General features: G+C 38.8%; 6 protein-coding genes, 1 long non-coding RNA gene, 1 other non-coding gene and 1 pseudogene across 8 annotated transcripts; 7 read left to right on the top strand and 2 right to left on the bottom strand.

Moving 5' to 3' along the window:
* Positions 1-3,460, top strand: part of LOC117288049 — a 25,681-nt pseudogene extending 22,221 nt beyond the window's left edge.
* A 31,472-nt stretch (positions 3,461-34,932) lies between these two features.
* LOC117288048 (cholinesterase 1-like) lies at positions 34,933-44,306 on the bottom strand. Its single transcript, XM_033768731.1, has 11 exons — positions 44,291-44,306; positions 43,561-43,685; positions 42,801-43,001; positions 41,621-41,783; positions 40,485-40,562; positions 40,069-40,187; positions 39,129-39,302; positions 37,984-38,162; positions 36,445-36,909; positions 35,733-35,902; positions 34,933-35,045 (listed from the first exon to the last, which is right to left on the bottom strand). The coding sequence occupies exons 1-11, from the start codon at positions 44,304-44,306 to the stop codon at positions 34,933-34,935; spliced, it is 1,803 nt and encodes a 600-aa protein (XP_033624622.1).
* A 1,878-nt stretch (positions 44,307-46,184) lies between these two features.
* On the top strand, positions 46,185-51,716 carry LOC117288605 (signal peptidase complex catalytic subunit SEC11A). The gene is made up of 5 exons (XM_033769524.1): positions 46,185-46,358; positions 47,599-47,708; positions 48,516-48,665; positions 49,734-49,911; positions 50,844-51,716. Exons 1-5 carry the CDS (start codon positions 46,308-46,310, stop codon positions 50,892-50,894), a joined length of 540 nt encoding a protein of 179 aa, XP_033625415.1. The 5' UTR covers positions 46,185-46,307; the 3' UTR covers positions 50,895-51,716.
* Positions 51,717-56,605: 4,889 nt separating this feature from the next.
* LOC117288218 (U6 snRNA-associated Sm-like protein LSm7) lies at positions 56,606-61,726 on the top strand. Its single transcript, XM_033768986.1, has 5 exons — positions 56,606-56,624; positions 56,959-57,059; positions 58,445-58,532; positions 59,413-59,484; positions 61,171-61,726. Exons 2-5 carry the CDS (start codon positions 57,054-57,056, stop codon positions 61,308-61,310), a joined length of 306 nt encoding a protein of 101 aa, XP_033624877.1. The 5' UTR covers positions 56,606-56,624; positions 56,959-57,053; the 3' UTR covers positions 61,311-61,726.
* Positions 61,727-63,506: 1,780 nt separating this feature from the next.
* Positions 63,507-63,579, bottom strand: Trnak-cuu. Its single transcript has one exon. It is a non-coding gene; the product is annotated as a tRNA-Lys (tRNA).
* Positions 63,580-63,978: 399 nt separating this feature from the next.
* On the top strand, positions 63,979-99,184 carry LOC117287829 (carnitine O-palmitoyltransferase 1, liver isoform-like). Its single transcript, XM_033768368.1, has 18 exons — positions 63,979-64,240; positions 72,344-72,488; positions 79,466-79,620; positions 81,121-81,246; positions 82,121-82,359; positions 82,774-82,859; positions 84,488-84,592; positions 86,221-86,352; positions 87,390-87,444; positions 87,942-88,071; positions 89,101-89,237; positions 90,178-90,377; positions 91,479-91,629; positions 92,545-92,616; positions 93,817-93,977; positions 95,975-96,131; positions 96,661-96,777; positions 97,643-99,184. The coding sequence occupies exons 2-18, from the start codon at positions 72,355-72,357 to the stop codon at positions 97,859-97,861; spliced, it is 2,376 nt and encodes a 791-aa protein (XP_033624259.1). The 5' UTR covers positions 63,979-64,240; positions 72,344-72,354; the 3' UTR covers positions 97,862-99,184.
* Positions 99,185-105,222: 6,038 nt separating this feature from the next.
* Positions 105,223-108,752, top strand: LOC117287828 (cytochrome c oxidase subunit 6A, mitochondrial-like). The gene is made up of 2 exons (XM_033768367.1): positions 105,223-105,369; positions 107,342-108,752. Exon 2 carries the CDS (start codon positions 107,348-107,350, stop codon positions 107,690-107,692), a length of 345 nt encoding a protein of 114 aa, XP_033624258.1. The 5' UTR covers positions 105,223-105,369; positions 107,342-107,347; the 3' UTR covers positions 107,693-108,752.
* A 1,383-nt stretch (positions 108,753-110,135) lies between these two features.
* Positions 110,136-123,321, top strand: LOC117288442 (STE20-related kinase adapter protein alpha-like). The gene is made up of 12 exons (XM_033769307.1): positions 110,136-110,180; positions 112,968-113,067; positions 113,715-113,795; positions 113,943-114,051; positions 114,340-114,458; positions 116,363-116,471; positions 118,027-118,150; positions 118,720-118,891; positions 119,629-119,733; positions 121,035-121,252; positions 121,435-121,562; positions 121,909-123,321. The coding sequence occupies exons 2-12, from the start codon at positions 113,056-113,058 to the stop codon at positions 121,986-121,988; spliced, it is 1,257 nt and encodes a 418-aa protein (XP_033625198.1). The 5' UTR covers positions 110,136-110,180; positions 112,968-113,055; the 3' UTR covers positions 121,989-123,321.
* Positions 123,322-124,722: 1,401 nt separating this feature from the next.
* On the top strand, positions 124,723-141,195 carry LOC117288324. Its single transcript, XR_004518870.1, has 3 exons — positions 124,723-125,815; positions 130,558-130,630; positions 140,820-141,195. It is a non-coding gene; the product is annotated as an uncharacterized LOC117288324 (long non-coding RNA).
* The last annotated feature ends 2,984 nt before the right edge of the window (positions 141,196-144,179 follow it).

Here is a 144,179-nt window from a genome sequence, read left to right as displayed (position 1 = left end):
CGGTAGGTTTACAGCAAGGAGCTGTTCCTGTTGCACTTTCTAGATAAGTTACAGTGGCTGTGCGGAAGTCTTCTGCGCCCTCTTTCCGCTTGTTAGTTTTACATCACAGTTGCGGTAAATTGACAGGGTCAGTTTACCATGCGTCTCCTTGGATTGTATTGTCATTCTACAGAGAAGTTGCGGTACTTAAACCAAAAACAGTCCATTTGGGAACACGTTTTTGTAAACATACATCAATTTATCATCATATCAATTTATCATCATATCACATCAGGAATATAGGTAAGATTCGCAAGTACTTGGACAAAAGTGCCACTGAAAAGGTCATTCACGCATTTGTTACTTCTCGTCTTGACAACGGCAATGCTCTTCTATACAGTCTTCCTAACAACCAGATTTCCCGACTTCAACGGCTCCAAAATACTGCTGCCCGCATTGTGACACTGTCTAGAAAATCCTGTTCTATCACCCCCATTCTGAAACAACTACACTGGCTCCCTATCTCTCAACGAATCATCTTCAAGCTGATGCTCATTGTCCACAAAGCTCTAAATGGCAAGGCTCCCCAATATATTTCTGAACTGCTTCAAGTTTACACTCCATCGAGGAATCTTCGATCAAGTTCCATGCTTCTCCTCATTGAACCCAAGTCTCGACACTCATGGGGTGACAGGTCTTTTTCTTCAGCCGCGCCTCGCATCTGGAACTCTCTACCACTTAATCTTCGATCTTGTGTTTGTACCGCAAAATTCAAGTCTCTTCTCAAAACTTATCTTATGTCACAGGTTTTCAATGACTAATTTTGGTGTGTCTGTTTTTCTTTGTGTTTTGTTTTTGTTTTGTTTTGGTTTTTACTGCGCCTTGAACACCCAGCAGGGTGGATATGTGCGCATTACAAGTCTTATTATTATTATTTATTATTATTATTATTTTTCGCTATCTTTGTGAGGACTTTCCTGTGTCCCTCTATGTAAACATACATCAATTTTTCGCTATCTTTGTGAGGACTTTCCTTTGTCCCTCTAACTAAACACTCTCCATAAGAGCATGAGAAAATGTGAGGATGTAAAAATACAAAGGAGTCCAGTGCGAGGACAGCATTGCTCGTTTTGAGTTCCTTTGTTCTACTGTCCCCTCTCTTCCGATGAAACCATGTCATCGAATTCAATGAATTCAAACTCTGTTGTTTCTGATCAGCAGAGTGTGGGTTCGAATCCCCAGATGGACACTTGTGTCCTTAAGCAAGACACTTAACCATTGCTTCGTCGTTCGGATGGGACGTAAAGCCATTGGTCCCATGTGTTGTGTAACGCATGTAAAAGAACCTAGTGCACTTATCGAAAAGAGAAGGGGTTCGCCCCGATGTTCCTGGCTGTGGTTGCTTAATGCGCCGTAGCACCTTGTAAACCCTTATAAGGTGCTAACTAATTGGGTCTCAACATTTATCACTGCAATAGCCTATCTTTTATGTATTGTATGTTGATAAACCTTGTAAACATGGTAAAAGAAGAACATGCACTAAACCTTGTGGAGAGTTAGGATTTCAGAGTCTTGTTGTGATTAAAGGGGCTGTTTCATGATCAAAGCAGATCTGTGGCTGTACATAGTATCATGAACTCTCACCTGCATGTTTGCGTGTACTCGCCTTAGATATGATACCGAGGGAGGGCACATGTGTGACCTGTCACAACAAAATGAGCTAAAAGTCGGAATTCAAAATAAATTAGCTATTCACATTTCTGAATTCTGCAGATCAAGAGCTTTCCAATGGTATACAACACTTGGGGTAACAATAATCCTCCAAGTCGACAGAGCTTGTGGAAACAAGAGAGTTCTCACTTATCTAATGAGAAAGATTTGACTTTGACCGTCTGTAATGGGAAATGGCACAATGCGACTTATAGCTCATTTCGTTGTGACAGGTCACATATATGTACAGTAATTCATGAATCCGTTTAAAGCTACAGGCCTGTTGAGTATAACACAGCCCCTTGGAACCTAACCTTCCTAAAACCTTCTACATCCTCTTTGCTGAAATAAACGATTCAGAAGGACTTTACACCGCAATAACAATATTGTACCAGGGCTGTGTTTTGAGAACGTTGCATGGAGGGACGTCTCGTCTTCTTGGTCACGTTGCATGCTGAACCAAATTGTTAGTCCAAATGTAGCACATATCAATGCGCAGTTCAATCTGGCACCGCGTGTGCGCGCATGTTTTTGTTTTTAAAGGCAGTGGACACTATTGGCAATTACTCAAAATAATTACTATCATAAAACCTTACTTGATTACGAGTAATGGGGAGAGGTTGATAGTATAAAACATTGTGAGAAACAGCTCCCTCTGAAGTGACGTAGTTTTTGAGAAAGAAGTAATTTTCCGCGAGTTTGATTTCGGGACCTCAGATTTAGAATTTGCGGTCTCGAAATCAAGCATCTGAAAGCACCCAACTTCGTGTGACCATGGTGCGACAAGGGTGTGTTTTTCTCTCATTAATATGTCGCAACTTTGACGATAGATTGAGCTGAAATTTTCTTTTCTTTGAGCTGAGGTTTGTTATTTTATGCATTATAATGTTGAGATACACCAACTGTGAAGACTAGTCTTTGACAGTTATCAATAGTGTCCAGTGTCTTTAAAATGGCTGCAAATTACTAGTATATATAGGTTTGCGGTAACACCATGTGTGTATCTGCTTGCCGGTTAGAGTTTGTTCTTAGAGAACTGTCTTGCTTAATTTTACTTCCGTGGAGTAGATTGATCGCGAGACTTCTCAGTTCAATCTGGCACCGTGTGTGCGTACATGTTTTTGTTTTTAGCAAAATGGCTTCATAAGTACCCGCAACACAAATCAGGTATCAGTTGCAATTGCCAAAACGCACCCCTGATGTCAACTGAAGATATTGAAGACTTTTTTAAACTTTTATAATCAGGTAGCTGTCATTTAAAACTAACAATTTGTTTACAATTCTTATTTATAAACAGAAGAGTCGCAATGGGACAGGGTGAAGAAGCAAGTACATGGAGAGCGCCCTCAAGAGTTTGCTCCTCCACAGCAGTACAACTGGATGATGCCATCGATGAGACAAACTGCAAAGAAGAAGAGCAAGTTTGCGTCCACAGAAAGTTGCCACGACACGCTTAACACGCCAAAACAGCCGCAGGAGTTCGCTCCTCCTAGTAATTCTGCAAAGTGGAACATGAGACAGGGTTTGTCTGCAAGTACTTCGTTAGAGGCCAAGAAATCTAAGGATCAAGGCAGCAGGCTGGGGAATCGAACCAAGAACCGCAAAGAACTGGAGAAGATTTCTGCCGTGGAGGTAGCCTGATCGTCTGACGTCATTCTTCAAGGCTGGTGAATAACACCAGAGAGCGGCCAAAAACTGGCGTGTAGTTGACCTCTGACCTCTGTCGTTTCACATGTAGATACGCAGTCAAATTACATTGCGGATTGAGAGCAGTGACTATTTGGACATTATGTCACTGCATGTGCATTGTATCCAATGGGAATCACTGGATCTAGCGACAGCGACCTGTCTTTATCCTTGCGGATAAAGACAGGGGCCCAGTCTGCTGTGGAGGGATCGAAGCTAAGGTAGTTAGTGCGGACTCTATAGCACAAGCTTTGTTTTTCTTCCGTAGTAAGGCAAAGAAGTAGGACTCAATAGAGGCCACAATTTGACAATATTTGATTAAAGGAAAACACTTGTCGAAAAGTAAGACTGAATTTTCAGGTTGTATTATTAAAACCTCAGAAATTTACAAAGGGTTCCCCCATGGCAGATTCTTTTCCAAAGTGTAAGTCTATGTTTATTGAGGGCAAAAATTGACAAAATCTCAAACATATTTATCAATTTTGGGCTAAAAATTGAAGGAAAACAAATCACAAGGGGTCATAAGTCCAGTTGTTTTATCAAATTTTAGCCCAACATTAAAAAAACCGACAAGGGGTAAAGTCCTGTTGTTTTATCTTGATAACTAGCCTTGTAAATTTTTCGCTCTAAAAAAATCATAAGGCCTTGTAATCTTTTCGCTCAAAAAAAAATATAACAAGGCTATATATATATAGCCTTGCAAAAAAAACCAGAGTCTTTCTCGAAGGCTAAATTACTATAATTCGGCCAACTAAAAAAAATAAGTAAAAAAAACATAACGTGGAAGAATGTTGTGATTGTTGTTATTTGTCTATTATTGTTACGCAATAAACCAGTCGGGCGTGACCGGTGGCTGGGCAGCATCCTGCGGCCTGGCCATGCGGCAGTCCGTTGCCCACCAGTCTTCGTCGTTGTGGTATAATTCTTAGCTCTCGTGTCGACCAGCCCAACGGGACTCTAAAAAAATCATAAGGCTATAGCTTTGTTAACTTTTCGCTCGAAAAAAATCATAATGCCTTGTGAACTTTTTGCTCGAAAAAATCATGAGTCTTTAAACTTTTTGCTTTAAAGGCAGTGGACACTATTGGTAATCACTCAAAATAATTATTAGCATAAAACCTTTCTTGGTGACAAGTAATGGGGAGAGGTTGATGGTAAAAAACATTGTGAGAAACGGCTCCCTATGAAGTGCCATAGTTTTCGAGAAAGAAGTTATTTTCCACAAATTTGATTTTGAGACCTCAAGTTTAGAACTGGAAGTCTCGAAATCAACCATCTAAATGCACACAACTTCGTGACAAGGGTGTTTTTTTCTTTCATTATTATCTCGCGACTTCGACGACCGATTGAGCTCAAATTTTCACAGGTTTGTTATTTTATGCATACGTTGAGACACACCAACTGTGAAGGCTAGTCTTTGACAATTACCAATAGTGTCCAGTGCCTTTAAAAAAATCATAAGGCCTTTTCGCTCCAATGTGTACTTTTCGCTCGAAAAAAATCATTGTGAACTTTTCGCTCGAAACAAAATCATAGGGCCTTGTGATCTTAGCACTCGACAAAATTCATAAGGCCTTGTGAACTTTTCGTTTGAAAAAAATCACAAGGCCTTGTGAACTTTTTGCTAGAAAAAAATCATAAGGCTATATCGCCTTTTAACTTTTTGCTCAACAAATATCATTAGGCCTTGTGAACTTTTCGCTCTAAAAAAATCACATGGCTAAAGCCTTGTAAACTTAACCTTGTGAACTTTTTGCTCCATAAAATCCTAAGGCCTTGTGAACTTTTCGCTCTGAAAAAATCACGGGCTAAACCCTTGTAAACTTAGCTCCAAAAAAATCATATAGCCTTTTAACTTTTTGCTAAAAAAAAAAAATCACAAGGCTTGTGAACTTTCCGCTCAAAAAAATCATAAGGCTTAATGATAAAAATGCTGGACTTTACCCCTTATAGTTTTTAAAGTTTCACCCCAACTTTCAAGTAAAAACAAAAAATAACAACTTCCTAATTATTGCTTCAAATATTATTATTGGTTTCTGTTTCATAACAAAGGCTTCAGAAAAGCCTTACTGCATCATAAAGAGCACAACATTGCACCTGAAAAAAAATAGGCAAAAGTTGAGAAAAGTGCTGGCCTCGCCCCCTATGATTCTTTCAAATTTCAGCCAATAAAATAATGCCGTTCGTACTACATCACGCGCATGCACATCGGGCAAGGCATGCTGGGAAAAAATGTTACCTCGTCCCCAGCGCCTTGCTTTAGACTGGCCGCTGGGTATGGGGCCGAGAGAAGGACAAAATTGTGCGCCGAGATCGATCACCCCTGGGAACGAGGTTGATGAACCCCTTTACTCCCCGCGGCCATTTTCTTTCTGAGCGCGGGCATCGTGTGTTCCACGTGTGTGTGGAGAAAAAACATATTTTCGAAAACCGACATCAAAACTCAACAACTTCCACGATGAGAACTGCACGGATGTTGATAGAATCTTCTTAATCAGGTAAATGATTCATGTGTTAATGCAAAAGAGGAAATTTGAGGGGTTTTCTAAGACAAGACTGTCTTGGCAATATGTAACAGTCAAATCATTGTCAGCTTATGATACCCAAGACAAATTCGAAGAAACATAGATTGTGTTAAAATGTTTATTAAACCACTGAATTCTCGCTCAATACAAGTGAGGAAAATATAGTTAGGGACGGATAGACCCACATCGATTTTGCTGATGAATTCTGACGCTTTACACTATACGTTTTTTGTTTCACTTTCTTCAACTCCTTCAATGCAAGTTTTAAGACTAAAAGAGTAAAATCACAGGGTGCACATATTTGTCTTCAAATTGTTTTCTTGTGTGTTGGGAATTAGATTTGACGACATGAAGTACTGTACATGTCTAGGGAAAAGTTTCCGTATGGCGCCACCACTTTTTCATTCGATATGAAATAATATAGTATTTAATTTACCTCAATGAGATATCCCTTTCTGTAAATATGAGTGAAAAAGTGGTGGCGCCATACGGAAAGTTATCCCATGTCTAGCCCTGGTAGGACGTCAGTCAGTGCCACTGTAAAAAAATTCGCATTGGTACGGGACCTTTATACCCTGGACTCCGTCGCGTTGCCTGCATCGGAGGAGTCCAGTCTGGGCTATGTACATGTCAAGTGTACATGGAGACAATTTAAAGGCCCCTGAACATGCTGTCCTGAAGTAATTTTCCCAATGCCTTATGCTTTCTATATCCCCTCATTTGTATGAACACTAATTTACATCTATACTCTAAATATAATTTTGTTCTTTTTCAGAGTTCGTGGAATCTGATGTTTCCCTTTCATCAAGTGTATGCTGCCTCTCCCTGCATCTTAGCAGTCTTTACAGCCACAACAGCAGTCACTGAGGTACAAAGACTCAACCATTCTGTAAGGCAACCAAAATGTATCATTTTCTATTACTAGCTGTAGTGCCAGAATAATTTACACATTTGCCAAACTTTCTTCTCTCATACTTTTTTTTCTCCTAAGACCCAAATTATTTAGGACTTCTTTTTTTGTGGGGCCTCCGAAGAATCAGTTAAATTTCTATTACAAACTTTCATTTAGGTCAGCCCCCAAGGATTTTGAGAGAAAAAAATTAGTTTGATAATAAAGCATTCTATTAAATAGCAGTACAGTTTATCTGATACATCGTAGTTACTCCAAAAACTAATTACCATGAAAACGTTAGAGCACTGGTGTAGTTTTAGGGAAAGTGGTAATTTTTTTTTCACACCCGAAAGTTTGAATCTGAGGAAGGCTTCAGGCATAAAGCTTTTTTCATGCATCTTAAAAGCACACAATTTCATGCATGGAATATTGGGTTTTCTTTCATAATTTGTTTTCAACTCTGATGACCATTTTAACCATTTCGTTTGTTATTCATGCATTTATTGAGGCACACCAAGTGAGGAGACTGTTGTTTGATAATACCAAAATTATCCCAAACCTAAATTATTTTCTAAAAGTTATTTTTAATTAATTCATCAACACCAAGAAGGCATCAGAGTTATAAGCTATTCATAGAACCAATAATTGTCAAAATATTAGGATTCATCAGAAAATAATAAGCAAACCAGACTAGATTGTTTATTTGAATTTTCAAGACTTTATTTGAACAAACTTTAAATGTCTTCCAAAGAAAGAAAACAATAACACTCAATTAGTGCATCCACACTGTTAGACATTACCCCCACCCGCCCCAACCTCAAGAACTTGATTATGACTATGTTGTACGTTATGTTTCCTTAATGTTTTAATTAAAACAAATTTTGTTTTTGTGGGTGCTTTGGCACTCCTATTGCTTCCTTACTATTCATTTTGATAGTTGCTTAAATTGATGGTTGGAAATTATGCCAGTTGATGTATTATTACTGTTTGAAAACCTCATTTTTGTAGTGCACTTGTCAAGTGCCACAATTCAAAAATTGTATTTGTAAAATCAAATACAGCTTTCATTTCATACTATTTTTTATTAAAATTATTGAAAATGTGTAGTTTCAAAATTCAACTTAAACCCCAAAATATCCGAGAAGAAATATCAGCTGGCAAATGACAACCATAGCTAAGAAATATAAATGATCAACCAAGGAAGAAACGTAACCTGTTTTATCCAAAAGGAGTCTACATGGCTAACAAAAAGACTAGTTTCATGAATTAACTTTTTGGTTTCTGCAAACTTGCAAAATATTTTGTTTGTGCTTTTTCTTCACCTTACAAGAACTCAGAATATTTACAGAATCAAAGCGTTTTTTGTTTCTTTTCAAACAAATCTAATTAAATATGACTCCTTTATGGTTTACAGGTTGCATTTCTTACTTATAAAGAAGGTACAACATTGGTATTCATATACTGCATATAGAGTGCACAAATTTTGACACAAAAAACGTTATCTCAAACTTGCAGCGTTTTCATAACACATTTCTTTATTTATTGTTTAACTCAATACAGTTTTTACATCAAGTGGACATTTAGATGAATGTTTACTTGCATGCTTACCAAAATTGAAGGTAATGCATGTTCACTAAATTCCCGCAATAAATTTATATGTTCCATTCACAATAGCGTAACTACCAATGTTGTATCTTCTGTAAAGGCCGCATCTTATAGCTTGTTCTGTGACTTTATAATCTCAATCTTGGAAAGTTTTTGAAGTCCACAAAGGGACACAGAGAGTCGAAAATTACGAAGTGTTTTTGTCAAAAAATGACTAAGTCCAAAAAAAGACTAAGTACAAACATTGAATATGAGTTTCTGTTCAAAAAATGTCTAAGTACAAACAATGGCTAGTTTTTTGGTCGAAAAAATGACTAAGTCCACAATAGGACACAGAAAGTCAATAATTACCAAGTGTTTTTGTCAAAAAATGACTAAGTCCAAAAAAAGACTAAGTACAAACATTGACTATGAGTTTCTGCTCAAAAAAATTACTAAGTACAAACAATGGCTAGTTTTTGGGTCAAAAAAATGCCTAAGTCCACAATGGGACTCCATTTTATTGTTATTTAAAGTCACAACAAGCTATAAGACGATACCTTTAATAAGGGGCTGTATTCCATTTTGATGTACCTAGCTATATAATCTTATGGTAATTTGAATTTGACGTCTTGTATAAGTGTCATGTGCAAATTTCTAGTTGATTACATTGTTGGTGTACATTACTTTGGGATACAGTCTCTTCTGCACCCCTATAGGGGGTGCACTTGGTTGATCAATATTTTAATAATAGGGGGGGTAGGGCCAAAGTTTTTACGCAGTTAATTTCGAACCGTACAACGGCACGAGAAATATTTTTGGCTGACTTAGTCTATATAAAAAAGGCGTTTTTTAAGGGATTTTTTTGACTTTTTTAAGCACCACTGAACTGTAGAAGCAGCAGAGTTGCGCAAACGTGTGTGCCGGTCGGTGTGGCCAACTACTATCTAGAAAGTGAAGCGACTTAATGATCTAAGTATTAATGGAAGGAAAGCATTTTATTAAGTTAAATCAAGTTAATGTTTCATTGATAGTCTGTTTTACCAATGTCCTGCCTTACATGATTGACAAACTAAAAAGATTGTTTTAAGTCCGAAGCCAAAAACAAACTTAAGATTTTTTTTTTCAAAGTCCAAAACACAAGTCGGAAAGGATTCTGTTGCCCGTTAAAATGTTTAATGAATCTGTATCAAGTGTACCATCGGACGTCTCCCCCTGTTCGGGCAAACACGTCGCTAAGTTCTTGGAGTAAAGTTTGAATTTTGGTTGAAGTGTAAAAGGACGCTCCCACTCCGTCACCGATTGAGTCCTGTACCATCAGAATAATGAAGACTTCAACCCAGATGATGATGCGCTGATCAGAGAAACAAGATTCCAACATGGCGGCTGGACTTGAAAAATGTTGTGAATTTTTGTGACAAGCACAACAAAACAGAACAGCATACTCAGGAATGTATTGGTTTCACTTGCATTAGAAGTACTACAATTTTTCATAAATTTGTTTCAAATCAATCATAAGTTTTGGATTTGTTAAAACATTGCAACATTTTAACAGTGTGTGTGATTACACGTTCAAATGAAGTCAAATTTCAAAGTCAAAAATGAGGTTATACACAAACATCAGATTTGCATCTTCATTGCATTGAGTATCATTACAGGAGATATTGTAGATGACATTGGGTTTATGGAGGATAACTAGACTGAGAAAAAAACAACTAACCTATCTCTAAACAAATTCTAAACTCCTAAGTACAACAAAGTTTCAAATCCTACGGAACTACAAATTGCTAATGAAGTCCCAATAAAGTATTGAACATCTAGGATCAACAACTACTCCTACTGATTAACTTCATGTAAGCCTGAAAACCAACAACTGCATGCTAGTGATTTTCGCACCAATTTTAAATTACAATGTTTTTGCGTAAAAATGAGTCTGACGTCGATGTCGGAAAATTAAGGTTTTATCAGTGACGATAAGATCCTAAGTACAACAAAGTTTCGAATCCTACGGAACTACAAATTGCTGATGAAGTCCCAATAAAGTATTGAACATCTAGGATCAACAACTACTCCTACTGATTAACTTCATGTAAATCTGCAAACCAACCACTGCATACTAATGATTTCGTACCAATCATAAACTACAATGTTTTTGCATAAAAATGAGTCTGACGTCGATGTCGGAAAATTAAGGTTTTATCAGTGACGATAAGATCGCTGATAACTTGGTGTATTTTCCATCTAGAAAGACACCTGTGATTCTGCAAACAGTGCATGACTAAAGTAACAAAGTGACGTCTTATTTAGATTACCTGTTCCTGCTGTGTCTTTTTGGCATAATATTCATAACAAAATCAGAAACAAGCAAATTGAGAAATAACTAATTTAGTTATTTGTTTAATAATTCTACACTAATACTGGACTAGTGTTTATGCTTCGTATAACTACCTAGCCATGTGACAAATTACTATGTTTGTTCCGAGGTTAAACTGAATAAGTCTACACTAATACGCTAATAAACACCTAGTTTGATCCATTGTACACTTCGCTGTTGTACATGTTGAGACGTTCTCATGTTAACCATAAAAGAATTAAAATTATTGATGGACATCGCACAAAATTTGTCTCGTTTCAAAGAGATCTTAAAAATAAAATAAAATACAATTGTTGTACTGACAAAAAACTAGTAGGTTGCATTTGTTCCCAACAGTTCTACGGGTTACATATCTTAAACTTGCCAACTCTTTTTAGAACCTGTCAATATATATGACCAAGTGTCTTTGTAACTTTAACAGCCTAAATAACTAGAGAAACAAGATTCACACATTGCGGCTGAACAAATTTTATGAGTGTTTGTAAACCGCCTGAGTGTCATCACCATATTCAGCTGGAAAAGGGTTAACCAGTTGTAAAAACTGTTATCAATAATTAATACCCTGAAGGATTGAAAACACCTACTGCAGCTAAATTACTATGTTTATGAAAAATGTAAACAAATCATGCACACCACAGTGGCAGTATTTGTTAAAAAAGCAATGTCTATTGGTCAACATCATTTTGTAAATCATTTCCTCAACTGATTGTCGTTAACATACCTACTGTAGAATCTGTCATTAAGCTGACCACTCAAAACCTACAATGGACAACCTAGTTAATTGGTCACTGAAATAGACCAATAGTTAACGTCATAGACTGAATATTGTCAACCAGTTCAACAGGGGTTTTAACTAAATCTAAAATCTTAACACTATTCTAACTGACGAAGGAGTACACATACAACCTACTGTGTCTGAGAATTGAACCGGTTACAATTACCTAATGCACAACGGCATCTATCTAAGCGACGATGTTTCTTCTATAAAGGACCCTGTTAACTTCCTACACAATCCCAATGTCATCTTTGATATCTCCTTTTGATACAGTCAAAACTTCTTAACACAAGTGAAACCAATGTAAAAGCCTGAGTACCTGATTGAAATGTGAATAGCCATGTTCAGAATCTCGTTTCTCCGACCCTCGCACCAACATCTGGGTAGAAGTCTCCGTCATCCGTCAAGTTCAGAGGCTCCCTCAGATCAGAAGAGGATGTCCAGTGTAGAGAAGTTGCTCAAAAAGTAGACCCGTTTACACAGGAACAGTATAGAGAGACGGGTACCAACTTAGGATAACAAAATGATCAGGTAAAAAATGTGCAAAAAAGTGCAATGGTCCTCAGTCCTTGACACATTTGATACAGGCCCCAAAGACTTCAACAGGCAACCAAATCCTTTCTTTCTTAGGTTTCGTTTTTTTGTCGAGATCGAGAAAGTTGAAATAGTTTGTCAATCATGTAAGGTAGGACACCGGTAAGACAGACTACCAGCGCCACATTAACAAGATTTCACTTGATAAAATGCTTACCCAACCATTAACTCTTGGATCATTAGGTCGTCACACTTTCCAGATAGCAGTTAGCCACACCGACCAGCACACACGTTTGCACAACTCTGCTGCTTCTACAGTTCAGTGGTGCTTTCTACAGCATTTAATGAATGGTAACCAATTAATTTACTACATAATTTTTTAAATTATAAAAACAGCCAAGTACAACATTTACAACCCTTGAGTTGAAATAAAGTTATCTCTGAGATTAGATTTTTTTTGTATCAGCTGATGCAAAAAAAAACTCAATAAAATTTAGAACTGTTAACTATTACTGTCGCAGCAATGCAAAGAAGAAAAAAAAAAACGTTTTCAAATGAAGTTTGTGACTGTTTCGTAAAAAATATTGTACTTTTTAATTTTGAATTTGGACAGGTGTAAATCACACTCGTCCAAACATGTCATGCCTAAAATGAATCAATTTGGTTAAATTGATGACGTACTCGTATTTCATTTTGAGTTTGGACAGGTGTGCATCACACTTATCCAAACATGTCGTGCCAAAAAGGAATAAATTTAGTTAAAATGATGGCGTACTTGTATGTCATGAAGATTGGTCCCAAGATTACAACTTTAGGATGTGTTCCGCTTGCATTAATTGTATTGAGTGCAAGTTGTACTTGGCTTCACAATCATCAAAGTATCAATATAGGACCAGAGACACTCCCACAATTTGAGTCACAAGCAAATTTTACAGAAAACAAAAATTTCTGTAAAATTTGCTAAGATATTCCAACTCTGGGAAAAATCTAGAAAAGAAGAGTTTTTAAAGTGAGCAAAGTTTTAGAAGTAGTAGTGGGAAAAAAATTTGCCAAGAAAGTAAAAAAAAAATAATAAGAATTTAGTATTTTGGGAAGTAAAGTCGAGCGTTCTATATAAAAAATGTACGCATTTTGTATATAAAGTAATGTGAACTCATTTCGTGGGAATGTCTCAATAAAGATAATTTATGTAAAATACACAATATTTTTGCAGTTGTGACCCAAATTACCAAAAAGGACAAATCTTTTCGCATTGTCGTATTTCTTGTCCCAAAATTAAGTTTAAAGCCAAAATTAAGAATAGCTTTGACAGTAATTTATTTTACGTGTGTGGCCAACACAAAGAATGATAAGCGAAATATTTCACGTAATGATTTGTCTTCTTTTTGTGAAGTTGGATCACAGATGCAGTCAAATGCACAATCATGAATAAATCCAGGCCTAATACTTCACGGAGGCAACGAAGGCGATAGCCTCGATGCCCCTGGTCATTGCCTTGGTGGCCTTGAAATGATCCAGTACAGATTTACAATTTCCTCATAGGGTGCGTTTTACCAAGGAGAAAATGCTCTGGTGCCCTTGCCTTTTCAAAAAAGAAGCATACAGGCCTGTTGGTCTATAGAAACAATTCACAACACATGATTCAAGATTTATCATTGTGTTATTGCAACAAATACCCCAGGTGGGAAGGGGGGGCACAGGTAATATGGCAAGTGGCCATTTCTGACATACAGCCGCAAAGGTTTACAGTAATCTTACCCCACAGAGGAAGGGTCAGTGGTCACACGGCAGGTGGATTAATAGAAAGTACCAATCATTTCCCCCAGGTAGGAAGGGGAAAAGGTCATGTATGTACATATGAACCTCAACATTTAGTTTGCTATGACCCAATCCCTAGCAGAAAGGGATGAAAGTCACGTGTGGTGGTAGTGGTACAACAGTAAGCCACTAATATAAAACGTTACTAAGTTTGCTGTGACCCTATCCCTAGCAGAAAGGGATGAAAGTCATGTGTGATGGTAGTGGTACAACAGTAAGCCACTGATGTAAAACGTTACTAAGTTTGCTGTGACCCAATCCCTAGCAGAAAGGGATGAAAGTCATGTGTGATGGTAGTGGTACAACAGTAAGCCACTAATGTAAAACGTTACTAAGTTTGCTGTGACCCAATCCCTAGCAGAAAGGGATGAAAGTCATGTGTGATGGTAGTGGTACAACAGTAAGCCACTAATGTAAAACTTTTTTAAGTTTGCTGTGACCCAATCCCTTGCAGAAAGGGATGAAAGTCATGTGTGATGGTAGTGGTACAACAGTAAGCCACTAATGTAAAACGTTACTAAGTTTGCTGTGACCCAATCCCTTGCAGAAAGGGATGAAAGTCATGTGTGATGGTTAAGTTTGCTGTGACCCAATCCCTTGCAGAAAGGGATGAAAGTCATGTGTGATGGTAGTGGTACAACAGTAAGCCACTGCTAGAGAACACGTTGATAGGTTCCTAGTTTGCTATGACGCAAACCCCTATCAGAAAAGGACAGCTCAGTCATTTAAACAGGGCAAGTGCACCAAGGTGGTTTTTCTTGGTAAAGGGCACCTCTATGGAATAATTGCAAGAACATTTCAAGGGGCACCCAGGCAATGACCAGTGGCAACGTTGCCTCCGTAATGCATCAGGCGTGTCGTAGTAACAGTATCGAGGATGACATTTGTGCAATGACCAACTCTCAGGAGAAAGGGAGTTTTAGTCTTGTCATGACCCATAAGTTACTAAGTATGCCATAATCCTAACCAGAGCTAGAAGGCTTTTATCATAAAAGGTGTGCACTCAAGTTTCTTGTTCATTCTTTCAATCGATTAACCCACCCCAGGGGTTAGGGGAGGATCGATCAAAACAACAATTGATGATGGAAAACAATTCAATTTCAGATACTCATTTTTTGAAACAAGCTATAAAGCACGAGTTATCGCAAACTAATGTAAGCAACACTGACAGTTTAAAAACACCTTTACCACAGTTCGGCCATTTTGTCTGGTTCCCGTGTACCGATCAAAACCCGCTCGAAACGCTCAAAGTTTAACAAAAAGGAACCAGACTTAATTTTGTTGTCAAGCCTCATTTTGTTTCTTGAGACAATCCTGATGGCACTGTCAGTGATAAAGGATCCTTATCTTATTTAAGTACCCATACTGGGATGGATGCTCGGCCTCCTCATCAGTAACACATCTCTCTGGCATCAGGTGGTGGTCGTCGTTGTCATCGGTGGTGATTTCATCTCCTTGTTCCAGTGCGCTCTTGCCTCGAGTTCCTCTCAGTGTAGACCGATCCGAAGATGTTGATTCTCTTCAGGAGTACCCAATCTCTTGATGCCTGTAAATAAAAAATAAAAAAATTAAAAAATTACTTTTACATAAAAAATTAACCTTTGACCCTAACCATCTTGGGGTCGATTTCACAAATGGTTAGAAAGATGAAATAAAACAGTGAAAGTTTCAGCAAAGTAGGTTAATTGGTTCTACTTGCTGAGAAAACAGAAAGAAGCAAACCCTGTCACAGTAGCGATGAATCCATCCAAGGTAAAGAATTCGATACATCAACAAACTATGTTTGCTTTTTCCCCAAACATTTAAAAATAATTGGCCAGGGGTTCCATACTACACGAACCTTGTCACTGATTTTTGCTCTCTGCTTTCACAGATAAAATATAAAACCTCTGAAATAAAACGAACCTATTTTTTTCAAAATATTTGGAGGGGTTTCCTGTTATTTTTCAAAATTTACCAAATGTCAACTTTCAATTTGAAGTGGTGCAATTTTCAATCAACACAGTTAAAAAATCGGCCAGGGGTTTCCTTACGGGTGGCGAACCCTTTGTCACTGAATTTTTGCTCTTCTGTTTTCAGAGTTCAAAATATAAAACCAAATAGTAGGGGGCTTGTTTTTCAAAACTTATAAATCACCTTATATGAAGTGGCGCATTTTTCAATGAATAAACCAGTCAAAAAATCGGCCTCCTCATCAGTAAGACATCTCTGTGGCATCAGGTCGTCATCGTTGTCCTCGTCGCCGGTGGTGATTTCATCTCCTTGTTCCAGTGAGCTCTTGTCTTGAGATCTATAAGTGTAGACTGATCCAAAGATGTTGATTCTCTTCAGGAGTACTCAATCCCTTGATGCCTGTAAATATAAAAAAAATATATAAAAAAATTACTTTTACATAAAAAAATGAACCTTTGACCCTAACCATCTTGGGGTCGATTTCACAAATGGTTAGAAAGATGAAATAAAACAGTGAAAGTTTCAGCAAAATAGGTTTATTGGTTCTACTTGCTTAGAAAACAGAAAGAAGTTAACCCTGTCACAGTAGCGATGAATCCATCCAAGGTAAAGATTTTGATACATCAACAAACTATGTTTGCTTTTTTCCCAAACATTTAAAAATAATTGGCCAGGGATTTCCTTACAAACTGTCACTGATTTTTGCTCTCTTTATTCACAGGTAAAATATAAAACCTCTGAAATAAAACGAACCTATTTGTATATCAAAATATTTGGAGGGGTTTCCTGTTATTTTTCAAAATTTACCAAATGTCAACTTTCAATTTGAAGTGTTGCAATTTTCAATCAAACACAGTTAAAAATTCGGCCAGGGGTTTCCTTACGGGTGGCGAACCCTTTGTCACTGAATTTTTGCTCTTCTGTTTTCAGAGTTCAAAATATAAAAATATTCAAATATTTGGGGGCTTGTTTTTCAAAACTTTTAAATCACCTTCTATGTAGTGGTGCATTTTTCAATGAATAAACACACCCACAAAATTGCCTCCTCATCAGTAAGACATCTCTCTGGCATCGGGTCGTCGTCGTCGCCGGTGGTGATTTCATCTCCTTGTTCCAGTGAGCTCTTGCCTTGAGTTCCTCTCAGTGTAGACTGATCCGAAGATGTTGATTCTCTTCAGGAGTACTCAATCTCTTGATGCCTGTAAATAAAAAAATAAAAAATAAAAAAATTACTTAACCATCCTGGGGTCGATTTCACAAAGAGTTAGGACTGGTCCTAACTTTAGGCTAGTCCTAAGTTAGACGAGTAACTTGTCCTAACAAGATAAGACTAGTCTTAACTCTTTGTAAAGTTCACCGCAGATCCTTCACAAGATCCAATTGCATGTTTTGTTGGTTTCTGTTTTGCTGATGGATGCACTTGTAACCATATTGTGCTTTAATAATAACAATATTAAAAATTATAATAATCAACGTATTTATAATGCGCCTTTTCCAAAGGATACAAAGCGCCAAATATTTTTACTGCAAGGTGAGTGGGACGAAGATTTTGAAATTATGAGACCTAATCCTTAGCACACCATGTAATGGTTTACATGGTGCTACGGCGCATACAGCAGCCACAGCCAGGAACACCAGGGTGAACCCCTTCTCTTTTTCGATAAGTGCATGCACTGCGTTCTTTTAAATGGGACCTACGGCTTTACGTCCAATCCGAAGGGCGAAGCAAAGGTTAAGTGTCTTGCTTAAGGACACAAGTGTCATGGCTGGCGATTCGAACCCACACTCTGCTGATCAGAAACACCAGAGTTTGAACTTGATGCTCTTAACCACTCGGCCATGACACTTCCGACAACGATTTACACACATGTCATATGAACAGTGAATTTCTGCTTGTACCAATCCGCATGTAGCACTGAAATCCGTCATTCAGTGATGCTCGTGGCTCTTCAACAATGTTACCCCTTATCACTGGACCATTTATTTCATTCATCAAACCAACTCAGAAATTGCCTGTGCAGCCAAATATGTAGTGATAAATAAATCACAAGAACCATCTCTGCCCTCACAGGTACCTACTAACCCCTGCACAATCTATGGAAACTGTATGATAAACCTAAAAGGATCTACAAGCCTAAAGCCCGGTTCATACTTCCTGCAAATGCGAACAAGTTTTGTTGTCACAAACTCGCAATGAATCACTCGCAACAGTTGAACTGTGTTCAACCTCTTTGAAACATTCGTTAACTAAACAGGGCTGGGTCGCAACAATTCACTTTGCATTTGCAGGAAGTATGAACCAGGTTTAAAGTCACCTGGAAGTGGTATTTTTTCAAAATAAAGCTTTTGTCACTAATATATGTGTTTTGATGAGTGGAATGTGAATAAACAGTTAACTAAGGTTTTAAAAAATCAGCTCTTATGTTATTTACAAATTTAAGAGTAGACTTTGCCTGTAATGCGTAGAGTAAACACAATTGCAAAGTACATGTACGGACCAAGTCGTGAGTTTGTACGTTTCAAAACAACAACAAAAATGTTTTTTTCCGGCAGTACCGACCAGGTGTAATGCTGCTGAATGCAGAAAAACACTTTTTGAAATGTACCAACTTACGACTTGGACGTACATGTACTTTGCACGTGTGTTTACTATACGCATTGCAGGCAAAGTCTGCCTCGATTGACGTCACAAAAGGGGTAGGCGGAGTCAGCCCCCCAAACAACTTTATATATTTTTTAAACATATAAATCGTGATAAACAATTACTAAAAAAATTGTTTTATTGTTCGTAAGCATATACTCTTATGTTTGAAAGAAAACAAATTCTATTTCCAGGTGACTTTAAGTAGTGATTAACTTACTTGCATGATGGGCAGAAATAGATGACGGTTTGTCCTTCATCAGCTGATCGTGTTTGCCTGGTGTGGCAATGAAGTCCATCGTGACGGCACTTGGCACATGCCCTGTCAATCTGAAACCAGACCAGATACAAAAATGAAATTAAGAAGTGATGAAAAATAACCAAGCATTGATAATACGCCTAAAAGGTAGAGCCATAAGTTTTTTTGTTTTGTTTTTCAATGATTAATGGACAAAACATAGAAAGAAGAAGTAAAACTGTGAAAGTTTCAGCAAAACAGATCTACTGGTTCTACTTGCTGAGAAAACAGAAAGAAGCAAAACCCTGGCACAGTAGCGATCAATCAATAAGAGGTAAAGATTTCGATACATCAATATAAAAGGTTCACTTTTTTTCCCCAAGCATTTTAAAATAATTGGCCAGGGGTGTCCTTCCGGGTGGCGAACCCGATTTTCGCTCCTCTGTTTTCACAGGTAAAATATAAAACCTCTGAAATAAAACAAACCTATTTGTATATCAAAATATTTGGGGGCTTCCGTTTCAATCAAACACTGATAAAAAATTTACCAGGGGTTTCCTTACGGGTGGCGAACCCTTTGTTACTGAATTTCTGCTCTTCGCGTTTCAGAGTTAAAAATATAAAACCAAGTATTTGGGGGCTTATTTTTCAAGACTTGCCAAATAAATCACCTAATATGAAGTGGCAAATTTTTCAATTAATAAACAGCAGTTAGAAACATTGGCTAGAGGTTTCCCTAACTTTTCAATTAATAAACAGCAATTAAAAAATTGGCTAGAGGTTTCCCTATGGGTGGCGAACCCATATCACTGATTGTTGCTCTTCTTAAAGGTTAAATATAAACCTTCTGAAATAAAACAAATATTTCTAACCAAATATTTGGGGAGGGGAGGAATTACCAAGTTATAAAAAAAAATCGCCTTTTAAAACGAAGTGGTACATTTTTCAACTAAAACAGTTAAGACATTGGCCAGAGGTTTCCTTAGGCCAAACAAAATAAATGTTGTGTTTACGGTAACCCGACCGACCTGATTTTTTTGCGGCCGAATTGCCGACCTCAAAACATTTTTCTAAATATTTTGTGAGTTTGTAAAATTTAAAATGACAACTTATAAACTTTTATATTTTACCACTTTCCAACATGAGGGTTTATTTAAACTTGATGAATCAAACAAGGTTAGTATCAGCCCTGATACTTCACCCACGACAATTGCCGTCGTTGCCCCTACCGATTGCCGCAATGCCCTTCAATAACCCAATTTTTCACGGCAATGATTGCCGTGCCCTTTTCTCATCATTGCCGCCGTGCCCTTCCTCCCGAAAAAAAATTATATTCAACGTTGCCCAAGTTCGAAAATAAGCCAAAAAGTCCCGATGTCTGTGTAAATTTTTACGCAAAGAAATATACCCCAATTTCACGCACGTAAGGCACAACAGCAGATTTCAGGCCCGTTAGTCGTTGTTCTTTGCGTGCGACAAAAAAATACTCGAAACATCGAACGCTAGAGGGCGTTTCAGAACAGAGCGAAACGCCCTCTAGTGGTAAAATTACGCGAACCAACGCTAAACGCCTTGAGACGAAGACACGACGTGTCTGTGCATGCTGGGATAGTGGTTTTCCCCATGCTTGGTACATTGATGTACCATCATGTACAGCATAGTCGTCGCGCACCGCATGCATTTATTCTGTCAACATCGTGTCAAAATGGAGCAGTTACGTGGGAATTTCAGCGAAAAACTACACAACACGCATGACCAATAGTAGGATTACGTATGAACAAAAATTATTTATTGTGTATTGTAAGTAGTTTATTTTATTGAGTTAGATGAATGCTTTCTTTTTTCATTGGGTAACAGTTAGAAAATGGAAAAATTGGAAGAACTATTTTTTGCAGGCAACTCGGAGGTTTTTTTTTTTACTGCCGTCGTGCCCTTCGCAACTTTTTTATGATTGCCGTGATGCCCTTCCAAATGTTTGAAAATTGCCTTGGTGCCCTAAATAAAAATAAAATTACAAAATAAAATTATTTTCCTACCTACCTACCTGGAATTTTTTCGGGCCGTTACCGTAAACACAACATTTATTTTGTTTGGCCTTATGGTTGGCGAACCTTTATCACTGAATTTTGCTGTTTTCAGAGGGATAAAACCTCTGAAATAAAATAAACAAGTACCAACAAAGAACTTTGGGGTTGCTTTTTTTTCAAAATTTACAAAATGATAAACCACCTTTCATTGTGCATTGAAATTGTGCCTTTTTTTTCAAACCATTTCATAATTGACCAGAGGTCCCCCTACAGGTGGCAAACCCTTTACACTGATTCGTTTTTGTGTCTTTCCTGAAGAAAAACAAAATGGTGAACCTAAATATTTTGGGGGTTATATTCTTCAAAAGAAACCATATGCAATAAATCACCTAATAAATTTCATCTATTGTGCATCTTTTTTTTTCATAAACCAATTTTAAAAATTCAGAGTAATATAAATGTTGAAACCTCTGAAAGAAAAAATAAAAATGAAATGTTTTGATGGTTCCAGCAGGGGCAACTAAACAACAATAATGTACAAACATATCTGTATGTAAACATCAAGATAAAAACCTAAACAATTTGGACAATTCCTAAGACATGTAAGATAAAACTCCAGTGTTTCACTCACCAGTGGTCCAAGGTCTTTCTGGTCGACGACCTCCTGACGACCTTCAACATTCTTGTGAGAGTTGAGACGCAGGTATGAATGATAGACCACACCATGTAATGCAGCTGTAATGAGAAGGAAGACAATAAGTGATTTTTCATTCATTCAAAAAAAGCTGTCTGTGCTATTAATTGGTAGTGATATAAAATATGCGGTCATCGCTGAGTGATACAAAGAAAAAAAAATCACTGATAATATTAATAAAAAACAACTTTACACAAGTGTTACATCATGTTGAAAATCTGTGAAAGGAATGTAATTTTTATATCCAATATCTTTTGTCAACTACAAATTATGTCACAGGTCATTTACATCATCAGACTGAATTTGCATTAATGTGTTTAATATTCAAAGTCTGAGTGTTGCGATCATGCATCAGCCTCCTCCCCACCGCCTCCTTGACCACGTCCCGACCCCTTTTATAAATAACGCACAAGTCAAGGGGGTTATCACACACAACTTTACAAGCTCCGGTTTCCACAATAAATATATATATTCCAAACTTACTTTTTGCATTTACTTTGTGAGCACATGTCTTGCACTTCATAACTACCGTTCTTTTTCAGGAAACGGTAAAATGGAGCCAAATGCGGGCAAAATTCTCTCGAAGAAGCAAGTCACTCCTCTCCGTCCATGTTTTTGAGAAATTCTGATACCGCATGCGTTTCTGAATGGGACACACGTGATTTATCAAGCTCGACTTCATCTATACGTTCAGCGTTGAATTAGGTTTAGGGTATCTGACTAAGTATTTAAATAGGAATCGCGCCCTCTGTCGGCGGATTGTAGAGTCTCCCGCGTAAAGTTAATGAGCCTGCATTAGATGGGTAATTGATGCACTTGCTGGATGATTTTGATTAATTCTGGTTAAAAATACCACTCTATGAAAATACCAAGCGCAACAGGATAAAAAAATGAAATTAAACAAACAATAATTATCCCCAAATACGAACCACACCACGAGAAATCCCTTCCAAATACTACTAATAATCATTATAGAACCGTTACAAAAGTTGTCACTCACAAAGATGAAAAAAAAAAAAAATAATAATATTATTATATGATTTTGTTTAACCATGATAATGCTGGAAAATTGCCCCTCGCTATGTTTATGTTGAAGTTGTCTTACCATGTGTGTCCTCAAATGCATTTTGTTATTTTTAACCACTGGGGTAATTTTACATAACAATAAAAAACAGTTATTTTAGTAAGTTGCTGCTGGGGGATTAGCGAATTGTTTTTGGTTTGAAGTTTCTAATTCTAGATTCGCTTGCAATTCGTTTAACTGGCATTCGGCGAGAGCAGACAAGTGAAGGAGACCGTTGCAAATACGCCTAAAATAAAGCAATAACGTTTTGTCACAAACTTCCATCCTGCCTGCGCCTCTTGAATTTCACCGACTCATGTGTGTAGCAAATTTTCCCCAAATTTGAAAGGCAGTCGACACTATTGGTACATACTCAAAATAATTATTAACATAAAACCTTACTTGGTAACGAGTAATGGGGAGCTGTTGATAGTTTAAAACATTGTGAGAAACGGCTCCCCTCTGACGACGTAGTTTTCAAGAAAGAAGTAATTTTCCACGAAGTAGATTTCGAGACCTCGGATTTAAAGAACTTGAGTTCTTGAAATCAAGCATCTGAAAGCATACAACTTCGTATGACAGGGGTGTTTTTTCTGTCATTTATTATCTCGCAACTTCGATTACCGATTGAGTTTAAATTTTCACAGGTTTGTTATTATTTATGCATAATGTTGAGATACACCCAAGTGAGCAGACTGGTCTTTGACAATCACCAATAGTGTCCACTGCCTTTAACAGCCAAAGCAACAAACGTATTACCTTTCTCCAGACGTAAAAATGTGTTGTTTGCAGTTTAACAAGTAGGTTTTATGATTATAATTATTTTGAGTATAATTACCAAACTGCTATAAGAAGAAATACCAGTCACAAATAATTGTACTTTTTAATTTACCTGATCAAGAAAGGTTTTTTGACGATAATTATTTGGAGTAATTACCAATGGTGTCCACTGCCTTAAAGGCAGTGGACACTATTGGTAATTACTCAAAATAGTTATAAGCATAAAACCTTTCTTGAATACAAGTAATGGGGAGAGGTTGATAGTATAAAACATCGTGAGAAACAGCACCCTCTGAAGTGACGTAGATTTCGAGAAAGAAGTAATTTTCGACGAATTTGATTTCGAGACATCAGATTTAGAATTTGAGGTCTCGAAATCAAGCATCTGAAAGCACAAGGGCATTTTTTCGTTCATTGGTATCTCGCAACTCGGCTGACCAATTGAGTTAAAAATTGTTTTATTGATCGTTAGCATTATACTCTTATGTTTGAAAGAGAAAAAAATATATATTTCCAGGTGACTTTAACCCTCTAGTCCCTGCACCACCCGAGTTTGCCGAAATAATTCTTGCAGTTAATAATTACTGAAATCGTAGTTCAACATTTTTAAAGATAGCCAAGGCTTTTTATTTATAAATAATGCACATTTTTGACCCTTTCGGTAATATTTGTACAAGTCCTCATGGGCGAGCAATAAACCCCCTCGTTAAACACCCACGGTAATATTTATGGCGATTATTTTTGTATGATAAAATGGACACAATAACTTGTCAAGGCTTTTATCTGGCTCAATGCTCATACTGATCAAATGCGAACATCACCATGATGTTACAGTTTCCTTTGTGTTTATACTAATAAGCGTTTGGTGGGGTTTCATCATCATTAGCTTCGACAATTCAACTGTGAAGGGGAAAATTAATAATGATCTATAAACAAGTAGATGGATTCACCAATGCGTAGGCCTACTATTGACTATCTAGTTTTATTTTGATGTTTCTTTTTATTCTACAAACAAAAGCTATAGCGAGGTTTCCTCCTACCGCATAAAACAGTGTATCGCTTTAGGTGGCTGGCGGTCCCGTGGCTAATTGGTTATAAAAGAACATAACATGGTTGTTTTGTTTTGGCACTGGACACCTTTGGTAATTTGTCAAAGACCAGTCTTCTCACTTTGTGTTTCTCAATATTATGCTTAAAATAACAAGCCTGTGAACATTTGACCTCATCTTGCGCACTCACAAGAGATTTGTTTTGTTGGAATTTATACGTCGTTCATTTTCAAAGAATAAGCACCGGAAGGTTAGCAAAACTTTAATGGGAGACTTTTGGGACGCTTGGTGGCAGCAGACTTACCAGGTAAAATCTATCATTCTCGGTCATGTGCGCACGCTCAGAACTACGTATAACAATGGAAATTTACCTGAAGTCTGCTGCCACCTAGCGTCCCAAAGTCTCCCATTGTGTGTGTTTAATGTTACGGTTAGCAGCGCTATGAAATGAAAATCGCACAGTAAGCACAACATCGGCCATTAAGCAGCGCCATGAACTTGTACCATGGTAAATACATTGTTCTCGGTAATTGCGCATGCTCAAAACTACGTATGATCAATAGACCTTTTCGCAAAATACCATTACGCAAGCGCAGACTGTTGAATGAGGTGCATTGTGGGATATATATGGATCAAATTTGATCACTAGCTAGACCACAATGCACCTAATTCCAAGCTTTACGCGCGCGCCCCAGTATTTGCGAAAAGGTGTAAGAATTATACGTTAGGTGGCAGCAGACCTAGGTAAGTCTGCTGCCACCTAGCGTTCCAAAGTCTCCCATTCAAAGTACACAATCATTTATTGCTCTTATAGAGGTCACTGCTCATCCCTGGTGGAAGGTGGACTTGGGGACCAACCACTGCCTCGGTCGTATCACCCTTGTCAACAGAGGAGAGTGCTGTAGTAAGTTCACATTTTTATTTTCTCAAAGATGTTATTTCAAGGACATGGCTAATTGTAATAGTAGTCTGTTTGCAAGAAGATTTGTTTCAAGTCCCGTTCTCAAGCGAGAGGTTCGTAGCATATCCGCCATCAAAAAGTAGCTAATACCGAGAATTAACCATTCTTGATTTGGATTTAACACAACTAGAACAATAATTGGGGGATTTTTCTGATGTTAGGCTAGCTTGCAAGGTGTGCCGAAGATTCGGTCCACTATTATGGGAAATTTACGATTCAAAAGATTCATCCGCTACAGTATCTGGCATAAATTCACGAGCCTCGAAGTGTGATGTCAGATGTTCAGATGGGCGTGGTCCTTGCAATACAGCTTAGGCGGGCGAGAGCGCTGTTTATATCATACCCTTATAACAACGAACGAAGAACGCCCATGCTTTGACATATTTAACGTTGTCAATTCTTATGTATTGTCATGACTCATTAATTATTTGTTACGTGTTTTACTTAGTATTTCAAAAATGTTCAACCTTACAGGTGATCGTTTGTTTGGCGCCATCGTTAGGGCCGGCATAGAGAGCGACATTTTTCAAAACGCCGCGTGTGGGTTACCAGTGACAATAGACCAAGCATCGATCCCTGGGGCACACATACAGTTTTTATGTGACCCTCCTGTGATTGCCCGGTACGTCAGTGTGGACGATGACAAGACGTTTCAAACCGACGAGTATGCCAGCTCACTGACACTGTGTGAAGTGAAGATTGAAGAGTACAGCATGGACGAATGCCCTCAAACAACAAGTTAGTAAGAAATTACAATTTTTTGCATTTTGTTTTATGTGGGAAGTATACTTCCTGCATGGAATCCACTCCGGATTTTCGGCAATATCTCTAAAAATATTTTGTGACCGACTTTTGAAAATAATTTGTCAGATGTTGGTTTTAATGTTTACATCTACATTTTTTACATAGGACTAAAACAATAACGGTTCCAAATTTTTCCTGTAAGCGATAACGCTTTTAGGTTAAGCCTAATCGTTGAGTGAATAATGAAGAAAGAAATTACTTCATTAAAACAGGAGATCGTTTTTCATCTAAATTTACTTGCCCCAGAGTAACGATCTTGCTCAAGGACAAAATTAATTAGTTCGACGAGCGGCAGTTGAATCATGAACCCTTACCGTCTGCTGATCAGAAACACGAGAGCTTGAGCTCGATGGCCTTAACCGCTCCGCATCAACACGCCACTAAATATTATTAAAACTTACTAATATAATAATGGGCGTATTAAAAATGCAAGCATGGCGGCCAGAAAGCCGAATTGCGGATGCATGTACCGAGTTTAAATTTTTTGCAAGTAAAACAAAATCATTAAACTATTGCACTGGATTTGTTTAAAAAGCCCTTGCAATTGTCCATCCAATGGTGCTAAACTTGTTTAGATTGAGCAATGATTTGGGTCAAATTGACCAGTTGTACTTTTGATTTTCTCTGTGCACAAATATCCCGTAGGGAGGCTTGTTGAGTTCGTTTCGGAGCACAGCCGCCTACTTTTAATTTTCGGTATCAAGAAGTATTGAAGCCGCTTTAAAACTTAAATTTAGGGACATGCCAGGATGACGAAGGTAAAAACTGCGTCTCTCCTACTTGAGCTTTTTTCTAACAAGAAGTGTGCAAGTCGCCCTAAACCTTTAAAAAATGGACGCAGGAACATGCCAGAATGACTAAGGTACAAACTGCATCTCCCTAGCATTTTTTGTTCCAGAGTTATTCCAGAGCGTTGCTGAAAGTTTTTAATTGTCCGGGCCTATTTTTTGAATGACCCCCTTATTGTTGGTTGGAAACCTGACTGCGCCGTGTCTTTGTATACGTTGTATACACGCACAGTGTGCGTCAATTTCTAATGGGTGCCTGATCGCGCCGTCGCATCAGGCCCCGCCTTAAAAATCGTCAGAGCATTAAGTTTTTGTACGAGAGGAAAGCCCTTGAACATGGCAATCCTGTGGTGGTAAAATTTTGAAGATTGAGCATAATACGGGGATCGAAATTACCCGTTGTACATTTTGTTTTTCTCTCCGACAGCTCTGTGCACAAAACTCCCATAGTGGAGGTTGTTGAAATCGTTTCTGAGCAACCCCACCTACTGCAGCATTTTTTTATCAAGAAGTGTGCAAGTCACCCTAAACCTTTAAAAAATTGACGCAGGAACATGCCAGAATGACTAAGGTACAAACTGCATCTCCCTAGCATTTTTTGTTCCAGAGTTATTCCAGAGCGTTGCTGAAAGTTTTTAATTGTCCGGGCCTATTTTTTGAATGATCCCCTTATTGTTGGTTGGAATCCTGACTGCGCCGTGTCTTTGTATACGTTGTATACACGCACAGTGTACGTCAATTTCTGATGAGTGCCTGCTCGCGCCGTCGCATCTGGCCCCGCCTTAAAAATCATCAGAGCTTTAAGTCGTGTACGAGAGGAAAGCCCTTGAACATGGCAATCCTGTGGTGGTAAAATTTTGAAGATTGAGCATGATACGGGGATCGAAATTACCCGTTGTACATTTTGTTTTTCTCTCCGACAGCTCTGTGCACAAAACTCCCATAGTGGAGGTTGTTGAAATCGTTTCTGAGCAACCCCACCTACTTGAGCTTTTTTTTTATCAAGAAGTGTGCAAGTCGCCCCAAACCTTTAAAAACTGGACGCAGGAACATGCCAGGATGACTAAGGTACAAACTGCATCTCCCTAGCATTTTTTGTTCCAGAGTTATTCCAGAGCGTTGCTGAAAGTTTTTAATTGTCCGGGCCTATTTTTTGAATGACCCCCTTATTGTTGGTTGGAATCCTGACTGCGCCGTGTCTTTGTATACGTTGTATATACGCACAGTGTACGTCATTTTGTGATGGGTGCCTGCTCGCGCCGTCGCATCTGGCCCCGCCTTAAAAATCGTCAGAGCATTAAGTTTTGTACGAGAGGAAAGCCCTTGAACATGGCAATCCTGTGGTGGTAAATGTTGAAGATTGAGCATGATACGGGGATCGAAATTACCCGTTGTACATTTTGTTTTTCTCTCCGACAGCTCTGTGCACAAAACTCCCACAGTGGAGGTTGTTGAAATCGTTTCTGAGCAACCCCGCCTACTTGAGCTTTTTTCTATCAAGAAGTGTGCAAGTCGCCCTAAACCTTTACAAAATGGACGCAGGAACATGCCAGGATGACTAAGGTACAAACTGCATCTCCCTAGCATTTTTTGTTCCAGAGTTCTTCCATAGCGTTGCTGAACATTTTTAATTGTCCGGGCCTATTTTTTTAATGACCCCTTATTGTTGGTTGGAATCCTGACTGCGCCGTGTCTTTGTATACGTTGTATACACGCACAGTGTACGTCAATTTGTGCCGGGTGCCTGCTCGCGCCGTCGCATCTGGCCCCGCCTTAAAAATCGTCAGAGCATTAAGTTGTGTACGAGAGGAAAGCCCTTGAACATGGCAATCCTGCGGCGGTAATATTTTGAAGATTGAGCATGATACGGGGATCGAAATTACCCGTTGTACATTTTGTTTTTCTCTCCGACAGCTCTGTGCACAAAACTCCCACAGTGGAGGTTGTTGAAATCGTTTCTGAGCAACCCCGCCTACTTGAGCTTTTTTCTATCAAGAAGTGTGCAAGTCGCCCTAAACCTTTACAAAATGGACGCAGGAACATGCCAGGATGACTAAGGTACAAACTGCATCTCCCTAGCATTTTTTGTTCCAGAGTTCTTCCATAGCGTTGCTGAACATTTTTAATTGTCCGGGCCTATTTTTTTAATGACCCCTTATTGTTGGTTGGAATCCTGACTGCGCCGTGTCTTTGTATACGTTGTATACACGCACAGTGTACGTCAATTTGTGCCGGGTGCCTGCTCGCGCCGTCGCATCTGGCCCCGCCTTAAAAATCGTCAGAGCATTAAGTTGTGTACGAGAGGAAAGCCCTTGAACATGGCAATCCTGCGGCGGTAATATTTTGAAGATTGAGCATGATACGGGGATCGAAATTACCCGTTGTACATTTTGTTTTTCTCTCCGACAGCTTTGTGCACAAAACTCCCATAGTGGAGATTGTTGAAATCGTTTCTGAGCAACCCCGCCTTCTTAAGCTTTTTTCTATCAAGAAGTGTGCAAGTCGCCCAAAACCTTTTTAAAAATGTACGCAGGAACATGCCAGGATGACTAAGGTACAAACTGCATCTTCCTAGCATTTTTTGTTCGAGAGTTATTCCAGAGCGTTGCTGAACATTTTTAATTGTCCGGGCCTATTTTTTGAATGACCCCAATTCTATGAGTGCGTTCGTTTAGCTTCCCTGGGTCGACCCCGGTTTGTGGCGGGTTTTTTTTCCAGGACGAACGTGTGCAGATAATTACCCACGTTCGTCCTGGAAAAAAAACACCACACACCGGGGTCGACCCAGAGAAGCTAAACGAACGCACCCAATGATTGTAGGCAATAGTATACAGGGTACCCGTCCAAGTGATCTCATTTGTAGAAAGCATGACATGCCCCATATAGGGGCAGAGGGTACCCCCCCCCCCCCAAACCAATCCCCATTGTTCCCGATTTTACCAGCACACTATTGTCCTCTTTTTCATAAGTACCCACCCCCCTCCCCCAATTCTCTAAAGAATCCCTGATTTTCCAAGCACACATTGAAGGCAAGATAAATGGGCATCAATGCTGGAAGTCGCCGTTGACTATAATTATGTACGATTTGTATTAATGTATTATGTGTTATTTTAGTCCTCAACTATTGTAAACTGTTTTTTAGAATTTTAAAGAAGTGAAGAGACACGGGGCTGGCTGTCAGTTTTTAGAGTTAACAATAGACCGATTGCGTCACATGACCTACGTGTAAAGTGAGGATTGGATGTAAACAAACACGGCGCACTGCAAATTCAGAACTAATTGGGGAGGAAAGTGTGTGTGTCTAAGTGAAAACCACATCTAGAATTGTAGCGCGTCTTGCGAGAGAGATAGATAGAATTTGATTTTCCCAATCTCAGTTTTATTCCCGTCTTCATTGAAACAAATCCTTTAAGTGAATCACAACAAACGTTGGAACACCCAGTTGAGATCAGATACCAGTCCTACTAGTATGCGTGATAAATAATAACAACATACAATAATAAATACATAAAGAAAATTAAATTTGTTTTTTACCCATACACCGATGTGTGTTAGCACTGTTTAAAAATATAATCGGCATGATACGCGGGTGGGATTCGAACTCAGGACCCTTGCTATTCTAGAGCAGTGTCTTACCAACTAGACTACCGAGGTTGCCCGAACTAATTAAGAAATTTAATCTTACAAATTATTAAATCTGGTGGAAAAATATAAAAGGTTACGCTCCGGAAGTGTCAGGCATTCAGACGCCGGTTCAGTTAATGGCACACACTGGCCCCTCCCCATTGCCATATAGGACCCTTCAGGACTTGCATCCGACCCAGAGCACATCCCCCCCTGCCTCGAACCCTAGCCACTACGCGGGCCCTGTCCCTTTAGGGGAGAAAGCAAGGCAGATCCCAATCACACTGTCCCATCAGGGGCAGCAAAAAGCCTTGAATCTATATTAGAGACAGACGGTATTCGAACCCGGACCGGATGATCCGAGTTGCTGAAACAGTCCCAGCACCTTACGCACTGCGCTACAGTGTTGGTGCTTAAAAACTGATGTTTTCATGGTCATAATCAATAGACCGATTGCGCTCAGTGCCTCACGTGACAATAGTGGGTAAAATGTAAACAAACACGGCGTACTGCATATAAACGTGCTATAAGAAGACACGATTACTGTTGCCATTTTTGGCTCAGTAGAGACTCAATTCTTGAAATCACTGAAGTATATTCTGGAGTTTGTCATATGAGACCTTACCAATGGCTAAACAATGCCAGTGAGGGTAAACAAAGTTCCACCAAATAGGAAATTCCAAGAGAATCACAGCCCAACTTCACGCCGTGCACAACGCAAAATCCACTGCGCGTGAGGAGCTTGCTCAAACCCCAGTAATTTACGTAGTCTAACTCTATCTCTCAAAATAAACCTCTTTTGTAGTAGAATACTGGAAACATCAAACAGCAAATGTTATTTATTGAAAATACAGCCAATTGTGATCCATCGGTACGAGTCTTCACATGTCTTTACTGTGTTGCTGTGTTTTTCTATACCCACTATCGGTCTGTCTATTAGAGCCCATGTCATAGGCATACACTACCGCCATCTTGGGAAACCGAGGATGCCTAGAGTTAAACACAAACATTCAACCTGCCAATCTGGACGCCATGTAGAAGTTTTCATTAAATATAAATATGCCAGGTTGTGTACCGGCCATGCGCATCGGGACATGCATAATTTTTTGGGCTATTCCATCTCACTGCCGTACCGAAGAAAGGTTTACCCTCTCTAGGTCAACTGGGACCCGGAATCCGGGTCAAATCTGACCTTTTGTTTTGTATTTGAGCTGCTAAAGTAGTATGTCAATTTGTGCCTTGCCTTGCCGGCTGAACTTTTAAAGTTACATTCACCTCGTCATAGGCCGTGTCCGAATCAGCCAACGCGGCTCCTCCTTTGATTTGGTCTTCAATTATGTCCATAACAACACCTTAGAAAAATACGGCATCAACAAAGCTTAAAGGCATGGACACTATTGGTAATTGTCAAAAAAACATTCTTTTCACTTGCTGTATTGCATAAAATAACAAACCTGTGTAAATTTGAGCACACTCGGTCATCGAAGTTGTGAGATAATAATGAAAGAAAAACACTCTCGTCGCACAAAGTTGTGTGCTTTCAGATGCTTGATTTCGAGACCTCAAATTCTAAATCAAGTTGAAATACCAATTACTTCTTTCTCGAAAACTACGTCATTTCAGAGGGAGCCGTGTCTCACAATGTTTTATACTATCAACAGCTCCCCATTACTCGTTACCAAGAAGGTTTTATGCTAATCATTATTTTGAGTAATTACCAATAGTGTCCACTGCCTTTAAGTCCAACCTCGGCTAAACACTCATGGATTTGATTTTTCCAGAAGTTGAGATTATGTGTATACATTTATTTTAACGATTTTCGCCTTAAAGGAACACGTTGCCTTGGATCGGACGAGTTGGTCTACAAAAAGCGTGTGTGAATGTTTGTTATAAGTGCATGTGGTTGGAAAGATGTTTTAAAAGTAGAATACACTGATCCACACAAGATTGCCTCGAAATTGCGTGGTTTTCCTTTTACTGTGCGAACTAACACGGTCGGCCATAAATGGCCGACCGTGTTAGACGACGAGGTAAAAGGAAAACCGTGCAATTTCGAGGCATGTTTGTGTGGATCATTGTATTCTACTTTTACAACATCTTTCTATCCATATGCATTTTATAACAAACGGTTACAATCGCTTTTCAAAGACCAACTCGACCGATCCAAGGCAACAGTCATGTTCCTTTAAGTCGATTTGTAAACAATACTGAATTTACAATTGATGTTGTTTTATAACTGTAGAATATAATGTTTATAACTTATTACCTATTCCTGTTGGTGGAGAGCAAGTCACGTGGGGTGTTTAAACGGTTGATATGACCATCCAGGGCTGGTTATAACCGGTTGTTTTCGGATAGCATTTGTGCGGGTTAGCCCACAACCTCGTTCCCACGGTTGATCGATCTCGCCGTGCCATTTTAGCCCACGGATACGAGGACGCAACAGTTGCTTTTTAAATCGTAAAGAACCACATACACGTTGTGTTTAATTTCACGATGTCAAAGTGTGTTTAAAAATGTACTTATTTTCAATTCAATTAAAAATTAACTACCAAACGTAATTGTTTTAAGTAAGATCTTGTAGTCAGTGTAAAGTTGAATGTATAGCATGCATGCGATTTATTAGCCAACCGTTTAGCAAGTGATAACATATTCTGAGAGAGAAAAATATAGTGAAGTAAGTTTGTTGTTACGTTACGTTTTATTTTCAATGACACAAGTGTACAAAGCTTCCCCCTACTACTGTGTGGACATGAATACTATCCTCAATCGTAAATTCATGAAGCGTCAGACTTTTTTCGTCTTCTCACTCAGCGATGTTGTTACCACTGTGTTCAAGTGAATTACTTAAATGCACTGGACACTACCGGTAAATGTTAAAGACTATCCTTCACAGTTGGTGTATCTCAACATATGCATACAATAACAAACCTGTAAAAATTTGAGCTCAATCAGTCATCAAACTTGCGAGATAATAATGAAAAAAAAAAACATCCTTGTTTCACGAAGTTGTGTGCGTTTCGATGGTTGATTTCGAGACCTCAAGTTCTAAATCGGAGGTCTCAAAATCAAATTCGTGGAAAATTACTTCTTTCTCGAAAACTATGGCACTTCAGAGGGAGCCGGTTCTCACAATGTTTGATACCAACAACCGATCCCCATTAATAGTCGTCACCAAGAAAGGTTTTATGCTAAATAAATATTTTGAGTAATTACCAATAGTGTCCACAGCCTTTAAGTTGGTAACAAGCAATGGAGATCTGTTGATGGACAAACATTGTGAGAAACGGCTTCCTCTGAAGTACTGAGGTCTCGAATTCAAACATCTGAAAAGCACAATTTGTGCGACAAGGGTTTTTTCTTCGAGTATTCTCTTGCAACTTCAACGACCAATTGAATCCAGATTGTCACAGATTTGTTATTTGATGCATTTGTTGAGATACACCAAGTGAGAAGACATGGTCTTCGACAATTATTACCAAAGGTGTCCAGTGCCTTTATAGATGCTGTTTTTCCAGTACTTCCCCAAACGCTTCAAAATGATTATGCTACGTTAAATGAGGGGAGAGTACAAGGGGCGGTTGTCAAAATGTCGGCCGTCTGTGTCTCGCCGCATTCGGCATACTCGAGGGTGCCAACTTCATCGGATAGGCCTACATCAGCCACCTCTCGTTATCAGGCCGCGTTCGTGCGAACTGTGAATTGCAGCTGTTGACTGAGGAACGAATTCGATCAAGAGGAGATGTGTTCTCCGCCGATACCTGTGTTTGTTGTATTGTATTATCATTATTGCTTCATGGTATTATCCCAAGGTATTTCTATATACGTTGTGTTCTGTTCGAGTTTATTTTTTAGTTCTACCAAGGTCTCAGACATGTAATTTTCCGTAGCCATCTCCCGCATTTACTTTCATTATGTATAAATAATCTCTATTTAAGTCTTCCCAGACAAAACTTTCCTTATGTAAATATCCCTCTGTTTGGTACATTCGTCGAGGTGTCTTCTTTCCTGTTTTCCTTATAATTCTTAATCGCAAAAGTTAAAGCACAGAGCCCAGGTTGTGATACATTGTTGTAGTATTACATAATCTATTAAGTGCATGGCCTATAGTGTGGTGTACCTAATAGGGAATAGGCTAATGTCAAAAATTCAATTTATTATGTTGTTAGTGGGAGGTATAGTATGTGATAAACACGTAAATCAATTCAATAAAAAGACGAAGAAAACATGAAAATAAGACTTGACCCTGAAAGGTTTTCAGGCCTGTATTATTGTTTATCCATACACTTGCACGAAGAGGTTATTGTCCTCCCGTTTTGTCCACATTAGAAGATGTCACCATGGTAGTTTCAAAACCGTTTCACGATTTTCTTTTTTTGCAAATCTGTTTATTTTAATATTTTGTTGATGCGGAATTCAAGTGATGATCACTCTCACTGGACGCCATCTTTGTAACTATTGAAAGACGTATACCAGTCGGCCATATCTTGCTCCTGCCACCTCGTGACTTCATTTGACCAATCAGCTTTCAGATCGGTACTGTTAGCTGAAAGAAAAGAAAAACAGGAGTGCCTTTTAATTATTAGGCCTATAATCTCTTAGGCCTATAAATTGCTTTTCTTCAATTGATTTTAAAGCAATCCCATTTTAATTTAAAGACGCTACCTTTGAATTGATATCTCTGATCTCAGATTGCTCCTTTTCGAGTCCACGGCGTCGGCTTTGGAGTCGGCTTCAAGCTCGTTCTCTCGTATTAAGCTCTGAGCACGTACGCAAAGCACGCGCAGTTGTCAAAATAACCACGGGGCCAAGCTATAGCCTAATCTGAATTTCGAGCCGAAGCCGTGGTTTCGAAAAGGGCAACAGAAGAGTCTGCTGCATCGTCTTTCAACGGTCACGTGGTCATAAAGAGAAGCTACGCAAGCGCATCATAACCTTAAACCACTCTCAAGCTTGTCGTCTCTAAATGTTTGACGATATCACAGCTCTCCATATAGTTCTTAATCAAGTAAGTTTTTATGGTTATTAACTTGTGGAGTAATCACCAAAAGTATACAATTTGCCTCTAAAGTGATTTGAGCCAGATGTTGGACACGCAGGTGAAATTGGTCGCAGACCACCTGATGTCTAACATTTCGGTACAACATGCATATTGTGTTGCAACCATTTACAAATAAACCATTTACGTTCAAAAACGAGAATCACACAACTATGGAAGAATAAATGAATTTACCTGTAAATGTTGCTAGTTTCGGTAAATATGAGTTCCAGAATTCGCATGCTTTGGCCTTGAGCGCCCGACCATTTTTCATGGTAGATGACAACTCTTTGTATACCGTAGATGAAGGGGGTCGGTAGGGGGTCCAGGGGTCCGACGGAGTAGTGTTGGGTTCATCTGGGGATCTGAAAGAAAAAATTTAAGTATCTTATTTAACTTCTTTGAGCCGTTCACAAATCGCACCAAAAAGATGCAACTCTAAGGGTACAGTGATCACAACGTGACTCGTGCGTTAAAACCCATAAATGTGTTTCCTGCCAGTTAGCAATACGCTTCATCCAGATAAGCGGCCAAGGCAAAGACCGTTTACCCGCTGGATTATTGTAAAACATAGCCTGGTCCGCTGTTTCAAGGGATTGACTTGTACACAAACGAGTCTTAGCCTGCCATGTAGTAATTATGTTGTTTGACACAGTACCTGACACCACTCGTACAAATATTCATGGTTCCGCCCGGAATGGCGAAACACAACCTCTAGACCATTTTATGAAAGACTGTGGGACTGACATCACTCGATAACGTGACTAGTGTATTGTGATAAGCATTGCCAGTTTCCAAAGGCAGGTTCCTTTTATGGCATTCCAAATGGAGTACTAAAAATGTGAAACACTGGATTGCTCAATAATGACTCCTCTGAAAGAAGAAATATTACAAATTAAGTCCTCACCCATGCTTGATGAAATTAGTCCAATATTCAACCATCTGTAGCCCGACCTGTAAGTCTTCTGGCGACTGAACGAACGCCCTCTCAGAATTGAGCCCATACATGAATATAAACTGCAAGTCTTCGGCATGGCCCACCCCGAGCCACTTCGGTCCTATGTTTCCAGTAATGCTGATCATAGAGCGTTGCGGAACGTGGGTCAGGTGGTACATGAACACGGTGCGGTTGCCGCTCGCTGCCGCCATCCGAGCGAAGTTATCCGTGGGGCAGACGAACGCGTTGTCAGTCGTCATGGAGGCGAATGCTTGGTACTGATCCTCGGTCGAGTTGTCTGCGATGGACCAGTCTATGTAGTGATGTTCGATGGCGCTCAGGAGTTGCGGGTGGTTGTAGTTGGAGAAGCCCGGGAGAAGATCTCTTAGGACCACTAGAGGAATTATAGGGGGTTTGTCCGTGTTCAGATGAGTGCTGGGAAAAATGCAATTATAAGATGAAACTGTAAGATTTAGCAGATAGGTCTCCCCAGTCCAGCGATCTCCCCTCGGATGGGGGAGGTGTCTGTCTTTCAGGGGTGGATTTCATAGTTACGAGTAGTATTATCTCGGGTTAGGACGATTTACTCGTGTTAACTTAGGACAACCCTTAAGTTTTTAAAAACTCCTAAAGCATCCTATGTGACTCCTACGTTAGGACTATCTGTGTGAAATCGACCCCATGTCTTATCGGCTTCAACACTGTGCATATCCCTCTGACATCCGGGGCCCGACTTCATATAGACTTGATTCAAGTCCCGTTCGCGTGCGAGAGGCCGATCCCTAAGCATGCCCGCAGTCAAAATGTAGCTATCGTGGTCCCGAGCGGAACAGGTTGGGGAATGCAGAGCATCACAAAACAATAGTTTTCTGTAGATGGCACGGGATTGGGACTTGAGTCAAGTCTAGACTTCATGGTGCTGCTCAACCACGAACATTACGGGAGTAACACTCATATTGACTGGTTCCTGCTTAGAGAGCAGAACTACAAACAAGGTTTCCCACTTCAGCAGCTACACGAAATTGGGCAGGGATTTCCAATCCCTATCTTGGTCTTAGCAGTTTACTTGAAGTTTGCCTGTCTGTCATGCATCTCACCACATGCCTCGGCTTCTGGATGATGCCTCCATACTTTATTACATTCTATGCACTGTAAAAGAGCTTTTTATGTAATGGCCGGTTTTGTACTGCTTTCTTGAAGTATGAAAATAAATTGAGAATTTGAATTGAATTGAATTGAGTTATTGTGTCAGTGAAAGGGACACATTGCCTCGGATTGGGCGACTTGGGCTATTATATAAAAAGCGTCTGAAGGCGTTTGTTGTGAATTGAAGATGCCTCGAAAGTGAGCGGTTTTCTATTTACTTCTTGAACAACACAGTCTGTCAACGTTTGGTTCTACAAAATGGCGGACTGTGTAAGTTCACTCAATATGTGGAACTGAAAATTTCCCAAGTTCACTTTTGATTAATCAGCAAATGTAAACGCGAATACACGACTCCGAGCTTACCTGGAATACACGTTCAGCGCAAACAGTGACCCTTCGTCTCTATTTGTGCCAATTAAGATGTCAGCTGGGTGGAGGGCGCCCTTCTGTAACAGAACATCCGGTGCGTCGGTGACGTAGAAGTCGTCTACAACCGGCTTGAAAACTAGGTCACTCGTCGTGGTGGCTGCCTCACTTATCATCTGATCATTTTAAACAAAGAAAAACCAACGTCTCGTGAAGAGAATAAAACAATGATTTCTTTAGGGAACATTGATATCAAATGCAATCTCTCGGAGAACATAGGGTGCGTTCGTTTAGCTTCCCTGGGTCGACCCCGACCATAGCTTTACCGTCATTCCAGGGGCTCACCGGGTCAGCCCCCAGTGCCCTGCTTGTGGAGTGGGTAACTTATGGGTGATCCGAGGTGCATGACGTTACCACGAGAGGGCGAGTGTGATCGTTCGATTAGCTAGCTCTTGTCAGGGGCTCACCCAAGTAAAGCACCGCGGGGTCGACCCAGGGAAGCTAATCTAACGCACCCATTGTTTTAGGAATTGCAGCGAATGACCCTGTGACTTTTGAAGTGGTATCGGGCGTATGCCTACCACTTTACGGTCCAAGGACCTTTTCGCAAACTAAATACCTAATGCGCAAGCGGTATGCCTAACTTCTGCATGAGGTGCGCGTGCATTCAATGTGAAAGGACCGGTGAGAGGCCCGCTATCATCTCAAAAGGTTCACAATAAACCCCCTTGCAATGGCCGCCATCTTTGATGAAACGAAAGGCTATTATTGGCTGAGAGTTGTTCCATTGTTTATCATCAAATATGGTGGTCGATGACGCTATGTGCAATCCATCTATATCCTCGCTGATTGCATTTGAGAGGCTGGAAATCTCACCAAAATTAGCAAACGTGTTTATAATAATATGGCTGTGTTCAATTTTATTCTTCTCAGTGGCTGTTCAATCTGATTTGTCCAGACATTATCTTAAAGGACCAATCGCAGGGTTGTTTGTCAATAAAGTATTGGGGTGTCTAAAAACGGCGACTTCGGCTACAGCTACGGCTAGATCAGCGCGTCTTCCAGTGTTGAAGAATAGGCAGACGCGCGCGATCTAGACGTAGCTGTAGCCGAAGTCGCCATTTCGGAAACGGCCTCATCACCTGTTGTTGTGCGTCAATGATGACTGAATCGGGTACACTGCGCAGACACGTCACCATGTCGCTGGTGGAATCCGTCGGGCAGTTCACTCGGCCGGCAAGAGTCTTCGCTACGGATAAACTTCTTTCGCTCTTACGGCTGTAATCAAAAGCCCATGGTGATAAAAACGTGCCGCTCTGCGTTGGGATTGAATTGAAAGAAATAAAATTATTTTCAAAAACACCACAAAGCCTTGTTCATAACTCCGGCGATTGCGAATGCGATACGAATTTTGTGCGCTGCGAAAACAGCCCTGTGACGTCAAAAATTGTGCATTCGCAGGCTTTACTGCACCCGCCCCATCCAATGATATTCCGAGTTGGCTTTAGTATAGTGATGTTCACAACGAGTCTGTGGAAACTTTAAAGGCACTGGACACTATTGGTAATAATATTTACTCAAAATATAGACGATGTGGCCAATGTTTACATTTAAACCGCCCTCTCTGTTGACAAAACACTGTATACGTCATGTTTCGCCGGGCAAAAACACCCGTAGTTATGGTAAGATTGCATACACTTTCTAGCTGGCTGCCAAAACAAAAAGGTTTTGCCCGGCGGTATGCGCGCGAATCATGTTATGGTTTTCGAGTGACGTCAGAGGTAACTTACTGGGTAACGAGCAAGCTGCTGTTGGTGGTGTAAAACATTGTGAGAAATGGTTCCCTCTGAAGTAACGTATTCACACTACTCTGGTACATGAGATCCCTCTCTAAAGATGCGTGGAATAATGTTACAGTCCAGTCTAGGGTATCGATGACTCAGGGCTTCTGGCAGTCGTTGGGGCACAGATTTTGTATAAGGGCACGCTATGCCTCGAGCCGCTTGGTGTTGAGGGGGGCGGAACTACTTTGTGTGCTTTTACAACGGAATGACTTCATTACCTTGCAGACATATAACTTACTTGCATGATTGCTCTGTTGAAATAACCCTGGGTGAGAGGAGACACCAGATGTAAGGACACACTAGCTGCTCCTGCGCTCTCACCAAAGATGGTGACTCTGGATGGATCACCTCCAAACGCTGTCAAGACAATTCATTGTATTTAGATGTTAAAACCTATAGGCCACTTCGACTTCGAGATGAGACTTACAGAATCTAAAAACAAAGCTGCCTAAAAACGAAAAAGGTTGCCACTGAAAAATAATGCACCTATCAGATATAAAGAATTGCCGTCAAAAGAGGCGCCGTCATTTTGGTTATTTAAGTAAAGTTACTGAAGCACTATTCAATGAGCTTGTTTACTTGATAGTCATGACCGAATTTGACAACTGGTATATGAGTTCTGTTCTATGTTTCCATTGTGGTTAAAATATTTACCTGCGATATTTATCTGCACCCACTTCAGGGCTTCAACCTGGTCCAACAACCCGTAGTTTCCCGGTGATGATGCGTCTCCTTAAACCCCAACGTAAAAATGAACAACCAATTAAAGTTAACTCTGAAAAAAAAGGGACCCGGCATTGAACCATCACACATCTAAACGTAGTGATCATTAAAAGGTAGCCTATTATACATAATTTATTTCTTAGGGGAAAAATAATGTTTAACTGAAGTCAGAAAGCTCACTGATTATAAAGCTCATATAAAGAAAAAACAAGTTATGTGAAATATTTCACTAAAATAAAGTCATATTCGACAAAATTGTATATAGCACCTTTAACAAAAAGCGATACAGTATCTCATTTCGGTTGGTACAACCCCAAGAAAGGACAATGTGCTTATGCATGCTGAAAATTTTTCATTTTTCCCCAACTATTTTCTCTTGACTCACACACAACAGATTCAGCCCAAATTTTCACAGGTTTATTTCACGTGAATGTTTGCTCACACAAATTATGCGACTATTGTGTCGGTTATCCACTGTATAATCTTGTATGAAATCATCTCTGATCTAGAAATGCAATCTGGCACTTTATTTATACGGTGATGGGATTATCGTATTATCCCGCGCGCTATGGAGGTCAGCACAGCCAGTCATGGCTGAACACCCCAACTTGAGAAGAAAAAAAGGAAAACAATTATATTTATTTTAAGATCATTTCTTGATTGTACTGAGGGTGCATTCACATTTAAAAGTTTAAAAGGCATAGGCAAACATGGATGTGAATGTAACATGTTCCATCTTCGCCTCTGTTCACCTTTATCACGTTTTTATGGCAAACTGCTTATTCCTAATAGACCTTTATCACGGTGTGGCCATCTTGATTTTACTCAATTCCAACTCATTGCAACCAAACTGAGGCTGGACGAAATAACAGTCTGGTGCCATGTTTGCGCAATGAATGTTAGCATTCATTACTGTTATGGAAACAGGGAACATGACCAAGATGGTGTATATATAACAGTGTGATAAAGGTCCATAAATGCTTTCTTCAAAGGGTCGTTTTCGAGTATCAACATTGTTTTTCTTTCGTGCCCAACCGCACAGGGATGTACAATTTGTGGGATCGTACCAGTCGAGAGAAATCCCAAAACCCCAAGACGGTAGTTTGCAGAGACAAAAATGACGTCACTAGCCACGCTCAGAAGCGAGATGGGGTCGTAAGACGTCGAGGTACTTATGCCCAGGCTGTAACCCCCTCCATGGAACCATACCATAACTGCTGCACCTGGGGGCTGCAAAATGAATAAGTTCACAAAAATGACAACTTTATTAATAAATTACCTAATTAAAATACCCCTCTAATGCACTAAACAAACCCTACAGATTGGGTTTGTATAGGTGTGGTTTATAGCCTGAACATCTCCGAGTCACGTGAATTACGCCAGAGAGTGGCCTCAAGCCCAGGGCCCAATTTCATAGCGCTGTTTAACGATAAGCAAACTTTCGTGCTTACTGTAACAGAAAAATTTGCTAAGGTGCAAGTGTATTTCACTTGGGAGGCTGTATTGCGCGTTTACCATTGGTTTGCATTGTGACGTCATTTTTTTTTCTTTTTCCGGTAAGCACCGGAAGGTTAGCATGCCTTTCGTGTGCTTACGGTTAGCAGCGCTATCTATTAGAAATTGCACAGTAGCATACAATCGGCCGCTTAGCAGCGCTATGAAATTGGGCCCAGGTCAACCCCCGTCCATATACCTTTCACCAACATTCATATTTTGTAGTCGACCGAAAGTTCGATGCCAAACGTCATCGCGGACCAATCAAAACACAAATATTATTATAGAAAGCTTATACGTCACTTCACGTTTATCCAATAAAATAATTGTAACCAATAAGTCACTGGTTCTTAAAAGCAAGTACATGTCTTTATCCTTGCCGATAAAGACATGGTACCAGTCTAGTTGGGGTCTTGCTATTGTTGTTCTTTTATTCCATTTTCTAAATAATTCCTCTGTGGGGTCCAAGACAATGTTGTGGGGTCCATTTTCCTTTTTATAAAATACCCCCCAAGGGCCCAATGCACATCAATTTAAAGGCAATCAAAAACAAAAAACAAAATACAAACCTTTGTGAATGTACATTGTCATGTCTCAAACTAAACTGTACTGTCATACCAAAGTGTTGTTATGAAATCAACGTTTAACGCAAGGAATTACACGTCATGAGTGTTGTATTTATATGCTTGTTTCAAATCGAAACATCAAGGCTTACATTTCAAAAGGAAGTCGACAAATTACTGAGTTTCTCACCGCATTTTCTGGCACGTAAACGTTGAGGTGCAGACAGTCTTCACTGCTTCGTATTATCGCCTGAGCACATGCGTCTCTCGCGAAAGTTGCGTTCCACGTTCCCTCCCATGACTCAAGGGCTACCGGGGGCCTGAAGCGCTGGGCCCCGGTTGGTGGTTCGGCGAAGGGTACGCCAATGTACGTATCTATGTTGATGTTTCTCTGTTTGGTTACGGAAGAGGGGGAAAAAATCGAATTGAAAGTTTGTATGGGAGTACAGTGTACAGTTTTTGATTCAAAAATCTGTACGGGGTGGAATACTTTCATTCAAGAATACACAGATTGCGACAGACTTCATTTTAAAAAATCACGGTTTGTAAACATACGCGACTTAAACGATCTTATTGACCCGTGATCGCCAAAGGCACTTGACACCATTGGTAATATTGTCAAAGACCAGATGTTGCACTTGGTGTATCCCAACACATTATGCTTAAAATAACAAACCTGTGAACATTTGCACTCAATTGGTAATCGAAGTTGCAGGAGAGGAAAAAAACACCCTTGTTGGGCAATAGTTTGTGTGCTTTCAGACGCCAACAAAGTCTTTTAGTGAAGTGAGAAACTCCATTGCTCGTTACCATGACGTGAGATTTTACCCAAAAGATCAACTTAATATACAGAACATAGGCTACTCTATAAAAAATGTATTGTTTTATGATGAAATATATAGAGCTTGGTACATACAGCTTGGTAGCGTTTGGTGATTGTCTTTCCCAACAGCATTCCTTGTGATACATTGACGGCAGGTTGGGCGGCGGCATGATGTAATAATGACGTCATCAGTGACATCACATAGAGCAATCTCGCCCATGTTGGTAGCAAGTCCCTTCTTGATCTCTCCATCTGCAATTTCAATTAGATTATACCGTTAATTATGTTATCATGTAGTGCGATATAGTGCGAAAGCATAATAACGAGACGAATAAACCACTACCCAGGAAGCTTGATAAACATTTAATGCACGGGACACTTTTTGTATTTACATGTACTCAAAATAATTGTTAGCATAAAAACTTACTTGGTATCTATAGCAATGGAAAGCTGGGTCGGTTGTAAAATTATAAAAAAATTGTGGAAAACGGCTCCCTCTGAAGTATTGTAGGTTTGGAGAAAGAGTTATTTTCTCACTAAATAAAGATGTCAGGCATGAAGTCTTTTTAGGCATCTGTCATGAAAGCACACAAGTTTGTGCAACAACTGTGTTTTTTCTTTAATTATTCTCTTGCAACTTCGATGTCCAATTGAGTCCAATGTGCACAGATTTTTTACTTTATGCATATGTTGGGATACACCAAAGGCCAAGTGAGAATACTCCATGGTCTCATACCAAACGTGTTTAGTGCCTTTAAATATTAAACAGAACATTCGTCTAGTTTCTTTCCGTCTAAGCAAAATCAAACTTTCTTGAAATTTGTTCAATTTACACTAGAGGCGTACACAAGACTTACCCTCACAGTCAAGCATCCGCCATTCAAAGCATGAAATAAAATGAAAATACTAAGTTTGATGACTTTCCGAGATAAGAGATATACTGAACGACCTTATTTAGTTACAATGCACCCTCGTCACTATCAGCCGCGTTCTTTAGATAATGGATATATTTTATCAACTATCCTTGAAAGTTGTGTTTTAGCAAGAGATTATTAAACGACAAAAAAATCTTTTTATAAATATATAGACGGCTAACCCTGTCATTATTCTAAATCATTCCAGTACAGGGGCCAATTTCATAAAGCCTCAAGCTAAGCATAAAAACTTGCTAAGCACAGAAAGGTTGATTGGCAGAAATAGGTTACCAGCCAAAATACTATATACTCCTTGCTCCAACTGTTACCCCACTGAACTCCGACTTAGCAAAGATATCATGTTAGTACACTTGGCATACTGAAATTGGGCCCAGGTTGCAGTAGGCTTCGACAGTTGGTGTATCTCAACACATGCATAAAATAAAAAACCTGTGAAAATTTGAGCTCAATCGGTCGTCGAAGTTGCGATATATTAATGAAAGAAGAAAAAACACCCTTGTCTCACCATGGTCACACGAAGTTGTGTGCTTTCAGATGCTTGATTTCGAAACCTCATAATTCTAAATCTGAGGTCTCGAAATCAAATTCGTGGGATTTTTTGTTAACTTCTTTCTCGAAAACTACGTCACTTCAGAGGGAGCTGTTTCTTTATACTATCAACCTCTCCCAGTTACCCGTAATCAAGAAAGGTTTTATGATAATAATTATTTTGAGTAATTACGAAGAAAAAGAAGGATACGTTAATTAATGACTCCAAAAAAATAATGACCATTAAAAACTTACTTGAATAACTATATTATAACTGCAGCTTTTGATAATCTGTAATTTCGAGAAACATACTTCTTCACTCTGAGAAACATTTCTGCGTGAAACATTTCCCAGATTACCAATTCCTGTAGTAGCAGATGTTCTTCCTTGAATTGTGTGGACATAACGTCTCCGCATTTTCGGTGATGTCTCAAAAACGCTGTACCAACTTTTGAAAAAAAAGTAAGGACGGTCAAATCACCCTCAAAATAATGTTGGGTTTAAACAAGTTTTATACCATCGGTACCAACCTCAAGGCTCTCTTCTCGTAATAGTCGTGTTTCGGTGACGATTTTGTAGGTGGGGCCACCGTCAAGGAATTGGGTAACTACCGAGTCCGTTAACGCACGGGGATACCTATCAGCTCACGGCACTGACGGCCATTATAAGCCACCGAACAAAATAATGATTGAAATCAAATCTGTGGGGGATGTTTGACAATAACTCCGGAACTAAGCATACTGGAGACATGAATATTGTTTGGACTTGGTCCTGAATGCCTAGCCCTACAAAACATCCATCCAACAATCAAACTTTTATTTTGCCTCTCCAAACCAAAACAAGCAAGTGGGGACACTCTGCATCTGATGAACACTCCTCAAAAGCCTTTTCAATTGAATGTTTGCGTGCACAGAGCTGTCTGTCAACGAGCCAAAAATTTGCAAAGTAAGGACGGTCCAATCACCCCAAGCTTATACCATCGGAAAGCCAATGCACTAAAAGTTACAACAAAAAGTTAGTCTAACAAACTGAGTTATTTGTTGGTGCAGTAAAAAAATACGTCTTAAAGTAACTAAAACTCCACATTAGGCCTGCATGGTGTTTTACTGGAACCACAAACTGGTCCGGATAAATCACGTGACTTTGTTTTGATTTCACACTCAAAAAATGTTGTGAAGACTCAGTGCATGCACGAGCGAAGTCAATCCACAAGCATTTTGGGGCAAAGAAATGGCCACAAGAGGGCGCTCAGTGAAAATGCACCAATAACACCGAACCACATGTACAATGCAAAATGCACAGAATACTGTCTGATTGTTGCTGCTGTACTTCGAAGCATACGGAATGATGAAGCGGCAATATTAACGATTTTTAACCCCTTGTTTTGTTCAGTAAAAGCCACACAGTCACAATGGTGTCGTTTGAGTTTCTAGACGAAGTTAGGCGCATGAATAAACGTCAGGTATGTATGTTAATCTGTTTTATTTTAAAATAAAAAATTAATTAATTTAGAATAGAAAACGATGTGCACGCACGACGGATCTCATTCTCAACATCCACAACGACCCATCATGCCAATACTGAATGATCTATATTCAGTCCATTCAAATTCCATGAAATGCAAAGTAGTTTTCGGAATTTTCATTTGCTGATGTTCTTTTGATTTTTAAGTCATTATTTAACAACTAGTTAACATGTTTACAACATTGTATGATTGTGTTAAACTTTCCTTATCCTTCCTGCCCATCTCATCTGCCGCCACTTGTTTTTTGCACTAATTTTTGTTTACCAAACAAAACTAAAAGAATATCTCATTTTTTGGTACTATATTTGTATTTATTATTATATATTTCATACATGAATGAAATACCAGTGGCAGGATTCTGACATTTTTTCGGTGGTGATTTCCTTATTAATACAGTTTACCGGATAACAAACTACTGTTTCATTCAGTAAAGTGCCCTCTTTGACAGGTACTCAAGTAGCCGACATTAAGTACAGTTTCATAAAATGCCTCTCAATCACAGCTATACATGTAGCTGCATACATAGCACATTGCGTAGGCGTACATTTTTGTCCGATACCTGGTTTATTGCTTAAAATTACCGCCAGACTGATTTTGCTGAATTGGCGAAAGAGGCACTTTGGGAAGGAAAAAGGGGCTTACAAAGCCTTATAAAAGTTTCTTAATGGCAATAATTTTTTACCGGATTTATATCGGTAATTCTGATGAACATAATACTATACACTTGCGCATCAAAAGGCACGTGAAACATTATTAATAATACCAAGCCTGTATGCTTCGTTTTTGAAAGGGCAAGGGCACCAAGGCATTTTCTTTTTTTTGTAGAGGGCACCATATGATGAAATTGTAAATTTCTATTTTAAGAGTATTTCAAGGGCATCAAGGGAAGGACCTGGGGACTTTATCGGGGGGCCACTCTGCCAGGGGGCACCTTTGTGAGGGGTATCTTTAAGAGGGGCGACTTTGTAAGTGAGGGGGCAACTTTACTAGGGGGCGACTTTGTGGTTGCCAACTTTGTAGTGGGTGACTCTGCTGAGGGGGGGGGGGGTTGACTGGCATCCATGGAGGCAATCACACTCGTTGCCTCTGTGAAGTATCGAGCCTGAAAGTGGTTGAAACAAAGGACTGATCATCAAATTATGAGTCATCATTCATTTCAATGTGTTTTTGTTGACAGCTATTCTACCAGGTGCTTAATTTTGGAATGATTGTGTCGTCAGCGTTGATGATATGGAAAGGTCTGATGGTAGTTACAGGCAGTGAAAGTCCTATTGTTGTAGTATTAAGGTAATTGTCGTTAATCAATTCTATTAAATTGTTATCAAATTAAAAGTACTATGTTGATTCCTCCAAGCCTGGAATTACACGGAGGCCTTGAAGGCCTTTTCCTGGTCCCCCTTCAGAAGTTTCCCATAGACTTAAAGGCAGTGAACACTATTGGTAATTGTCAAAGACTAGCCTTCACAGTTGGTGAATCTCACATATGCATAAAATAACAAACCTGCGAAAATTGAAGCTCAATCGGTCATCGAACTTGCGAGATAATAATGAAAGAAGAAAAAACACCCTTGTCACACGAATTGTGTGTGTTTAGATGGTTGATTTTGAGACCTCAAGTTCTAAATCTGAGATCTCGAAATCAAATTCGTGGAAAGTTAGTACTTCTTTCTCGAAAACTACGTTACTTCAGATGGAGCCGTTTCTCAAAATGTTTTATACCATCAACCTCTCCCAATTACTCGTCACCAAGAAAGGTGTATGCTAATAATTATTTTGAGTAATTACCAATAGTGTCCACTGCCTTTAAAGATTGTCCAATGGAGGTGTCTTTTGCAAAATAAAAATGGCCTTGTCCTCTCAAAGATCAAACTCCAGGCGTGTTCGATGACCAATTGAGTCAAAATTTTCACAGATTTGTTATTTTTTACATAGGCCTATATGTTGGGATACACCAAGTGAGAATACTGGTCTTTGGCAATTACCAAAGGAGTCCAGTGCCTTTAAGAATCTCATAGTTACCTCTGTGCCACCTTGAAAGTGTTTAGTTTCTTTTAGATGATGTAAGAAATCTCATTTATCTCTCCAACTTGATAGCGGAAGCATGGAGCCAGCATTCCACAGAGGCGATCTCCTATTCCTCACCAATTATCAAGAAGACCCAATCCGAGTCGGTGAAATCGTCGTCTTTAAGATTGAGGGGCGAGACATTCCCATTGTCCACAGGGTGCTCAAGCTTCATGAACAGTGAGTTGAGTCACAAACATTTTATAATAACTGGCAGGTGTCAAAACAACCCATGGCACCCACAGCAATTAGCCTTCTTGAAATGGTTGATACTATTGACCCATTTCACCTGACGTCATCATCAGAATAATCTTGGATGCGCCATTTTGGTGGTCAATGTCAACGTGTGTTATTCAGTGAAGTGCGCATTTTTAGGTGACGCGGCGCTAACACGTAAGCCTTTTGACCACCAACATGGTGAGCGTGGCATCAGTCGCCGCGTGTGACGCGCGTGCAAGGGGTCAATACAGGACACTGTTTGGTTTGGGTGTCAGATAGATTGACCCTCACTTAAAGGGACACGTTGCCTTGGATCGGACAAGTTGGTCTGGAAAAAGTGTTTGAAACCGTTACAAAATGCATGGTTAAAAGGATGTTTTAAAAGTAGAATATCGATCCACACAAGTATCACTCAAAATTGCACGGTTTTCCTTTTACGTCGCGAACTAACATGGTCGGCCATTTATGGGAGTCAAAAATTTGACTTCCATCAATGGCCAAGGGTGTTAGTCGACAGGGTAAAAAGAAAACCATGCAATTTCGAGGCATATTTGTTAGATCATTGTATTCTACTTTTACAACATCTTTCTACCCATATGCATTTTATAACAAACGGTTACAGAACGCTTATCAAAGACCAAATCGACCGATCCAAGGCAACATGTTCCTTTAATGGTGCTTTAGTAATGTGTCCACCCACCATATCTCAAAATGGCTTATTGCTGTGCTTATCGGTGCTTTTGCTGTGGTGACCATTTGTTATGTTCCAAAACAAATTTAAACATGGAGGAAAAACTGTGGGTGGATTTCACAAAGAGTTAAGACTAGTCTTATCTCTAGTTCGACTTAGGACTAGCCAAATGATTTTTATAACAGACTAGTCCCAAGTTAGGACGCGTCCTAACTCTTTGTGAAATCGACCCATGCGATCTTTTGGATTTCCCCCCAAATTTGAGCTTGTGTTGTATGCAGGGCAAGTGACCTTATTAACACCTGCACTGACCAATGCTCTCTCTTGTGTGCCTCTAGGGAAAGTGGAGACATGAAATTTCTGACGAAAGGCGATAACAACATGGTGGATGACAGGGGGCTTTACGCGCCGGGACAACTCTGGCTTCAAAGAAAAGATGTGATAGGACGAGCCCGTGGCTTTGTACCCTTCGTAGGCATAGTTACAATTCTTATGAATGACTACCCTAAATTTAAGGTAAGCTTTGGCTTGTATTCTAACCCTTTTTTTTTTTGTGAATTAATTTACATGATCGTTTCCTTACCATAGGCGACATTAGTCAACTGCACTCAAAACCCCCCTCTTCCTAACCATTGGCGACTTCAGTCGACCATACTTACACACAAATAAGCACTCAAGCCAGGGCGCAAAAAGCCATGTGTAATAAAGCAGTAGTTTTGTCTATGTTCACCCACGATACACAAACTTACCGTTATTGGAAAGAGACAGTGATAGGTAATAAAATTAGGTTAAAATTGGACTTGGAGTTGAAAGATCTGAAATGTCTAACAACTACAGAGCGCCATATGGTTGTGTTAAAAACAAGTGTTTGAGATTATATGTACAGACTGAAGAATGAACTTTGACATTTATTGACTGATCCCAATTATTGTTTTTTTATTTGATGAAAGGGAATTCAATAAATATGAACTCTGTTAGTACCTATTTTGCCGTCAAACAAAATCTTCAAGGAAATAATGGAGTTTGTAAAAATGACCATTGAACGAAAGCTTTCTGTTGTGTATGATTGTGTGATTCACGCTTGAGTGGTCACCAGCGCTTGTTTATGCCAGAACAATTTGATATGGATAGGGTTAGATGAAAGCATTGGCAGTGAAATCTTTCAGACAGATTAAAGATTTGGTAAAATATGAGAGCTCACTCAATACTACCAACTGTCGTTTATTTCGATTGCTGCAATCAAATTAGGCCCAATATTAATATGCACAAAATCCCTAATGATACAATGTACATCATTGTTTTCACAAAAACTTTACCACCAAATTTGATAAATTTTTCCCAATTTGAGCATTGGAATTAATTTACTCTTCAAATAAAATATATGTGTGCTTTCTCTTTCCAGTAACTCTGCAATTTTAACCGATTTCTTCCTTTTGTTTTATTTACAGTATATTGTTCTAGCTGGACTTGGTTTGTTTGTGTTGATCCATCGAGAATGACAGCGGCCCTAAGCTAGTAACATTCCCCCCCCCCTCCCCATCTGTCAAGAATTTTTGCCAGCCTTGCATTTTCTTATCTTTTTTTCTTTTCTTCATTCCCTTCAAACTGTTTAGTGTGCTTACAACATGTATAAATGGAAACAAAGTCGTGTCTGTATTGGATATAAAAATAAATATGTTAGTTTGCCACGGATTTCTGAGCCCGACTTCATAGAGCTGCCCAATCAGGAAATTTTGCCTAACAGATTCCTGCTAAGCAAAAAATAAGCAGGGAACCAGTCACAAGCAGTACACATAGCATAGGATTTTTGCTGGTAACATTTTCCTTTCCGGTGAGCAAACTTTTCGATGTTTACTTTATTTTTCTGGTAGCTGTGTGTACTAGCACTCTATGAAATTGGGCTCAGGTAGTGTAACTAAGAGAAGGTCACAGTGTGGTTGGTTGAGTTATCAAATGATTTGTGGCTAGTATCAGGTTTGGTTAGTAGTATCTTGCCCTGCTTTTGGACTGGACAGGACAATCTTATAGGGTGTCATGGCCAAGTGGTTAAGGGCATCGAATTCAAGTTCTAGGCCCAATTTCACTGCTCTGCTTCTACGCTTATAAGGCTAGCGCAGAAATTCGGCGCTTGCACGTCAGCGGGGAATCGTGATCGTAAGCACAAAATTCGGCGGTAAGCAGAGTCATGAAATTGGGCCCTGGTGGCTAAGTCATCAGGGTGAGGGTTTGAATCCAAGCCATGACTTTTGTGTCCTTGAGCAAGACACTTAACTGTAAATGCTTCTCTTCACCCAGGGGTAAATGGGTACCTGTGTGGGCAGAGATGGTTCTTGTGATTGATTTAGCTTAGTGCGCTACATACTTGGCAGCACAGGCTGTATGTACTCCCCATGGAGCAGAGATGGTTTAAGGAATGAAATAAATGGCCCAGTGCCAGGGGTAGTAGACCTTTATCACGGTGTGGCCATCTTGAATTTACTCCATTCCAACTCATTGTAACCAAACTGACGCTGGACGAAACAATAGTCTGGTCCATGTTTGTGCAATGATTGTTAGCATTCATTACAGGAAACGGGGAATATGACCAAGATGGGGGGGGGGGGGGGGGTATGGACATCAAACCAATTCATGCATGAACGTTTCCCAGACTCAAATGTTCTTGGTGAATAATTATCCAAACCATACTATGTTAAAGCACCCTCTATGTTTATTCATTGCAAACATGTACAGATCTGAACTTTAGAAAGATGCCTTTTTCTTTACAAATGTTTAACTCTGTTCAACCAGGTCCAACTCATAGGTGCAAACTATAAATAACAGTCAACTTGCTGGTACAACCATTTCATTAAATCTCTTTTGAGGGAGTGTTCCGTCTGAAATACCGATTTGGTTTCAACATTTCAAAAAGTATACTCTGATCTGCTCGTCTTCAGGAGAAGGAAAAGGTCCAATCGGGTAATTAAAACAATGAATGCAGCAAGGACATTGCATTCAAAACAACCTGGGCCCAATTTCATAGAGCTGCTAAGCACACAAATTTGCTAAGCATGAAACTTTCCCCCATAAAAACAGGATTACCACCAAAATGCCCATTTGTTGCATAGTGCTTGTTACTTGATCTCAGCTTTTGTTTGCTTATCCTGAAAATCACATGGAAATTTGGTCGGTAAACCTGTCTATCAAGGAAGAAATTTCATGCTAAGCAAATTTTGTGCTTAGCAGCTCTATGGAATTGGGCCCAGGTTATACTGACCAAAATTGTGGATTTATCACTGCATGTATTTCCTGTATCACTGGATGCATTTCACAAGCAACCAGTTTTAAATGATCTCCAAGAAGAAAGGCTGAGGTAATTTTCAATGTTCATGCTATTTTCTTTTCCAGTGGCCAATTTCATAAAGCTGTTTAGCAGAAAATGCTGCTGAGCATATTTCTTAGCTAAGCTTAAAAACGAGTGTGGCACCAGTGGCAAAAATATAACTTTTATAGATTGTTGGCTGGTAGCCTGTTTCTACAAACCATTGCTTAGCAGTTTGTGTTTGCTTACAGGCTCTGTAAAAGATAGCCCTGTTCATTGACTGTTACCATGGTAATATAGCAGGTTTATCTTGGTGGTATTATCTTGTTAGTGGTTATGTGTTGAATTCAAACTTGTATGAACAGATCGCACACTGTGTTCCTGGAGGCATGCAAGTGTATGTTATGGCTCGTAGTTGACTTTAACATTTAGTTTAATAAAATCAATCGAGTAAACTGTACTGGTTTTTATGTATTGAAAATAAATCAATTCAATGAATTCTTATCTACATTTGTAAAAATTGCTCCATTTTGTTTCTTGTTAATGGATTTTTATTTGGAGAGCATTCATTTTAATATGAGTTGTATTTACATTCAAACAATGACAATTAATAATATCCTTGGAAATAAAGTTTTGTAAGGCATTATCTGAAAGGAAGTGGACACTATTGGTAATTACTCAAAATAATTATTAGCATAAAACCTTACTTGGTGACGAGTAATGGGGAGGGGTTGATGTTATAAAACATTGTTAGAAACGGCTCCCTCTGAAGTAACACAGTTTTCGAGAAAGAAGTAATTTTCCACGAATTTGATTTCGAGACCCCAGATTTTAGAACTTGATCAAGCATCTAAACGCACACAACTTTGTGTGACAAGGGTGTTTTTTCTTTCATTATTATCTCGCAAGTTCGATGACCGATTGAGCTCAAATTTTCACAGGTTTATTATTTTATGCTTATGTTGAGATACACCAACTGTGAAGGCTAGTCTTTGACAATTACCAATAGTGTCCACTGCCTTTAGATGAATTCATACACCTTTGGTATTTGTTAAAGACCATTCTTCTCATTTGGTGTATCTCTCAACATATGCATAACATAACAGAACTGAAAATTGGGGCTCAATTGGTCGTCGCAGTTGCGAGAAAACGTGGAGGAATAATGGAAGTAAAAACACCCGTGTCGCAAAAGGTGTGTGATTTCATATACCTCAGCTGAGGTCTCGAATTCATTCAATATTTTAGTGAGACATTACTTCTTTCTCAAAAAAAAAATTCTTCAGAGGGAGCCGTTTCTCACAATGTTTTATATTATCAACAGCTCTATATTGCTTGTTACCAAGTATTAGTTTTTATGCTAACAATTATTGTGAGTAATATTACCAATAGTTTCAATGCTTTTAACAACTAAGCAATCTAAAAAAATCAAGGCCAAAGTAAACCGGTTAACCGGTAACGATACGCAACCTTTCCAATCCGTAAAAAAAAAATTAAACTCTTTGAAAACATAATATTACCAGAATATTTTTAGGGGAATAACAAATACCAGGGGAGCGGTTTTTAAATTGCATGCTGGATAAAAGCTGCCGTTCTGGGAAAGAGTGCAACTTTTACAAATAATGGCAAATTTTGCATCGTTTTTTTTTCCCCTGATGCAAATTTGACATCCCTTACATTGGTTGGTAATACACTGCTCTAGAATTGCAAGGGCCGTGGGTTCGAATCCCACCCGAGTAACATGCCTGTGACTGTTTTTGATTGGGTGGTGGTCTACAAAAAATGGCTAACTTGGTATATGCGCGTTCTTTTCGGCCATAGCGGCCGAACACATCTACTCTCTTTCTTTCTCTTCAAGCGTCAACAAGGAACCACGTTCTTGACTAATTTCCGAAACGTATGATTGTATATACATTCCGTAGATCAAAGGCTCAATCGACGTGTTGATCAGAATAAACAACCAACTGACACACACTGCGGTTGCGTTCGGCGGATCACCACCAGACAAACCGATGCTCTTGAAAAGTATAACCAAAGTAGGTATCCAGCAGATGTTGTGGAGCAGTATCATCAAAATCAACGTCTTAGAAGTTCGCCGGAATCCTCTTTTCGTGTCCCGCAAAACGCGCCGTAACTGTCATGGCTTGGACCGAAACGGCCTCTGAGCGAACCTGCAAGACTAACCTTAGTCTTGGTGCAAGACGTTTCTCGTTCCCTTTTCACGCACACCGCGGCCAATAGGAGACTTTCCAACGCTAGGCGGCAGCAGACATACCGGGTAAATTTCCATTGTTTACGTAGTTCTGAACATGCGCATAATTCTGAGAACAATGGATTTACCCGGTAAGTCTGCTGCCCTCTATCGTCCCAGAAAGTCTCCCATTCACCGACAGCGCGCGCACCGACTCACCTAACTTATAGTCCACTCACCGCCTTTCTCCGGGGCGGTGAGTGGACTATAAGTCAGGTGAGTCGGTGCGCGCGCTGTCGGTGAATTGGCCGCGGTGTGCGTGAAAAGGAAACGAGAAACGTCTTGCACCAAGACTAGACTAACCTTCGTGTGACGGGTGTTATTTCTTCCATTGTGATCTCGACAACCAATTGAGCTCAAATTTGCACAAGTTTGTTATTTTGTGCACATGCTGAGAGATACACTGTGAGAAGACTGGTCCAAGTTGACAACTACCAAAGGTGTACTGCAGACTCATGTTAAATTTTGCATCGGGGATACAAATATTAATTTTACTTGTTTACCCATACACCAATGTTAGCACTGCATACTCAACACTTTCCCGAGTCATGTGAAAAAAATATCACAGGCATGTTTTTCGGGTGTGAATCGGTGGGCTGGGAGTGAAAGAATGATCAATGCTTTAAGATTTTTAATAAAACCACTAAAAGTAGTAAATCACTAATAATAATTAACATTGATATAACAAAGCTACTAAGAAATAAAGCCCCAAATAAAGCAGACCCACTTTGAAAAAAATAATAATAATGTGGCAAAACCATGCATCATAAAGTGCATGTACAATCTGAGCATGTATAAGTGAGAATAATATATGTATGTCAAAATTTGCACCTATAATTTGCACCTGTAAAAAACTTTACCATTTTATATGAGAGAATTTTTTTTAATTAACTAATCGCTCCGTTTAGTGCAATAACAAACACAAACCAATAAGAAAGCAGCATGTCTATGTGCGCTTCTGACCAAATAGTTGTAATAAATACAAGTGCATGTCCTTCCCTAATCAAATTGTAATTACTTGTACCATAATTCGTTTCAACAATTATTATTTGCCTCCACTGTCATACTGAACACTGCTTGAAAATCATGAAGACTTAATGTTATTGTATCATTGTGCATCAGTATTCTCAAAAACAAGAATCAAATCAACTTGGGATATTTTATTCGATTCCCATCTTCCCATCCCTTTCAACACTCGGCGACCCTCGTATCGAATCCCCTCAATGCACACACTGAACACGAAACAGAGCTTCCGAAATGCGATGTCAGTCGGCCAGCAAACAAGCGAATCAAATTGTTCGTTGTATCGAAACGCTTGCCCCCGATCCCCTAAAACGGAGAAATATCAACCATTGCTTTTGTACAGTAGAGAATTGCGATAGTCTAATTGCGGTTGAACCCGGTATATGAGAGTTTTTATACGTTGTACCTTCGCATCCATTCAGCGCATGCAGATCGGGTCATCTGTAATCGCAGATTGGAAGATATTTATGGCCGAACCGCCGGCCGGAATCCGTGTACAAACGAATGGAATTCCAACCGGCGCGCCTATGCAGAAATAGCGGTATATTCAACGTACACGGCGGTGTGCGCCGCCGGAGCAAATCCCATTCGCCTTGTACGTAGCGTGGGATCGCCGGCCGGTTAACGTGGACCCGTGGATTGGAGATATTTTATGTTCCTGTATGACTCGCGTATTTTGTTTGAGATTTCGTTTGTTTTTATGCTTTCAACTCTTGCAGAAATATTTGCAGAAATATTTTGATCAATTTCTTTATTGACTGATATAATTAATTGCTTTCAACTAAACAGAAAACGTTGATAGAAAAAATTAAACAACTGCAACAAAAAATTGCTTATAATTTGAAAGTGCTGTTGACAATTTAATTTGTGTTCCTGTACTATATTTTTTTCATTTTTCATGATGATGATGCTGTGACATTCAACAGTCATTAGAAATAAATAGTTAAATTAAAAACATTAATTGTTCAAAATTCTACGCCATGATATTTTACAGTAGCCTGCCTGGGACCCTGTAGGTTTTTACTACCCCTACCCGATGTGTTTTACTTCTTGAGTGGCTCGCATGCGCATATTTACTTGTTCAGCAACATGGCGGTGAGTGTGAAATCATGTTTTGTTTGTGGTTTTTATATAGACAGTCACTGAGTCAGACCAGTTTAGTTTCAAACACCCCACTCATTTCTCCTTTTATGCATCTTTAATCAAGAGACCATTGATCATTTTAGGATCATAACAAATGAAAAGGTGATGATTTCTACCTTCTTCAGTGTCAATGCATGAACTTGGATGGATAATTTTCCGTCGTAATAAAATGGGAAGGGCGCCACCACTTGTTCACTATTTTTTTTTACAAAAAAAGGATATCTCCATTGTTGAGGTAAATTAAAATTAGATACTTAGGCTGTGTCCGAATTGGTGACTTCGGCTACAGCTACTACGGCTAGATCAGCGCGTCTGTCAGTGTTGAAGGATAGGCAGACGCGGGCGCCCTAGCCGTAGCTGTAGCCGAAGTCGCCCATTCGGACACGGCCTAATACTGGGTGCGTTCGATAACCTTCCCGGTGTCATCCCGCAGTGCTTACTAGGGTGAGCCCCTGACAAGAGGTAATTGAATGATCACTCTTGCCTCTCGGGGTGACGGCATGTACCTCAGGTCACCCCCAAGTGACCTATTCGATCATACCGGGCAGACCGGGGTTGACCCAGGAAAGCTAAACGAACGGAAGGCACCCATAATTTAGGAAAAGTTTATCCAGTTTACCTAAAAACTAAATTTAAACAAGACTCTAAAAAGATTATCCTTTTTGTTAGTAATTGGTAATTTGAATGTAAAACTAAAAATGAGTGAAAAAGTAAAGACAGTGGTGGTGGCAGGATGTGGAAATTGTTTCCCCTTCATTCTATCTACATAATCTCCCCTACTTTGCTTTTAAAAGGTGTTTAAGTTAAGGCGGTCCAAAGAGATTTTTCTCTTGGTTTTAATCATTTTGTGTGTGTTATATTTAAAGTGTAAACGTAACAGTAAGGTACAAAGATTGCTCCATGTATGAGTAAAGTCAAGTTAAAAACAATAGTTATTAATGGCCCGAGTCTGATGTTTTTGTCGTCGGACGTCAGGATGTTTAGACTATTTTATTTTAGATCATATTTAATGGTCCTTTAATGGTAAGTTGTTTGCAATAGCTAATTCTACTCTCTTAATTAATGTAAAGTTGTCTTAATTAACAATTAACTTACTTAACAAATGATCATCACAAAAGTTATGGATATTTATATTAATTTTGATTAATAATGTTTGTTTTCCATTTGTTAATGTTTGATGTTTATAAATATATAACTAGTATTTATACATTTAGAACAACATGTGTCGGAAAGCTTATTATTTAAGAATGACTTGTTGGTTTGTTAGTGAAAAGTGTCATTGATTTGTTCATTTTTATTTTTTTTTTATTTTTTATAAAATATTGTTGCCTTCACAGCAAGAGAAGAAGAAGAAGGAGAGTATTTTGGATTTATCCAAATACATTGACAAACCAACAAGGGTGAAATTCCAGGGTGGGCGTGAAGGTAAATTGATTCATTGATTTAAGGCTACGATATTAATCTAACTCCTTCTAGAACTAAGAAGTTTGTTCCACTATTGCCAGACAAACCTTAGTTCTAGGAGTTTGATAATGTTAGTTCTTGGTCCATGTCCCTTACACCAAAGAGCTCTGGGTGTGTTCGATTAGCTTTCCTGTGTCGTCCCTGGTCTTCCCCCGGTACGTTCGAATAGCTTTGACATCATTCCAGGGGCTCACCTGGGTAAGCCTAAAGTGCCCTGCTTGTGGAGTGGGTCACTTGGGGCTGGCCCCAGGTGCATGCCGCCACCACAAAAAGGGTGAGTGATCATTCCATTAGCTCTTGTCAGGGGCTCACCCAAGTGAGCACCGCGGGTCAACACAGGGAAGCTAATCCGACGCACCCAATAATGGAACACTTTGACCTTCAAACAACAACCAGAAACGGCGATCCATTTCACAACTCAAGAACACCTGTAGATGCAAACAGGTTGATGCTAAATTGTAAACCGTCCACACGAGATCAAGACACCATTCTATTTTGAGGGCAAACTAGTGACGACGTGAAAGAGCAAGAGGTAGCAGCTTTAATTTTCTTTGACCTTTAAAAAAAAATTGTGCAATTTACAGGCAACTACTTCCAGGCAATTCCAAGAAGAAAGGTATTCACATTTGAATGTTAAATTATTTTATATTTGGGATGGTAAGACTTTCTCCGAAAATTACTCCTTTTGCTACTTAGTGGTCCTTTGTAGCAAGCGTTGCAGTTGTTTGCCTCCAAGTTGCCTATACAAAATTGACAAAATTGACCTGTGTGACCAAAACCCCTAAATGTTGATTGATCAATTTTATCGATATTATTTATCTTTGTTTTGTTATCATTTCAGTTACTGGAATTCTCAAGGGGTTTGATCCTTTGTTAAACCTTGTGTTGGATGGAACATCAGAATATCTAAGAGGTAAAATCAGTACTACAGTGATTATAGTTCAGCTGTGGATCCATACACACACAAATGTATTATGAGGGAAAAGGGATCACATTGTTTTATTATATTATATTTATTGACCAAACCAACAGCGGACGAGGCGCCGTTTACAGGAAAGGATACAAAACAAAAAGAACAAGAAATATTCATATAGCCTATATAAAAACAATCTGATATGTACAAAGTTAACAATTAAAATAGAATCATCTTAGGAAAGAAAATTAAAGCATACGTTGAAGATAAAGTAAAATAAAATAGGGAACAGAAACAGACCACCATGAATGACTGTGAAAATATATTTAAAATAAATTTTAAAAGCAAAAGCCTACATTAAATTATAAACAGAATAATCGATAAAAAGACGAGGGAAAAAAATAAAAAATAAAAAATAAAATCGATGTAAACAATACCAAATAAAATAAAACAAAACACTGTAAATACATGTATACATTAGTTACTGGAAGAGGATATGACATTCAAAACCTGACCACGAAAGGAATTAAGAGAAAATCATGGTTGACTCGATCAAATGCCTTGGAAAAATCAGTATATATAACATCTAACTGCTCTCTCTGATCAACAGCACGGTATGCCTCCAGTAAAAAGGAAGTAAGGTTTGTGGAACAACCCCTTCCAGAGACAAAACCGTGCTGTTGCTCAGAAATCGCAGGTCGAACATGGGAAAAAATCTGCTCACATAGTATTTTTTCATAAACCTTGGCTACCTGAGGGATTAATGAAAGGGTCGTTTAGTTTTACCTATTCTGTTAAATCCAATAATCTAATAGTCATTCCATTGTTTCCAGGGTGCTATTTCCAAAAACCCTTCAAGGGCCCACTGGACAACTGTTCTAGGGCCAGTAGTTTGTGCGTTGGTCTGGTAAACCTAACTGAATTAGTCTAGTGTTTTGCTTAGATTTATTGTATTTCAGGTGTCCAATTCCAAACCTTGTACTAAAAGTTATATGTACAAACATTAAACCACTATTTTTTGAGCTATTTATAACTTTAGTACTGTCATGGCTGTGTCTATTACTACTTTTGCCTCATTACTAACCCTAACTATGGGGTAATGTGTCATTTTTAAAGAGCAGGGGCACCAAGGCATTTTCTTTGGTAAGAGGTAATTATATGGGGACTTTTCTATTATAACCTTTTTAAGGGGTACCAAGACAACAACAAGGGACAATGGAGGCAATTGCCTGTGTTGCCCCCATGAAGTATCAGGACTGTGTGTGTTTAAACACCAAAAACAAAGTGTGGACTTGCAAACAAAAGAAGTTCACACAATGTAGGGACTTGAAACACTGCGTGGACTACTTACGTCCACACACACACAAGCCTGCAGTCATGGACCTCCTATGGTCCCTCTTCTGTTTAGACTCCTATTATGTTTATACTTTTGGGCAACAGCTCCCGTTGGTTTTGTACATGTTCCAACTGTGGAACTTTCCAGAATCTTGGACCCTATTGTCCTCTTTTGTTATAGGTTCCTGGTTTGAATGTGTAATATTGAATTTATGACTTCTGTCAAGTGTACAGAACAAAGAAATGTGCACACAGTGACTGCAACACAGACATGTTTGTGGGTGTGTCATACACCTTATACCTTATTTATCTTAAATTGCAAACCATTATTTCACACTTGTTTTTATTCAGATCCTGATGATCCCTATAAGCTGACTGAAGACACTCGTGATATCGGTCTTGTCGTGTGCAGAGGAACGTCCGTCGTTCTCATTTGTCCGGCCGATGGAATGGAACAGATAGCGAACCCCTTCGTTCAACAAGAGGGTTGACACATCTTGACCTGCTCGCCGACACCTATGAACTTATGGTTATGTACTGGAGGACCATTTTTAGAGAGTGAACATATTAGGCTCTGTAACACACATTTCTGTGTGAATAGCTCAGAAGCTTGGGCTAAGCTTGGGCCAAGCTTGTGCAAAGCTTGGGCTAAACTTGGGCTGAGCTTTGGGCTAAGCTTGGGCTAATCTTGGGCTGAGCTTTGGCTGAGTAGAACTCACTGATATACATTGTTCAGAACTAGGGCAAGAACAAGCATGGATGCAGTGGGCGACACGGAGCTGTTGTAAATTATAATGTAAATACATTTCTATCATGGGAAGTTGATCTTAGGTAGTGTTTAGTGGTAGAATTGTTTATGTGGTACTTTGCTTGTTGCTTTTTTTATTGATTTGACTTGAGAAGAATACAACAGCATACGAAAATAGATAATTTACATTGTTGTGAGATGGAAACAATACAAATAACATTTTAACTTGACTTTTCAACAAACTTTTAGAAGATTTATCTCTTGTTTTGTACATCATACTTTTGAGAAAAGGCATTGATCCAAGAGAAAAAAAATGAGACAACTGGATTTATCCTGTCTTGAGTTTACTGGCCCAACACTGATATCACCTCAGGCCCGTGGTCCAGTATAAAATTTGAGCCCTATTTAGAATTTGTTTTTTATGACAATTCTTGATTTCATTTTGGTGGTCATTTAGGTGGTGTTCAATCTGTGCATTCCATCTGCCCATTTTATACATGAACCAAAGTCAAATACAAGTTAATTTGTTTTTAAAGCCATTGGACTATTTCGGTAAACAGTATTGTCCAAAGGCCCCGTTTCGTGTATCACAACTTATATATAAAATAACAAACCTGTGAAAATTTAGGCTCAATCGGTCATCGGAGTCAGGAGAAAATAACAGGAAAACCCAATAAATCCGTAATTCTCGATATCGAGATTGATAATTGTTTTAAGGTTTTCTCAAAAAGTACAGCATTTCATGGAATAATATTTCAAGGGAAGTCATTCACCATTACCTTCTGTAAACCCCATAAGTTATTTTTAAATCTGTGAACTTTTTTTTGTTTTCTGTTCCGAAAGTGTATAATGGCTTTAAATACAATTTTCAATGAAAGTGTTGCATATCTTTTGTTTCCATAAAATCAACCTCCCTCCACCCCTAATTCCCTTCCTCCCCCCTTTGTCTCGACAGAGGCTGTGTATTTTCTAATGTCGCTTTTTTTCTTTTTTCTATGAAATAGCTGTGGAGTGAATTGTTTGTATTGAAATTATCCCATTTATTTCCTTCACCAGAAACATTCAAGTTATACACCACATAGAATCAAAATGTATTCATGAGTTTACTATGGTTGTATTTTGCCACATACAAAGTACTTTATAAGTGTAACATAATTCTCATTTTGTTGTTTGTGATACACAAAAATAAAGAGCATCTTTATGTTGGAGGCTGTCATGTACAAAACGCTTTGTTTTTTGTCTTCCTCATATTATGTCTTTTCATTACTCTATAATTTTTGTAGCACATGCAAACTATAGCTAGGAGATTTTACCATTGTCTGCACATTTATTGGGTAAAGTTTATACAGAGCCTTTCTTTCAAATTCTGCAAATTATGGCGTTTTCAAGCTCTCAATAATACTTGATGAAAATAAAAACAGATATAAAAGGTGCTAAGTTTGCATCGGGGATAATGAATATTAATTTTGTTTTTTTACCCATACACCGATGTGTGTTAGCACTGTATACTAAGTACTTCCCTAGTACACCGGTGTAACATGCCTGTGATATTTTTTCACAGGACTTTGGCAAAGTACCGAGTATACAGTGCTATTAACACATCGGTGTATGGGTAAAACAGAATCATGAGACATCCAGGATTGTACATACTGTATATCCATATCAAAGTGAACCAGATATTCAACTTTTTAAATAGGGAGCGGAGCCAACTATTGGGGGCAGGACAGAGGACACTTCACTAGTACTTTATAAGAAGAATGTGTTTATGTGAGCGAAATGAGTAGATAGAACTGCCTCCTTCAAGGACACGTGTATATTCATAATATGGGGTATGCTTCCGCAAAGGATAAATCGAATGTATTAATATTATTGCATAATATAAGATTAAATAATTTCGATAGCAAGTAACAAAACGATAAAGATAAAATAAAAATATGCGCGCCCGATGTGGGGCTCGAACCCACGACCCTGGGATTAAGAGTCCCATGCTCTACCGACTGAGCTAACCGGGCATTGTTGCGGTGAGGGCGGAGCACATTAAATTTATTTAATTGGCCGTTGCTGCACGATAAAATTTACACTTACTATTTGTTCTCATTTCTGTATGATCACTCAGCCATTTCCGAAATATTTGCCTCATCATGATACGTTAGTTTCAATATAAGTTGTTCATTTTGCAAATTTCATAATCATACTTTCCCGGCCAAACACACCCCTACTATAATTTGGAATTGCTTCTGGTTTCACGGGTACACGCGGATTAATGCTTTGATCGACTACAACTGGCAACCAGCGAAAAAGAAGAATCGACCATGAATAAAGGGGGGGCTTCTAAACCAACACACGCATCAGATTACACACGGCGCGCTGTTTATATTTTGACGTGCTTTTTCTTCAACGTTCAACAAAAACGAGTCGGCACAAATTAAATCTTCATCACGATTCGTAGTCCGCGTGTACTGTGTGTGTGATGCGTGTAGTTTTTAGCCGGCAGTCGCCGAGTAATTTGGGTCACTTGATTGTTCAGTCGTCGGATCATAGAGTAAGGACAGAAGAAGTCTCAACCAGTGTTCAGTATAGACAGTATTATCTTCAATATTTCAAGTAACATTTTAAGATAAATCGTTCTTGTTGACACGAACTGCGCAAGTTTAGCTGGCCAAAAGCCAAAAGGTAAGTGAACAAAATAAAAATCCAGTCCAACAAGTTCATAACTCTTATTCTAATTCTACCTCCATGATTTCACCATCCATTGTTCTACTGAATCATGCTCCTGACTGAATGTACTACTTTATGATCAAAGACAAAATAAACTCCATAAATCCCTCAAGACCCATTTGTGTAAGTGGTGAGCATGGTGAGTGTGGCCATGGAGCAATGTGGCCAATGATTTGTTGATACCCTACAACAACAACAAAAACTGAAACATTCAAAATCTAAATCTCCCAAGTTTTGAATAACTTTAATTGTTATAGTTTATTTGAAAGTGGTTTGCCATTTGAAGCATCACATTCTAACCATAAAACTGTAACTGTAAGCATGGTAAGCGGCTGGTAATGTGGTATTGATTTGCTTTATTTTTTATATTAAACAAAACTTTTAAGTAATATCACCAATTGGTCAAAAAAGTAGACTCGAGTCAAAGTCAAGTGTGTGGATATTCTATTAAAATGTTTCTACCTCCCTGCTCCTTTGTTGTGTTTTGGAATTGTCTGTCTTTGACCTCTAGACTGGGACTGGTCCACGTGGACCAGTCCAGCTTGAATGATCACGACTGGACTATGTTTGTATGTTTGGTAAGGTGAAGCAATCTGTAACCTGGTCATTTTCTACTCCTAGAACTATGACTCATGAGCATGAGGTTCGATCCGCTATTGCTCGGGGAGACGATAGCCAAACGAACCTCATAGTTCTAGGAGTAGAACGAACCTAGTCCGATACTAGTTTTAGGAGAAGTCATTTTCTAACTGTTTTCTAACCTTTCTATAACTGTTTATCAATTATTCATTTCATGATTTTCAGTTTCACTTTTACTAATTTCACATACGTACCTTTATTTTCAGCTTAGACTCTGCTGACCTAATTTGTCTATCTTGTGTTAACATTAAACAACTTACTAATCTAACCTATTTTCGTCACTTTAATCATTTACAGACTCTACTATTATTGCTCCATGTTCATAGAAAATTGGTGGTTGTTCTTGTTCTGTTGATTATTCATACTAATATGTAATCACTTTCTATGACATTGGGATAACTATTCAGCCCCCGATTTCACGAAACTCATCGCAAGTAGCGACGCATCGTAGGGTTTGTGATGCGTCGCAGACCTAAGACACGTCGCGGCTGCGACGAGTTCCACCATCCATTTCACCAAACATGCCAAACACGTCGTAAGCGCGCGCTAATACAAACTATTTTCACTCTTAATAAAAACAACCCTTTGGACGAGGATGAACTGCTAAAGTTCTGCGGCTGTTTTATGTTGTGTACAACTTGGTCATGAAAAAGTCGTGTATTATAGTTCATTCAAGATGGCAGACACTGCACTCAACCGTTTCGGAATAGTGTTTAGGTATTTTGTTTGTTTTTTGGTTTATAATTATTTATTTGTTTAGTTGTTTTAGTTTGTGTGTGTTCGTTTGTTATGCGTGTGTTTGTTTTCTTTTCTTTTTTACCCGTCCTTTTTTTTTGGGGGGGGGGGAGGGTAAATTTCCATTTGTTGTCTAGTGTCTTCCCGATTGGTTCACGGAAGTTACATGTGGTAATTGTTATGTCCTTTCATGCATTTTGTGCGTAAACAAATGAAACATCGCATTCTTACGATGACCCTATGGGTAGTCGTCACTTACGACGTGTTCTTCCTCGTTGTCAAGGAACTTGCGACGTATCCAACGCATCGTAACTTAGATGAAAATGATTTCATACGCATCGCAACTTACGACGTGTAACCGGTCGCAACTTGCACTTGCGACGCGTCGCAGGGCTTCGTGAAATCGGGGGCAGGTGTAATACCGTCGCCATCATACAAAATTTCTGCATAGTTCGCAATATTGGGAATTGGCAATTTATTTTTTAAGTAAACTTTTTGGGGGGCAATGCTTATTTTGCTGGCACTAAACAGGCACGAGGACTGGGTTTTGAAACTTTTACTATGGCCCTTTTCGAAACCACGGCTTCTGCTTTGGATTCAGCTTAGCCTAGCTTGGCCCCGTGCTTACGCGCTCAGGGTTTCAGACAAGAGGACGGATCCTGAAGCCGAATCCAAAGCTGAAGCCGTTGTTTCGAAAAGGGCCTGTGACAAAATGTTGTTTAGCCTGGTTCCATGTCAACATTGTCATGACTTTGTATTAATGCGATGGGAATCAGACCAAACAATTGAATTTATGACTTTATTTATGTTATTTCCCATATTAAAACATCCACTCCATTTAAACCCATTTTTCTTTATTCAAACAAAAACTTTTTCAAAAGCAAAAGGTAAGTATGCATGTATTACATGAACATTGAAAATGGTCATTGATAATTTCTAATTATGGGAGATAAAACAACAAATGGCCTGTCAGATTTTTTGCCGATTTGACACAAAATATTTTGATTTAAAATTCAATGGGTATTTTGAAGGGGGTCGAGAAAGTTACAAGCTTTCATTTGAGCCATTGCTCGAAAAAGTCGGCCAATTATTAGTACATGTAGCAATGAAATAAAGTGCTCAAAATTAGTTTTTGTCCAAATCTCGACAATATTTCTTATGTGTTTTATAAGAAACGTTTTTAATTTTTGTCATGGTTCCTGACCATTAAAAGTTAAACTTTTTTTCGTTAGAGCGGGTGATACTCTTTGAAATACGTACCATTCACTAAAAAAAAATTATTTGTTAATGTTTGGGGACAAAAATCTGACCTAGTATCTTTAACATTTTAAGTCAAATCATTCTAACTACTCCGTACAGTGACATTTCAAACATGTACATAGAAAATAATGCAAGTTCACTAACTAAGTATTCTGGTGGTGGATATAGTAAAAAGTGGTTTTTGTTTTGAACATGGTGCAGATTTTTCAAGATATAAGGCCAAGTTAAAAAGAAACATGTTTAGCGTCCCTGCCCGCTTCCTTTTTACAGGCCGCCTCCTTTTTTATTTTGTTTTTAATGCACATTTTTCTTTTCTTTTTTCGTTTTAAATAGGGTTATTTTAAAATGATCTCAGCAAAAACAATCTGAATGTCTTGTCTGAATGCCTCGACTAAATTGTTTGATTTATGTTTTGTGTATTTCAGCAGTAGAAAAAACAATGGATATTTGACATTTTAACAAAGAATGGCGGCCATATTGAAATAAAAAATTAAAAGCCCCTCTTCCTCCTTTTTTTGAAAAACCTGGACGTGAAACATGTTTGTTTTTTACTCAGCCTAAGCTAGCTAGGGTATTCAACCATCTGGGCAGTAAAAAGTGTCTGGATGGGTATTGTACTTCAAAAGTTTATTTGCTATTGGACAAAAGTTCAAAAGTATTGAGGATGTGAAATGTCACATTGTTGACATTATAACTGTTATGCTGATTGCAGTGTTTACAAATGTGATCATTTGATTACAATGAATGGTGGTTATCATAATTGTAAACAATGATTACTTTAAAGGCAGTGGACACTATTGGTAATTGTCAAAGACTAGCCTTCACAGTTGGTGTATCTCAACATATGCATAAAATAACTAACCTGTGAAAATTTGAGCTCAATTGGTCATCGAAGTTGCGAGCTAATAATGAAAGAAAAAACACCCTTCTCACACGAAGTTGTGTGCGTTTATATGGTTGATTTTGAGACCTCAAGTTCTAAATCTGAGGTCTCAAAATCAAATTCGTGGGAAATTACTTCTTTCTCGAAAACTATGGCACTTCAGAGGGAGCCGTTACTCACAATGTTTTATACTATCAACCTCTCCCCACTACTCGTCACCAAGAAAGGTTTTATGCTAATAATTATTTTGAGTGATTGCCAATAGTGTCCACTGCTTTTAAGTGTTTCAAAGTTTGTGTTCATAGTACATTGCAGTTTTATGACTAGAAGAAAACTCGGAATGTTTTGTTGATACCTAAAGTTGTATTTAATCAAGAGGGTTATCAGGGCCAAGTTTTGTGATGCACTCATTTTTTTAAAGGCAGTGGACACTATTGGTTTTTTCTTAAAATAATTAGTAGCATAAAACCTTACTTGATAACGAGTAATGGGGAGAGGTTGATGGTATAAAACATTGTGCGAAACGGCTCCCTCTGAAGTGCCATAGTTTTCGAGAAAGAAGGAATTTTCTTCTATTATTATCTCGCAATTTCGATGACCAATTGAGCTCAACTTTCACAGTTGTTATTTTATGCATATGTTGAGATACAGCAAGTGAGAAAACTGGTCTTTGACAATTACCAATAGTGTCCAGTGTCTTAGTACCAAAGTGTTTTTAAGGCAGTGAGTACAAAATAATGTATTTGAGATGTTTACACAATTTCTTAATTAGGTCGTCTAGTGCAACATCTTGCTGGGCTAATATGTACCTGTAGGGTTGATTGAAACAAGGTTTGTTGAAATGACAGAGTGAGTGGTCTGAACACAGTGAAGCCTGTTAACAGTGTTAGTGCCATCTTAGTTTTATTTTGGAAGGCAGTTATTTATATTTTCAAAAAATAGTTAATGGCCTGACGACTCGACCCTAGCAGAGTCTTTCTGCTAAAGCCTTTGAGAAAGACTCTCAAAGGTCCATTTGGTGGGAAAGTTGTTAGCAACAGCTAATTCTATTTTCTCATTTATATTTTCAAGCCCAATTATTTGTATTTTTGAGTGCAGTTATTTATTGTTTCAAGTGCAGTTATTTTTTTTCAATGCAGCTAATTATATTTTCCAGAGCCGTTTGTTTTGTTTTTAGGAGCTTTACGAAACCTAGTTTAGGTCGGAAGGCCTATTAGTGCAACACCGAATATAGGCATGGTAGTTCAATGACCCCGTTTCACAAAAGACATAGGACGTGCAGTCTTTTTTTTAGGTAACATTTTTGCTTCTGCATTTATGTATTTTTTGCGAGTGCATGCATATTTTCAGTGCAGCTATTAATACATCCAGTGCAGCTAGCTGTTTATAAATATTTTTGATGTATTTATTTATATTTTCAATGCATTTATTTCCAATAAACATTTACTTAAACAGCTGCACTGAAAATATAAAAAGCTGCACTCTGAAAATATATGCATGCACACGCCAAAATAAATAATTATGCAAAAGCAGAAATGTTACGAAAAAATAGACTGCGCGTCCTGCGGCCTTTGTGAAATGGGGTCATTGAACTACCAGGTCTGTATTCAATGTTGTACAAAAGCGCGCAATCCATACTTGGTTTAGTGTAATAGCCTTAAATTCCTAAAAACTGCTCTGGAAAATATAGTTAGCTGCGTTGGGAATACAAATTACTTCACTAAAAAATAGAAATAATTGCATTAAAAAAAAAAATTGCACTAATGGGCTTTTGCACATTGCAGCCTAGCAGATGGATTACAAAACTGCCTACATTGAAAAAAGAAAAAAAAGAAAAAAAGTACCAAATATAATTTTGAAAAGTAAACACTATGAACCAAATGAAAAAATGACAAACAAAAAAAGAAAGCATTGTGTTATGGGAGATTTTGGCAGCACTTTGAGGTACCTGCCTTAAATTATTTATTGCAGTTGAAAACATGCATCATCAACCCATTTCTAAAAACAATAACACAAATAAACTTACTTTTTTGCTAACCAGAAAAAAATAAGTTACACAAGCTTCAAACATATTACCATGTATTGTACATACATGAATGTACATGTACATGTATACTGTATGATATTACATTAAAATGTGCCAAAAACATATAATATTCAAATTGCCACCACACCATGAAGGAGTTGAGTGCCGAAGCTGAAAATTGGTGTATAAGTAGATATAATTTATATTTTTAACTGGTATCAATTTAAAAAAATGTTTCAATTGATCGCGGGGTCAAACGGGGTCAAGATGGGCGGGGTCTTTTTGACCATTTTCTGGCTGGAACCAACTTTGGGCCCATGCAATTTCTGAATGAATGCATTGGTGAGCTTATAATTGCTTATGGGTATAGACATGCACCCATAGATAATACCTAGGGAATATAGGATTTATTTGACCCCTCATGTGGGCACAGGGTGACCCAAATTATCACAAAAACATTTTCGGCTGATTAAAGTGCCTACTTTAGGTGACCATAACTAGAAAATTAAAGGAGATACATTTAAATTGAGTGCAGAGTCAAGAAATTTGGCAAGAAGTAAGATGGAATACCAAATTTGAGCTCTCTACCTGGTACAATAACTAAATTATGAGCTTTCAAAGTCGGAAATTATCACAAAAATCACTTTTCGCGTCTCGCGCGAGCACAAAATGGATGCCTCGACCAAATTTCAATTGGTTATATCTCGAAAACGACATGGAATATGACTTAGCTTTTTTGTATGTGTTCATTTGAGCCACATCCAATCATTCTGATGATGTTTCATCAAAATCTGAGGGGGTCACCTGGGAACTTTTCTGAAAACTGGTTGATTTGACACGGAATGACCCTGCTATTTAACAAACGGTATGGTTATATAAGAAAAGAGCGTATTTAATATTGATGTTGATGACTGGCTAATGGTTTTTGTCATTCAGTATGATTCCAACCTTCTTAACTTAATCAATTATTCTTGACTTTAGTTAGACAGTATCCGAACTGTTGGAAGCTAACAGTCTGCGGGAAGGGTAAGGAGGGTTCATTTTATTTGCAACCATATACGGTTGGATTCGTTGTAAAAGAAAATACATTTAAACTTACAAAATACATTACTGAAAGTTTAAAATCATTACTAACTCTTGCTAGCAACTGTTATTAAGAGTGTCGCTTCCGGCTTCACCCTTCCTCCATGGTCTTCCACACATAATCAAAATAGATTAGGTGTTATTTAATTCCTCCATAAGTTAATGTACCATGGTGTTGGATTTTATAATAACTGGATTAGAATGCCTTTGCCAAGTGATTCATAATGTAGAAGTGCAGTGAGCAAACAACATTTAAAATCAAACGATGGGTTTTTAATATTCCCTTAAACTGTTCAAGATTCGAGGCATTTCAGATGGATGCTTTGAAATGGTATGGTCAATCTTTTTGTAAACTTTGCCTAATTTTTATCACGACTTTGGAGCGTACAAATGTGTGTACAAAATATGACAAATTTCTGTGGGATACGCATTTATGGATCTCCTATCCTATTGCTGCCGTTTGAAGCATCATAAAATTCTCTGCAATAAATTATTTTCTGAAATCAATTTTTAAGGAAGAGGCAAAGACACACATTTCTCATCCACCTTTATTTTATTAACACGGAACTGGCAATAAGTAGCTTTAACTACATTGTAGTAAACTTGCAGGTACAACCATTTGTCAATTTCTTTTTGGACTTTGGAGGAGTGTTGGCTCTGGAAAGAGCCGTTGTGGTCTCCTTTCACAAAGAGTGAAGGCCGGTTTATATTCGGTCGTGCAATGGAAATCTTGATGTGCAATCCTAAAAAAAACTAGTTTTAATAGTCATCGCCTAGGCCTATAAACTGTTTTTTTTTTATGATTGCGCGTCAAGATTTCCTTCACGCGACCATTGCGCAACTGACTATAAACTGGCCTTAAGATTGATCTTCAGTAAAGATCCATTTCTAAGCAAAGTGTGGTGTGTCCCGATACAAATCACTATGGCGATAATGACAACTCATCTTTGGATGAGTTTTAGTGCTTTGTGAAACCGACCCCCTGAGCCTGTGTGATGTTATACAAATATTGAGTGGCTCAGAGTGGAATGGGAGGAATATTATCGCAAGGTAAAATTTTGACTGTTTCATTTCACGAGGCGAGGCAAGGCAACAATGCACAAATCGGATCACAACCTTTTGCACAGGTGCTCCTTTGTTTTTAGCAGCGGCGTGGCGGCGCTGTACTGCTCAAAAACATTGGGAACAAGGATGATCCTAAATGTTGAATGGGAAATGCTATTCCCCGCGGGCAAATAGGTCTTTTTGATCGCCGGTGCGGAAGGGAATAATACTAATAGTGAATGTCACATGAAGTAAGTTCCACCAATCAAATGACAACCTGTATGTCAGTTATATACATGTAATACTGAATGTAACGGGCAGACCAAAATGTCTGTTTGTCGTTTTGTAATTTACTGATTGATCAATGATGTGTGACTTTCTCTTGCAGCTGGGTGAAGCATGGCTGAAGCCCGTAGCGCTGTGAGGGAGCCCAGGGTTGATGTGCTGTATTTTGAGGAGGGTAAAGAGGATGAATGGAAGGTTGGCTTGGAGTCTCTGCGTAGGAGCTGCGTCAGACGCTTTTATCGCACAAGGTGAAACACATGTACCAGTTTACACTCTTTACTACATGTAGGCCTGGGGTTGATTTCAAAAAGAGTTGGGACTAGTCCTAACTTAGGAGATATTAAAAACAAATGGCTAGTCTTAAGTTAGGACGAGTAACTCATCTTTACTAAGACTAGTCTTATCTCTTTGTGAAATTCACCCCTGGGCAACTAGTGAAGTTTAATACTTGCTAGTCACGATTAATTTGACACTAGTCGCGACTATTTTCTAATTCCCAAGATACATTGCATCATATTGTTTGTTGCAGGGGCAATAGTGAAATTTCACTCTGAAACGATTGTGTCCATTATGTGTGATTGTGTTTCTTATAAGTCAATTATGTTGCCGTGAATAGCCGTGAATAGCCGTGAGCGACACAATAGGTTCACCAAGCAGGTAGGCGCAACTATTTTTGTAGCAGTTGTGGTGGCATGATCAACTGAGTAGTTGAAAAACGGTAGTCCCGACTTGACAAAGCAATCAGTAGTTGCAACTTTGGGAGGAATATTATCGCATGGTAAAATTTGGACTGTTCCATTTCATGAGGCGAAGCCGAGTGAAATGGAACAGTCCAAATTTTACCGAGCGATGATATTCCTTCAATTACACGAATTAAAGCCACTTAATATTTGTTTTATATAACTGACTAGAAATCCTTGTCATTTTGATGTATTTTAAAAGTATAACATTATGAAAAATCACACAAATTACTGGTTCTCATATAGCGCCGCGTAGCGGCAACAATGCACACATTTAATAGCAATCGGATCACAACCTTTTGCACAGGTGCTCCTTTGTTTTAGCAGCGGCGCGGCGGCGCTGTACTGCTCAAAAACATTGGGAACAAGGATGACCCTAACTGTTGAATGGGAAATGCTATTCCCCATGGGCGAATAGGTCTTTTTGATCGCCGGTGCGGATGGGAGTAATAGTGAATGTCACGTGAAGTAAGTTCCACCAATCAAATGACAAAGATCTGTATGTCAGTTATATAATATAAAACATTGTGAGAAACAGCTCCCTCTGAAGTGGCGTAGTTTTTGAGAAAGAAGTAATTTTCCACAAATTTGATTTCAAGTTTAGAACTTGAGGTCTCGAAATCAACCATCTAAACACACACAACTTCGTGTGACAAGGGTGTTTTTTCTTTCATTATTATCTCACAACTTCGACGACCAACTGAGCTCAAACTTTCACAGGTTTGTTATTTCATGCATATGTTGAGATACACCAAGTGAGAAGACTGTTCTGTGACAATTACCAATAGTGTCCACTGTCTTTAAGGATTTAAAGAACTGGGGGCATTCTGGACCCAAATGTTTAGATGGTTTGCCAAAGCACTCTGAATTGTAAAGGTCTTCGGATTGTTTTCTACTTGGTGTTTATCATGATTTAAAAAGTCTGAAATGCCATCAGTAAGAGCATTCTTCAGCGTATGGTTTCCTTTGATGATTTTATTGAACTACATTTCACCATAATTTTGCAACACTCCCTTTAAAGGCACTGGACATTATTAGTAAGTGTCAAACACCAGTCTTCTCACTAGGTGCATCTCAACATGCATAAAATAACAAACCTGTGAAAATTTGAGCTCAATTGGTTGTCGAGTTTGCGAGATAATAATGAAAGAAAAAAACACCATTGTCACACGAAGTTGTATGCTTTCAGATGCTTGATTTTAATTTGAGACTTCAAAATCTAATTCTGAGGTCTTGAAATCAAATTCGTGGAAAATTACTTCTTTCTCAAAAACTACGTCACTTCAGAGGGAGCCGTTTCTCACAATGTTTAATACTACCAACCTCTTCATTACTTGTTACCAAGGAAGGTTTTATGCTAACACTTATTTTGAGTAATTACCAAAAGTGTCCGCTGCCTTTAAAAGCTACATGTAGAGTATGTCCATCAAATCTTTTATAGTAACTAAAGAAAATAGTTGTGGGTTTAGAAATTATTCAATGCAGCCTTGGCCCATGATTCTATCACAGTGTATTGCACTGTGGAGGTCAAATATGACTGTGAACTTTGACTTTGAGCTTGAGGTCGGTTCATATTCCTGCTGGGGAGGAAGGAAGAAAACATGAGTCAGTGGTTACAGTATTTGGTTTCTTAGGGTCATATTAAAGGTATGTATGAATGTAGGTCATACAAGACAAACAAAATATCAGTGTTAAATTATAGTCTGGAAGCTGACTGATTATGCAGTTCATAGTTGAACCATTTTTGTCTGTGAACTTCTGCCCTTTGAAATGATAATAATAATAATATTGAAGTCTACATGTGTATATATACACACTTTCAGAAAGATAGGTAATTGGTAATTTCAGGGATGAATTATAAAACCCAATTATTTAACACCTTATGAGGGTTTACACAGCTAGGAACACCGGGGCGAGCCGCAGTCATTTGCCTATTTTTAGAAAACTGTATCTGAAAACCCATTTAAAAATACAATCAGCTGATTTCGGGTGTTGCGACCTGAATCAATGGGTCTGCATGCTGAAAATGGTGCATGATTTTTCATTACTTTCTCCTGACTCACACAGCAGATTCAGCGCATTCAATGGTTTGTTATTTCATTGAACAAAAGTACATTGTGATTTTGATTGTTATTTAATTAAGAACCATGAGTTTGCATGCTGAAAGTAAGTGCATGGTATTTCACTACTTTCTCCTGACTCACACAGGAGATTCAGAGCAATTTTTCAATTGTTTGTTATTTCAATGAACACACAAAACACGAGCACTGCCTGTGGCCATTTTGTCAGCTGTATACCAATCCTGTATGAATACCTTTAAAGCCACCGTACACGTTTGGTAATTGTCAAAGGTCAGTCTTCTCACTTAGTGTATCCCATCATAACCATAAAATAACAAGCCTGTGAAAATTTAGGCTCAATTGGTCATCGAAGTTGCGAGAAAATGATGAAAGAAAAAACACCCTTGTTGGACGAATTTGTGTGCTTTCAGATAGGAATAAAAGACTTCTAGCTAGAAGTCTTTTATTATTTAAGTGAGAAATTACCTCTTTCTCAAAAAATACTTTACTTCTGAGGGAGTCGTTTCCTACAGTGTTTTATACTATCAACAGCTCTCCAATGCTCATTAACAAGTCAGTTTGTAGGTTAATATTTGTTTTGAGTTGTTACCAAACGTGTACCTTCCCTTTAAAGGAACACGTTGCCTTGGATCGGTCGAGTTGGTCATTGAAAAGCATTTGAAACCGTTTTTTTTTTTTTAAATGCATAAAATGGTTGGAAAGATGTTGTAAAAGTAGAATACAATGATCCACACAAACATGCCTCGAAATTGCACGGTTTTCCTTTTGCCTCGTCGAATAACACGGTCGGCCATTTATGGGAGTCAAATTTTTGACTCCCATAAACGGCCGACCGTGTTAGTTCGCACAGTAAAAGGCAAAACCACGCAATTTCGAAGCAAACTTGTGTAGATCATTGTAATATACTTTTAAAACATCTTTCCAACCATATGCATTTTATAACAAACGGTTACAAGCGCTTTTTATAGACCAACTCGTCCGATCCAAGGCAACGTGTTCCTTTAAGTGTTCTAGAAAGAACAAATTGGGTCAGCTTGCTTGGGAATCTAGTCACATGAACGCATCAGTCATGCAGTTCAGTGTTGTGGTTTTCATGAAATATTTCAATAGGCCTATTTGGCTGGAATTTTCATTTACTATAATGTGGGACAAGGCTACTTTTTTTTAGACAAGGCTCACCTTTACAATAATTTTTTATTTTTTTTTTTTTTATATTTAGGAACAAGGGCCAAGGTAAGAAGAACGTACCCATAGTCAAGGAAGCAACACCCTTGTGTTTAGGAAATTTCAATGCGTTTCAAGTAATATTAAACCTTAACTCCCTTGAGTGATGTTCTATGATCATTCCTCACTCTAAATAAATTTGATCACCCACACTGTACGAGTCTAGTTGTGGTGGTACATACGTACAATGTATGTGTGCCTGCTCTCATGGTTTAAAAATGCATAAATCAGTTTACTTCATGTAGTGCCGCCCTCAGTCAAGCCTACACAGAATCAAACACTACATACAGGCCTCGAAATAACCTACAGCATCCACAGCAAATCCTGTGGTGTCCTTTGCTTAGCTGTGGTGCCCTGTGCTTTTGCTTTGGTGCCCTCTGCAGTGTTCCCATACAATTCTCATAGAAGTGCCCCTTACTAGAGGAAAATTGCTGTTCCCCTTCAAGAGTGAAGTTCAAGGCCTGATGATATGCAATTGAATTTTTGATCTGTTGGGGATGGTTTGGGTTCACCAACCCTCACAGTCACTACAGCAAGAAAATGTGACACGTGTACTAAGATTTAACGTACTAAGATTTAACCTAGGGTAATGTCAAAAACATGCTGCGCTGATATTCTTTCAGTATGTATGACTGAGCTACAGTTTGTGACACGTCACAGGTCATATAGAGTTTAGCCAAAGGGGTGTCTGGGCCCAATTTCATAGAGGCTCTGCTTAAGCACAAAATTTTGCTTATTAAGCAAAAAAAAATCCTTGCTAGTAAAATCAGATTACAGGCCAAGACTCCACTCAATTGTAATGCTATTGTAAACAACAGCCAAATGCCAGTCACAAACAATGTATATGGCATGAAATTTTTGACAGTAACATGTGTAAATTAAGCGAGCTATTTTCATTCTTAAGCGATTGTTTTGCTTTAAGCAGCTCTATTAAATTGGCCCCAGGTTGTTTTAGTGGACAACCTTACATGTGTAAAATTTGGACACCCTGTTTTTTTTTCTCATGTAAATGTTTTGGACCAGTAAACAATTTGGACACCAAGTTTTTAAATTCCAATAATTTTTTGATGACCCTTTTACCAAATTCTGGCTGAAACCTTGTGACCTTTCTGTGAACATTGGTATCTCTTCAACCAGCTGTGTAGAAAACATGAAAATATTAGTCTATACATTTTTTAATATCATAATCTTCTTTTTGTGATACTTGAACTTTGAACTTTCTCATTGGGAGACAATTTAAAGCCATTGGACACTTTCGGTAAACAGTATTGTCCAAGGCCCACACTTCGTGTATCACAACTTATATATAAAATAACAAACCTGTGAAAATTTAGGCTCAACCGGTCATCGGAGTCGGGAGAAATTAACGGAAAAACCCGCCCTTGTTTCCGCACGTTTCGCAGTGTCAGGACCGTAATTCTCGATATCGAGAATTGATATTGTTTTAATGTTTTCTCAAAAAGTAAAGCATTTCATGGAATAATATTTCAAGAGAAGTCTTTCACCATTACCTTCTGTAAACCCTGTAAGTTATTTGTAAATCTGTGAACTTTAATTTTGTTTCTGTTCCGAAAGTGTCCAATGGCATGAAAAAACTCAATTACTTTTACAAAGATCTTTTCAGAATTTTTTTCTGTTCAGAGTTCAGAAAGTTTGTTAAAGGTTTTCGGGCTGCATCCAAACACCTTGCTTTCTGATTCTCCAGAACTCTTTGCTAAACACTTGTTTGAAATTTGTCCCTGGTCTAATGTGGAACGACATGTGAGTGACAATATTACGTAGGTTGTCCAAGTTTGCTGAAACATTTCAACACTAGGGTGGCCAAATTATTCTCTTCCAATAGTTTAGAAGTTCAATACACTTTGTGATAGGCGGCAGCTGTCCAACCAAAAGCAGGTGTTCAAATACCCACTAGGTTGGAAAAGTGTTTTCTTTCCTCACCTTTTCACCTCTAGGACTGTGGTTCAAATCCCACCAGGGGCTGTACTGTACACGTATGTGGATTGGGTTTGATCAGTCCCTACCAGGGCCCAATTTCATGGCTCTGCTTACCGTAAGCAGAGAACCGGCGCTTACGGAAGCAGGGAATTCTGTGCTTACAGCAAGCGTATTTCACGATTTAGGGTGTTTATTTTTACTTCTGCGCGTGCGTGTTCCACGTTACTAGGCATTCTACGCTTACAAGCCTAGCGCAGAAATTTGGCGCTTGCACGTAAGCGGGGAATTGTGATCGTAAGCGCAGAATTTGGCGGTAAGCAGAGCCATGAAATTGCGCCCTGATTGCTTGGGTTTCCCATAGAATATTGTTCTAAGGTTTCCTTCCCCTTATTTAAAATTGAAACCTCCTTCCTTATCTTCTCTCCATGGGGTTTTAGTTAGTAAGTTTGCAAGAACAAGTAAAACTTACTGTTCAAAGAACCACAGAACAAAAAAAAATAACAATAAATTATTATATTAATACATAGGCCCCCTAGTAAAAATTTAAAAAACTAGTTTAATGGCGTGATGTTTCAAGCCTAGCAGAGTCTTTCTCGAAACTCTGCTGGGGTTGAAACGTCAGGCCATTAACTATTAATTTTTAATTAAATCAGTATTGTGTAAATTATGCAATTAATTTAAAGGCAGTGGACACTATTGTTACTCAAAATAATTATTAGCATAAAACCTTACTTGGTAACGAGTAACGGGGAGCTGTTGGTAGTATAAAACAATGTGAGAAATGGCTCCCTCTGAAGTAGAGTAGTTTTTGAGAAAGAAGTAATTTTCCACAAATTTGATTTTGAGACCTCAAGTTTAGAATTTGAGGTCCCGAAATCAAGCATCTGAAAGCACACAACTTCGTATGACAAGGGTGTTTTTTCTTTCATAAGTTATCTCGCAACTCCGACGACCAATCAAGCTCAAATTTTCACAGGTTTGTTATTTTATGCATTATGTTGAGATACAGCAAGTGAGAAGACTGGTATTTGACATTTACCAATAGTGTCCATTGGCTTTAATTGCACAATGCTGTCCTATTTTGAGTAAGCAGTTTGCAATAATAGCTCATTCTATTTTCACATAAATAAATATGTAACTGATAAGGCAATGAATAGGCATATTATATTAATAGAACTGTAGTTTTTATTTCATTTGTTATATATATTATAGAATAATTATTTTTATTTTTTTGATCCACAGAAATCTAATCTGGAATGGACTTTGGCCAACGTCCTCCTGGAACCTTTTAGTTTCGGTGGCGTTTGTTTCGTTCTTAATGGTCCTGGACTTTGACTTCTGCAGTTCACTCAACAATAAGTTCTGGACACTTGGAGAGTATGTGTACATTTCCAGAGGTTGGTCTCATTTCATTTCAATTACATCAATGTGGCTGGACTATATATCGCCCAAGTACGAAAAAAAATTAACAAAGATTAAAGAAAACAGTAACTGAGAGATGTAGAAACGTTTAATTATTAAAAGGTAAATGCAGAAATGTTTGGGTTATTTTATTTGAATTTGATTTTATTTGGAAATAAGAAACAGTACTCAAAATGATGAAAATGCGATTTTCGTATTCAATCTTATTGGTTGAAATACTTATCATAAAGGTTTTTACACCACATGCTGATTTTTCCTGCCCGACTTGTTGCATCAATTTCTAACTTCTGATTTACTTTTGGCACAAAACGTTGAAACGCATGTTGGAAAAGGGCATGAGGACACAATCTATTGAGCTCATTGTTTACCCTCATATTGTTACAAATTTTATATTTTGGGGTTGAACAAAGACAAATTTAGTGGAGTGTGACTAAAACCTGCGACGTCCGTGTTAACGTTCCCGAACTCTACCAACTGACCTAGTCCTAATGTACGTGGGTCCCCAAATTAGTCAATATCTTTGTTCAGGGGTGCCAGTCAGAAGCCATACAACCTTTAACTCAGGCAAAGGCCAGGGATCACACCGAAGTTTACAATAATAATAATAACAAATTCTTATATAGCGCATTTCACAATAAACCGTATCAATGCGCTTTACATTAGTCCCCTGGTCATTGGGCCAATAAACATCCTGTTAATCTTTCTCAGCTCCCATTAGGGAGTATACAGCCCCGAGCTGCCGTGGCGCTCCGAAAGCTTTTCATTCACAATATCGACCTCTACCCTCGCAGTAATGGAAGTTTACAATACAACCTGGGAAGCGGCAGCCAGGGGGGGCAGCCAGGGGATATTGTTTAAAATATCAAGTAATAAACATAAGGGAAACTGACTGGGTGAATTTTTAAATAAAATAATAATTGACCAGGGCTCTATTTCATAAAGCCTGTAAGCACAAAAGTTTGCTTAGCATGAAATTTTTGCCTTGATAAAAACAGGATTACCAAGCAAATTTCCGGGTGATTTTCAGGATGAGCAAAGAACAGCTGAATACTGCATGTAGTAACGAGCAAAATGCAACAAGTGGAAATTTGGTTGGTAATCCTTTTTAAATCAAGGAAGAAATTTCATGCTCAGCAAATTGTTGTGCTTACAGGCTGTATGAAATTGGCCCTAGACAGGACTTGAGCCTACGTCCTATGAATTAATGTGTAGGCGTTCTACCAACAAAGGGATCTAGCCCTATGGTTGACGGTGTCACTGATTTGTCATAATTTCTCTCTCTGTTTTTTGTAATAAGCCATAAGCATAGGAAACAAAGCCCACAGGCCACTGTTATTATATGAATTTTTTTCCTGCCATGTGTTGCTGGCTCTATTGTATATTCCCTTGTCATTTTGATTATTTTCTTGCTCGGTATTGTATTATGACATGTGTGAATGCCGAATAAATAATAATAATAACACCAATAATTTCAGGACCGCCGTACTACTACTTAAAGGTGTTGGTAGTATCCTTACTTGTAGGTGTCTGTTTCTTCATCTCGTTGCTTCATGTGAGACGCTACCTACTGCGTATCCTACTGGCATACAAGGGATGGTTACGTAAGTACTCTCTTCTCTTTTCCATTCTCGCCCAAGATTAAATTAAAAGGCACTGGACACATTTAGTAATGGTCAAAGACCAGTATTCTCACTTTGTATATTCTAACATGTGCAAAAAATAACATATTCAGTGAAAATTTGGAGTCAATATTGGTCATCGAAGTTGCAAGAGAATACTGAAAGAAAAGACACCCTTGTTGCACAAATTCGTATGCTTTCTGGTGCCTATTAAAAGGCTTCAGGCCTTAAGTCTGTTAAAATTTGAGTGAGAAATTACCTCTTTCTCAAAAACTATGTTACCTTAGAGGGAGCCGTTTCTTACAATGTTTTATACTATCAACAGCTCTTTGTTGCTCGTTAACAAGTTAGGTTTTATGCTAACAATTATTTAGAGTAATTACCAATAGTGTCCAGTTCCTTTAAAGGATTCGGGTTCTTTTTCAAAATGGCCACATATTTACATTAAACAAACAGGGTTTGAAGATAATGATAGTGGAAAGCTTCCCTTCAAATATTACTGGCTGAGGTTGTGTAGTTTTTGAGAAAAGAGTAAATTAAGTCAACAAATAATTTTTGTCTTAGGAAGACGAATAATTAGTTTAGCATGTAAAATCCCATTCACCAGTTATGATATTATACCAAAACCATAGCATAACTGGTTAATACATTTTGACATGCTAAAACTGAAACGAAAATTATTTGTTTTACTCATTTCTCAAAAACTACAGCACCTCAGTAAATAAAACTTCAAGGGAAGCTTTCTACTATCATAATTTTCAAACTGTGTTAGTTGAATGTAAATCTGTGGACATTGTGTTTTGTGTTAGGAAAAGGTACGTAAACCCATTAATGCAAACACCTCTATCCTCCTCAGATGAAACACCCAAGAATCAATCTTGGAGTACCCTTGGGTGGGCAGTCTTAGTACGTATCATTAGCGGTCAGTCTTTCAGTGCTCTGATACCAGCCCTTTGCCCAAGCACCTACAGCTACCAGCTCAGCTTGCCGCGTATGCCTGTGCCGTCCCTGGACGATACCATCTCACAGTTCCTGGCCTCCATGGAGCCGCTGTTGGATACAGAGGAGTACAATCAGCTACAAAAACAAGCTAAGGTAGAATTGTTAACTGAAAGAGAGTATGTAACCTGTACAATCCGAAACATGTACTCAAGATCCAAATACAGTCGACTCCCGTTGGTCCGCCGCACTGGCCTGCTTTTCTCGTATTGTCCGAACCTCGTCTTAAACGTAGCGACCATTTACACAGATATGCACATGTGTACATGGACAGGTGAAAACATGTATACACACGTCGGTGCATGCACTACACATTTTGTTATCATGGGACCGCAAAAATACCTTGTATTATCCATGTTCTCGTTACGACCGTGCTTGTATCTTTCGTTTTTTTAAGACATAGAAACACACATGGGACAGTCCGGGACCGGTGAAATACCTTGTATTAGTCTCGTAGTATTAACGAGAGACGACTGCATGTACATTAATCTCATTGAATACCTGTTGTAGAATTTCAAGAGAACTGTTGGACCCAAGCTACAGAGGCTGTTACATTTGAAGGCATGGTGGGCATCCAACTACATCACTGACTGGTGGTGAGTACAATTAGGATATATGAACACTGGATGCATTTGAGTGCATTGTTGCTGAGTAGTAGCCTTAAGTGAAATCAGGACTAATTTTTAATGGAAAAGCCAGATTTCACTGAGTGACTATATTCTGCGACAATGCACACAAGAAATGCATTCAATTTTTGTTTTGTATAGCTCACACTTAAAGCCATCATACACTTTCCGAAGTTTCGGGACAGAAAAAAAAATAAAAGTGCACAGATTTACAAATAACTTACAGGGTTTACAGAAGGTAATAGTAAAAGACTTCTCTTGAAATATTCCATGAAATGCTTTACTTTTTGAGAAAACATTAAAACAATTATCAACTCTAGACATCGAGAATTGCGGATTTATACTAAACACATGTCATGACACAGCGAAACGTGGGGAAACAAGGGTGGGTTTTCCCGTTATTTTCTCCCGACTCCGATGACCGATTGAGCCTAAATTATCACAGGTTTGTTATTTTATAATATAAGTTGTGATACACAAGTGTGGGCCTTGGACAATATACTGTTTACCGAAAGTGTCCACTGGCTTTACATCCTTTTTCATTTAGAAATGTTCTTTTCATGTTTTCAAGAGCCATTCTTTCAGCTGTTCAATTTTTGCATGAGACCTAATCATGCCTCGAGCCATTGGGCTAGCTCGGTGGTCTAGTGGTAAGACATCTGCTCATAGCAATGCAGAGGTCATGGGTTTGAATCCCAACCGAGTGATTTGCATGTGGATTCTTTTCTAGAGTGTCATGGCCGAGTGGTTGAGAGCATCGAATTCAAGTTCTGGTGCTAAGTCACCAGAGTGTTGGTTCGAATCCCAGTCGTGACACTTGTGTCCTTGAGCAAGAAACTTTACTATAATTGCTTCTCTCCACCCAGGGGTATAAATGGGTACCTGCGAGGGTAGAGGTTGATATTGTGAATGAAAAAGCCTTTGGAGCGATATAAACGGTTGCCCAGGTTGTATACTCCCAAGGGAGCTGCGAAACATTAAAAGGGATGTTATTGGCCCTATGACCAGGGCACTAATGTAAAGCGCATTGATACGGTTATTGTGAAATGCGCTATATTATATATAAGAATTTGTTGGTATTATTATTATTATTATTATTATTCTAAAAGCACAGAATATACAGTGCTTAAAGGAACACGTTGACTTGGATCGGTCGAGTTGGTCTTTGAAAAGCGTTTGTAAGGTCCGCATATATAAATGGTTAGAAAGACGTTTTAAAAGTAGAATACAATGATCCACACACATTTGCCTCGAAATTGTGTGGTTTTTCTTACTTTGCGAACTAATACGGTCGGCCATTTATGGGAGTAAAAAATTTGACTCCCATAAATGGCCGACTGTGTTTGTCGACGAGGTAAAAAGGAAAACCACGCAATTTCGAGTGATACTTGTGTGGATCAATATATTCTACTTTTAAAAATATGTTTCTACTCATATGCATTTTATAACAAACGGTTACAAAGGCTTGTCAAAGACCAACTCGACCAATTCAAGGCAACGTGTTCCTTCAAACATCGGTGTATGGGTACCAAAAAAAAAACACATTCTGGTCAAGCATCATGTCTGACTCACAGAACTTTAACGTTTTGTTCTTGTAGGGAGAAGTACATCTACTTGATGAACAGAGCACCAATAGCTGTAAACTGCAACTACTACTGCCTTGGGAATGCTTTCTGGAAACCCACCCATATTCAAACAGCAAGGTGGGTATATTGCTACACTGTGTGGAGTATTCTTGTCCAGTCTTCTATGGGTGCAATCAGCATGGCCCTAACGTGTGTAAATGTTGCGGCACCCGCTGCCAAAACATAGGATTCGAACTGCCTCTAGCTGCCGGGCAACCTCGGTAGTCTAGTTGGTAAGACACTGCTCTAGAATTGCAAGGGTTGTGGGTTCAAATCCCACCCGAGTAACATGCCTGTGATATTTTTTCACAGGACTCGGGAAAGTACCGAGTATACAGTGCTAATCCACATCGGCGTCTGGGTAAAATCCAACATTAAAATTAATGTGTGTAAACGTCATATGAATTGGACAGAGTTCAAAGATTACAAAATAGTGCAGCTCGTTTAATATGTTCCACACCCTTGAGAGAACAAACATGTATTACCCCGTCACTTAGGGGACTTCATTGGCTACCAATTAGAGAACGAATCCATTTTAAGATTGCTGTTTTAAATGCTTTAACAAAACTACACCTCATTATATCACCACTTTACTGTCACATTACACTCCTCCACGATTTCTTCGGTCCACACTTGACATCACTCGCTTGAATGTTCCCCAAGCAAACAAAATTCTAGGTCAGAAGGCTTTCAGTGTGGCTGGGCCCATGATATGGAACATTCTCCCAACTGCCATTATGAAATCTAATACACTATCTGCTTTTCGTAAAGTCCTTAAGACTCGCCTTTTTCCAAGTTCATTTCTTTGTAGTGAGCTATGATCTTGATGGAATAGCACCTTATAAATTTTAATTGTTATGTTTTGTATGTAAACCAATTTGAACTGTTTTGGAGCGAAATCTTAGGTAGAGAAATTATTTGATGTCGGGCCTGGTACTTCACGGGGGCAACTAATGGGACCTGCCTCCATGCCCCCCTGGTCAATGCCTTCGTGTCCTTTAATGCTCCATGTCCTTAAAATACTCCACTAGAAATTAACAATTTCCTCATAGGGTGCCCTTTACCACAGAGAAAATGTCTTGGTGCTCTTCCACTTTAAAGACTCTGGACACGTTTGGTAATTGTCAAAGACCAGTGTTCTCACTTGGTGTATCCCATCACAAGTATAAAATTACAAGCCTGTGAAAAATTTGGGCTCAAGTGGTCATCGTAGGAGCGAGAATATGATAAAAGAAAAAACACCCTTGTTGGACGAATTTGTGTGCTTTCAGATAGGAATAAAAGACTTCTAGCTAGAAGTCTTTTAATATTTTTGTGAAAATTACGTCTTTCTCAAAAACTACGTTATTTGTCTGAGGGAGCCGTTTCTCACAATGTTTTATAGTATCAACAGCTCTCCAATGCTCGTTACCAAGTCAGTTTTTAAGTTAATATTTGTTTTGAGTAATTACCAAACGTGTACCTTCCCTTTAAACAACGAACCATACAGGCCTGTTATGTACATGTAGTACCTCCGATAACCTCACTAAACATGGACGGAATCAAAGGTCTTGTCAATTTTGTTTTAATTTTCTCAGCAACTAGGCACTGAATTTAGCTGAAACTTTCCCATGTGATTTATATTGTATCTTCCTTTAACTTGTTTGGCTTCAAACCAGCTCAACTTTGAAACAAATCTATGACCCTACCTTTATGGTTGATTACAGAGCTGCCTCACAGAGCTATGCCTTCATGTGCTTCAAGCGGATGATAGAAAGGGAGCAAGTACCCCCTCTTGTGATCAGAAACACCATTCCGATCTGTATGCACCAGTACGAGCGAATGTTCTCCACCGTCAGGTAATACTACTACTAATAATAGTAAAAGACATTTATATAGCGCATAATGCAGGAACCTCTATGCGCAACACATAACATTAAACAATGACTTGAAATATAAAAAGGAATAGCGACAACAAATTAAGTTTCAAACAAATGGGTCTTTTAAAGTCTCTTGAAAATCTGAAGAGAGTCGACTTGGCAAATAAGAAGCGGTACATGTAAGTCGTTCCATAACCAAGGTGCAACAAAGCGGAAGGCTCTATAACCATAGAATTTAGTTGAACACGAAGTTTGAGTCAGTAGTTATTGGCCAGCAGAACGAAGAGGATGAACAGGAATAAAATATAATTTCTTACTTAAAGACACTGGACACTATTGGTAATTGTCAAAGACCAGTCTTCTCACTTCATGTATCTCAGCGTATGCATAAAATAACCAACCTGTGAAAATTTGGGCTCAATTGGTCGTCAAAGTTGGGACTCTCATTAAACAGCTTTGTTTTTTGGTTATACTTTAAAAAACATTGTTTTTACTCTGTTTTTATGAAGTATGGAAATAAATATAAGTTTGAATTGAATTTGAATTGAATAATAATGAAAGATAAAAATACCGGTGTCACACGAAGTTGTGTGCTTTCAGATGCTTGATTTCAAGACTTCAAAATCTAATTCTAAGGTCTCAAAATTCGTGGAAAACTACTTCTTTCTCAATAACTACGCTACTTCAGAAGGAGCCGTTTCTCACAATGTTTTATACTATCAACAGCTCTCCATTGCTTGTTACCCAGTAAGTTTTCATGCTAACATTTATTTTAGTAATTACCAATGGTGTCCACTGCCTTTAATCAGGAAAGCAAAATTGCATTTTACTGACTCCTGTTACAGTCTTCCATTTTTGTAGTCCGTCAATTCACATGTCAAGAAACCATAGTACTTCCTCTTAACTACACACAGATATCTTGAGCTCCAAAATGCCGCATCCAAGATTAATCGTGGGTGAGGATGTTAGTGGATTTGCGTCAATATCATCAATGTTGCATATTTTGTAATTCACAGGGTGCCAGGCGCAGACTTTGATGAACTTGTTCACTATGACTCTTCTGTTTCTAAGGTGAGAAAACATATGAAAATGACATCAAGAATCATTAAGGCGTTCCATGGACTCGAGCTCTGGTGTTTCTGATCAGCAGAAGTTTGGATCCGAGTCCCAGTCTTGACACATGTGTTTTAAACTTTACAATTAACCATTGTTGCTTCGTCCTTCGGATGGTGCGAAAAGCCATAGTTCCTGTGTGTTGATAAATGGTCCTAGGTGTTTTGTACACCCAAGGAGGCAAATGTCACCCAAGGCAAAACCGAGGGTGCCATTTTCACCCCGAGGGTGTGCAAAACAGGACCAATATATCAAATATGTTTGGACATTGTTAAATCACACTTCTAGGGATTCAAACGAGCAGGGCATTCTGTGAAAGAAATAACATGGCGAGACAAGATTCTACACTGCTATGAACAAGGTGGCAAACAAGCATGTTAAGATTTTGTGACCTTGTGGATAGCAGTGCATTCAAGGGGGTCTATTGAATTGACTATTTCTCCTGATCCCTTCAGCACACCGTTGTGTTACGGCAAGGTCTGTACTACAAACTGGACATGTACGACACCATGGGTCAGCCTCTCTCACCTTTGACCCTAGAGCAACAGTATTCATGGATCATTGAAGATGCCGACAAGAAGATAGGTGGGTCAAACTGTTGCAATTGTTTGTAATCACCCGAACAGTCAAAAGTGTTTGAACACGTGATGCGATCAAGCTGAATGTATCGTTTGTCTGAAATGTAATTATGAAAGAAAACAAAACAGGTCAACAGGGGTGAAAGCTTCACAAATATTGTTTTGTAAACTGAAATGCCCAAATTAGATTAGATTAGATTAGATTTTTTTATTCGTCATGCCCAGCATGAAAATCACTTTCTCGAATTTGCACATTAAAATGCAGTAATTAAAAATAGCACAAAACACATGAACCGTAGACATTAAACAGCAACAATATAATAAAAATATCACATTGCACAAATAAATAGTTTAAAATACATCGGAATTAAAATGTACATAAAAAAAACAGAAACTAAACTAAGGATGACTTGGAAAGGAAAGGGGGGTGGAACAGGAGAGAAGGAAGGGTGTGGGAGGGGTGGGAAGACAATACATGGGAACGAGGAAGAGGCCGTAAAATAACTTCCTTCCTAATAAGAACATAACAAAGGGGCTGAACTGAGCATTGAAAAGTTCTGATGATGTATATTCAATAAAAAACTCAACTTTAAACTCCCGGGAAGCCTACAACCCCAAGCGGCTCAATTTAGCACTTAGGTGTTAATCGAAGATTGACTCAGCCCTTTAAAGTTTCACGGGTTAAGAGCAAAGATTATAGAGCGCCGAAGGCGCAAGATGCAGAACTGAAGCTATAACTATTGTTGGAACGTGAAATACGCACTGGCGCAATTTCAGCGAGTGAATGTTTTGTTTTCCATTGATAGGAATGGTCACTGTCTGCACTGATCTGCACTGATCTATTGTTGTATCCAAAGAGTTACTTGCCTTTGTTTAAGAGAAGCAGTTATGGTATAGGTGCATTACTCATGGACACAAGTGTCATGACCAGAACTCAACCCACACTCCGATGATTCATCTATTAGAACTCAAATCAGATGCAGTTGACACAACGTCAAAACGTTCAAACTGTTTTTTCTCTAATTTGTATTTATAGCTGAAGGGAAGATTTCTGGATCTCCAAGTGCCTTCACAACCCTAGAAAGGACAGACTGGGCGGAGAAGCGATCAAGGTACCTGTCGTCCGGGGTCAACCAAGAGACGTTGGAGGTCGTCGACAAAGCAGCCTTCCTGGTAGGTAGCCTTGGGGTACACAAGAGCTAGAGAGGAGCTTGGCAGGGCCTAGGGATTGGATTGAGGTTGGGAGTCATCTGAAAATGAAAATATATCTGTTTACTTTGTATAACCGTTAATTTTCCCTTCACAGCGCATAGGGACATCATGGTGGTATGGGTTATATAAAAAAACTGTTCATCTTTTCACAGTATGCAAACGAAATATAACATTTTCCTTTGTGCCGGTGACTCCTCGAGTTGGGTTATGTCCCATAGCCGTATTAGCCGTATATCTCAAGGGTTTTCTCAGGATACTCGCTGTTCTCAAAAGTGCCGCCTTCTGTAACAGGGCCAAATTTCATGGCCTCGCCTACCACCCAATTCTGCGCTTACGATCACGATTCCCCGCTTACGTGCAAGGGCTGAATTTTTGTGCTAGCCTTGTAAGCGTAGAAACGTGGAGTACGCACAAGCAGAAGCCAAAACTGTTTGCTAACCCGTGAAATATGCTTGCCGTAAGCATAGAATTTCCTGCTTCCATAAGCGCCTATTCCTTGCTTACCGTTAGCAGAGCCATGAAATTGGGCCCAGATCTATCTTCCTGTTTGTCCCTTTTGTCTAGATGTCTCCCCAGTGCTTTGGAAATGGTGCCAAGTGATCAAACCACCACGGGTACTACTTTTACTTTCACCTGCCAAATCTTACGAAGTTCCTTGGCCAGGTCTTGATACTTTTGGATCTTTTGGATCGCCTTCTGTAACAGATCTATCTTCCTGTTTGTCCCTTTTGTCTAGATGTTTCCCCAGTGCTTTGGAAATGGTGCCAAGTGATCAAACCACCACGGGTACTACTTTTACTTTCACCTGCCAAATCTCACACAGTCCCCAGGCCATCTTGATACCTTTGGATCTTTTCCATCTTCTTCAAAGCTAATTTTTTTTGTAATTATTTTTATTTAGGTGAATCTAGAGACCTGTGAGTTTGACAATCTGAGTGACAGGGCCAAGTTCTTGCTTCATGGGAACGGATCCAGTCACTGGTTTGACAAGAGTCTCTCCATGTTCGTCTTCACGGACGGCAAGTTTGGCTACAATATCGAGCATTCATGGGGAGATGCACCCGTCGTTGCCCACCTTCAAGAATATGCATGCACTGACGAGTGAGTATTTATGGCATCAAGGACATTTTTTAAAACATTGTGATTGCATTTAGGCTTATTGGAATCTTTCATCTTCTTCCACCAGGGTGGGGGAGCAATTTGTAGTTTTCCCATCCCCATCCCTTAAAGCCATTGGACCCTTTCGGGAAAACAGTATTGTCCAAGGCCCACACTTCGTGTTACACAACTTCTACATAAAATAACAAACCTGTGAAAATTTAGGCTCAATTGGTCATCGGAGTCGTGAGAAAATAACGGGAAAACCCACCCTTGTATCCGCACGTTTCGCCGTGTCATGACATGTGTTTAAAATACATCCGTAATTCTCGATATTTTCTGAAAAAGTAAAGCATTTCATGGAATAATATTTCAAGAGAAGTCTTTCACCACTACCTTCTATTTGTAATTCTGTGAACTTTAAAGAAAAATTCTGTACCGAAAGGGTCTAATGGCTTTAAGTAGATTACCAGCCACAGATAGTACACATGAGATGGTATTAAGGTTGGTAACCTTATGTAAGCATGATTTTGTTGTGCTTAGAGCTTCTTTTTTTTTTTGATTAGAGGGTCTATGTAACTTTTTTAGGACAAAAGACACAATGTCCACAGATTTATACTAAACTTACACAGTTTGAAGATAATGATAGTAGAAAGCTTCCCTGAAAATATTACGTGCTGAGGTGCTGTAGTTTTTGGGAAATGAGTAAAACAATGTCATGAAAACAATTTTCGTCAGTACCTCAGTAAGTAATATTTGATGGGAAGCTTTCCACTATCATTATCTTCAAACCCTGTAAGTTTAATGTAAATCTATGGACATTTTGAAAAAGTACCCAAATCCTTTAAGCAGCTCATGATTGTTAGCTAGTTTTATTTTGGACAGCTGTTGATTGGTCTTGGGCCAATTTCACAAAGAGCTTAAAAGATTGATCTTAAATGCAAACCACTCGTAGTTGCTTAGTAAAGTGTGATGTCACAACACAAATCACTATGGCAATACTGACAACTTGTCTTGTGATTAAATTTATTGCTGTGTGACATCGAGCCCAGGTTTTTTAATTTTGAGAAATTATTCTGAACTTTGTATTTTGTTTCTACCCAGGGTGATGGACAATCGCTACGGTCCAGACGGTCACTGTAAACCCATGGAGGGATTTGTCCAGGCGGCCATTAAGGCCCCGACACCGCTAGAATGGGAGGTCAGCGAAGAGATGACCGAAGATATCCAAGACGCCATTGAGTTTAACAGAAAGGTTCGTCTGATCAACTGTTTGTAAAGGAACATTACAGAATTGGTTTTTGCTAACAAAACAGTTGCTGGCAGTGTAAGCACTTTATGTAATCCACCATATACATAAACTGACAAACCTGTAGATTTTGAGATTGATCGGCCATCTGGGTCACGAGAGAATAGTGAAAAAACTATTACAAATAAATAAAAATGAATAAAACGCTCACTGAGCAAAAAACTCCAAACGCGAAGTTAGATTATGTATTTCTCATCAAATATGACATTTCAGACAGAAATATTTCAAGGGATGTTTTCAACTATCATTATCATTAGACCGTGTAAGTTTTATGTAAATCTGTGATCTTCACGATTTTTGTTTCTTACCAATTCTGTAACGTTCCTTTAAAGCCATTGGACCCTTTCGGTTCAGAAAAAAAAAAAAAAGTTCACAGATTTACAAATAACTTACAGGGTTTACAGAAGGCAATGGTGAAAGACTTCTCTTGAAATATTATTCCATGAAATGCTTTACTTTTTGAGAAAACAGCAAAACAATATAAATTCTCGTTAACGAGAATTACGGATTTATTTTAAACACATGTCATGACACGGCGAAACGCGCGGAAACAAGGGTGGGTTTTTCCGTTGTTTTCTCCCGACACCGATGACCGATTGAGCCTAAATTTTCACAGGTTTGTTATTTGATATAGAAGTTGTGGTACACAAAGTGTGGGCCTTGGACAATACTGTTTACCGAAAGGGTCCAATGGCTTTAACAAAAATCCTTTTTTTTTTTTTTTTTTTTTTTTTTTTTTTTTTTTTTTTTTTTTTTTATACACATGGAGCCACTGCAAACCTTGTCTGATAAATTCTCCCACTATGCAAAGTTTCAAATCCTACTGACTGCTAATTGCTTTGTATTGTTTACATGTTACAGAATAGCGAGGACTTGGATCTTGTAGTCATAAATCATGACGACTATGGCAAAGGGTTCGTCAAGAAATGCAAGGTAAGTCACTTGAAATTTGATTGAACTTGATTGATCCCCTTCTCTTTCTGATCAGTGACCTACGACTTTACATCCCATCGGTACAACGTAATAATAAGTATAAGAAGAAAAACTTATATAGCACAAGTCAGTACTGCAAGTACTCTCAATGCGCTTTACAAAACAAATGAACAAATTTATCCAAGTGAAAGCCACAAATAAACTAAACAGTATAAGATTACAAAAAAGACTGAGTGAACAGGTTGGTTTTGAGATGTGATTTAAAGAGGTCCAGGTTTATCTGCGAATGGAGGGTAGCAGTAAGAGAGTTCCAAAGGGTGGGTGCGCTGAAAGCAAAGGTTCTTTTACCATACGTTTTTGTTCTGTATGGGGGAACTTGTAGGAGAAGCTGTGAAGAGGATCTAAGTGACCTTGTCGGGGTGTATGGCGTTATCAGTTCGGAAATGTAATTAGGGGATAGACCATGGACAGCATTGAACGTGAGGAGCAGGACTTTGTACTGTATGCGAGCATTGACAGGAAGCCAGTGGAGTTTGTGTAGAATGGGGGTGATTTACGGCTTAGGGGTGATGTGGTTGTAGCAACAATGTTTTATTGTCTTGCTCAAGAACACAAGTGACAGGAACAGGAATCGAACCCACACTCTGCTGATCAGAGATTGTGGCCAGTGTTTTTATCCGCTTGGCCAGGACAGGCCATCATTAGTACAGTGTCTGTAAGCTTTGTAAGATTGGACCCCACAACCTTGTGATTGCTAGTCCTGCCGTCTAGTTAATCACGCACAAATTAATAATAATAATAACAATAAGACTTGTAATGCGCACGTATCCACCCTGCTGGGTGTTCAAGGCGAAGTAAACCCAAAAAACAAAACAAAGACAAAGAAAAACAGACACAACAAAATTAGTCCTTGAAAACCTGTGACATATTAAGATAAGTTTTGAGAAGAGATTTGAATTTTGTGGTACAAAGAAAAAGTCCTGTAGATTCCAGGTGTAGTTACAAATCCGGTTGTATAAAAGTAAGAACACAAAATGAGCAATATACTAAGAAATTAGCAAACAAATACAGAGCTGATTTGAGTGGCTGCTGTCAGGCGCTCAGTCAAATCATCATTTTTGAGCATCTTTCTAAGAATGTGAAACTGTTTCTGTGTTGTTGTTGTTGATTGTTTTTCCTCCAATGCCACCTCCTTCCCAGGTGAGCCCAGATGCCTACATCCAGCTAGCTCTGCAGTTGGCGTACTTCATGGACGAAGGGAAATTCGCGCTGACATACGAGGCATCTATGACACGTCTTTACCTGAATGGCCGAACTGAGACGGTCCGTCCCCTGACCCAAGACTCTTGTGAATTCGTCCGGTGAGTATGTTTATTATTTAGAAGATTGAGCGTGTAATACTGAGGGGCAACCACAGCATGGAAGTAGCTGTTCATTTTACGGTGTTTCTTACACATTTCTACAAATAAATAGCCGCCATCTTTAATTTAAGCCGCCATCTTGGATTTCTCGCTTGCGAACCAATATTTTTATGAGAATGTTGTTTTTGATGTATAGATCTCCCCTTTACCCCTGGGACTGCAGCAGTCTTCTATTTCTAGAGGACTTTTTGACCTTCGGCCCATGGCAATGAATCACAAATTCCATGTTTCTTGTCCCCCACCTGTAGTTTCCTTTGTTGACACAGCCTTTTTATACCAAACTCAAGCTCTAGCACTTCTGGTCGACAGAGTGTGGGTTCCTGGTCGTGACTTTTGTGTCCTTAAAGGCAGTGGACACTATTGGTAATTACTCAAAATAATTATTCGCATAAAACCTTTCTTGTTGAGAAGTAATGGGGAGAGGTTGGTGGTATAAAACATTGTGAGAAACGGCTCCCTCTGAAGTGCCATAGTTTTGGAGAAAGAAGTAATTTTCCACAAATTTGATTTTGAGACCTCAATGGTCTCGAAATCAACCATCTAAACGCACACAACTTTGTGTGACAAGGGTTTTTTCTTCTTTCATTATTATCTCGCAACTTTGATGACCGATTGAGCTCAAATTTTCACAGGTTTGTTATTTTATGCATATGTTGAGATACACCAACTGTGAAGGCTAGTCTTTGACAACTACCAATAGTGTCCAATGCCTTTAAAGGCAGTGGACACTATTTGTAATTACTCATAATATTTTTTAGCATAAAACCTTACTGGGTAACGAGTAATTGGGAGAGTTTGATCGTATAAGACATTGTGAGAAACGGCTCCCTCTGAAGTGGAGTTTTTCGAGACAAGTAATTTTCCCGAAATCAAGCAGCTGAAAGCACACAACTTCGTGTGACAAGGGTGTTTTTTCTTTCATAGTTATCTCGCATTGTCGATGACCAATTGAGCTAAAATTTTCACAGTTTTGTTATTTAATGCATATGCAGAGATACACCAAGAGAGAAGACTGGTCTTTTACAATTACCAATAGTGTCCACTGCCTTTAAGCAAGACTTTTGACCATTATTGCTTCGCCCTTCTGATGGGACATAAAGCCACAAGTATTGTGTTTGCCCTTGGTGTCTGGCAGTGCGACTGGTTCAATCTTCACTTTGAAGGCTGCGCTTCAAGGATGAAGAAGAAAGAAGAAAAAAGGCTTACATAATCACAATTATCAAATAATAAACCACAAGGGAAACTGACTAGGTACATTTTATAAATGATTTTGGGTTGAACAAAGAAAAACTGACTAGAGCGGGATTTGAACCAACGACCTCTGGATTAATGTGCTGGCGCTCTACCAACTGAGCTATCTAGCCCTATGTTGGCGGCCTCCCTATTTAGTCAATATCTTTGCTCGGGGGTGCCTGTCAGAAGCCATTCAACCGCAAACTGCCGTGTAGCCAGGGATCACAATTAAATACAGTACACATTATTTACAAATTGAGATTTTCAAGTGGTCGGTAGATAACAGTATTAAAGGCACTGGACACTTTTGGTAATTACTCAAAATAATTGTTAGCATAAAACCTTACTTTGTAACAAGCAATGAAGAGCTGTTGATAGTATAAAACATTGTGTGAAACGGCTCCCTCTAAAGTAACATAGTTTTTGAGAAAGAGGCAAATTCTCATACGGATATTAAAAGATATCAGGCCTGAAGCCTTACATTAGCTTCAGAAAGTCCTTAAATTTGTGCAACAAGGTTGTTTTTTTCTTTGATTATTCTCTTGCAACTTCGATGACCAATTGAGCCAAGTCACAGATTTTGTTATTTTATGCATTTGTTGGGATACAGCAGGTGAGAATACTGGTCTTTGACAATTGCCAAGGGTGTCAAGTGCCTTTCATACCGACCAAGTTTTTATTTTCATGCATCCTTGTGTTTTCAGAGCGATGGTGGAAGATCACCACTCGACAGAAGAGAAGATTCGTCTTCTACGCAAGGCATCAGAGACCCACACTAAGCTCTACAAGGGCTGTATGAGCGGCAAAGGCTGGGATCGCCACCTCTTTGCACTTTACGTGGCGTGCAAGGGCCTGAAATATGTAAGATATATAACTTATCAACACCTTCTGTAACAAACGTCTTTGTGGCTTGTAATAGTGAGGTTTAGCTGTTACGCGTGCAAATACATGAGCGTGAACGTCCCCCAAAAAAATTCTGTTCTGGGGACGTCGCCTCTTTGGGCTTATTGCATGCTCACGTTTGACGTCTGGGCGCACGTACGTACCTGACGTGAAAAATTATAACCTCACGTATGCTAAAAACATGAGATTTTAACAACACATTTTTCTGATGTCCTCGTTCAGGTTCAGCGGAACATGCAGCTAAACCTCCCTACTTTGTAGCAACCTGGGACCAGAGCAGGCCTAGTATTCTTGATAATTCATGGTGGACTTGTACCAGAGTAATTTTCCATTAGTACCAGTAATTTTTCCATTTTGAGTTCATTAGTACAATATTTGTTTTCATGAGTTTGAGTACAAATTTAGTACTTTCCCTTATAGTAAAAACCCATCCTGAAAATTTTGCTGCAACCAACCCGGTTTTCTGTGGTCTTTACTACTATTTTAGGACAGTGAGTTTCTTCACCACGCGCTGACTCATCCCTGGACCCTGTCAACCAGTCAGACTCCACAGCAGCAGATAGCTGGTAACCCTACCCTCAATCACCCTGACCACAGAGATAAGGTAAGCAGGAAGAGTACCAAAGACCTTGTCGCAAATACTCACTACACACGCGTTAGGTGTGGAATGAGGTGCATGCTGGTCTAGCTAGCGAAAAGGTCTTTTTTAGCACATGCCCTCTATAGTGTTAAGTAGTTGCCAGTGAGTTGTTGATTGCGGAACCCGACTTGGTGAATCCGCCATATAGGTTTTTGTGGTGTACGGAGCTCATCTAGCGATTTGGGTAGCTGCCAATAAAACTGCATCAATCGCCATTAATTATCATTATGCATAGAATGTTAATTTGGCCTAAAAAAAAAAGTATAATTATTCAAGACTACCTTGGAAACTCTGCCCACTTTGTTTGGTAGTAGAGTTGATTGGCACAAAAATGGTGCTATTAAAGCCATTGGACACTTCCGGTAAACAGTATTGTCTAAAGGCCCACACTTCGTATATCACAACTTTTTAAAAATTTAGGCGCAATCGGTCATCGGAGTTGGGAGAAAATAATGGGGAAAACCCACCCTTGTTTCTGCACGTATCGCCGTGTCATGACATGTGTTTAAAATAAATCCGTAATTCTCGACAACGAGAATTGATTGTTTTAATTTTTTTCTCAAAAAGTAAAGCATTTCATGGAATAATATTTCAAGAGAAGTCTTTCACCATTACCTTCTGTAAACCCTGTAAGTTATTTGTAAATCTGTGACATAGTGTTGTACATAGTTTAGATGAACAACCACTCGACAAAAGTCTGACCTTTGCGGTGTCACTTGGCCACGACCCTGTCGGTTGTTTCAGACCTAGTCACCACTTTTTTATTCACTTATTAATAATCGGACAACAAATTATAATCTTCAATTGTGAACAATTCTCCTTTTTGCAGGCCAGTCCAGGGGGTGGATTCGCACCAGTATCTGACGAGGGTTACGGCGTGTGCTACATGCTGCCGGAAGACAGTCGCTTCTTCTTCCATGTCTCATCCAAGCATTCCTGCCCAATGACCGACTCCAAGCGCTTTGTCAGTAACATCTTCAAGGCGCTCGCCGATATGAAGAAACTCTTTGTGGAGGGATGGGAGGCGGAAGACGCTAAGAAGAAATAAGGAGGAGACGGCTTCCAAGAATCATGTGTGTGTGTGTGTGTGTGAGCTTATGGAAATGCCCTTGGGGGTCTTTAAACTTAATCTGCCAAATGTTTACTTATATTAAGACCCGTTCGTACTTCCTGCAACTGCGAAGTGCATTTGGACGTCACATGGCTGTTTCCACAGCGAATGTTTCGTCAAAATTTGTATCGCATACGCAGGAGGTATGAACGGGGGCTTTACTGTTTGTTTAGTATCATGCTGTTTACATCGCATTAACGTTTGACCTTCAGCATTACAGGGTCAGTAAAACAATGATGGGTGCTTGGAGTGTTCAGTCAGATTCATCATCGAGGTCTTGTTTATGTGTGGTGAAAACAAAGAACTTTCTTGGCACATGGGATATTTTTGTTTTCTGAGACAACAATAAATGACTAAAGCCAAGTTCCCATTAATTTGACATTTTTGTTTGTTAAAGAACGACTACATTTCTGTAGAATGACAAAATTAAATCCAATGGGGACGCATGGTAACCTGACCTCTCTGTCAACGTACCGCAACTGTAAAGTAAAACTAACAGGCCAAAAGAGGTCGCGGAAGACAAACACGCAGCCACAGTAACTTGACATGGCCGCTAAAAAGTCAAATGGGAACAGCTCCGCGCTGTAAACCTACATTTGCTATGCAAATGTCGCGGAATATAAGTCAAGGTGTGAACGCACAGTAGAAAACGCTAAAGCCAGTCACGGTAATGGGAACACCGTGTTAATGTATGAACATTTTTAAAGCAATGTACACACTACACACTACAATGATATTTGTTGTTGAGATCACACACACGAGGGAACACAACTCCAAAGGGATATGCCAAAGTTGAATTCATTTCAACCACATTCATGATTTTTAATAACAAGTTTTGCGAGTGTAGAGTAAAACTTTTACACCAACTGTTGCTGTTTCGTTTTTAGATGGCGTTTATTGAGAGTAAAGTATATGTAGTTAATGAAGTACACGTGTATTATTATATAAGCCACTACAATGCAAATTTAACCAGCATTCAGCATGAATCTGTTTGTGCTTGTGTTTTTAGGATGTTTGTTTTGAGGTCACACGCTAGTATATTTTACCAAGATTTGTATTGTTAAAAGGTTTTTATTATGGTTAAGTTGATAATTTTCATGTCTTCAAACTTAATCTTAAAATGATTAACCCTAAGAGACCACAGTGGCTGGAAACGCCTTGCAATATCTGACCTGCCTCCACTCAACCTTTAAAGGGTGTATGTACTTTTTGTAGGACAAAAAACACAATGTCCACAGATTTACACAAAACTTACACAGTTTGAAGAAAATGATAGTAGAAAGCTTCCCCGAAAATATTACGTGCTGAGGTGCTGTAGTTTTTGGGAAATGAGTAAAACTATGTCATGAAAATAATTTCCGTCTCATGAGACGAAAATTATAAGAGTTTACAAACATATTTTCATGACATTGTTTTACTCATTTCTCAAAAACTACAGCACCTAAGTAAGTAATATTTGAAGGGAAGCTTTCCACTATCATTATCTTCAAACCCTGTAAGTTTAATGTAAATCTATGGACCCTTTGAAAAAGTACCCAAATCCTTTAAGTATAAAGGTCATGACCTGAGTTTACATTTTGCAATGTTTCCCATGTTAACATAGTATCTTTGTTTCTAAAAACAATACATAATATCTGGTTACAGTGGGTTTTTTTCCCCAGAAACTAAACATTTGTCATCAAAATTTAGGAATTAACTGAAAATTATCTGTATAAAATACTGTACAGACCATTTAAATGGCGATTTCTTTGAACGTTTTTGGATTTGGTAGTGTATCAAACTCGGTGGCATTAATTGCCACGTAACATCAGGTTAGAGACAAGTTTTTCCCTGCCATTTTCATTAAGACTCTGATCCATCGGAATATAAGTTGATCACAAAATTATTTCGAATTTGGAGCCCCCTTTTTTTAAACAAGCTACTTATTTCTAACCCTTCTTTCTCAACCCAAGAAATACTCAACAGCATTATTACCAAACTTGCTAAGCACAGAGAAAGATTTATGTTGAAAGTACAAATCACCCCCACTAAATGACATGTGGTCAGTGCGCATTTCTTCTGGTTCCAGACGAAAGCGTGCTAAGCATATATATACTATTAGCACTAATTTTTTTGTTGGCATTTCTACTCAACACGGCTGGAGATACCCAAATCACTCGCCATTATTTTGTTTTATCCTGTATTATCTATAGTAATACTTTTTATGGTTTTGTTTGTACTTATGGAAGGGACCATTTAAGATATTTTAGTCAACAAAAAGTAACTCATACATTTCGATGAGGTGTTTTTTCCATAGTTACAAAATCTGTTAAAAGTATAGTCTCAGGAATAACGTTATTGGTTTATTTTTATTTTTTCAGGTTTTAAGTTTTAAGAACAGCAAGTGATCTTGCATGTTTTTATTATTTTGTTTTTTTCAAATAGATATCTATAGATACCATAAAACCATATAACGTCAGTCTTCATAGCTCAAAATATAAATGCCTATTATAATGCAAGTTTACTACCGTAAGATATGCCAAGTACAATTACTCTTATTATGTTTTAACGAACCAGAGAATACATTACCTTTGTCTGGTCAGGTAAAAACAGGTACAATGTTGGTGCATTGAGATTTCTTTTCAAAATATAATCTGGCGCTTTTAAACAAAGAGGTGGCTTATGAAGTTGTAGTAGTTATTTAGGTGTAGGTTTTAAATATATATGTAATTAGACATTCTGCTGTAAATAGAGCTGAATGGAAGGCCGTTTCTAAAGCTAGGACTGTATTGGCTGCTACATACTGGATTTCACACATTTGAAGGCAGTGGACACTATTGGTAACTACTCATTGATTATGAGTAATGGGGAGCGGTTGAAACATTGTGAGAAACAGCTCCCTCTGAAGTGACGTAGTTTTCGAGAAAGAAGTAATTTTTCACAAGCTTGATTTTGATACCTCGCGTCTTTAAGGTCTCATGTGACCATGGTGCGACAAGGGTGTTTTTTTCTTTCATGAATATCTCGCAACTTCGACGGCCGATTGAGCTCAATTTTTCACAGGTTTGTTATTTTATGTATATGTTGAGATACACCAACTGTGGAGACTAGTCTTTGACAATAACCAATAGTGTCCAGTATCTTTAAAAAGTATTTAAACCCTGCCCCCCCCCCCCCACTGATAGCTGGCGCTGTTAACTTTTTTCTCTCCTTTCTTTTTTTCTTGTATAGTCAATCCTCATATGAATGCAAACAAACAGGAAAATTTTCACTTGTATGCGACGCTTTTTTTGTTTTTAAAAATTTATCAGTTTTTAACACCCAAAATTTAATTCTGGAAAAGCGTTACTGACAGTAACGGTTCTCAGATTGTGTATTCTACTTACGGATTATTCTTCCTGCGTGGACGAACGAAACAGATCCGGAATTTTTTCGGCGATATCTCAAATATGCTACCACCTGTTGAAATGAAATTTCCAAATGTTAGTTTGCTAATTGTATTTGTACTTATATAAGGACAAAACAATGAACGGTTCAAAAAACCAAAGGTATATGTTCCCTGAAAGCATGCAGGGTTTTAAAGCATAGGTTGGCCCTAGTAACATGCATAGCTGCCAATACAGTCACAGCCTAGAACAGCTTGATAGTGTATTTTTCACAAACAATGCATCGAGTGAAACGTATTTCCGTATTTTTATTTAAAACAAATTCTTTCTTTTTTTGTCATTTTAAACGAGTTAACTTTTATAGGGTGTTCAAAATATTGGGAAGAATGACTTTATAATTGTTTACGGGTGCTTGCGTGAATTACAGGGTTTATTGATTGTCATTGTAGAAAAACTTCCCCTGAAATATTTTGAAATTTTTTCCAGAATTTAGTGAAGATATTTGGTTTTGATCTCTCAGGTCCTAAACCTGATGTTTGAAAACAGGTTTGCTCTTTCATCTAGTATGTTAAGTCAGATAAAGCGCACACAATTTTTAATGGAGGATTCAAGTAGTGTAATGGGCCCAAATTCATAGAGCTGCTAAGCACAACAGTTTGCTTAGCATGAAATTTCTTCCTTGATAAAAACAAGATTACCAACCAAATTTCCATCCTTCAGGAGAATGGAGACGAGCAGAGTATACTGTTCGAAACGTCGAGACCAAACCAGCTCTTTTCAGAGCCACCACTCCTTCAAAAGAGTTTTTACCCATGGTTGTACCCGCAAGTTTACTATTCATATTTATATTTATAGTATACACATAATGAATGTTTATGAGTGCAATGGTGCAAATATGTTCATGAGTTGAAAGATGGAATGTTCTATTCAACGAGGCGGAGCCGAGTTGAATGGAACATTCCAGCTTTCAACGAATGAACATATTCGCACCATTGCACGAATGAAAAACATTCATTATTTGTTTTATATAACATCCAAGTAGATCTTTGTCATTTTGATTGAAAGATACAACTTTCAAAACAAACAAAGCGAAGGCCTCCAATTTTTAATTGTAGAAGACGAATGCTAGTAATTTTACCAATATGCCTTGCTGCGTTACCGAAGACAACGCGCACGCAGTGATGTTTTTACTCAGCTTTTTCGTTCCATCCGAAAAGTACCATTGCACGCTGGCAGCGTGCAATGGTACTTTTCGGATGGAACGAAAAAGCACGGTGAGTGACTCAGCGTGCAATGGTACTTTTATTTGCTATCACGTGACGGACAATCCTCCAATCAAATGGCAAGGATCTGCTTGGGTGTTATATAGTTGCTCTTATTCTCCACACCATGCAAAGCTTCAAACAAAGTTTCCAGTTGTTGCATATTGCTCGCTAGTGGTATTCAATTGTTGATTGCTTATCCTGAAAATCACAGGGAAATTTGGTTGGTAGTCCTGTTTTTATCTAGGAAAAATTTTCATGCTAGACATATTTTTGTGTTTAGCAGCTCTATGAAATTAGGCCAAGGTCTTTGCTGACTAACAGTGTTGTCAATTTGTCTGAAGAGACATTTATGCCGCAACATTGGTCAATTTAAAGGACAGGTACCTTTTCTTTTCTTTCATGTTCTTGAGCTGTGTAAGCACAAAAACAAGCTTAGCACAGCCAATTAATGATGCTTATGAGAATATGGTCACCAGCCAAAGTACTATTTTGTCATGTGTAGAATTTGTGACTGGTATCCTTCTAAATTCTGCTGAGCAGAACATTTTTAGGCATTATTTTCTGCTTGATGAAGCAGGTCTATAAAGTGTTTTCACTGTTAGTGTTGTCTGAATGACTTTCTTATACCCTGTTTTCTCGTTTTCTTGTGTTATCTGTAATTTTATGAAAGTGTTAATTTTAATGTTGAATTTCATCTTTCACAAATAATATGCACTTTTTAACAATAATAGGATCAAATGGTTTAATATCTCGTCTAAATATGGTAAATAGATTTATCAAAGAAATTGTACATAAATTGTGTTTTAAAAGTACGTGAATGAGTATGTCTTAAAATTGTTAACATGTTGTAAAACCTTATATAGGCACTCAATGCAATTACTGTTTTAAAGTTCAATTTTGGTAAAAGTTTGCCCACAGTATACCTTTAATATGAGTTTAAAAAGTATTACTAAGGTTTTGAAATTGGTTTGAAGGTTAAGTTTTTTCTTGTTTATGATTGCATTATTGTTGTGGTTTTACTTAAGTTGTTAAAGGAGTGACACTGTATCGATGGTTTTATTTACCCATTAAAAAGTATAAAGTCATTCTTTTTGGAAGAGTACATTTCGTCTCCCTAATTAATAACCACGCCATTGAGTGATCCCTTGTTTAAAGACACTGAACACTTTGGATAATAAGTCAAAGACCAGTTTTCTCACTTGGTGTATCCCAACATATGCATAAAATACAAACCTGTGAACATTTGAGCTCAATTGGTTATTGAAGTTGCTGCAAGTCGTTTTTGTTTTTTTGTTTTTTTTATTCCACAAAATTGTGTGTCATTGTAGCCTTGATCAAGGTGCTCCAGCCAGTCAAGACCTGCAAAATCGTGTATACACTGCGTGCAGTTTGTGTTGCCGAATCGCCGTGCACGGGCCGGGTACACTACACCAAAAGCCTTGAATCAAGTCTAGTGTTAATGTCACTGACTTGAATGATTGATTGAGTTGAAGGAGACAAGTGCAAACCTGTTGGGAAATAATATTCACCTGTTACTTTCGGGAGTTTCTCCATTATGTTTGCATTTTTACAGAAGTGCAGTGGTAATATAATAATAGTATTAATATAGGTTTTCATTTCATTTACATGCGTTCGAATTAAAGCTGACTTGCCTCTCCAGTTGTTACTGCGTTTCAAATTCAGAGTTCGGTCATTCAATTTCGTTTTGAGTCGAGTCAAAATTGCTTTAGCACTCTGTTCAATTTAGCGTATCGTCATTCTTTTTCGCTTCAAGAAGCGTCTGTGAATTTGAATGCTGCTTTGATGAATTGTTAAATTGAATTAATATTTTGTTAAACCGAATAACGCAGTATGACAGTTGACTAATCATGAAACGAAAACGAATGACCCCTTTTTAGTAGCATTCGATTTCGCGCGAAATGGAATAGCTTGGTGGTTAAATTGGCTGCTCAATTGCCGCAATTGGCCAAGAAAACCTGTAATAATAGGCATTTTTTATGCTGTGCTTTTTTAAAACATGATCAAAGCACATAAAGAAAAGAATAAATTAAAACAAGCAAGAACAGAAAACTTAAATATACTATTTAGGAAAGAGATAAGTTTAAGTTGACTCTTATATGTAACAACACAAGAAGAATTATAAATACTAATTGGGAGACTGTTTTAAAGACCAGCAGCAGAGTGTGAGAAGGCATGTTTGGCATAAGCTAGTCTTGACTTGTAGGTGTTAAGCCGAATTCTGTCGGAAGAAAAACGGAGTCCTTTACGTTTGCTTTGGTGGAGATGAACATATCAAAGAGATAAGTTGGAGCAATGTCAAACATTTTTAAACAAATAGAACAGTTTTAAACTGATGCATTTCTCTTTGGGAAACCGGTGCAGTTAAAAAAGCACAGGGTAATAATAATACAAAGAAATAGCGTGACTCCAAGGATAGCTTGTATAATGAATATCTGATCAACTGTTGGTGTTTAATATAAGATTTTTTTGTTGTTGAAAAAAAAACAGAGAATGAAAAAATAACGACATTTACTCATGTCTTCTCTCGGCCACCGTACACGTATTGCTCACTGTAATGCATGGATTCTATAATATAAGGTGTACAATCGTTGTGGTCGTTCCATGGTACCCTAAGGAAGTACACAAGCGTCGTAGCTTATAAACGCAGCTTCAGCAAGGTACCAGTGATTGCAGTGGCGACGTACGTGAGGAAATTAATCAGTCTTTGGACGACTTCACCGTTATAAAGTTACTTTTTTAACTGCACACACGTCACTGAAACCTACTCTTTTCTCACCACCGAGGACAAAACTAGGTATGTATGATTTGTTGTCGTCCTGTTGTTTATTTAGGTTGTAAAAAACTACGTATTTCCTCGAATTTAAAATCGGTTAAAGATCTCGGTCGACTTGTCTTTCTTAAGCTCCCAGAGCAGCAGTTGTGCTCCCGTGCTGTGTTGTGTTGTAAAGAAATCAAACGGAACGGAACACCCAGCATTTTTTAACAGGCAAAATGATTAACAATCTGACCGACCTTTTTACTTAATATTTAGTTTTATTGGGAACAGTACACAAACATTCAAACTCAAAAGTCCACTGTCACTTACTTGGGATAACTTTCCGTATGGCGCCACCACTTTTTCACTCATTTTTACAAAAAGGGATATATCAATCAGGTAAATTAGATACTATATTATTTTATTTCGAATGAAAAAGTGGTGGCGCCATACGGAAACTTTTCCCTTACTTGGTTAGGCATGAAGTCTTGTTGAAAGATGAACTGCTGAATCCATCTAGTTGCGATAATCGTAACCCTCCATCCTCCCGACGGTCGGAGACCGGAGGGTTACGACACAAGACTGATATTATCGGTGTAACTAGCAGTTTTGACCAGTTTTTGCCAGACTCGTGATCAGATTCGTCCTTTTTTTCCACTTTCCAAAATCATGACAGACATTCTAAACACATGGAGTTGATCTGGAACCCTTAAAACAACATCATGAAAATATTTGGCAGAAAAAACGACAAAAACTTACCAAAAGACTGACCGAATATATCCATAATCCATAGCGGGACCAACTAGTGATTTTGAACGTCGCACTTGCTTGGCAACAACCAATCAGCGTGACCCAACCATCGATGTCGTATGCGTATCGGCCATTCCAGCTTGCAAACTCACCGCCTGTGTGTGTAAGCACTGATCCCCCGCACCGAGTGCGCAGCATGCAGGCATGTACATGTACATGTACTGTGTGAACATCGTGCGTGCACAAACTATACAGCTCGTAAGTAAGTACCGTGTGCTGCTCCATACCCCCACATGGCCAAACACACCCTGACGTTGTGTGTGTGTGTGCAAGTGTACACAATACATGTACATGTACATGCCTGCATGCTGCGCACTCGGTGCGGGGGATCGGTGCTTACACACACAGTGCGGTGAGTTTGCAAGCTGGAATGGCCGATACGCATACGACATCGATGGTTGGGTCACGCTGATTGGTTGTTGCCAAGCAAGTGCGACATCAAAATCACTAGTTGGTCCCGCTATGGATTATGGATATATTCGGTCAGTCTTTTGGTAAGTTTTTGTCGTTTTTTCTGCCAAATATTTTCATGATGTAGTTTTAAGGGTTCCAGATGACGTTGTCATACAATAAAGATCAACTCCATGTGTTTAGAATGTCTGTCATGATTTTGGAAAGTGGAAAAAAAGGACGAATCTGATCACGAGTCTGGCAAAAACTGGTCAAAACTGCTAGTTACACCGATAATATCAGTCTTGTGTCGTAACCCTCCGGTCTCCGACCGTCGGGAGGATGGAGGGTTACGATTATCGCAACTAGAATCCATCCCGAACTTGATGTTGCAATTGCATGCACGGTCAAAAGTTCAAAACGGTAGGCCTACTGTAGCTTATATAAAATAAAATAAATAAAGAAAATTTCTCAACTTGCTGAAAAAAAAATTGAAAGAAGGATTGCTGGCCTGGAAAAATAGGGAGCTTCCGCTTCGGGACGGAAGGGGTTGATAGGGGAGCGGAAAATGGGTCGGCCAAATTAAGGTAGAAAAATTTGTCCGCACTCGATCACTGACCAGTGTGGTTTAACATTTGACAAATAATTCACTATAATATTATTAATAAAAAGTAGTTCTTCTCTAAACACATTTTTACAGCTACACAATATTTAATTTGTCTTTGTTATTGTAACTTGTATTCTTTATTTTTATTTTTATTTGTTAGTGGTAAGTACTGAACATTTTCTTTTCCTTTCTACCTCCAAATAGGAGAAAATGGCATCAAATCTTGTGAATGTTGTTCGTCGCCAGTTCTCGACTACTCTCCGGCGAAAGGCAGACACATCCTACACAGCTGCCACAGCTCCCGATTCCCATGGATCTACACGCACGTACAAGCTGATGACCTTCTTAGTGGCCCTGCCGGGTGTTGCATTCTGCATGTTCAATGCCTACAAGGGAGAGATGGAGCACAAAGCTCACAGTCACCGCCCGGAGTTTGTGGCCTACTCGCACCTCCGCATCCGAAACAAGCCCTTCTTCTGGGGAGAGGGCAACCGTTCACTGTTCCATAACAGCGAGACCAATGCGCTACCAGAGGGATACGAAGGAGATGAATAGACAAAAAACTTTAGAGTAGTTGAAGCATCTTTATCTGATTCTCTGCGAGACTGCATCAATTTTTGTTTTGTTTTGTTTGTTTGACGGATTGATTATAGAAATATTAATTTGGTTAAAGTTATTTTAAGTCGCATTCAGGAATGATAGAATTGATCATAGAGCCCTTGCATTGGTTGCTATCACCGAGGTCAAACAATGGAAACGTGTGAATGATAGAATCGATAATAGACCCCTTACATTGGTTCCTATCGCCAAGGTCAAACAATAGAAACATGTGTAAGGGCGTTAGCGCCACGCACAGCTCTCAGCTAATGATAGGTCTTCCTTGACAGGGAATGATTTCATCCAGTATGTTGCATAGCTGAGTACTAATGTTGAGTAGCAATTGATGCTTTTTGAGTAGCAACTGACACATTTTTTTAGCACTTTGCTCTGCTATACAAGGGAAATCATTCACTGGTTGACCTCGGTGTTTGCACAGTTTAAGCTTGTGATGTCATGCAAAGGGGTCTACTCAAGTTTGCAGTTATTTGTGTGTGAGGGGATATCAGTTTGTGGTGACAAATCCATTGAAACCTATCCAGTCAGATAAAGTGTTGCGCTTTGACATGCCATTTATACTCTGGTTTATTAACTTCATCCTTACCTCCAAATTGGATTCCAATTTAGTGTACAATTCAACAGACACCTAACCTTTTGCACATAGAAGACACAGTTATCATAAATTGTGTCAAAAGTGTACGATTCCTATCTAATAACTATTTTTACTTTAATTTGAAAAAATTAGATCACTTCATGCTCCACTACATGGATTTGAAAAATGTTTTTGGAAATTAAACATAAGAAAGTATTTCTAATACTAAAAAAGTATTTCTAAATACTAGAGTACACTCAAAGAAATCAGCATTTCTAATTTGTGTATTTTACAATGTTCAAACTTTTAACACCACATCTTATATAACACAAAACTTGTTAATTAAAATGCATGTAAATTACATCAAATTTTGACAGAATTGTTGAGGCACAAAGTTAAATAAAAATTGTGTTGTTTTAATTTAAATAATGGTGTTTTGCTTCTATTATTGTTCAAGATTCTATTCAAGTTTGACAGTATAATTTTGGATTTCCCAGATTCCAGGTTGTTGACAAGATTTTTAAGCCCAGTTCATACTTCCTTTGAATGTGAAGCGAATTAGACGTAAACTTGACATCCCAACTCTGTGTTTTGCAAAAGTTAAGCACAGCTCAGCTGCTGCGAATAAATTGTTGTGAATATATGACGTCAACCTAATGTATCGCATTCGCAGGAATTCTGAACAGGGCTTTATACTCAGCAAGACATTGTGTTTGTTTCAGACATTAAAGGCAGTGGACAATATTGGTAATTACCCAAAATAATTATTATCATAAAACCTTTCTTAATTACAGGTAATGGGGAGAGGTTGATAGTGTAAAACATTGTGAGAAACGGCTCCCTCTGAAGTAATTTTCCGCTAACTTGATTTCGAGACCTCAGATTTAGAACTTGAGGTCTCGAAATCAACGCACACAACTTCGTATGACAAGGGTGTTTTTTTCTTTCATTATTATCTCGCAAGTTCGATGACCAATTGAGCTCAAATTTTCACAGGTTTGTTATTTTGTGCATATGTTGAGATACACCAACTGTGAAGGCTAGTCTTTGACAATTACCAATAGTGTCCACTGCCTTTAAAACTAATCAGCTGATCAACATTCTAAAAAAGAACAACTAAAAAACACTCCTTTTGTTTCAAGAGTCAGGAATTTGGTCTGTTTTTAAATTGGACTGATTATTTTTTGCTTATTTGGAGAGATAAAGAAGGGTAGAATTAGTTTTTATTTTGAAGCCTTGGTGCATTTCTGGATTTTGCTTGGTGCACTTCTGGATGGTTCAGCTAAACAATTTTTTTATTATTTATTTAAAAAAAAACTTTTTGTGGGTTCCATCGTGGTATTATTTTCAGTTTCATGGTTGAAATGCTCTTATCACAACCTGGGGATTCTGTGCTTCAACTTTTGAGAAGACTTGATAAATGTAGGCTTTAAAGCTAGTCCTTTTTTACTTGGGAAACTGGGGAATGCTGTGTGAAAACTGGCATCAAGTTGGGGTAAGGAAACAAATGTCGGGGGGGGGGGGGGTATACTTTCTGGGGTATTTGGCAAACATTCTAAACTGCTGACTTGTGAAAATTGTACAGAAATCTGAAGTTTAGTTGGGCAAACGTTTATTTGGTAATTCTTCGAGAATCAGGGAATCTTGTCAGTATTTCCTTTTTTTTTTTTTTACAATTAGCATTGGTTGCTATGAGAATTAGGGTAGTGCATCCATGGAGGTAGAAGGTGCACCCCCGATTCAGTGATCTGGTAGTAGTAACTGCAAAAACCCCGAGCGCCCTCTATCGAATTATTTTGACTAGTTGGTGTAAATGTTTTGATCATCATTGATTCACGGTCGGACGATTGTTGGGTGAGTTTTTCCGTTTTTTGCTCTAAAATTAAGTTTAATGTGATGCAAACGCATAAATATTTCAATCATTAAATTGAGAGACAAGTATATCATGTTTTGAAGTTGCAACCTTCCTGAAAAAGTTTGTGTTTCTTGAACTTTAAATGAAGCCACGTTTTTTGTTTTTGTAGGGGAAAAGTTTCCGTATGGCGCCACCACTTTTTCATTCGATATGAAATAATATAGTATCTAATTTACCTCAATGAGATATCCCTTTTTGTAAAAAATGTGTGAATAAATGGTGGCGCCATACGGAAAGTTATCCAGAAATAGCCCTACCTTCATGCTCTAAGTACACCCACACAGTTGAGCTCACTGTTCAAGGCCAGAAGGAGATAATCTATGCCAACCTCCTTGCACCAAAACATTTGTTAATGTATGTCAATCAACCAGAGCACACAAACACGGGGAAAGATTTCCAAATCTATTTTATTTAACTTAGATAGATGATAACGTCACCCTCCTCCCAACGGCCGCTAGGCCGGAGGGTTACGAGTTTGTTTCGAGCGGAAACGGTTGATCTGGTCCAACACGTACAGTTTCGACAGCTAGTCACCAGATTTGCCCCATTTTTAACAGCTTTCAAAAATCATGACACAAATTCTGAGGGTGCGAGCTTTTTAATCCGCAATGTCTAATGCAGCCTGCCATAATACTCAAAACACCATTTAGGAAATATTTCGAAGAAAAATTGACAAAAACTTACCAGATCCCGGCTGGAGCGAAATCCCAGGTTCATATTTTGAACCTGTCGCATCGCTTTGCAAACGCATTATTTTGTTGTTGGGCTAAACCATTCTGTAAAAGGGGTGTTACAATAATGCAGTGCTACAGTGCGTGCGCGCCATTATGAGTGAACGGCGTGCAATGCAAACGGACAGCGCGCACACGCACTGCAACATTGTAACACCCCTTTTACAGAATGGTTTAGCCCAACGACAAAATAATGCGTTTGCAAACCTGGGAATTCGCTGCGGGATCTGGTAAGTTTTTGTCCATTTTTCTTCTAAATATTTCCTAAATGGTGTTTTGAGTATTATGGCAGGCTGCATTAGACATTGCGGATTCAGTTTGTACCCTCAGAATTTGTGTCATGATTTTTGAAAGCTGTTAAAAATGGGGCAAATCTGGTGACTAGCTGTCGAAATTGTACGTGTTGGACCAGATCAACCGTTTCCGCTCGAAACAAACTCGTAACCCTCCGGCCTGGCAGCCGTCGGGAGGAGGGTTACGTTATCGCAACTAACTTGTGTGGCCAAGGCTGGCTGAATCCTGCACACACGGTGAGATGCGGAAATCAGAGAAACAGAGCGCCCGCTAACGTTGGTTTAGGGTCTATTACAAGCGTGTACAGTTTTTGCCGTGCATAGATCGGAACGTTGTTTGTGTGTGACCAGGCAACACCAATGGTCTTACTCTTGGAACCAAGACTACGGCTGCACAGTTACCGGGATACACAATGCACCACACGCAGCGCTGAGTCGTTAACCCTGTGACGTACACACACAGCCAAAGCCCCGCCCCCCGCAGATTCAAATTTTTAACCTGGGACATTTTTTACTCTTTCGCTCAGGGATCTGGTAAGCTTTTATAATTTTTCTTCAAATTGTTTCCTCAGTGGTCTTTTTAGTGATATGGTAGGACTCATTAGACATTGAGGATCAAGTACGTGTTCCTAGAATTTGTGTCATGATTTTCCAAAGTGGTAAAAATAGAGCAAATCTGCTGACTAGCTGTCAAAATTGTATGTTTTTAACCATTTCGCCCTGCACAGATTGCGGATGCTTCGTAACCCTCTGGCCTGGTGGCCGTCGAGAAGAGGGTTATGTAAATCATAACTAACGTAACAGGATTATTTTTAGTTGCAATAACGTAACCCTCCTGCCGATGCCATTGGGAGGAGGGTTACATTATCGCAACTAGCTATTTTATGAGTCGATGCGATGAGAACCCCATTGCAAATCATCCCGGTGGTAGAAATGTGTTAGTTGAATGAAAGGTGGGAGGTTACCCCACGGCTACGTGAAGTATAGTTGCTGAAAGGCATTGACGAGTACCAGCATTGATAGATACATGTACACTTTATTGTAGATGGCTCAAACAAAATTAAAGTGCCAAGAAATAGGAGGGAGTCCAGCGAATTTGGCACTATAAATTTTAACATTGGTGCTGTTACAGGGCCTAGCTATGTGCAGTCTTTTCTTAATTTCTGGAGCAGTTGTAGCTAGTAGTCAAGACCTGGAAGTCATAGAGGATACCAAGACACAAAACAACAGAACTGGTCTTGAGACCAGATGGAGTGATACTGTAGTCCATCTTCTGTGATAATTCTTGTCAAAGCCTTTTCAGCATCTAGCGAGGCATGAGAAGACAATGAAGAAATATCAGTTTCAGAAGTGGGAGGAAAACCCTAGAGAATTGTTCAACTAGGAAAACCCTTGAAGTCAAGTAGGGACTGAAAACCCAAACTACATAGTGTCCCCGTCGCTAGGATTCGAACTGGGGTCCCAGTGGTGGAAGGCGAGGAGTTGCGCCAACCTGACTTCCTTAGCGGTGATTCTGTCCTTAACTATGAGCACCGGGAATCTTTTTTTCTTCAGAGTATAGGATCTGGAACAAAGGGTTATCGGGAAACCCAGTCACCAAACTTTCAAATAATTTTATAAAATGTTTTTAGCTGCTATTACGATTTGTGATGGAAAACTTGGTGGTTGATGACTGCATGCAAATTTGTATCTTTTTTAACAGAAACTAGTGACCGTCCGTTGATGAAGAGTAGCCCTTCTGAGGTGATCCTGTCGACAAGAAGTCCTTGCTCAGATTCTGAGTCTTCTTCATGTCAATACTGGTAGGGAGTCATTTCAGAATATTATTTGTTTAATTATAGGCCGGGAATTTCATTTGAGAGGGCATCCATTGGAAAATCTTAAAGTCTAGTCCTGTCATGGGAAACGTTTGAATGGCCACCAAGGCTGAAATTGAAGACCATGGCACTGGGGGCCATGGCAGGACATGCCTGTTCGTGATATTCCAGGCCTGGTATTAGACTTAGGCCGGATCCGAATTGGCGGCTACGGCCACGGCTACGGCCGGATCGCTGCGTCATCACGCATTGAAGTATAGAACGCCCTTAGCAACACCCCTGGCAACAGTCATAGCCGCAGCCGTAGCGACCAATTCGGACACGGCCTTACACGGGTGTGTAAGCACTGGACACTCGATACTCAAATTTTGTGAACATAATACAGTATGCGTATAATATTATTGTAGTCAACTAGATTACTGAGATTGCCTAGCCGGAGGCACTTTAAAGCCATATTTTTATCCGTGAGTATTGCATTGCTTTATGTGAAATTGGCATTGGGGATAACAAATGTTATATCGTTTTAAATCCGTACTGTGATATTTGTAAAAATAAAATAAAATGAAAATGCAAATTAAAATTTTTGAGTTGTTTCTACTGTTGTAAATTTCTTTTCTCTTTTTTTTCTGAAGACCTGTCACTGCCTCCGATCAAATCGTGTTGGAACACAACTTTGTGACAGTGGGGAGTACTCGGCTCGGAAAAGTGAAACAGTAAGTGAACAATTGTGTCTTGTCTTCAGCACATTGCCTCTTTTCATTGTATAAATAGCGCCCTCAAGGGTTAAAAGGTTAGCCTTTACTATTTTGATATCAATAAACCCATGTGAAATCTCTCTTCTTTCCTTTATTTGCTCACAGAAGCTAAACGTTGTTACTCCAACATCGACATGTGATTTATGCGGAAACATCATGGCGAACATAGATTACGATCTTAACTCCAAACATTACCAGCTGCTTAGAGCTATATGTAAGAGAATAACTTATATCTTAAAGGCAGTGGACACTTGGTATTTACTCAAAATAATTGTTAGCATTAAACCTACCTAGTAACAACCAATGGAGAGCTGTTGATAGTATAAAACATTGTGAGAAACCGCTCCCTAAAGTAACATAGTTTTCGAGAAAGAAGTAATTTTCCACTAAAATATTTGAATATGATTTATGGGTAAAAAAACAAAATTAATATTCTTTATCCCGATGCAAATTTAACATCTTTAATAAATGTCTTGCTCTCTGTATTTTTTATTCCTTGAAGGCCAAGCCTATGATGGGACAGCAACAATATACCTAGCAAAATACCTGCCAGCAGATAGTTACGTAGCTGTCAGTAGGACCAATCTCGATGCTGTTCACGAAGGATTCAGTGTTTTACAGGTAATCTAACCAGATATTTAGACACGAGAAAAATTTGGTACATTTATTTTTCAAAACATTTATTTGCAAAAAAAAGCTTACTCGGAAAGGAGCAATGGAGAGCTGTTGAGAGCCGATAGCGATTAAAGGAATGTTATTGGCCAAATGTCCTGGGCACTAATATAAAGCGCATTGATATGGTTATTGTGTCCTTAAGCAAGACACTTAACCATTGCTTCGTCCTTCGGATGGGACGTAAAGCTGTTGGTCCCATGTGTTGTGTAAACGCATCTCAAACTTCGTCCCACTCCTTGCAGTAATAATACCTTGCGCTTTGTATCCTTTAGCAAAAGGTGCGTTATAAATACGGTTATTATTATTATTATTATTATTATTATTATTATTATTATATTATTGTAACATGGGCTAATAAAGACCTAGTAGTTATTGATAAATACAAGACTAAACAAGAAGCCTCAGTTAATATTATGTACCTTGCGCCCCCTCTCACACTTTTCGTTCTTCTACTAAGTCCCTTTGAACTATCCCTAGAACTTCCTCATCGTATGGCGATCGTGCCTTTTCTGCTTGTGCTCCTGAACTTTGGAACGCTTTACCTTATAACATCAGATGCTGTAGTTCTCTTCCATTGTTTAAAAACTTGCTGAAAACTCATTTATTTAAAACCTCTTACACTTAGCTCGTTACATGTCTTGACAGTAGATTGTATAATTTTTTATTCTGTTCTACATTTCTTTTTGTTGTATATGTATTGTTTTTTGTTCTGCGCCTCGGAATAGGGTCTTGTGCACTAGATAGTAGTGCTGGGCGAATAGTGAAATTTTGTTATTCGGATACCGCTGGCCAACTATCCGAAATTAACCGGATATTCAAATAGTTTTTTTCACCGCTAGAGGGCGCTATTAAAAAAGAAATTAAATAATAAAAACAATATTTTTTTGCCGCTAGAGGGCGCTGATCGTTTGTGAATGAGATCTTATGGGCGGATTGATATTAGTTTTAGACAGTGTCACTCGGTTCATTCATAAAAATGACCGGATCTAATTTAAAGATGGCGATTTGCTTTTTCTTTTGATCGTGATTGACTCTACGTGAAGGAAAACTTTGTAATCTTTGAACAAATTGCGTCAGAAATGTCATTGTTTTAACTCTTCACGGAGGTGAGCATAGTTAAATACTTAATTTACGCTGTTTTATGCTGTCTTAATAGAAGTTTCATAAGGATTCAGACAAAACATTCATATCAGTTGTCACCCAGACGTCCGCGGATATTCGGATATTAAAGAATATCCGGTTACTTGGTTGTAATTACAGAACTATCCGGTTTATAAATAGGTATTCGCGCCCATTGCAGATATCCGCGCCCGCCCATTGCAGATATCCGGTTAAGAAAAAAAAGGCATTTGCGGTTACGGATAGGAAAACCTATTCGCCATTAACCGGATATTGGAATAATTCGCCCAGGCCTACTAGGTAGATGGCGCATTATAAATGCATTATTATTATTATTATATATATATATAAGAGTACAGGAATCAAACTCTGGTGTTTCTGATCAAAAGAGTGTGTGTTCGAGTCCCTGTCACGACACCTAAAGCAAGACACTTGACCATGATGTTTCGTACTAAGGCCGTTGGTCTCGTGAGAACCCAGTGCACTTCTCGAAAAAAGAGAAGGGGTTTGCCCGGTGTGTTTCTGGTTTGATTGGTAGCATATTGCGCCACAGCACCATTGCATGGTGCTATGTAAAAGGATTAGGTCTCGTAATTCGAACGTAGTCCCACATAGCATGCAGAAAAATACTGAATGTTGAAGTACCTAGTGCGCCACTGAGTGATGGATATGTGCGTTAAATAATAAGCCACTATTATAAATATTATAAGAAGAATTTGTTTTCTTCGTAGTATGAGTTTTATTTGATGCGTCTGATGCAGAATGAGAACATCTTGGCGTTGAACAAAACCTTCGTCACTCACAATGAGCTGTGGGTTGTCATGCCACTCATGGACCTTGGTAAGTGGCAACATGTGATCTATTTTTGACTGGAAATCTGTTTTTTTATTTTTATTTTAACCCCACCCCCAAAGAAAACTTAGAAGAAAACAAATGTTAAGTAATTAATTTCAATTTTTTTTATTCATTTTATAAAATTATATTGAATTTGGTTTTACCCATATATTACTCAAGTCGAATTCAAGCCCATGACCTTTGCAATTCTAGAGCAGTGTCATTCTAGAGCAATTAATTAGGATCAAATTCATAAGAAAATGAAGATAAAACCATATGGAACACCCAAGTTTGCAGAGTAGGGCTTTGCGCTCATAGCTCAGTATGGATTCAAGTGGGTTCAAGTCCCAATTTGTGACACCTGTGTCCTTAAAGCCATTGGACACTTTCGATAAACAGTATTGTCCAAAGGCCCACACTTTGTGTATCACAACTTAGATATAAAATAACAAACCTGTGAAAATTTAGGCTCAATCGGTCACCGGAGTCGGGAGAAAATATCGGGAAAACCCACCCTTGTTTCCGCATGTTTCGCCGTGTCATGACATGTGTTTACTATAAATCCGTAATTCTCATGGTCGACAATTGATAATTGTTTCAATGTTTTCTTAAAAAGTAAAGCATTTCATGGAATAATATTTCAAGAGAAGTCTTTTACCTTTACCTTCTGTAAACCCTGTAAGTTATTAACTTATATTTTTGTTCTGTTCCAAAAGTGTATAATGGCTTTAAGCAAGACATTTAACCACAATGCTTCGTCCTTCTGATGGGATGTAAAGCCGTTGGTCCTGTGTATTGTGTCCATGTATCGAAAAAGAGAAGGGGTTCACTCGGTGTTCCTGGTTTGATGGGCTGCATATTGTGCCACAGCACCTTGCGCCACAGTAAACCATTACACCTCACTATATTGAAGGAGTAGGTCTCATAATTCCCCTCCAACATATCTTGCAGGAAAAGACTATGTTAAAGCACCTTGATTGCACTTAGTGAAGGATATGCACGCTTGACAAGAAGCGGCTATTATTATTATTATTATTAGGGGATTAAAAGGGTAGCAACGGGTTCTTAAACTGCCGTTTAGAACCGGCAGGGTCGTTGCCAGAGCCGAATTTGAAGACAAGTCACTACTCTTTTATTCCCATTCATAAATGCATTTTTGGATTAAAGGCGTAATAAATGAAGAAACTCTGTCAAACTTATCCGTTTTCTGACGTGCTTGAGCCCTGTACATGTTCATCCATGTGTTGCATTTTTATGACGGAGACTGTTTTGGGATATGCTTTGTGCACGTAGTCTTGGTGCAAGACGTTTCTTATTTTCCTTAAACACACAGCACGGCCAACTCACTGACAGGGCCCGCATCGCCCATAACGAGAATCGTCTTGCACCAAGACTAGCGCGTAGTATTAAAAAACAACTGGTTATGAACAGAGCTCCAGCTGGTCATTATCAACCGTTTAAACACCCCACGTGACGCCCTCTCCACCAATAGGAATAGCGATACTGTCTGAGGTATTTATGGATACATTACTATTAATATCTTCTTGAATTTCCCTTACAGGTTCAGCAAGAGATGTTCTGGACAACGCCTATCCTGATGGATTACCAGAGGTTATTATATCTTATATACTTCGAGATACCCTGCAGGGATTGGACTACTTACATAGAATGGGCTATGTACACAGGTATGGTTCTGTTACATTTAGCTGTCGTGACACTTGCTACGTAAAACTGGGGAGGTATTGCTTTCTGCTCTACTGGCCAGGCTTCGGACTGATGATACCCAAGCCTACATCCGTATGGACTGTAAAAGGGGTAACCCTGTTTCAGCCCTAGGAGTAGGTGGCAACGACGGCCTCTGGACAAAAAATTGTAGCCCACACCTTGAAGTGGCGTTCAGGCCTTGTGTGTCTGGCGACTTGCATACAAAAATACTAAAGCTTCTGGTTTTGTCCCAGGGGCTGATTTCTAAAAGCAATCAAATTCACCGCAAGACAAATTGTCAGTATTACCACAGTGACTTGTATTGTGACATCGCACTTTACTTGGCAACTACGATTGATTTGCAGTTAAGATGAATCGTAGCTCTTAGTGAAAATCGACCCCTGGTTCTGCTTTGTTTTGTGATACTGGGCTGGCTCTAAAATATATCTCAAATTGTTATGGGGGTGCACTGCTGGCTCCTGGAGTTGCCGCCATAACCTGCTTCAATTACTGCCCGTCCATGTTTCATTGCTGTCAATTTTTACCACAGGAGTGTGAACACGAGCCACATTCTCCTGTCCAAGTCGGGCAATGTGAAGCTTGCTGGTCTGCGCACGGCCGTTAGTATGCTGATAGAAGGGAAGCTCCTGAGAGCGGTGCATGACTTCCCTACGCATGCTGTAAAGTTACTCCCATGGCTCGCACCGGAGGTCTTGGAACAGGTAAAGAACGAATAGCATATAAATATTGACTGCTTCGAGTGCTATGTTTAAAACTATGACACCCTAGGTGATCCCCTGAAAACTATGACAAGCCGGGTTCATACTTCCTGAGAATGCGATATGAAATTTGACGTCACAATAATAATTGACTTGTGCTCAACTCCTGCGACACATTCACTGCGAAAACAGCCATGTGACGTCAACATTCATATCAAATTTGCATTCACAGGAAGTAGGAACCAGGCTTAAAGGCAGTGGACACTATTGGTAATTACTCAAAATAATTATCATCATGAAACCTTTCTTGATTACGAGTAATGGGGAGAGGTTGATAGTATAAAACATTGTGAGAAACAGCTCCCTCTGAAGTGACGCAGTTTTCGAGAAAGAAGTAATTTTCCACGAATTCGATTTCGAGACCTCAAGTTTAGAATTTGAGGTTTAGAATTTGAGGTCTCGAAATCAAGCATCAGAAAGCACACAATTTCGTGTGACAAGGGTGTTTTTTCTTCCATTATTATCTCGACGAACGATTGAGCTCAAATTTTCAGAGGTTTGTTATTTTATGCATATGTTGAGATACACCAACTGTGAAGAATAGTCTTTGACAATTACCAATAGTGTCCATTGTCTTTAAACTCCAGTTAGAAGTGGCATTTTGACTGGTAGCTTGGGTGGCTGCCCTGGTGAAAGGAAAGATCATTTTTTGATTTTTTTTTATTGTGTTGTTTTTTCAGAATCTCCTCGGCTACGACACCAAATCTGATATTTACAGTATAGGTATCACAGCGTGTGAGCTGGCCAATGGATGTGTACCGTTCTGTGATATGGTTCCCATGAAGGTAAGGCGTATTTAATTTGTGAGTTGTTTTGTTTCCTTTAAAAAAAATATGTGTCAAACCTCGGAATGAAACCGAGGGTACCAGAGACATGTGAAGGAGCGGTTAAAGGAAGTGGTATATTGAAAGGGTTTTTATTTTGCAAAAAATAGTTAATGGCCTTAAGTTTGGGTGATACCACGATACTAATTTGGAATTGATTTCGATATCGGATCGATTTGGTTTTAATCGAAATATCGATATATCGCAATATCGATTAAGCATCGCAATATCGCGATGTATTTCCTAGCTGAGACATCTTGCAACCCATAGACTTGGAGTATAACCAGAAGAAAAGGTCATTAGAACACCTCTCTTATACTATGACTGTCTCTTTTACAACTTTCAATGGGAGTTTGAAAACTGATGATGTCAAATTTAATTAATCGCCATTATATTGGATATCGCGATATATTGTTGGCGATATGTCGTGAATAAAACAGATCGATATCAGCCAAGCTTAAATGGCCTAACATTTCGACCCAGGCAGAGTCTTTTCTCGAAAGGTTAAATGACAACACACAACAAACATAAACAGGGCCCAATTTCGTGGCTCTGCTTACCGCCGAATTCTGCGCTTACGACTACGATTCCCCGCTTACTTGCAAGCACTGAAGTTCTGTAAGCGTAGAATGTCTAGTAACGTGGAGTGCCCAGAAGCCAAAATTCCCCGCTTAACAGTGAAATACCAGCACATAATATCCTGCTTCCGCAAGCCCCGATTCTGTGCTATGAATAGATGGGGGAGAGAGAGCCAGAAAGCGTACAGTAAAAAGCAAGGGGTGAAGGGAATATTTTATAGAATAACCTGTAACAAGCAAGACAAAAATCCAGTAAGAAACCAGTGAGGTAAGGAGGGTCACCTGAGGGATACTACAACAAAGAGGATTAGAAATGAGAAAAATAGCTGTTGCAAACTGCTTACCAACCAACACCACCTATGGCATTAACGCAATCGATCATGAATGGCTTGGGCTCAATTTCATAGAGCTGCTAAGCACAAAAATTTGCTTAGCATAAAATGTTCCTATATAAAAACAGGATTACCAACCAATTTTTTATTAGTTACATCTTGCTTGTTACTTGTGTTCAGCTGTTGTTTGCTTATCCTGAAAATCAGGTGGAATTTTGTTGGTAATCCTGTTTTTATCGAGGCAAAAATTTCTTGCTAAGCAAATTTTTGTGCTCAGCAGCTCTATGATGTTTCAACACTAGCAGAGTCTCACACAATTTTGTTAATACTACGTCTGGGTAACTTCTTTTAGATGCTCCTGGAGAAGATAAATGGCACCACACCCAAGCTCCTCGACAGCTCTACCTTAGTGAGCGACGAACAGGGAGGTTCGGTCGTGGACAGCGGACTCGGGAGCAGTAATGTAGCATCTGGAAGCAAACAGGTGGATCAGAACCCATTCACAAGGCTCTTCTCTCCACAGTTCCATCATTTTATTGAGGTTTGCCTAACGCAAGACCCTGCTAATAGGTAAGTAGCTTAAACATCTGATGTCACACTTCTAGGCAAAACAAATGTGCTCAGGTTTATTTTGAGCTTCATGAAATTGCCTTGGGTTTTGGAATTCGAGACTTTGAAACGCTAGGTGGCAGCAGACTGACCAGATAAATTTCCATCGTTCCAACGAAACCATCATTTGCTTTAATCTACAGACCAAGTGCTTCAGCGTTACTCAACCATGCATTCTTCAAGCAAGTCAAGAAGCGAACGAGTGAGACATTGTTTCCTTTCTTCCAGAATCTGACGTCGTTGACAGAAATGAAGTCTGACGAAGATCAGGGTAAGTGATTTTGATTGAAACAATCAGAGATGGTCCACTTATTCAAAGATAGGGTCATAGATAGATTGTCTTTTCAAATCAATAAAATTAAATTCAATAAAAATATTATTTTGGTATTGCCCTCACATGATAAAATACATTATTGGTGTTTCATAATACCAACAGTGACGGTTATAAATAGTAGCCAACATGATTAACAAATATGAAGGGCAAAACTTAGGATTGGGTGAAGCCCATCCGAAAGTTTGGAGCTCTGTTATGGCCGGAGTGAAATAAAAACAATTTTTTTGAGAGGAGCTGAGTTTCATGTTGCCAAACTCCACACCGCTTTTGTCACATTTTTCAGGAGCCTTAGAGGAACACGATGGAACTCTTGTGGAGAAATTCCAGTGTATGGATGTCAACGAAAAATGGGTCTTTGACTAACAACTTCTTTGTTTATTCTTCATCTCGAAATATTAACATTGCCATTGGATACAGTTAGCGGTGAAAGGGTCAGCATGCCTTTCTGTGTGCCTTTGGTAAGCAGTGCTATAAAATGGAAACCCGTACAGTAAGCATAAAGTCTGTCTTTAAGCAGCTCTATGAAATTGGACTGAGAATTTGAACAATTTGTTTTGAACAATTAATTGTTCTGGAAAGTATGCGGTAACACCATGTAATGGCTATCTCTAAGTGAGTTGGGGTGGTTCATACCGTTGGTTTCAACTCCAAAGCCATTTGTTAGTGAGACTTTATTAATGTCTGGTACAATGGCTTGCTTAATAGTCACAATGTACTGCTGAAGTTTGAATTCCTCAGACTACAGAGACAGTCGCTATGATTATCCCCAATGGTTCAATGCAAGCTTTTGTATAGAAATCTTCAGATGAGTAAACCCTGGAATCATTGTACCATGCACATTCATTCATTCAGAATTATGTATGGATGTTGGCAATATATTCATGTACATAGTGTGACTACGCAAAAGCTTTCCCCAAACCATGAGACATAGCAACTGTCTCTATAGTCTGAGGAATTCAAATTGAAGCGATAACGCAGGACTAAGCTATCCTTGTTCCAGACAAGTTTCAAATCTAACTTGGCTTATTAAGAGCACTTTGTCGTAGAGCTACATATACATGCACCGGTATATAGTATACATAGTAAGTTTTGTTGGGAAGATGCAAGTATGACTCTCCCCAAAGTTTTGATTTAGATTGTAAAATATTTACAACTATAAACACCTATATTGAGTGCAATTCGTATATCATGCCTGAGATGGAACATGGAAGGTGTACATGTATATATTCCTGAGTGCGAGGGCAAAAACTTACTGAGCGCAGAAATCTCCTGCTGAGCAAAAACAGGTAACCAGCCAAAATACAGTACATTTATCATTGCTGTGACTGGTACAGCAAAGGAATTTGCCAAGCATAGTTTTCTTCTATACAGTTTTATGACATTTTTTCCTGGTTAGGCCATTACATTTTTCTAGAATCAGAGAGAAAGGACAGAGCCTCTATGCTAGAATGAAGCACATTAATTGTGTATAATTTACTTGCGGAATAATTACCAAAAGTATTCACTGCTTTAATGTGAAGAATGTACTGTGCTCGGTTTTAAAGGAAGCTGAAATATGTCCTTTCTTTTGTGGTGTCACCTTTTACATATTCAAAAGTACTTTTGTCAAAGGTGTCCACAATTTGGAAAACCTAGACATGAAGTGAACCCAAGAAAAATTGAAACTCAAGAGACTGAAAGAATATGTTAGCTACTTTAATAGAAAAAGGTAAAAACCTGCGACAAAAAAACAACAAATTTTTTTTTTTTTTTTTTCGCCCACAGCTTAATGTACATAGTTTGTTTAATAGTATAAATTTGTAGATATTTATCCACTGTACTGTAAATTTTTCTTTTGTGTAAAGAAGTTACTTAAATTTAGTACAATGATGTGTGCAGCATTTTGCGTTAGCTACATGTACCAAATAGTGTTAAGCGTTTTGCTTTGTTCTGTCCTCCATTTATTGTTGAAATTGCCCTTACTTGTACCCAATCAGTAAAAACATAGGCTTAGCCTGGGTGACAAGTGCGACTAGACTAGTGTCAAAGTCGCGACTATTGATTGCTTAGTCAATTCGCGACTACCATTTTTCAACTACTCGGTTAAAGGCAGTGGACACTATTGGTAATTGTCAAAGACTAGCCTTCACAGTTGGTGTATCTCAACATATGCATAAAATAACAAACCTGTGAAAATTTGAGCTCAATCGGTCATCGAAGTTGCGAGATAATAATGAAAGCAAAAAACACCCTTGTCACATGAAGTTGTGTGCGTTTAGATGGTTGATTTCGAGACCTCAAAATCTGAGGTCTCAAAATCAAATTCGTGGAAAATGACTTCTGTCTCGAAAACTTTGATACTTCAGAGGGAGCCGTTTCTCACAATGTTTTATACCATCAACCTCTCCCCATTACTCGTCACCAAGAAAGGTTTTATGTTGATAATTATTTTGAGTAATTACCAATAGCGTCCACTGCCTTTAAGCAGAAGGTATCGCTACAGTTTAACAAATATTTTCTTTCCGCTGGGATTTGAAAGAAAAAAAAACACAAATAAATTTGATGAAAAAAATCTTGATTGCACACTTAATTGTAAATGCTTGAAAATCTGTAGAAAATGAGACAGACGCGTTACAAACTTTAATATTAACATTGTTGGATTTCACCTGGGTTCATGTCCTGCCTAGGAGCACTGGTAAGTTGAGGGAATTCATCTTGGGGTCACAATAAGCCACTTGCGAGTTAGATTTGAATAATATCTGGTACAATGACTTGCTTAGTCACAATGTACCGCTTTCATTTGAATTCCTCAATATAAACCACAAGGGAAACTGACTGAGAAAATGTAAAATGATATTTGGGGTTGAACAAAGAATTGACTAGAGTGGGATTCGAACCAACGACCTCCGGATTAACGTGCCGGCGCTCTACCAACTGAGCTATCTAGCCCTATGTTGGCGGTGTTCTTATTAGCCAACATTGGGCTAGATAGCTCAGTTGGTAGAGTGCCGTCACGTTAATCCGGAGGCCGTTGGCTTGAATCCCACTCTAGTCAATTCTTTGTTCAACCCCCAAAATTCATTTGAATTCATCAGACTATAGAGACAGTTGCTATGTCAAATGGTTTGGGGCAAGCCTCTGCAACCTCCAGATGAGCAAACCCTTGGTTCCATTGTAGGCCTACCATAGAAATCCATTCAGAATTGTGTATTCTTGCGTAACAATTCAAAAGCTTGCCCCTAATCATGTGACATACATGTAGCAACTGTCACGATAGTCTTAGAAATACAAATTTTAAGTAGTAACTTGTGACCAATGACTTCATTGTACTAGACGATATTCAAATGGAGCAGGCATATATGGCTTATTGATCCCAAGGTAGGGAGGGGATCGGGTGGGGTTGGTAGGGTACGATCACTGGCAGCATGAAGTGCATCTCTTGACGAGAGTGGTGAAGAGCAGTCAGGAGGAGGCAGTGGACAGAGTCGCAGGACTGAGAAAATGAAGTAACATCTTTGGTGAGAAACATGGACTGGGCGGAGGCAGGATGGAGAGGACAGCATCTCTTCTGAGGACATCAAGTTTGATTCTGAGGATGACGTCTTGTGGAATAACCCTTACATGTGGGCATGAAGACTTTTGTCACAGACTTTTTGTCAAAAGCCTAAAAGCACTGATTGGCAACAGGTGGTGTCTCTCTGCAACACAATTATGGAACAAAAAGCCGCTTAGTTTGGTCATGCAGTACGACAGGGTGGCCTGTCAGCAGCAGTGCTTGATGGAATCCCAATTTGACACCGTCGCGGGGTTGTCAGACCAAGACTCCCCTGGATCGACGACCTCGCCAGGTGGAGTGGCCTCAGAATGGCTGAACTAACTGCGCGACCCAACAGCGATGCAAAATCACACCTGCACCAACCACACAACCAAGGAGCAGTGGACGGTTGTTGCATCAAGTGGGCACAGTAGCCTTGACGTTTTGATAATGATGAAGTCACTTCTCCATAACTGCTCATGTGTGCTGACTAAAGAATGGTACAACTTTACAGATTGGCAGGCAGATGCAATTAGTGGATTCTAGTTGGATTGTGGAAGTCCTTGTGGAAGTCTTTGCGGATGCAATGAGTGGATACTAGCTGGATTGTGGAAGTCCTTCAGGTGCATCTACGGAGGAGGTCTAGGGGAGAAAGAGAAAGAATCCTGAAGAATCGGTGAGTTTACCACATTATCAATTTGATAATCTATTGTATGTCTGGTATTGAAACCAAGTTAACTTAGACGCCTTATTAAAACCTCCATGCCATTCCTTTCCGCGTGCATTCTGCGGGAGTCCGTGGATTTTTACAACAAAATAACCCGTAGCAACCGGACAGGTCCACGGCCACTACAGCTTTGGTTGACCATAATTGTTTAAACATGTAGTGCGCGATTATCACGTGAACAGGAGGGTTCGGCTGGCACTACCAATGTACATGGTGCTGACATTGTCTTGTCGGTGCGGCCTGTCCCCTTCCAGGTATTCATGAGTTGAAAATGTATCATTCTGGGGAGAGCATGGCCGGTCCGCATCCAAGCCGCTGGTATTCATGACCTGAAAATACCACTTATTTATTCATGAAACTTATTAATAAACCAACAATAGTGTCTGGCATGGATAGCTCATTAATTATCGCCGCGCTTCAACGCACATGCTGTTTCTCAGCGGACTGTCCGAGGTCCTTAGCAACGGCGGTATTTGCTGTCGAGGTCGCGGAGGAACGCTCGGGAGGTTTTGACAAGGCGCCTTAACCGCTCACAAGCCTGAGCAAACCTGTAAACAAGAGTATGTGAACCAGAGACACAGGGGTTAACCCCCACTCTCCCACGCTTAGCACGTTATTTTACATGAACCACCAATCCGAAGACAAATGACTTGTGGCATAATGTCCCATCCAAAGGACGAAGCAATAATGGTTACTTGCTCAAGGACACAAGTGCCACGACTGGGTCTCGAACCCACACTCTAGCGGTTTAGAAGCACCAGACTTTGGGGACTTGAAACTTACAATCTACTTCGACCTTACTCTGTAGATGAAACCGCAAATTGTTGACCTCACCAATGGCGTCATTATGATTGAAAATTGTTTTCATTCGAATGTGGCTCAACTACTCTTTCAGTTTCCCACTTTTAAAGACAAATTGAAATTTCATTTGTTTGAAACAGCTTTTCAGTAGTTTTTTTCTTTTGTTTTCCGGATGTTCCCTCTTCCCTCTGTTGATTTGTTTCTGTTTTCTTTTTTTTTCATGCGCTTTGAGCACCTTATTAGGTGGATACATGCGCAATATGTCCTTGTTGTTATTATTTTGTATTGCCATCGTTTTGATGTGAAAGCCATGAAGAACTTGAAGCTTTTATAAACCCAGTTGTTATTATTATTATTATTACTTACAATCTTCTCCGACCTTACTTGATGAAACCGCACATTTTTTTGGATGATGACGTCAAATGATTGAAGTTGTTTTGCATTATTGTTCCTCATCATTCTGATGCGGAAGCCATTTTTATGAAGGACTTGAAACTTACAAGGTTCTTCTGCCTTATTTTGTATAATAGGGCCTATAGATGAAACCAAATTTGGGGGATGATGACATCATCATGATTGAAATTGGTTTTATTCGGATGTGGCTTAACTATTCGTTCAATTTCCCTCATTCATGTCATTATTGTCATCATTCTAATGCAGAAGCCATTATTATGAAGGACTTAAAAACTTACAATGTACTTCCACCTTACTTTGTATATGAAACCGCAAATTGTTTGAGATGATGACGTCATCAATGACTTCATTATGATTGAAACTGGTTTTACTCGGATGTGGCTTAATTATTCGTTCAATTTCCCTCATTATTGTCATCATTCTAATGCAGAAGCCATTATTATGAAGGACTAGAAACTAACATTATACCTCGACCTTACTTTGTAGATGAAACCGCAAATTGTTTGAGATGATGACGTCATCAATGACTTCATTATGATTGAAACTGGTTTTATTCGGATGTGGCTTAATTATTCGTCCAATTTCCCTCATTATTGTCATCATTCTAATGCAGAAGCCATTATTATGAAGGACTTAAAAACTTACAATATACTTCCGCCTTACTTTGTAGATGAAAAGTCTGCAAATTTGTTGGGATCAATATAATTGGAATTTTTTTCATTCGGATGTGGCTCAAATTGAATTTCCCATATTTTAATTGATCATCAGTTTCTAATGAGGAAACCATGAAGGAATTTTTGCCTTGGACTATAGAAATGTTGATACGTATAACCTTCTCGTGACGCATGTTTTCACCAATCAAATGATTGAAAGGAACAACACAGGGCTGTATGCTTCGTTTTTGAAAGGGCAAGGGCACTAATGCGTTTTCTTCTTGGTAAAGGGCTCCCTATGATGAAATTGCAAATTTGTACTGGAGCATTTCAAGGGCACCAAGGCAATGACCAGGGGACACGGAGGCAAATTGCCTTCGTTGCCTCCGTGAAGTATCAGGCCTGACAACATATTCCACTGGAACAGTTTCATTGGCCCAAAGGCACTGACCATGTGCATGAAGACAATTGCCTCCAAATCCATTACTTTTTTTATGCAAATGGCGACCCCCCCCCCCCAACAACAACAACAACAACAACAACAACAACAACAGGTCTTAATAGCACCCTTAAGAGTTTCCATTCTGAAAAACTCTGGCAGTGCATTCTATATCTTTTGTTTTACAAGGTTTTTTTCTGAAGAGAAACTGGTCTGCGCATGAAAGAATCTTACAGAGGAAATTTGGTTTTGGTGGTAACCGCAAATCTACCTCTATTCAAATTGTACTGGAAAGGGCCCAATAACCATCACCATCTTTGTAATTACAATTTTTTTTTTGTGCATCATACGCAGTATGAAATTTCAGATACAGTTTTAAATAGTATGTTATAGTTTTAAATAGTGTCATAGTTTTAAATAGTGTGTTGCAGTTTTAAATAGTATGTCATGGTTTTAAATAGTGTGTTGCAGTTTTAAATAGTATGTTATAGTTTTAAATAGTGTGTTGCAGTTTTAAATAGTATGTCATAGTTTTAAATAGTGTGTTGCAGTTTTAAATAGTATGTCATAGTTTTAAATAGTGTGTTGCAGTTTTAAATAGTATGTTATAGTTTTAAATAGTATGTTATAGTTTTAAATAAAATGTTATAAGAGCAGGCCTGATAGTTCTTACCTCCATGCCCTCCTGGTCATTGCCTTAACACCCTTGCAATGCTTCGGTAGAAATTTAAAATTTCCTTATAGGGTGCCCTTCACAAAGGAGAGCATGCCTTGGTGCCCATGGCCTTTCAAAAAATGAAGCTTACAGGCCTGTAAGAGGTCCGTACATACTCAATTTGGCAGTGCACATGAAAGAACCTATAACATGGGATTCGAACTGCCTCTAGCTATTGGGCAATCTTGGTAGTCTAGTTGGTAAGACACTGAGCTCTAGAATCGCAAGGGTCGTGGGTTCGAATCCCACCTGAGTAATATGCCTGTGATACCTTTTTTCACAGGACTCGGGAGGTAATGAGTATACAGTGCTAACACACATCGGTGTATGGGAAAACCAAAGTTAATAACCGAGAACACTTCGTGGAAAAAATACTTGTTGGTGTTCTTTTATATAGCAACCACCCTTGTTCAACATTTGTTTACAGGTGAAAATTACCTCAAGCTTACGAGCTACAATGATTTAATTCACCTATTAGCATATTTTATGAGGCATCCTTGTTTCCTTTTCCAGAAATGAATCTGTTAGTAATAATTATTACAAAACAGCGTTGATAACGAAAAAAATGAAAACATAAGTTACTAAAAATCTTTAAAACACAAATTACGTAACCACTCAAATTTCACACATTAGAAGCACATTGTTATGGCAGCTTATGTCACACTAGAAATGTATCGCGTATTTAGTAATAATAAATCTAAAACAGTCTTGATTCACACAAAAAAATAAAAAATTAAGTTATAAACAATCGGTAAACCCAAAATATGAAGCCACTTAAATTCCACCAATCAGAAGCACATTGTTATGTCACACATGCTTAAAGCCATTGGACACTTTCGGTAAACAGGATTTTCCAAAGGCCCACACTTTGTGTATCACAACTTATATATAAAATAACAAACCTGTGAAAATTTAGGCTCAATCGGTCATCGGAGTCGGGAGAAAATAACGGGAAAACCCACCCTTGTTTCCACACGTTTCGCCGTGTCATGACATGTGTTTAAAATAAATCCATAATTCTCGATATATCGAGAATTTATAATTGTTTTAATGTTTTCTCAAAAAGTAAAGCATTTCATGGAGTAATATTTCAAGAGAAGTCTTTCACCATTACCGTCTGTAAACTCTGTAGGTTATTTGTAAATCTGTGATTTTTTTTCTTTCTTTTTTTCTGTTCCGTAAGTGTCCAATGGCTTTAAACCATGAACGAGGCCAAATTTCAATCAACAAAAGACCTCCACTGCTTGAGTTAGTTTTGTGCCCCCCCCCCTCCCCTCCCCCTTCACATACCCCTAAGGTGCAGCCATTGAACTGAACGCATTTGCCATGTTACGCAGCCACCTGTGTGTTACTCACACCATAGTTACATGACTGACCCTCGGATTATGCTGTAATATAATGATCGGTCGTTGGCCGGCCATCCCATGATCATGACCTCATATCAAATCCACCTGCCATTGTACCACCCTTGAATTTGCCACTTGGCCTAACCATCCAGACCTAACCTTGTGTTAACCTTCTTTGGATCACGTACATGTACAAAGACTCTCCAGGAGTTCCTGGCTTAACCTGACAGAGACGGAGAGACAGTCTGCCACCACCCCCCCCCAACCAAATGATTGGACTGTTTGTTCTGACCTCACTAACTGTTGACTTATTTTTGGACCAGGTTGCAGTTGAAAATCTACAATCTAAAGTATAGTCTACTTATGATGATGAGGTGACACATTAAAAAATTCAAGGTAAGTTTTTTAGGATTTGTTCTCAATTTGTGTATGTGTTTGCAAAGGGGCGGGGAACCAACATTTATAATAAGAATTGATTTCTTAAAAGTCTGTGGTTGATGATTTTTGAAGGAATCATTGGTTTTAAAGTCACTGGACACTATTGGTAACTACTCAAATAAATTGTTAGCATAAAAACTTAATTGGTATTATGGAAAATGGAAAGCTGTTGACAGTATTAAAACATTGTGAGAAGCGGCTCCCTCTGAAGTAACATAGTTTTTGAGAAAGCGGTAATTTCTCATTCAAATAATGCATTAAAAGACTTCAGGTCTAAAAACTTCAGGATCTGAAAGCAAACAAACGAGCCCACAACCTTTGCAATTCTAGAGCAGTGTCATACCAACTAGACCACTGAGATTGCCCGGTAGCTAGAGGCAGTTTGAATCCCACCCGAGTAATATGACTGTGATTTTTTCACAGAACTCAGGTAAGTACTGAGTATACAGTGCTAACACACGCCGGTGTATATGAGTAAAAACCAACATGTATATTCTTTATCCCCGTTGCAAATTTTTATTAAGGTATTTTTTGTTGTCAGACCAATGTCCAATCAGTTGTGACAGAAATTGTTTCTGTGTTTTTGTGTGTGTTTTTTGCAATTGTTGTTGATTTTTTTTTTTTTTCGGGGGGAGCTTCTTTTCAGTAATTAAAGGCAGTGGACACTATTGGTTATTACTCAAAATAATTATTAGCATAAAACCTTTCTTGATGACGAGTAATGGAGAGAGGTTGATGGTATGAAACATTGTGAGAAACGGCTCCCTCTGAAGTGCCATAGTTTTCGAGAAAGAAGTAATTTTCCCCGAATTTGATTTCGAGACCTCAGATTAAGAACTTGAGGTCTCGAAATCAACCATCTAAACGCACACAACTTCGTGTGACAAGGGTGTTTTTCTCTTTCTTTATTATCTCGCAAGTTCGATGACTGATTGAGCTCAAATTTTCACAGGTTAGTTATTTTATGTATATATTGAGATAAACCAACTGTGAAGGCTAGTCTTTGACAATTACCAATAGTGTCCAGTGTCTTTAAACCTTGTGGAAAATCCGGTTACACTAAAAAAATCCCTGTTGTAAGAACCAGTGGTTATTTTTAGGGATCCCCCTTCAGGCCGCGTTGACAGCAAACAACTTCCATCATTGCCAATGTATTGACTAGAGACTGCACATCAATTGATTACTTGTTGTGTCTCTCTGGCTATTTCCGTCCGTCCATGGTTATTATTGCGTCGAGAACGTGGATGCGTCGCAGTGTCCTGGATTAGAAGGCTGCGTTGAGGTCTATAAATAGATGTGTTTACGTGTGAAGGAACTTTTGCGCCTTGACTCAAGCCTGAAAAGAGTCCTGTCGTTACTTCAAAATATTGTCCTGATGAGCATTTTAAAGGCAGTTGACACTAGTGGTATTACTCAAAATAGTTATTAGCATAAAACCTTACTTGATAATGAGTTATGGGGAGAGGTTGATAGTATAAAACATTGTGAGAAACGGCTCCATCTGGACTAACGTAGGTTTCAAGAAAGAAGTAATTTTCCATGTATTTTATTTCGAGACCTCAGATTTAGAAGTTGAGGTCTCGAAATCAAGCATCTGAAAGCACACGACATCGTGTGACAAGGAACCATGACAAAAATTTAAAACGTTTCTTATAAAACACATAAGAATTGGTCACGTGATATATTGTCGGGATCCCGACAAAAACTAATTTTGAGCACTTTATTTCACTACTACTTATAATTGGCGGACTTTTTCGAGCAATGGCTCAAATGAAAGCTTATAACTTTCTCGACCCCAATCAAAATACCTGAATTTTAAATCAAATGTTTTGGGTAAAATCGGCCAAAAATCTGACATAGCATCTTAACTCTTAGACTTGTGGACAAGTCGTTAAATCGGCCCCACGCGCTGAGATAGTGGTCTCGCGAGATCACTGCTCTCGCGCGAACTGATGGCTCCCCGATTTCGACTCTCAAAATCGGGGAGCCATCAGTTCGCGCGAGAGCAGTGATCTCGCGAGACCACTATCTCAGCGCGTGGGGCCGATTTAACGACTTGTCCACAAGTCTACTTAACTCTTTGTGAAATAGCACCCTGTCACCTCAGAAATGTCTAGACTTGGGATCCTTGAGAAGGGGCATGGTACTTGATCCAAGATTCCTTGAAGTAGTTCTGAGATATACTGTTGTGGGGAGTCTTGCTGTTAAAACAATGAGATGTTCATATTAGAAGTAAATAGACTCGCTGTGTTTCCCCTGTTTATCCCCTGTTTATCCTCCCATGTTACAAACCTCAAGGCTGCAATGTATTGGGTGGTACAATGTGCAACCTGGTCCTTTCTCTATGGTGCAACAGAATCCCAGTAAACAGTTGGCTTAATGTAAGCACAAAACATTTCTGTTTACCAGTACATGTGTATAAGGTAACAACATGCATACTCTGACAGATGCTCAGTATTTTCCCCAGGTCCTGTGAGAATTTCTTTTTTAAAAATGATGGCCTTGTTGCAGCAAAACTCAAGGTTGCATCGGGTGGTACAACGTGCAATCCGTGATCCTTTCTCAAAGGTACAATGGAATCACAGTAACTAATTAGCCTAAGATACAAGAATAAGGTAACAAAGTGCAGTTCTGACAGCACTGTATACTCGGTTCTTTCCAGAGTCCTAAGAAAGACAAAATGATGGCCTTGTTGTCTTCTTACAAATCTCAGGGTTGCATAGTGTGGCACATTGTGCAACTCTGACAGAACTGTACTCGCTACTTTTCTGAGTCCTGTGACAAAATGATGGGGTTTTGGTTTTTTTTTTTTTTGCAAGTCGCCAGACACACAAGGCTTGAAGGCCACTTCAAGGTGTGGGCTACAATTATTTTTGTCCAGAGGCCGTTGCCACCTACTCCTAGGGCTGAAACAGGGTTACCCCTTTTACAGTCCATACGGATGTACATGTAGGCTTGGGTATCATCAGTCCGAAGCCTGGCCGGTAGAGCAGAAAGCACTACCTCCCCAATTTTATGTAGCAAGTGTCACGACCGGGATTCAAACCCACACTCTGCTGATCAAACACCAGAGCTTGAATCCGGTGCTCTTAACCGCTCGGCCATGACACTAATTTCGTTTCTAATTGTGAGAAACGGCTCCCTCTGAAGTGCCATAGTTTTTTATAAAGAAGCAATTTTCCTTGAATTTGATTTCGAGACCTCAGATTTAGAACTAGAGGTCTCAAACAACCATCTTAATGCACACAACTTCAAATAACCCTTGTCACAAGGGTTATTTTTTCTTTCATTATTATCTCGCAACTTGACTGATTGAGCTCAAATTTTCACAGGTTTGTTATTTTATGCACATGTTGAGATACACCAACTATGAAGGCTAGTCTTTGACAAGTACCAATAGTGTCCACTGCCTTTAATGTAAGCACAAAACATTTTTATTTTATACCAGAATAAGGTAACAACGAGCAGCTCTGACAGATGCTCGGTACTTTCTCTGAGCCCTGTGAAAAAAGAAAAAAAAATGATGGCCTTGTTGTTACAGATCTCGAGGTTGCATCGGGTGGTACATCCTGCAATCCCTGGTCTTTTCTCTTTGGTGCCATGGGATCACAGTAAATAGTTAGCTTAATGTACGCACAAAACATTTATGTTTTATACCAGAATAAGGTAACAGCGTGCAGCTCTGTCAGATACTTAGAACTTTTCCAGATTCCTGTGATTTCTTTTTTTAAATGATGGCCTTGTTGTTAAAAAACTCAAGGTTGCATCGGGCGCTACAAGGAACGTGCAATCCATGGTCTTTTCTCTATGGTGTAATGGAATCACAGTAGATAATTAGCTTAATCTAAGAACAAATCATTTCTGTTTACCAGAATAAGGTAATAACACGCAGCTCTGACAGATAGTACTTTTCCAGATTCCTGTGATTCCTGCGCTACAAGGAACGTGCAATCCATGGTCTTTTCTCTATGGTGTAATGGAATCACAGTAGATAATTAGCTTAATCTAAGCACAACTCATTTCTGTTTACCAGAATAAGGTAATAACACGCAGCTCTGACAGATAGTACTTTTCCAGATTCCTGTGATTCCTGCGCTACAAGGAACGTGCAATCCGTGGTCTTTTCTCTATGGTGTAATGGAATCACAGTAGATAATTAGCTTAATCTAAGCACAACTCATTTCTGTTTACCAGAATAAGGTAATAACACGCAGCTCTGACAGATAGTACTTTTCCAGATTCCTGTGATTCCTGCGCTACAAGGAACGTGCAATCCGTGGTCTTTTCTCTATGGTGTAACGGAATCACAGTAGATAATTAGCTTAATCTAAGACCAACTCATTTCTGTTTACCAGAATAAGGTAATAACAATCTGGCCTTGTTGTTTCAAATTTCAAGGTTACATCGTGCGATACAAGGAACGTGCAGTGGAACCACAGTAAATAATAAGCCTGTACAATACGCAGTCAGAACCCCCTGCTACGCCTGTCAAAGGGGTGCTACTGTGAGGGGGAATCTTATTGTTCACTCAAGGCTGCAACAGTACCAGCTTTTCTTCCTTGAGAATCCCCCCCCCCCCCAACAAGTTGACAGTTGCACTATAATTAGGACACCTCTCTTATTGTGTAGAGTCACGTAGCACCATTTTGTCCCTTCCCGGCTTACGCTGGTTCTGAATTGAAACCACCTCGTTGGTGAGACATGTTTTGATCAATCAAGTCACTCTTAAATCCAAATCCCAACACTACTTTTATTTGAGAACGTGACTAAAGATTGAATCATGGAGAAACGTTTAGAAACTTTTAATGTGGATTTCCACAAGTATTGAAAAGAAAAAGAATAAAACACTGTCTCAATCTCTAAAGGTTTTTGTAAACTTTTAGGAACTTTTGTTTTGGATTTCCGAAATTGTTGACAAGAAAAAGAAACAACCCCAGGTAGAAACCTGATGGGCTTAATAATTTCATAAAGCAGCGTCAAGCAGAAAATAGAACATTTATTTTGAATCTGAGAAACAATTCATGCATTAAACAGTCCCTCTAAAATTCAAATCCCACACTACTTTTATTTGAGAACGTGACTGAAGATTGTTGATGTGAATCGAGGAGAAACTTTGAGGAACTTTTGACTTGGATTTCCCCCAATCATTAAAAAGAAGAAGAAAGAACACTTGATGGAAACCTGATGGGCCCAATATTTCAGAGCTGCATCAAGCAGAACATATTTCTCAACAGAAATCTCTTAAAACATTTAAATCTCAGAAACAACTCATGCATGAATCAATAAGTCTCTCAAATCTGAATTCCACACAAGATAGAAACCAGGGGTGCGTTCCACTCGCGCAAACGTTGCCAACAGTTGCGCACGTTCGCCAACAATTTCAAGTGGAACGAGTTGTTCGCCGCCACCGTTGGCAAACGTTGGCAACTTTAGGCGAACATACTTCTGAGGTGTTGGCAAGTGGTTTTTAAAATGGCGGACAAGCATACGGTATTATTTCTTTGTCACAAACATAATTACATTGTATTTTCGGTGGATTATAATGCAGATTTGGAATAACAAAGTTAATAAGTTGATGTAATGATGTCAAAAAGAGGACTATTGCAGCAAAAACGAAGTTTAAAAAAAAACTACGGATGGTGCGGGCCATCTTCATTTCAGGGCGCCGCCATATTGACATCGCGATACGCACCAATCGTTGAAAAGATAAAAACCGTTTGCGCAAACAGTTACAAGTCGTTTGCGCGAGTGGAACGCACCCCTGATGGGCCCAATAATTTCATGAAGCAGCGTTAAGCAGAAAATATTTCTCAGCAGAAATCTTTTAAAACATTTCAATCTCGGATGTTTTTCTTAGTCAGTTAAAACTATTGGTAATTACTCAAAATAATTATTAGCATAAACCTAACATGGTAACGAATAATGGGGAGAGGTTGATGGTATAAAACATTGTGAGAAACGGCTCCCTCTGAAGTAACGTAGTTTTCGAGAAAGAAGTAATTTTCCATGAATTTGATTTCGAGACCTCTGATTTAGAATTTGAGGTCTCGAAATCAACCATCTAAACGCACACAATCTGTGTGACAAGGGTGTTTTTTCTTTCATTGTTATCTCGCAACTTCGAAGACCCATTGAGCTCAAATTTTCACAGGTTTGTTATTTTATGCATATGTTGAGATACACCAAGTGAGAAGACTGGTCTTTGACAATTACCAAAAGTGTCCACTTTAAATCTACTTCTCATCAACTCCTTCAATTATGTAACTACTCCAGATGTTACAACAAAATGCAAAATTTTTTCAACGTACCTTATGGACTCTTGCAGCTTTCAACCACCCTGCCCAAGTTGTTTGGCTGAATAATAAAAGGCATGAACGTCATTGTCTTTTTCCTTAATAAACCTTAATAGCCTTAAAATGAGTTGGGATACTCTGAAGGGGGCACCGAGGCTAGGAGACCCTACACCAAGTTCCAGGCCTGTGTTTATGTCCTGTTCAGAGGGGCACCATCAGATTGGGCGCTTAAAGCCATTGGACCCTTTCGGTAAACAGTATTGTCCAAGGCCCACACTTCGTGTATCACAACTTCTATATCAAATAACAAACCTGTGAAAATTTGGGCTCAATCGGTCATCGGAGTCGGGAGAAAATAACGGGAAAACCCACCCTTGTATCCGCGCGTTTCGCCGTGTCATGACATGTGTTTAAAACAAATCCGTAATTCTCGTTAACGCGAATTGATATTGTTTTACTCTTTTCTCAAAAAGTAAAGCATTTCATGGAATAATATTTCAAGAGAAGTATTTCACCACTACCTTCTGTAAACCCTGTAAGTTATTTGTAAATCTGTGAACTTTTTTTTTTTTCTGTACCGAAAGGGTCCAATGGCTTTAAAGGGAAGGTACACTATTGGTAATTGTCAAAGGCCAGTGTGCTCACTTGATGTATCTCAACATAATCATAACATAACAAGCCTGTGAAAATTTGAGGTCAATTGGTCATCAGAGTTGGGAGAAAATGATGAAAGAAAAAACACCCTTGCTGGACGAATCTATGTGCTTTCAGATAGGAATAAAAGACTTACTATAGCTAGAAGTCTTTTATTATTTTGAGTGAGAAATTACCTCTTTCTCAAAAACTATGTTACTTAAGAGGGAGTCGTTTCCGACAATGTTTTACTATCAACAGCTCTCCAATGCTAGTTACCAAGTCAGTTTTTAAGTTAATATTTTGTTTGGTGTAATTACCAAATGTGTACATTCCCTTTAATGCCATAAACAAGTGTTTATGTATCAAACTAGAAAAGAGAATCGCTCTTGCAAACTTTGTCATAAATGTCTGCTTGGCAAAAACAAAATAGCTGGGGTTTTTTGTGGGTTTTTTTCAAGTCGGATAAAACAAAACCATGTTCTTAAATCTAATCTCTGGTATGAAACTAGAAAGATGTTTTCAAAGTTGAATTGGACAATTCACACAAATACCCCTTATTAAGTTGTGTGGTTTTTCTTTTACTTTGTGGTTCCTAATTTCAGGAAACAAAAATAAGATTCAACAAAAAATCCTCTTCGTGTTAGTTCATAAAGTAAAAGGAAAACCACACAATTCAAAGGGATATGGTTGGAATATTTTGTCAAAGTATAACATAATAGTTCACACAAATATTCCTCAAAATTGTGTTGTTTTCCATTTACTTTGTGAACTTACAAAGTTCCTACTTTTTTGGAGATAAAAATTTACTTGATCAAAATAGCTGACTGTGTTAGTTCACAAAATAAACCAAAAACCACAGCTTCAAGGGATAATGTGAATAATTGGATTGTTGTAAACATCTTTCCAACTAAGTTCATTTCTTAGCAATTGCTTTTTACCCCAAGGTGTCCAAACTGAAGATATTGAGCCCCCTCAAGCATATGGCAATTTTCTGTACAGTTTAAGACGCCCTGCTGCGACATTACTTTCTACTATTGGTTTTTCTCCTTCTGCTTGAAGTCTCTAAAGATAGATGACATAAGCTTTTCCAAAGCCTTTCAAGCACTTTCGGAGTCCTTGTTTTGTTTATTTTAACTGCTAACCTTTTTTTCTTCTTCATTTTTTAAAATTTATTCAATCGATGCATTAAAAAAATGCCTTGGTGACTACCTTTTGTCCGCCGTATAAACAAGGCGGAAAAAAACAAGCACTCATCAAGTTTACCTTTATCTAAAAAGAAGCCAACAAAAAAAGTGAAAACAGTTAAAGTGACAACAATGAGGTCATTGAGGGGGAAACCCCACCCATACCCCTCTTTACTTTTTGCTGTCAATCCCATTAGTCAAGCTATAATCCCAAAGCTTAAGAAACTTCAAGAGTGGGGGGTTAAAAGAAAATCTCATTATCATTTACGGTCTTTCTTCTCACTGAGCAAGGCCATTTGGAAAGAACTAGACTCCATAAACTGTAAGGGTCGACAATAGTTGGCTAGATCAAAGGTCTATCGAAGAGCAGAGTATGCTCTGAGCCGTCTCAAAGATGGAGAGAAAAGTTTTGTTTGTCTTGGTCTTTTTAAATGGATAAGAATGTCTTGGCCTCTGTGCTTGGTACAATAGCCCCCTCTGTTGTCATCTCAAGGCCATTTTGTGATTGCTATTATAGGGACATTGTGTAGTTGATGTTTTTTCTAAACTGTTATCAATGGTGGCTTAAAACTAAACAGTGCTGGGATCAACTGGATTTGAATAGAATGGTCGCTATCTGTTTTCCCCACCAATGTGTATTAAATACATTAGACACCCTTTGTTAATAATTGTCAAAGACCAGTATTCTCACTTGGTGTATCCCAACATAACATGCTTAAAATAACAAATCTGTGAACATTTTGACTCATTTTGTCATCGAAGTTGCAAGAGAATAATGAAGAAGATAAAAAGCCTTGTTGCACAAATGTGTGTGCTTACGGATGTCAAAAAGGGCATCAGGCTTGAAGCATTTTATTAGATTTTGAGAGAGAAATTGCCTCTTTCTCAAAAACTACATTACTTCAGAGGGAGCTGTTTCTCACAATGTTTGATACTTCCAACAGTTCTTCTTGCTTGTTACCAAGTAAGCTTTTATGCTAACAATTATTTCGGGTAATTACCAATAGTGTCCAGCACCAGCACTGTATAGGTCACCGTGGTCCATTGGTTAGACTGCAGGACTTGCAATCACAAGGTTGTGGGTTCGAATCCTACCAAGCTATTATATATCCCATTATGGGATGGGAGCTTGCTGAGTTCCCTCGACTTTAAGATCATCTAAACAAACTCAGTACTTTCTAGAGTTCTGTGAATACAAATCTTCCAGACAAATCGTTCAGGTGGGATTCAAAAGCAAAACCTTTGCATTGCTAGAGCAGATGTCTTACCACTAGACCAACGAGCTAGCCATTCGTTGTTTCTACCACCACCATCGTTATCAGAATATCAGCCAAAACATTGTGTTATATTGATACTGATGGGGACTGGTTCTCTTCTAACATTCTGCTTAGCATTTACATGTAGCATTTACTAAGCACCATCTTCTGCTTACTGCTTTAGTATGAAATTTGGGCTTTGGACTGTATTATAAATTATGTATGCACAAAAAGTAGCTTTATAGCACAACAAAATATCGCTAAGCAGAAACTGGTCATCAGCCAAAATTTTATAAGTTTACACTGTTTTGACTGGTGCCTCACGCATTTTTTGCTAAGCATAGAAATTTCCTAACAGTGTACTTTTATGGCTGCATTGGGAAATGGGACCCTGAAGTCATCACCTTGAAGTCTTAGCCCAACCGATGCTCGCTTTGTTACCTGGCTCATTGAGTACAAGTCATGCACTAACACAATTCCAGCCATCCCATTGGCTGAATGCTTCTGATGACATCACAACCTTGGTCACTCCTCAAGATTACCTTTGTTTGATGAGGCCCAAAGTGACAACTGACCACTCAACAATAAGTCTTATACATTTGCTTATATAAAGTCTTGACCACAATACAAGTGGTCACTTTGGGGGGCTAGACCGTGGTGAGACAGGCCTCTTCAGGTCTTCGCTGGTTGTACTTGTAGTCTCTCTACATCTATATTCTCAAGATACGTTGCTACGGCATGTAAACTAATATCGTACCTCCTGTTTTCTATCCTGTAGCTTATGCTTAACACCTTGAATGGATTCTACAAAAAAAAACATCTTCTTGCTCTACACTTGGAGACAGTAACATAGCCTTTGTAGCAACTTGGACACACACAAAAAGAAGTCTGACAGCATTGCCAAGATGAACTTCAATTAAAAGCTGTCTGTAGCACACAACACAAGAGACTTCGGTCCCCACGGATCCTGTCGGAGTAGCATCCCATCATAATCTTGTTCTCGTTGGGCAGACGGACTTTACCGCCCTCGTGGGACTCACTGCGAAAGGCCTCGTTGACATCCAAGGAAGTTCACTGGGCGAATAACAAGACCCGATAAAATGTCTCTTTAGCCATCTGCGAGATCAGGGATACTCCAGGGAAAGATCGAGAAGGCAAGGCAAGTAGACTTTTACTCTTTTTAAACTTCTATCTGTACCTGGAGATTTTTTTTTTCCAGTTTTTTTTTTCAGTGTAAGCTACATACTTGTTCCTTTTTGTCTTCTGCTAAACTTTTCACAATTTCTTTGTGACACTTCCTTACGAAATTGGATTGAAAAGGGCAACTCTTGGAATTAGAAACTTTAAGAATTAGAACTAAGAATGAAGACCTACAATGCGTCGGTCGTATTTTCAGAAATATTGTTTAACACAGTCTGTTTTTATTTGTGATGACTTTTTTTCTCAAGGATAAATGTTATTCAAGGATTTTGTGTTAATAACCCTAAGGTGTTCTCCCTGGATGTTTGAAAACTGGGGGGGGTGTGAAAAAAACCCCACTAAAGTTTCTTGAGGGTAGTGCAACAAATTGAATTGAGAAAATTGTTATTTGTTATACGTGCTTGTGAAATAGAATTAGCTGTTGCAAACAAATTACCAACCAAAAGGATGGATAGCATAAATGCAAAAAATATAATTAATGGCCTGACGTTTCGACCCTAGCAGTGTCTTGTAATTTGCTTGTAATCTACCATTGTGTCTTTCGTGCAATCTGCAGCATTTTTAAAGTTGGTGACTGACGCTTAACTAAAGTGAGTCGTTGAGAACTAAGTAATAATAAATTAAGCAAAGTGGTCTGACATGTAAAAATTTGTTGTTTTCTTATCAGTCTCCAGACATGACTAGAGCAAGCTAGTCAAAACGTTGTGACCAATTTAAGAACGGACTCCGCAGTAGTACAGTTAATCCTGGGGTGGATTTCACAAAGATAGTCCTAACTTAGGACTAGTCCAAGGCAATGCTAAGAGATAGGACCAGTCCTAAGTTAGGATGAGTTACTGGTCCTAACTTAGGACCAGTCCTATCTCTTAGCATTGCCTAGGACAAGTCCTAAGTTAGGACTACCTTTGTGAAATCCACCATATATCATATAATAGTAGCAGCCTATTTTCTATACCATCCGCCCGTCGGGTAAAAGTTATAAAGCAGGATACTTCTATTCAGAACTGAGAAGTCTCCCGAATACCCTACGCGGTAGTAGAATAAAGAAAGAGTTCTCTAAGAAGTAGATACACACATGGTGTTACCGCAAACAAAATATATATTGATACCTCACCATGCAATGATCAAATCCTATATTCCTTATTTTTATCATTTTTTTCTTTCTGCCAGTCACAACTTATAGGAAAGGGAACTGTATAGGAATGGGAAAGTACAGTATGATTTTTAGGGGTTATTCTAGCAACAAAGTTGTAACAGGAATGCTCTATTTTTGATCAGGAGCCATTTTATTGCTTACAGCCTTTTCTTACTCTGGATAAAGTACTTTGTGTGTCTGAAAGAAAGGCATGTACAACAAAGTTTTGCAGCACCTCAAGATCATCGCAGAGTTACCAGTTTCTTTTTCAAACGAAATCCCTTCGATTTTTTAATGTTGAAATATATACACACAAGCGTATGCAAGCTTTGGAGAAGTCCAAAGAACATGTAGTTTAACCAGCCAATGTATGCTGTGCGACTTAAGAATGTCTTACCAACCAGGCCCGATTTCAAAGAGCATGAAATTTCTTCCTTGATAAAGACAGGATTGGCAATCAAATTAAAACTTCAAAGTTGTTTGTTTATAGGCACTGGATACTATTGGTAATGGCTCAAAGTAATTTTTAGCATAAAAACTTACTTGCGAGCGATCAAAGGAAAAGGCTCCCTCTGAAGTAACATAGTTTTTGAGAAAGAAGTACTTTTCCACGAATTTGATTTAAAGACCTCAGATTTAGAGTTTGAGGTCTCAAAATCAAGCATCTAAAAGCACACAACTTCGTGTGACATGGGTGTTTTTTGTTTCATTAGTATCTTGCAACTTTGACGACCCAATTGAGCTCAAATTTTGCCAAATTTTCACAGGTTTGTTATTTTATGATAGATGTTGAGATACATGTACATTGAGTGAGAAGACTGGTCTTTGACAATAGACCCTTCCCATGTAAATTGCACATAGCGCGTGCACAATAACGTTTTGGTTGGCAAAATGAGGGAAAATCGCGCTGTTTTGTACACGGCTAATGGGTGCGTGACGCACACGCGATTGCGCGTCTGCTTAGTGCACAACTCTATGGCGTTTGCCAACCAACAGGGTCTGTACGCATGCGTGAATGTAATTAGCATATTTCATGGGAAGGGTCTACTACCAAAGGTGTCCAGTGTTTTTCAGTCGGGAGATGCCGATGAAAACTACTGATGTTAGAGATCATTGATCTTAAAGCCATTGTACACTTTCGGTAAACAGTATTGTCCAAGGCCCACACTTTGTGTATCACAACTTCTATATAAAATAAAAAACCTGTGAAAATTTTGGCTCAATTGGTCATCGGAGTCGGGAGAAAATAACGGAAAATAACGTGTCATGAGATGTGTTCAAAACAAATCCGTAGTTCTTGATATCGAGAATTGATATACAGAGAATTGATATTGTTTTTATGTTTTCTCAAAAAGTAAAGCCTTTCATGGAATACTATTTCAAGGGAAGTCTTTCATCATTACCTTCTGTAAACCCCGTAAGTTATTCGTCAATCTGTGAACTTAAAAAAAAAATTCTGAAAGTGTCCAATGGATTTAATATTTTGACTATTCTGAATGCTCCCTTAATAGGACACTATGTTCATATTTAATAACCCAATATACGCATTGTACACCCTGTATATTTTCATCTGAATAATTATTTATTTGTTCCAAACTTTTACATGGCATATGGATGATTCAGTGACCTCTTTTAATTTCGACACATCATTTCATATTCACTATTTATATCAACAACAACACCACGTACTTCAGTAGTGAACTGTTTATTAAAAAACACAAAATAGTAATGTTCTTACTTGAAAATGTGTTTTCTTCACATACTGAGGCAACTGCTGTACGTACGTAACACTCATACAATGAA

The sequence above is a fragment of the Asterias rubens genome, chromosome 3 (assembly GCF_902459465.1).
Source record: "Asterias rubens chromosome 3, eAstRub1.3, whole genome shotgun sequence".
In the NCBI taxonomy this organism is placed as follows: Eukaryota; Metazoa; Echinodermata; class Asteroidea; order Forcipulatida; family Asteriidae; genus Asterias; species Asterias rubens.
This window is presented reverse-complemented; position numbering and strand designations above follow the sequence as displayed.

What these genes read in the sequence shown, in the direction of transcription:
- LOC117288048 (XM_033768731.1), bottom strand. An exon ending in AATGTATCACAAGGAATGCT is followed by an intron (nt 43,002 to 43,560) that starts GTTGGGAAAGAC and finishes GTAACCAAACAG; the next exon opens with AGAAACATCAACATAGATAC. An exon ending in TCAACAGAGCAATCATGCAA is followed by an intron (nt 39,303 to 40,068) that starts GTAAGTTATATG and finishes ATCCCAACGCAG; the next exon opens with AGCGGCACGTTTTTATCACC.
- LOC117288605 (XM_033769524.1), top strand. Translation starts at nt 46,308, where the DNA reads ATGGTGTCGTTTGAGTTTCTAGACGAAGTTAGGCGCATGAATAAACGT. An exon ending in CCTATTGTTGTAGTATTAAG is followed by an intron (nt 47,709 to 48,515) that starts GTAATTGTCGTT and finishes CCAACTTGATAG; the next exon opens with CGGAAGCATGGAGCCAGCAT. An exon ending in GTGCTCAAGCTTCATGAACA is followed by an intron (nt 48,666 to 49,733) that starts GTGAGTTGAGTC and finishes GTGTGCCTCTAG; the next exon opens with GGAAAGTGGAGACATGAAAT.
- LOC117288218 (XM_033768986.1), top strand. An exon ending in ATTCCAGGGTGGGCGTGAAG is followed by an intron (nt 58,533 to 59,412) that starts GTAAATTGATTC and finishes TTATCATTTCAG; the next exon opens with TTACTGGAATTCTCAAGGGG. An exon ending in AACATCAGAATATCTAAGAG is followed by an intron (nt 59,485 to 61,170) that starts GTAAAATCAGTA and finishes GTTTTTATTCAG; the next exon opens with ATCCTGATGATCCCTATAAG.
- LOC117287829 (XM_033768368.1), top strand. Translation starts at nt 72,355, where the DNA reads ATGGCTGAAGCCCGTAGCGCTGTGAGGGAGCCCAGGGTTGATGTGCTG. An exon ending in ACCCATATTCAAACAGCAAG is followed by an intron (nt 84,593 to 86,220) that starts GTGGGTATATTG and finishes GGTTGATTACAG; the next exon opens with AGCTGCCTCACAGAGCTATG. An exon ending in ACCCTGACCACAGAGATAAG is followed by an intron (nt 96,778 to 97,642) that starts GTAAGCAGGAAG and finishes TCCTTTTTGCAG; the next exon opens with GCCAGTCCAGGGGGTGGATT.
- LOC117287828 (XM_033768367.1), top strand. Translation starts at nt 107,348, where the DNA reads ATGGCATCAAATCTTGTGAATGTTGTTCGTCGCCAGTTCTCGACTACT.
- LOC117288442 (XM_033769307.1), top strand. An exon ending in CGGCTCGGAAAAGTGAAACA is followed by an intron (nt 113,796 to 113,942) that starts GTAAGTGAACAA and finishes ATTTGCTCACAG; the next exon opens with AAGCTAAACGTTGTTACTCC. An exon ending in CATGCCACTCATGGACCTTG is followed by an intron (nt 116,472 to 118,026) that starts GTAAGTGGCAAC and finishes TTTCCCTTACAG; the next exon opens with GTTCAGCAAGAGATGTTCTG.